A 144,179-nucleotide genomic window follows, 5' to 3' on the forward strand; every position below is an offset into this window, starting at 1 on the left:
TGCAGTGCAAACACCTCCCAGTATTCCGTCCACCGTTCAGGAATACACCGGGGGGGCCCCCTATTACCAATGAGCCCCCCACACCTTTAGATCACCTCTGTTTACCGTCACCGTCAAAGACCACCAGAAAATATCACGCTGCAGTCCCCAGAAGGACCGACTTCACTGTTGTGACGATCATCCATCTTCCCCTGAAAGAAAAAACAAACAACCGACAGCAGCAAGCAAGAACACACTCAGCAACCAAACAAACACAACTGTAGGGAGGGAGGGTGGGAAAAACTGCCTCCTCCAGGTCTACTCCTCGTGACTTGTCTTCCGCGCTGGCTCCGCCCCCTTTAAATACGACTCCTCCCCCCGTTGCTCCACCCGCTCTGCGCCTATCCCGATATCCCCTGGGCTTCCCTGGCACCCGGTCATGCCCGCCCCTCCATTACCCCTCCCCTTCGGGCAGGACATTGCAGGTCTCACTGTCTGTCTGGCACTTTACAGTACACACAAGGACAGACTTAAATGAACAATAGAAATGCAAAACAACTTAATTCCTCACAGCAATGATACTTAACCCCCATGTACAGTATACATCCAATCTATATACAATGTATATACAGCCTTGAATATGGCTATCACAGACCATATCGGGGGTTTCTTTTATTCACCCTGTGTCCAAAGTGACCCCACTGTCACATATACAGTCTCATATATATATATATATATATATATATAATCTCAATAAAAATCCATCGTCAATCACGATGCCCGCCGGACCTGAAAAATGAATAAAAAAAGACCCCTCTTGCCTCTTGGGAGACCGCTCATCATATGCCCACTCTCATGTGATGTCAGAGAAGGGGCGGTGCCACCACATGATGTAGCCAGGTGGCCCCGCCCCTTGCCTATATAAGAAATGTCAAAGTGCAGAGCAGACATACAGCGGTAAGTCTCCCAAGACTTGAAAGCGTTTTTAATTTTTTGGATCCGGCGGGCGTTGTGATTGATGATGGATTTACATTGGGGGACACTTTTTAATTTTTTTATTAAAGGATTTGTCAAAAACTGTCTCTTGTGGTTTTTACTTTTTTTTACACTTTTTTGGTGAATGGGTATGATGTACCTAATACCTATTCACATGGGGAGGCTGGTATCTGAGAGCCCCCTTATTAAAGGGGGCTTTCAGATTCCGATTAGCCCCCTGCCGGCAAACCTTGACAACCACAGCCCAACGTTGTTTTCGGGAAGAGGTCCTTATATATTGCATCCAGTGTAGCCTAAATCTACAGTGCATTCCGTTGTGTACTGTTTCTACTACCTTTCTGGTGGTGTACACAGTACACAATACAGTGCAGTACAGTGCTCCTCCACATGCAGCTGGGAATCCCATCCCCACCTCTCTTGTGTGGACTGGCCAATCAGGCATGATGCTAACGGGGCCCCTCCCTGGGAATGGGAGTATATGGTGGCCTTGGAGCAGCTGGTGGTTCATTTGCTTGATTCAATCACAAGGAAGCACATCCTGATCCCACATATAGGCTATCCTCTTTGCTGGGAGATCAGCCATCCTCTTTTGGTGTGTCTTTTGTTTTTTGGAATGTTTTTTTTTTTCTCCGCTTACTTATTACGTTTTACTTCACATACACCCCCTCATGTAGTCCCTTTGTGGGAACACATAGACATTTTTGCCTCATTACAACTTCTCCTTTCGGCAAACTAATCCCAGCAGTCTCTGTTCTCCTCTTTTAGGACTATGATGAAACACTGCCACCTTGTGATCCAATATAAATCTGCATTACAGTAACAGTGCACAGTACAGGACACAGTGTTACATACTCCCCCCACTTTAAATTGTTTAGTCCCCAAATAAACTTGTTTTCAAACACTGTTGGTTTGAATTACTAAGGAAATATAAACAACAGGAAGAATAACCAGGAGAGAGAATAACAGGTAGGTTCTCCTTGTAAAACAAATGTAGTTAGAGGGTTTTCCACCATGGACTAGGATGGGCATGTTATTTGTGGAAAGAGGCCACCATCCCAGAATTTACCTCGCTGGTGGTTTCAGCGAAGGGGGATCACATTCTCTGAGGTGCAGTCGACTGCACCAAATACAGGAGCATCAAGAATTCATTGGCTGGAATGAACCACTTCCTCTGAGATTTCACCCAGGTTATCATAGGTTAGTCTTTGGGTGGTTTTATATCCCACGTTCTCTTGGGCTCAAATTTCTATGACATTGTTGGGCCTGGGTCTGGTCCAAATGATTACAGCCTCTATGTTGCTAGGATTGGTGGCAACTCCCGCGGCTTAAAAGATATGCCCCAAGTAGGTGACAGAGGTCTGATAAAACTGACATTTTTTCTAAAGACAGTTTAAGGCAGGGGTAGGGAAACTCGGCTCTCCAGCTGTTTTGAAACTACAAGTCCCATGAGACATTGCAAGACCCTAACAATCACAGGCATGACTCCTGGAGGCAGAGGCATGATGGGATTTTTAGTTTCAAAAACAACTGGAGAGCCGAGGTTCCCTACCCCTGGTTTAAAGTGGTTGTAAACCCTTACAAACCACTTTGACCTACAGGTAAGCCTAGATTAAGGCTTACCTGTAGGTCCAAGAAATATCTCCTAAACCGTGCAGGTTTAGGAGATATTTGCCGAAAGACAGGCACCGCTGTCTACGCCGCATGCGCACTGAGCGCACCGCAGTTAACGTCAATATGCCGCGAGTAGCGGCTCCCGTGCGCGGGAGTGATGTCACCGCGGCTCCGAGGAATGACAGCGCCGGAGCAGCGAGACCCGCCAAGAAGATGGACGCTCGGAACTACAGGGGACAGCGGTGACTTCGCTGGCTCCTGTGTCAGGTAAGTGACACATAATGGACTACTATGCGATGCATAGTAGTCCATTATGCTTTACCTTTGCAGGAAATCAAAGAGGAAGTAAACCCATCAGGGTTTACTTCCTCTTTAAGGCCTTTGTCGTAAAAAGTCAACACTTTCTCCAAATTCATGTTCTTCTAGAGTTTTCCAGAAACACAATCATATCATCTTGGTATACCAAGACCTTGATCAGGTTCATACCCCCCCCCCCCCCCCCCCATGATGCATTCCATTAATCTTGGGAAATTTGTTGGTGCCCCTGACAGTCCTTGGGGCATTTGGTCAAACTCAACTAAGTGGACTGAGTGGACTAATGAGAGAAGTCTTCTCCCTGTCATTGGGATGCATTGGGATCTGGTAGTATCCACCTTTCAAATACAAAACACTGAACCACTTGGACCCTGACAGAATCTGCAGTGTGTCCTAGATACTAGGGGTAGTATACTGGTCAGGGATTGTTCTTTTGTTGAGAGTGATATAATCAATACACATCTGCAGGGTCCCATTCTTCCTCTTCACCGTAACAATGGGGGATGCGTAAGGTCTTCTGGACTCTCAAATGGTACCTGACTTCTTCAGCTCTGTCAACTGCTCCCTGAGATCCTCTAGGTCTCCTAGATGGATCGACTGGGCCTACCCTCTGAAGGGTTTATCTTCACTAAGCCGGATTTGATGTTGTGCCCTTTTGGCCCAACCAAAATCATAATCATTCTTGGAGAAAATCTTTTGTCAGTTCAACAGTTGTTCACGAGCCCTCAGCTTTCACCATTTTGGTAGAGGGGAATCCTGGAGGTGGAAACCCCTTTTGGATGCTTCCTTTATTAGGTCGATGGTGTTTACAGGGTAGCCATATGTACTTGCCCTAGGAGCATCCAAGGCTTCAACCTTATGGGTGCTTCTGTATAATTGCAAACTCGGACCAGTACTTTGCTATTGTTGCACTGTAAGGCTTTGGTAGGAATCCCTTCTGAAACTATATACATCCCATTCTCACCCTTGAAAGGATCTGATTCAAGGACAACAAATGGGTCTGGCTGATTGTCACGTACCTGGTATGAGAGCCCAGAATGCAGGGAGCGGCTTCTCGTAAGCCTCTGGCTCGAGAACCCCTGAAGGTGGGAACAGGAATTCAAGAGTTCAGAGGGCACAAGTGCCAGGCTGGTGTAGGGCAGATCCGGACCAGCAGTAGCAAGGGATCCACAGAGGCACTGGATAGAAGACACCCGGCAGGCAAGTAGGAACGTGGACGACAGCGGGCACAGGTAGATGGCTGGAACAGCTGGTGGCAGTCAGCAGATGGCAGCAGGCACAGGCTATCAGACTGGAACAGCTGGTGGCAGTCAGCAGATGGCAGCAGGCACAGGCTATCAGACCGGAACAGCAGGTGGCAGTCAACAGAGTCGGGTACAAGCCGGGTCGGTAACAGGTGGGCAACAATGGTACACGGGAAGAGGCAGAGTTGTAGTCAGACAGGCAGGAGGTCGGTGGCAGGCAGCAAGCAAACGTAGTCAGGAACAGGCCAGGCAACAGGAATCAGAAGAAGCAGATAGCAGATAGCAGAATCACCGGACACGCTGTAGACTGGACAGCAAGGAGGCACAGTGGCAGATTCCTTAAGTAGCCCTTTGGGCGCCAAAAACGGTCGCACAGCGAGTCTGCGCGCCCCCGTGGGTAACCATGCGCCTGTTCGTGATCCCGCGCACCTGCGTGCGTCCGTTTGCACCATCGCGCACTCGCGTGCGCCCGTTCGTACCATCGCGCACCCGCGTGCGCCCATTCGTACCATCGCGCACCCGCGTGCGCCCGTTCGTACCAACGCGCATCTGTGTGTGTCCGTTCGCGCTAACGCGCACCCAAGGATACCGACAAGTTCTCAGCAAGGGAATCCTGCGGGCAGGTCTCCCATGTGCCATTGGATCACCGGGATGACCATGACACTGATCCTAAGTCAGCCTGACTCTAGCTTTCATGCAAACATTTTCTCCAAGCTGAAGTACCTTCTCTTCAGGCCCACTATTCCAGAATCTCCCTACTTCCTCTTCTGGAGCCCTCTGCTCTTCGACAACTCGCTGAAAAGCTTAGCATACTTTTGAGGTGGATGCTTTTATTGGTGGTCACAGTATCCTGCACAGTTAGTGGGGTAAGCCATCTTCAAACTAGGTCTGTGTTAGTTCCAATTAACAAGGAACTCTACAAAGCAAAACTTTTTTGTTTCACTGTCATACTGACATATCCAAAATGAAATATATAAAAACACAGTGCTGTGCAAAGTCCACTAATAGAGTGTAATAGAAAATAAACAAGCCCTGCTGTGACACAAATGCATAGTCTATAGATATGTCTGCAAGCCGTGTCTGCAAATCTCTCGAGAAATATCCTTGTGAAGTGCCAACAATGTCTCCCTCTACCTGCGCACACACAGCCTCTTACCATAAGGGATGATCACAAAGTTCATTATCCTCAGCGAGTAAGAGGACGGAGCACTGGAATCCACAGCCGTAGTGTTTTATCTCATCCCTGTAACTGATGATCCAGTCATTACAGACCCACTCAGCCCTGTGCTTGTCTGACTATCTAAAATATGGGGGTCATCCCTTATGGTAAGAGGCTGTGTGTGCAGGTGAAGGAAGTCATTGTCGACACTTCATGGGATATCTCTTGAGAGATTTGCAGACACGGCTTGCAGAGATATCTAGAGACTATGCATGAATGCACTTGTGTCACAGTGGTGCTAGTTTGTTCATCGTGTGCACTCTAGAAGTGAAGTTTTTTTATTTTTTATTGTGTTTTTATATATATTTAATTTTGGATATGTCAATATTACAGAGCAACAGTTTTGATTTGTAGTTATTGCAACATTTGCATTTGGTGTTCTGATTGCAGCTGTTTTCTAAGTGCATTTATTATAATTTTTACATACAAAATGACAAAGAACTCTGCCTCTCCCCAGGTGGCCAAGGAGAACCTCTGGAGGTATGATGTGGTATCTATGAGTAGCAGATTCTTTATGTCTAGGGATGAGCTTCGTGTTCGAGTCGAACGCATGTTCGACTCGAACATCGGTCGTTCGTGCGTTCGCCGAATTCCGAACGTTTGGGCCGTTCGCGGCAAAATTTGTGTGGCCCACAATGCACTGCGATGGCGCAATGCATTGCTGTCTCACGATTGGCCAAGCATGCACTGTGACCCCGCATGCTTGGCCAATCGCAGCGCCAGCAGCGAGGAGAGCCATGGTTGGCCACAGGCATCCTGCCTGTGGCCAATCATAGCTCAGGCTGTGTAGTGCACGCCCCACACTATATAAGGCCGCCATTAAGGCAGCCTCGTGCAGTGTGTTGGCGTCTGAAGCAGTGGGTGTTCTGTGTACCTTCAACACAGTTACACACCAATCGTTTTTGGCTGATTTACTATCTTGCTCTTGTGTAGTGGTAACTGTCTGTGCCCTGACCGCAGTATACACCACTATATTCACCTCACCTATATAGCTAGTGATCTATCTTTTATAATAGAGCTTGCAGTCAGTAGTGTTAGTGCGTGCTGTGTGCGTGCTCTGTACCCAGTACATACCGCTATAATCCACCTACATAGCTGTTCTCTATTTGGGCCCGATTGTCATCTGCAGGAGTTATTGGAAGTTGTGTGTGCTTCCAGCACAGCACAGTATACATCTGTATATACCCCTTTAACTCTGCTGTTCTATAAAAAAGGCATCTGCAGGAGTTAGTGGGTGTTGTGTGCCTCCAGCACAATATAAACTACCCAACTACTGTTTTACCCAACTCCCTTCAGGCCATTACCATGTCTGGAAGGCCAGCAAGGAGAGGCAGACAGGCGCGAGCCGATAAAAGAGGGCAAGCAGGCTCTGTGTCTAGAGACAACAGTGCTGGTCGTGGACGCGGTGCATCGTCATCATCAGCACGTGGCCATGGGACATGCTTGTCCTTCTTTTCTGCAGCTGGACATGTTGAACCGCAACATGCCAACGACTTGGTAGAGTGGATGACCAAGCCCTCTTCATCCTCCTCATCCTCTCTCACCCAGTCTCAGGGTAGTAGAAAAGCAGCTGCCAACACATCGTCGTCCCTCCTCTCAATGTCATCATCAGTGACTCCTTCCCTAGACCCACCACGTCCTCCTGAGGAGTCTCCTGAACTCTTTGAGCACAGTGTTGGGTACATGCTCCAGGAGGATGCCCAGTGTTTGGTGGGCTCTGATGATGACACTCAGCTAGAGGAAGGCAGTAGCGTGAATGCAGAGAGAGGGGATGCTCAAGAAGCACAGCAATCTGGCAGTCATGTTCCACAAGCTGCAGCATACTGCCAGGTTTGCTACAGCGATGAAGAGGGAGGGGATGATGAGGGCACTGACTCCACGTGGGTGCCTGGAAGGAGGGAGGAGGAGGAGGAGGAGGCACATGTCTAACGAGGCAGGATGCCCTCCGGGGGCCAGCTTAGGGGCAGCACACCGACTGAATCACACCGCAGAGCTCCGCCTGCGCAGAGCGCTTCCTCTGCGCGTTATTCTAAAAGTTCTTTGGTGTGGGCCTTTTTTGAGACGAGTGCATCAGATCGCACCGCTGCTATTTGCAACATATGTCTCAAGCGTATCTCACGTGGCCAAAACATCAGCCGCTTGGGCACCACATGCTTGACCAGACATATGTTGACCTGCCATGCAGCTCGTTGGCAAGCATACCTCAAAGACCCACACCAAAGAACAAAGCGGACCTCTCCTTGCTCCTCATCAGCTGGCATCTCCAACCCCACTAGACCTTCAGTCCTCTCTGAAACCTGCTCTGAGAGGAATGAAGGTGTAGAATTAGGTGGGTCACAGCCAAGTGCTTCCGGGAACTCTGCTAGTGGTACACCCACGTCCGATTATAGCAGGCAAATGTCCCTGCCCCAGCTGCTGGACCGGCGGAAGAAATTTACTCCCAGCCATCCACATGCCCAGCGGTTGAATGCTAGCTTGGCTAAATTGCTAGCACTTCAACTGCTGCCTTTTCAGTTGGTAGACTCGGTCCCCTTCCGTGAGTTTGTACAATGTGCGGTTCCTCAGTGGCAGGTCCCCAAACGCCACTTTTTCTCACGGAAGGCGATTCCAGCTCTCTACCGGCATGTGGAAGGCAATGTCCTTGCCTCGCTGGACAGGGCGGTCAGCGGTAAGGTGCATATTACCGCTGACTCATGGTCCAGCAGGCATGGACAGGGACGTTACCTGTCTTTCACGGCCCTTTGGGTCACTCTTCTGGCTGCTGGGAAGGATGCAGGACAAGGTGCAGTAGTGTTGGAGGTTGTTCCGCCACCACGCCTCCAAAATGCTACTATTGGTTGTGACACACCTCTCTCCTCCACCCCCTCCTCTTCGTCTTCCTCCATGGCCTCTTCCAGTGCACTGTCCTCAGAACCAGCGGTGCTCCGTAGGCGTTGCAGGGGCTACGCAAGTACGCAGGCAAAACGATGCCATGCCGTGCTTGCGCTGGTTTATTTGGGGGACAGGAGCCACACTGGGGCAGATGTTTTGTCAGCTCTGCAGGGGCAGGCCGAGAGGTGGTTGACGCCACGCCAGCTTAAGCCAGGAATGGTGGTTTGCGACAATGGCACCAACCTCCTCTCCGCCCTCCGACAGGGACAACTGACCCATGTGCCCTGTGTAGCTCACGTCCTTAACCTGGTGGTGCAGCGGTTCTTGGGCAGGTACCCCGGCTTACAGGATGTCCTGAAACAGGCCAGGAGAGTCTGTGTGCATTTCCGCCGATCATTTAATGCCTGTGCTCGGCTGGCTGAGCTTCAAAAGGAGTTGAACCTGCCCAAGAACCGCCTTATATGTGACATGCCCACCAGATGGAACTCAACATTGGCCATGCTGCAGCGGCTGCACACGCAGCAGAGGGCCATCAATGAGTACCTGTGCGACTACGGCACCAGGACAGGGTCAGGGGAGCTTGGTTTTTTCTCACCACGCCAGTGGGGCATGATCAGGGATGCATGCACTGTCCTGTCACCGTTTGAGGAGGCCAAAGGATGGTGAGCAGTGACAGTGCATGCATCAGTGACACTGTACCTCTTGTCCACCTCTTGGAGCATACGCTGCGCGGAATAATGGACAGGGCACTTGAGGCAGAACAGAGGCAGGAAGAGGAGGACTTCCTTGCCTCTCAAGGCCCCCTTTATCCAGACAGTGTTCCTGCTGTGCCACCCATCACACAGGAAGAGGGTGAGGAGGAGGAAGAGGAGGAGGAGGATGATTGTGTCAGCATGGAGGTGGAGGCTGGCACTCAGCATCAGCAGCAGCAGCAGTCTTATAGGGATGATTTACAGTCCCAAGAAACACGTGGACTTGTACGTGGCTGGGAGGAGGTAGCTGCGGATCATGTTGTCCTTAGTGACCCAGAGGACTCCGAACCGAATGCCTCAGCTAACCTACGCTGCATGGCCTCCCTGATCCTGCAAAGCCTGCGGAAGGATCCTCGTATTCTTCGGATCAAGGAGAGGGACCATTACTGGCTGGCCACTCTCCTTGATCCACGGTACAAGGGTAAGGTTGCCGACCTTATCTTGCCATCGCAGAGGGAGCAGAGGATGAGACATCTCCGGGAGGCCTTGCAGAAAGCTCTGTGCAACGCGTTCCCAGAGACTGCGAGGTCACAAACTCCTGGTCCTGGACAACATGTTGCTGAGGCATCAGTCAGAAGGAGCGGTGGAGAAGGTGGCCGTCTGACTGATGCTTTCAGACAATTTTTTAGTCCGCAGCCCCAAGGTATGATTGGTTCCAGCACCCATCGCCAGCGTCTAATTTACATGGTGCAGGAATACCTAGGGGCAAGGTCAGACTTGGACACCTTTCCCACTGAAAATCCTCTGGCTTACTGGGTCTTGAGGATGGATCACTGGCCAGAGCTTGCACAGTATGCAATTGAGCTACTGGCCTGTCCTGCATCCAGCGTTCTTTCGGAACGCACCTTCAGTGCTGCTGGTGGCTTCGTTACCGATCACAGGGTGCGCCTGTCCACCGAATCAGTTGATCGACTGACCTTCATCAAGATGAATCAGTCTTGGATCACCCACAGCTACCAAGCACCTGAAGCTGATGTAACCGAATAATTTTTTTTGAAATACCACATCCCTTCAAGACTGCCTATGCTGATGCTGAGTGACTGTCCTGTTATGTTGATTGTCTATCCTCTTCCTCCTCCGCTGATATGTTGGAAGAACATTTTTGGTTCTGGGTGATGCCAGCAGCCCAATTTTTCTGCCCCTGTTTAACAGGGGCGTTTAAGTACAATTTTTGATGCAATGCTTTGCAGCAGGGCTAGTTTCTGCAATAAAACTACAGTATATGGCAGAGGTTGCAGTGTGATGGCACCAGTGCCTAAGGCCCAATTTTTCTGCCCATGTTTAACAGGGGCGTTTAAGTACAATTTTTGATGCAATGCTTTGCAGCAGGGCTAATTTCTGCAATAAAACTACAGTATATGGCAGAGGTTGCAGTGTGATGGCACCAGTGCCTAAGGCCCAGTTTTTCTGCCCCTGTTTAACAGGGGCGTTTAAGTACAATTTTTGATGCAATGCTTTGCAGCAGGGCTAATTTCTGCAATAAAACTACAGTATATGGCAGAGGTTGCAGTGTGATGGCACCAGTGCCTAAGGCCCAATTTTTCTGCCCCTGTTTAACAGGGGCGTTTAAGTACAATTTTTGATGCAATGCTTTGCAGCAGGGCTAATTTCTGCAATAAAACTACAGTATATGGCAGAGGTTGCAGTGTGATGGCACCAGTGCCTAAGGCCCAGTTTTTCTGCCCCTGTTTAACAGGGGCGTTTAAGTACAATTTTTGATGCAATGCTTTGCAGCAGGGCTAATTCCTGCAATAAAACTACAGTATATGGCAGAGGTTGCAGTGTGATGGCACCAGTGCCTAAGGCCCAATTTTTCTGCCCCTGTTTAACAGGGGCGTTTAAGTACAATTTTTGATGCAATGCTTTGCAGCAGGGCTAATTTCTGCAATAAAACTACAGTATATGGCAGAGGTTGCAGTGTGATGGCACCAGTGCCTAAGGCCCAATTTTTCTGCCCCTGTTTAACAGGGGCGTTTAAGTACAATTTTTGATGCAATGCTTTGCAGCAGGGCTAATTTCTGCAATAAAACTACAGTATATGGCAGAGGTTGCAGTGTGATGGCACCAGTGCCTAAGGCCCAATTTTTCTGCCCCTGTTTAACAGGGGCGTTTAAGTACAATTTTTGATGCAATGCTTTGCAGCAGGGCTAATTTCTGCAATAAAACTAGAGTATATGGCAGAGGTTGCAGTGTGATGGCACCAGTGCCTAAGGCCCAATTTTTCTGCCCCTGTTTAACAGGGGCGTTTAAGTACAATTTTTGATGCAATGCTTTGCAGCAAGGCTAATTCCTGCAATAAAACTACAGTATATGGCAGAGGTTGCAGTGTGATGGCACCAGTGCCTAAGGCCCAATTTTTCTGCCCCTGTTTAACAGGGGCGTTTAAGTACAATTTTTGATGCAATGCTTTGCAGCAGGGCTAATTCCTGCAATAAAACTAGAGTATATGGCAGAGGTTGCAGTGTGATGGCACCAGTGCCTAAGGCCCAATTTTTCTGCCCCTGTTTAACAGGGACATGTAATTACAATTCTTGATATAATATTTCACAGGAGGGCCCGTTCCTGTGCCCACCCAGAGTAACGGTGAGGACTTATAGTGTGGTGGCACCAGCACCACAACCACCAAAGGTCAATTTTTCTACCACTGTTCAACAATGGCATGTAATTACAATTCTTGATATAATCGTTCACAGCAGGGTGCTCCAGCGCCCACCAAGAGTCACTTTGAGGGCTTACAATGTTGTGGCAAAACCAACACCTTGTTCCGCCATTTCTGCAGAGCATATAGGGCAGGCCCCTACTTTCAAACATCCAACTTACAAACATCTCCTACTTGCAAACGGAAGGAGACAACAGGAAGTGAGATGAAAAAAGATGGACGACAAAACAAATTATACAGGGGTGATAACCCTTCCCTATGTTTTCCAAAAAGCTTAAAAATAGTTTTTTTAACTGGAGCTACACTTTAAAAATGTACAAGTTGAAAATTACAAACAGATTCAACTTAACACAACAAACCTACACAGTCCCTGTCTTGTTTGCACCACCTGTATACTGCTGTTCTGAGTATATAGGGCCTGGGGGCCACACGCATTTCCTTTTTTTAATATGGGTACGGGGTTCCCCTTAATATGCGTACAAGACCCAAATAGGCTGGTAATGGGCAGGGAGGGCTACCCATGCCATTTTTCTGAATGATTTTCTTTTTTGATTACAAACGTTTTTATTGGTGGTAAAAGAAGCATAAGTAGATCAACAGACACCAGTACATGACAGCATCAATGGAGAGCATAATGGATATACACATCATACAAATGTTGCTGGCACAGCAGCGGTCCAAGCCCAACAAGGAACATTTAAAAAAGTGATTAACGTACACAGCCTGGAACGTATGCACCAGACGATGCTTATCAAGTGCAAAGATGTACATAATAGAGAGTTAGTAAAACAAGGGGAAATAAAAGAAACATAAACAAAAAGTTAACCTTGCAATAATCATTGCTATTGACTTCACCGACAGATAGCTAATACACTACAGTACTGTTTACAAGCTGGCGCTAGTCTCAGGTCCGGATCAAAGATATAGGAGAATAAACCAACAAAAAGGTATCAATATACAAATGCAATGGGATCGCCCGGACACCGGTGTAACACCTACTAAGGGATATGCGGGGAGGGAACCCCCATAGGACCGGAACACTCCGGCCATTCGAACCATTTGGCAGTATGGATATGCATGGTGTCCATAATGGTGTGATGTACCCGTTCCATTAGACGGATAGCGTCCATCCTACCAAGAACCCCCGACCAGGAGGTAACTTGCGAGCGCCAATGTAGCGCTATCGTCCAGTGGACAGCACAGAACAGTGTATTGATCAACCTTTGGGTGGGGCGGGAAACCCCTGCTATAGGAGCGAACAACAGACAGTGTGCAGGTGACAAATCAACCACGGATCCCACAATCGAGGACACCGTGGTGCGTACCTGATCCCAAACCCCCCGGAGCTGGGGACAGCTCCAGAAAATATGGACCAGAGAGCCTGTATCCGGGCAACCCCTAAAACAGCGATCAGGAACCGTGGGGTAAAACCTGTGAATCCTATCCGGGGTGAGGTACCACCGAGTATGAAGCTTCACAACGGTGTCCTTCACCGCCATAGATCTAGCACACTTATGCATATTCACAAGCATCACACTCCATTCCTCAGGCGTGAACTCTGTGTCTAAATCAGCCTCCCAGAGGCACATCGCCCTAGTTTTCTCTGGCATTTGGGATTCCAGAAGGTGTTTGTACACCGTAGAAATAATACCCCTGTCTCTGGAGTGTCTATAGCATAAAGATTCAAATTGGGTATTAGAGATGTCACCTAAAGAACTATAATGTGTCTGAAAAAAGTGTCTAATCTGGAGATATTTGTAGAATTCGGCCCTTGGCACCTCATGTTGTGATTGGAGTTGTGAAAAGGAGGTGAAGGCACCTCGTCTACCAGAAAGGTCCCGCAGAGTGACCAAAGACCTTTGGATCCACCATCTGAAGGCAACAGGAGACCCAAACGCCAGGGGGAATCTCCTATCGCCCAAAAACGATGCCAAAGTAGGCCTGTTAGGTCGCAGTCGAAATTTAGTCTTATACAGTGACCAGAGGTATAAGGAGCTACTCACTATGTTATTGAGAGGGGCTAAGTCCCTTGGATGGAGATTCTCCTGCCACAGGACACCCGGGAGGAAATAAGGTCGCAAAGACTGAGTTTCAAATTGCAACCACGGTATACCAACCGTTGGAGCATGCCATTGAGCTGTCTGGGCCAACCTGGCCGCTAAGTAATATAGCCATACATCTGGGAGTCCCAAGCCGCCCTGTAAAAGTGAGCGATGTGTCAGATGTCTCCCTATCCTGGGCCTCTTTCCCAGCCATAGAAAAGTGTTAATATCGCGTTGTAGCGAGGTGAGGGCTTGGCGTGACACATAGATAGGGAGAGCCCTGAAGTAATATAAAAGTTTCGGCACAATAGACATTTTAACCGCTACCACCCTCCCAATCAAAGGGATACGAAAAGTTGACCACAAACGTAGCCACCTCCGAACCATTGTAAAGGCCGGAGGATAGTTGGCGCTATAGATTTCTGGTAAGGAAGGAGCTAGCTGGACCCCTAGGTATAAAATGGTGTTTTTAGAGAGAGAGAGACCAAAATATGAGCGCAAATTAGAAACTTCTGCAAGGGTAAAGTTGATAGGAAGGGCAGCACACTTAGCTATATTCACCCCCAAGCCCGAAAGCTTGTGAAAGGTGCCCAAGAGCTCCAGAAGATTGGGAAGAGCTATCAAAGGATTGGGTAAAAACAATAGGACATCGTCCGCGTAAAGGCTAAGCTTGTACTCCCCTTCCTCTTTCAAGTAACCACCTATGTTTGGATTAGTAACAATGGCCCTGGCAAGGGGCTCCAGAGCCAAGGCAAATATAAGTGGGGACAGGGGACAGCCCTGGCGGGTGCCCCGACTTATAGGGAAAAATTCGGAGGAACTACCGGGGAGTTTGATCCTAGTATGGGGTCTATGATACAGTGCTTTAAAACCATTAATGAATTCGCCCCCAAATCCAAACCTGGCCAAGACCCGGTCTAGATAGGGCCAGAGGACACTGTCGAACGCTTTTTGGATATCCAACCCGAAAATCAAAACTTTACGGGAGAAAAGGTTCGCATCTTGAATGATATTCGTTGCCAAACGAATGTTATCAGTGATCTGCCTATTGGGGATAAAACCAGTCTGCTCCGGTGACACAAGGGCACCTACAATAGGGGCCAATCTATTTGCCAATATCTTTCCTAGTATTTTAATGTCATTATTTAACACCGAAATGGGCCTAAAATTCTGGGGTAGGGAGTGGTCTTTATGGGGTTTGGGGATCAGGGTCATATTAGCATGCAACATCTCGTCAGGGAGAGTCTGTCCTTGCAGCGTCTGATTAATGAGTCTGGACAATTTAGGGGCCAGGATCTGTGAAAATTTCTTGTAATACGTGGAGGTGTAGCCATCCGGGCCAGGGGCTGTAGAGGATTTGAGTGTCTTAATAGTGTCCAACACCTCCTGTTCGGTGCAGGGGGCGTTAAGTGTGGCCCGCTGTGCATCGGAAAGGGATGGAAGGGGGAGCGAGTTCAGCCACTCATCTACATTATCCGGCATTGGATGCGAGGGGGAAGATAAAAGATCTCGGTAGAAGGATGAGAAAATTTTGAGCACCTCATTAGGGTGTGAAACCAGAGTACCTTTGTCATTTTTCAATTTATAAACATGAGTAGGTTGTAAAGATTGGTGTAGTTTACGCGAAAACATCTTGGAAGCCGTGTTACTATGTAGCAGAAATCTAGCTTTTGACCACCGAAGTGATTTCTCGGTACGTTCCGAGAGGATATTGTCTAGTTCGGTACGCTTTTGATTAATCAACAGAAGGACATCAGGGGAATGTGCCTGTACGTGGGACTGGTAGAGGGCACGCAGCTCACGTGTGAGGGCCTGAATCTTAGCATTACATTGTTTCTTCCTAGTGACTGCTATTTCAATCAAACGACCACGGAGAACCGCTTTATGAGCGGTCCAAAGAACCTGGGGTGAGATGTCCGGGGTGTCATTGATCGCGAAGTAGTCTGCTAGGTGGCTCTCAATCTGAGTATGGGTAGTGGGGTCTGAGAGTAAGGAATCATTCAATCGCCAGGAGGCAAGAGAGGGGGAGAGGCCCACGTGGGAGGTATGAAAGGCTACAATCTGATGGTCAGACCATGGGCACGGGTGGATAGTAGTGTGTGTGGAATTGGCCAAAAGAACCGGGGAAGCAAAAATATAATCAAGCCTAGCGTAGCTATCGTGAGGGTGAGAGTAGTGTGTATATTCACGAGCTCCAATATTAAGGGCCCTCCAGGTGTCAATAAGCTGCAAACCATCCAATGCTTTAGAGAGAAATTTAGGGAAAACCCTAGCACTATGTGACGTTCGGCTTCTATCCTCCGCATGATTAGCCACTAAGTTGAAGTCTCCACCTACTATCAGGTGGGGGGAGATGTATCTGTCGAGAGTACGTAGGAAAAGGTGATAGAAGGCACTCTGTGCATTATTAGGGGCGTACAGATTAGCAATCGTTACCTCCTTACCCTGCAATGTACCCTGAACAATTAGAAACCTGCTATCCTGATCTTTAAACACATGTGAGGGTTCAAATGAAACAGAATTACGAATATAAATTGCCACTCCTCTGGTCCTGGAATCAAATGTAGTAGTGTAATGTAATTTATATGACTTATCAAAAAATGTGGGGCAGGCCCCCGAGGAGAAGTGCGTCTCCTGTAGTAAGATGATATCCGCCCCAATACGTTTATAGTATCGGAAGGCTTTCCTCCGTTTGTGAGGGGAGTTAAAACCTCTCACATTATGTGAGATAACACGGAGACCCATATCAGCCAGTGTTCAACCGCAAAGGTGCGGGTGATCCGCGGGGAGAATTGGGGTTAAAATGGTTGAGTCCAAAACCAGAGGGGCCCGCATGTGCCAATATCAGGCCCAATCTAGTACCTATGGGGCCATCAGGAGGTCCGACATGAATCGGAGATCCATCAGCCCCGAGTTTATAGGCAAAGAAAATACATTCCGTCGTGAAGTCAGCAAAGCAAATAAACATAAAAATAAAACTTAACACTCTATGGGGTCTGGTTGGAAAGTCCAGCCGGACCAAGAAAATTGTGTAAATACTAGGCCTTACGGCCCAACTGCCACCTGCTACACACATGTCCCACAGTGGGTGAAAATCGTTAGTCAACTGGGAGACTATAACAAGATGAGTGTGTCCAAAAAGCCTGATACTCAGGTCTCTGGGACTAAGGATACGTGAGGAATGGTGTGCAGGTATGGAAGGGGGGAAGCGCAGCTACGAATGTCAGAGAGGGTGAGGCCACAGGGAGGTAACGAAAAAACAAAGTCAATTTTCTCAGACTCCCGGGACATGGAGAAAACAGATGATGTAGTAGCCGAGCACCTGTTGAGCATTAGAAAATGGGGGCATTGGGAGATACAAGGACAGACGAAGGGAGGAATTCTGAAGAGGTCACGGTATGGAGAAACAGACCTCAAACATCCGGAAGTGGCTGGAGTCTGCGAGACCTTCTGTCCCTTTGAGGCGATGGTGTAGCCCAGATAGGGGATGGTCGCGGGGTCGGTGGGTGGCGAGGCGAATGTTGTCGTTCCAGAAGACCCAGCTTCACCAAAATATCTTTGCCTTCGGATATCGTAGAGGCTATGTAGGTAGAACCGTTATGAGGCACAATCAGTTTGAACGGGAAACCCCAGCGGTACCGTATGTGGGCAGACTGCAAGGAGGAGGTAATCTCCTTCATCTTCCTTCGCTTCTCTAGTGTTGCCGGTGAAATATCCGGGTAGATCTGGACAGAAGCTCCGTCCAGTTGGATCCGAGGCATGTTTCGTGAGGCACGAAGGATTTCCTCCTTTATAAGGTAGTCCTCTTCTGAATGATTTTCAACCATATTGCAGGAACCAGATATAACATTAAAACCGCAAGCAGTTTTAAATGGTGTTATTTCCGTTTAATGTCATTTTGTGCAGGGACTGTTCTAAACACGGGAAACACGTGGCACTTCACAGGCATCCTACAGACACCCCCCAGGCACCATATTTAAAGGAATATTTCACTTTTTTCTTTCACTTTAATCGTCATTAAAATCAGTGCTCCCCCAAAACGGCCGCTTTTAAAACTTTTTATTGCATTGACCCATGTCCCCTGAGGCAGGAGGCAGGTCCCCAAACCCTTTTTAGGACAGTATCTTGCATATCAGCCGTTAAAGTTAGCACTTTCCATTTCGAACGTTCGAGTCCCATAGACTTCAATGGGGTTCTAACGTTCGTTACGAACACGGGGTCCGTTCGAAAGTTCTGGTGCGAACCGAACCGGGGGGTGTTCGGCTCATCCCTATTTATGTCCTGTAAGTTGTGAGGTGGGGCCTCCATGGATCAGACTTCCCATAGTCCATCCTGGTACCATTTCTTCCCCAGGTAGGTAATACGCAAGCACTCGGCCAGCCACATGATGTAAAAGAATGCATGATTCATCAGACCATGGCCACCTTCTTCCATTGCTCCATGGTCCAGTTCTGATGCTCACGTGCCCTTTGCAGGTGCTTTTGGCTGTGGACACGACTCAGCTTTGGCACCCTTACAGGTCTACAGCTACACAGCCCCATACACAATAAAGTGGGATGCAATGTGTGTTCTGACACCTTTCTGTTGGAACGAGCATTAACTTACGCAGCAATTTGAGCTATGGTAGCGGTTCTATTGAATGAATGAATGAATGAAATACTTGTATAGCGCACAATGCGAATTGAATCGCCTCTAGGAACCAGACAACATGGGTCAGGCTTTGCACCCCCATGTCTGTTGCTGGTTCACTGGTTTTCCTTCCTTGGACTACTTTTGGTAGGTCTTGACCACTGCAGACTGGGAACATCCCACAAGAGCTGCAGTTGCTCTAACCATTACAAAGTTACTCAAATCCTTACGCTTGGCCAAATTATTTCTATTTTCAACAAATCAACTTCAGGAAAACTGAAGAATTGTTCACTTGTGCCAAATATATAATACAAAAACACACTAGTTTACCTTCTCTACTTTCTGAGTTTAAATGTTATAGCTTTTTTCCAGCCTGTTTTTCGATCTATACCCTCTCGACTATGGACCATTATTACCCAACATACATAGGGGACTAGATACTTTGCCCCTCTTGAATATCCAATGGTTGGTCAAAATAAATATGTTAAACATGGATATTCCAAACTTCTATACCTCTTTCAAACTATACCCATTATTCTTCCATCTATCCTTTTCCATTCATTGCATTCATTATTAACTACGCATCTATAATTAACTATCATTGAACTCAGTTCATTTGGCAAAATAAACTCTCTAGACTTATGCCCCGTACACACGATTTGACGAGTTTTTGGTCGGAACCTTATGTATGCTCCGTCGGACTTTTGCTGGCGGAATTCCCAGCAGCAAAAGATTGAGAGAGGGTTCTCAAAAAAGTTCCGATCATCTGTAGCAATTCCTATGCATGCTCGGGAACAATTTGACGCATGCTCAGAAGCTTCAGAACTTAATTTTCTCGGCTGGTCGTAGTGTTGCACGTCACCGCGTTCTTGACGGACGAAAGTTCTCGAGAACTTTTGTGTGACCCGTGTGTATGCAAGCCAAGCTTGAGCGGAATTCCGTCGGGGAAAAACCTGTCAGGGCTGGCTTAGCCCTTCCTCCTCTGGGCTGGCCGCTCAGCTGTCGGGTAATTGCCAGCTCTCTTCTCTCTCCACAGTTACCAGCTGTTCCCCATTATGCTAGTCTGACCTGCCTATTTAAAGCCTTCCAGCTCACTTCTCCTCTGTCTTCATGTTGGTCACATCACAAGGAACCATCTCCTGCTGTTTGTGTCAAGACTGGCTTGCTGACATCCCTCCTGGCTCCTTATCCTGCTTGCAGTTGCTCTCCTTGGATCCCTGACTTCAGGCCTGGCTGATTAACCGATCTGGTTAATGAACTTTGGACTGGCTGACTACCCGATCTGGTTACTGGACTCTGGCTATGCTTGACTACGCTTTTTCTATTTACCTTTTTATTTTTATTAATAAACAAGTGTGATTTCATTGTACTTCTGTCTCAGTCTGATTCATGGTTTCTGACAAAACCATCCAAGTTTTTTCCGACGGAAAATCCGCTCGCGTGTACGGGGCATTAGACTTAGTATATTGTGCAAATCTTAAGCATCAGGTGGGGTTGGCCGTTTCAATTGTTTCATGTCCTGGCACTACTCGCACACCTTGTAGAATGTTTTCCACGTCCACGTCACACGTCTATGGTCGCACTAGAATAGGATCTGTCCCTGATATATTTACATGCCCTACCATGGGAATTTGCCTGCTCATTTCATTCCCTTCAAGACCTATCTCTTCTTATCTTACCAACTTTATATGTGGGGTATAAATATAGGCTTCTTCACTGGTTATTGTCTGAAACTAGCCCATTAATGCCTCTGTTCAATAATCCCAAACTATTTGGGGACTGGCAATTCTCTTCCATTGATAGAGTCTCATGTTCTTCTTGACCTCAGGCCAGTCATTTTATTCACCCTCATGCAGGTTTACTCTCGCTTCCAGTGTTCCCTATCCCTTGACTGCCAGACAGGTTTACGCATCATCAATTGATCGTCTTCTGCCCAAAACTTTATTCTACTGGCCGAACTCAACACTTTCTCTGAATTTCAAAAGTTATGATCTCTCTCAGAACAACCCAGACAAAAGAAGACAACTGAGACCATAGGTAGACAAGAAGATAAGAAGACAGCTGAGACCATAGGTAGACAAGACGATAAGAAGACAACTGAGACCATAGGTAGACAAGAAGATAAGAAGACAACTGAGACCATAGGTAGACAAGAAGATAAGAAGACAGCTGAGACCATAGGTAGACAAGACGATAAGAAGACAGCTGAGACCATAGGTAGACAAGACGATAAGAAGACAACTGAGACCATAGGTAGACAAGAAGATAAGAAGACAACTGAGACCATAGGTAGACAAGAAGATAAGAAGACAGCTGAGACCATAGGTAGACAAGACGATAAGAAGACAACTGAGACCATAGGTAGACAAGAAGATAAGAAGACAACTGAGACCATAGGTAGACAAGAAGATAAGAAGACAACTGAGACCATAGGTAGACAAGAAGATAAGAAGACAACTGAGACCATAGGTAGACAAGAAGGTTAGAAGACAACTGAGACCATAGGTAGACAAGAAGATAAGAAGACAACTGATACCATAGGTAGACAAGAAGATAAGAAGACAACTGAGACCATAGGTAGAAAAGAAGATAAGAAGACAACTGAGACCATAGGTAGACAAAAAGATAAGAAGACAGCTGAGACCATAGGTAGACAAGAAGATAAGAAGACAACTGAGACCATAGGTAGACAAGAAGATAAGAAAAAAACTGAGACCATAGGTAGACAAGAAGATAAGAAGACAACTGAGACCATAGGTAGACAAGAAGATAAGAAGATGACTGAGACCATAGGTAGACAAGAAGATAAGAAGACAGCTGAGACCATAGGTAGACAAGAAGATAAGAAGATAACGGAGACCATAGGTAGACAACTGATACCATCTCTCTGAAAAAGTTTTGGGACACCCTCCCTGACAAGCTGGGTACACTTTATAAATGATATTATGAGAATGGAGGAGACAGACACATGCGACAAATTTTTCACCCAATGGATGGTGTGGATTCTTTACTCTTTCAGACGCTGTGAGAAGAAGGCTTTAAAGCGGGTGTCCGCCGGGAGTTCCGCCGTTTTTTTTTTTAAAAAGCCAGCAGCTACAAATACTGCAGCTGCTGACCTTTAAAATAAGGACACTTACCCGCCCAGCGCGCCTGCGATGTCAGCACCCGAAGCCGATCTCTAGATCGTCTCTCGAGTGCTGCCGCCGCCATCTTGGGTATGGGAATCAGGAAGTGGAGCCTTTCGGCTTCATTTCCCGGTTCCGTACTGCGCATGCGCGAGTCACGCTGCGCAATAAGGATGGTCCCGCTGCCTCTGGGATCCGTGTGTTTCCCAGCCGGCAGCGGGGGACTTTCGGAAAGGGGCATAATCTACGCCCCTTTCTGCATATAGCTATGCCGGAAGTGGGTGCAGATACCTGTACTGTACAGGTACCTGCACCCCCCTCCCCCCTGAAAGGTGCCAATTGTGGCGCCGGAGGGGGGGAGGGTTCCAATGAGCGGAAGGTCCACTTTAGGGTGGACCTCCGCTTTAACAACTTCAGCAGCAGAAGATTTGGCTGCTCAATGGCCAGAGCATTTTTTTTTACGATACAGCACTGCGTTTCCTTAACTGAAAATTGCGCGGTTGTGCGACGCTACACCCAAACAAAAATGACGTCCTTTTTTTTCCCCCACAAATAGAGCTTTCATTTAGTGGTATTTGATCATCTTTTTGGTTTTTATTTTTTTGCGCTATAAACAAAATAAGAGTGACAATTTTGAAAAAAAAAAACACAATACTTTGTAGTTTTTGCTATAATAATTATCCCAAATTTGTTTTTTTTTTTTAAAAGCAATTTTTTTCAGTTTAGTCCGATATGTATTCTTCTACATATTTTTGGTAATAAAAATCGCAATAAACGTTATAGCGTCTACAAAATAGGGGATAGGTTTATGGCATTTTTATTATTATTATTTTCTTTTACTGATAATGGCAGCGATCTTCGATTTTTATTGTGGCTGCGACATTATGGCGGCCACATCAGACACTTATAAAACGCTATAAAAATGCACTGATTACTGTATAAATGTCACTGGCAGGGAAGGGGTTAACAATAGGGGGTGATCAAGGGATTAACTGTGTTCCCTGACTGTAGAGGGGAGGGGACTGACTAGAGGGGGTGACAGATTTTTGTCCCTAGCTATTAGGAACTCACAATCTCTCTCTCCTCACAGAACAGAGCAGGGAGGTATGTGTGTTTACACACACACACACACACACACACACACACACACACACACACATATCTCTGCTCTGTCTCTCATGCCCACGATTGCTCCTGGCCTACAGCCATCACGACTGCCGATCACGAGCATCGGAACCCCCCGCATTGCCCATGCTCGTGATCGACGGTCGCGGAGGCACACCGCGTGCCTGCTATCCTGCTTAAAGGAGCTGACATATAGCTACGACGGCTCGCGGGAATGTGCCAACCTGCCGCAGTATAGTGACGACGGCTGGTTGGCAAGAGGTCAAACTGATCTCTTTTGCTTACGCGTTTTTGTTTGACCTTATAGTTGAGTGTAGGCTTCATTACCCATGTGACATCTCCCTCAATACCACTTCTCACATTACTGTACCTACTGACACCTCATTATGGGATTTCCAGACCAGGACATCTATACTTTAGTGACTCCGTCAATTTAATATTTTCATATCTTCTATTCCTTTCTCTTTCCCATTTCTCTAATTCAGAGGCATATTTCTTTACAACACTTGATTCCTGTAACAAAGGCATACCCAAGTGTTTACTGCATTACTATGTACTTACCTTATTGTGCACTTCTACTGCAATGCCCTGGAGCATTAACCTTGTATTATGCCTCACAAAACGTTGCATTCTGTCTGAAAAACTGACAATACAATATGCATCCAACACTCAATTTTAATCATTATTGCTTTAAGTGAAACATTTTTGTGTTAGTTTTGTGGGATGTGGCCAAACTGTAATCTCATAAGTAACCATTTTGCTTAAATGTACACCCTCTCAATATCCTACAGGGCAGACCTTGAAGAGTACAGAAGCATCTTGGTGATGATCTTAGCTGTCAATAGAATTAACAAGGACCCCGATCTTCTGCCCAATATTACCCTGGGCTATCATATATTTAGTACTTGTTCTGATCCAAAGAATACTTTGGGATATGCCACAAAGATATTGTCTGGAGAAAAGGAAGCTTATAACTATTACTGTAAGGGGCACGGGGAAGTGGCCGGCTTTATTGGTGACAGTGATTACCGTTCAAATCATGTGCTGGCCCAGTTACTTAGTCTGTATCGGTATACACAGGTAAGTGTTCTGTCTCATGGACATATAGCTAAACCTTCTTGTCCCATTAACTTCAGATACCATATTTCTTTGATCTCAGTTTTATTAGAACAAGCCGGGTGAAACTACAAAATAACAGAAATAGACCTCAATATTGCATACAATACAGCATACATAGCAGAAACAATTATATACAATATAGGATCAGATAGTAAAAATTTACTTTTTAAGTTCTCTAAGGGGTGATGGCGATGGATTGAGAAAGACATGTTTTGCTTCCTGCAATGTCTTGTAAAAATGGTGACTGGTTCACTTACTGTGAAATTTCTACCCAGAATTCCCTGCTTATTGACAACTTCCTTAACTACACATAGTAACTCTAAATAAACAGAACAACTGCAGCAATACCAAAAAAGAACGCTAGATGGAGCCTGCACACCACATATGATTGTCTTATGTAAATTACACAGTTTACATGTAAATTTAAAGTGGAGCTCCACCCTAAAGTGGAGCTTCTGCTCATTGGAACCCTCCCCCCCCTCCCGCGCCACAATTGGCACCTTTCAGGGGGGAGGGGGGTGCAGGTACCTGTACAGTACAGGTATCTGCACCCACTTCCGGCGTAGATTCTGCAGAAGCTACGCCCCTTTCCACAGAATCTACGCCCCTTTCCGAAGGTCCCCCGCTGTCTGCTGGGAAACACACGGATCCCAGAGACAGCGGGGACCATCCGTATTGCGCAGAGAGACTCGCGAATGCGCAGTAGGGAACTGGGAAATGAAGCCGCAAGGCTCCACTACCTGATTCCCATACCCAAGATGGCGGCGGCAGCACCCGAGAGACGATCGAGAGATCGGCTTCGGGTGCCGACATCGCGGGCGCGCTGGGCGGGTAAGCGTCATTATTTTAAAAGTCAGCAGCTGCAGTATTTGTAGCTGCTGGCTTTAAGACCCCTTTCACACCAGGGCGTTTTGCAGGCGCTATAGCGTTAGAAATAGCGCCTGCAAAACGCCCTAAAGAAGCTGCACCATTGTGTGTAGTGTGAAAGCCCCGAGGGCTTTCATACTGGAGCGGTGCGCTGGCAGGACGTCAGAAAAAAGTCCTGCCAGCAGCTTCTTTGGAGCAGTGAAGGAGCGGTGTGTTTACCGCTCCTTCACCGCTGCTGCCCATTGAAATCAATGGGGCAGCGCTGTAATGCCGCCGGCAAAACGCCGCTATTGCGGCGTATTGCCGGCGGTTTTAACCCTTTCGCGGCCGCTAGCGGGGGGTAAAAGCGCTCCGCTAGCGGCCGAAATGCGCAGCAAATCCGCCGCAAATCCGGCGGTAAAACGCTGCTAAAAATAGCGGCGTTTTACCGCCGACGCAAGGTGCGGTGTGGTGTGAAAGGGGTCTCAAAAAAAAAAAACGCGGACTCCCGCTTTAACAACACAGGTTCAAATAATCAGTATAAACCTCTGATGAACAGAACAGTAATGCCCTATACACACGGTCGGATTTTCCGACGGAAAATGTGCGATCGGATCATGTTGTCAGAAAATACAATCATGTGTGGGCTCCATCAGACTTTTTCCATGTGATTTTTCAATGCACAAAGTTTGAGAGCAGGATCTCAAATTTTCCGACAACAAAATTTTGATCGTGTGTAGACAATTCCGATGGACAAAGTGCCACGCATGCTCAGAATAAACTAAGAGATGAAAGCTATTGGCTACTGGCCCGTTTATAGTCCTGACGTACGCGTTTGATGTCACCTCGTTCAGAACGATCGGATTTTCCGACAACTTTGTGCGACCCGTGTGTATGCAACACACGTTTCGGAAAAAATCTGACGGATTTTGTGGTCAGAATGTCCGACCGTGTGTATGGGGCATAAGTGATCACTGCAATATATTATTTATGTAATATGGTGTGTACAATCCCCTAGAACAGGGGTCTCAAACTGGCGGCCCTCCAGCTGTTGCAAAACTACAAGTCCCATCATGCCTCTGCCTGTGGGAGTCCTGCCTGTAACTGTCAGCCTTGCAATGCCTCATGGGACTTGTAGTTTTACAACAGCTGGAGGGCCACCAGTTTGAGACCCCTGCCCTAGAAGAAGCGCTCTCCCTGGGGGTAACCATGGAGGTGTGCTGCTGAGTCCAGCATTTGTGTCCAAGGACACAGAATGTAGGACTCGGCCCTGCCCCCCAGTACCCACATCATTGGGTTTGATTGACAGCAGTGGGAGCCAATGGCTGCTCTGCTATCACTCTATCCAATCAAGAGCCGAGAACCCCGGGCAGAGTGGAAGAGCGTTTGTCTCCGTCTTGGGAATTACAAGGCTCAGGTGAGTAAAACGGGGAGGCTAGGGGGCCGGTCACTGTCAGAAGTTAATAGGATGCATTAAGGTGGAAAAACACAAAGGTTTACAACCACTTTAAATACACGCTCATCAGGCCACATTGTTCCTCGAATTACCGAACCTGGGAGTTGGGGGGTCCTGGATGAGACCCCTCAGGCTGATGCATTTCGAAGGACTGACCTTCTTCTTCAGAGCCCTGTCAGGACGACCCCAGTCCTAGAGGGCAGCAAGGTATCTATGAGATTAACCACGATTTGACCAGGCATCTGTGACATGACACGGTCAGCTGACTAGCGCAGGAGTGTGTTGTTCTTTACACATAACATTGTGACCAGTTTAAAATCAACTATTTAACCACTTGCCGCCCACCCTATTACAAATTGACGGTGGCAAAGTGGTTTCATAATCCTGACTGGACGTCATATGACGTCCTCAGGATTATGAGCTGCTGCGTGCCCCCGGGGGCTCACATCGCGGCGATCGTTGTTGCGGTCCGACGGAGACTCTTTACTAGACATGTGCAGAGTAAAATATTTCGTTTCGGAATTTCGTTTTCATCTGAAAACTTAATTTATTTAGTTACTCCCGAAATTCGTTTTTATTTATTTCATTTTTCGTTCAAAAATTGCATTCGTCCGAAAATCCACATGAATTACGGTCGAATCTGTCTTGGAAGGCTTATGGTGTCTGTCGAATGTATAAAGAAGATTCGACGGAGCTAACTATATAGCATACTTTAGAACCCTATTAAAGTCTATGGGACTCCAACGTTCAAAATCTAAAGTGCTAATTTTAAAGACTAATTTGCAAGTTACTGTCCTAAAAAGTGTTTGGGGACCCGGGTCCTGCCCCAGGGGACATGGATCAATGCAAAAAAAAGTTTTAAAAACGGACGTTTTTTCAGGAGCAGTGATTTTAATAATGATTAAAGTGAAACAATAAAAGTGTAATATTCCTTTAAATTTCGTAGGGGGGGGGGGTTGTCTATAGTATGCCTGTGAAGGGGCGCATGTTTCCCGTGCTTAGAACTGTCCCTGCACAAAGTGTCATTTATGCAGGAAAAAAAGTCCTTTAAAATCACTCGCAGCTATTATGAATTGTCGGCTCCCGTAATACAGAGAACACTCATTGAAAGTCATTGATAAAAAAATAAATAAATAAATAAATTTAAAAAAAAGCGTGGTGGTCCCCCAAATTCAATTACCAGGCCCTTCAGGTCTGGTATGGATATTAAGGAGAACCCTGCCTCAAATTTAAGAAAAAATTTGACGTGGGGTTCCCCCTAAATATCCATAACCAGACCCTTCAGGTCTGGTATGGATATTAAGGGGAACCCCGCGTCAAATTAAAAAAAAAATTGACGTGGGGTTCCCCCTAAAAATCCATACCAGACCCTTTATCCGAGCACGCAACCTGGCAGGCCGCAGGAAAAGAGGGGGGGACGAGAGAGCGGCCCCCCCTCCCTCCTGAACCGTACCAGGCCACATGCCCTCAACATTGGGAGGATGCTTTGGGGGTCCGTGACCCCTCAAAGCACCTTGTCCCCATGTTGATGAGGACAAGGGCCTCATCCCCACAACCCTGGCCGGTGGTTGTGGAGGTCTGCGGGCGGGGGGCTTATCAGAATCTGGAAGCCCCCTTTAACAAGGGGACCCCCAGATCCCGGCCCCCCCCCTGTTTGAAATGGTAAGGGGGTACAAAAGTACCCCTACCATTTCACAAAGAAAGTGTAAAAAATGTTTAAATAAAACAAACACACTTTTTAAAAATTCCTTTATTAAAAATAAAAAAAAGATTCCAGCGGCGGTAATCCACTCTTGCTATCCAGCGACGGACGGTCTAATGTCATCCAGCGCAGCATCCTTCTTCTGTCTCCTCCACGGAGACACTGCAGGCATTCCGGCGCTGACGTTTCTTATATACGGAGGGCGGGGCCACCTGTCACCTGACCCCGCCCCCCTCTGACGCAAGGGGAAACCCGGGGTTCCCCGTGACGTATGGGTGACCCCGCCCCCCTCTGATGTAACACAGGCAGGTTTCCGTTACATCAGAGGGGGGCGGGGTCACCCATACGTCACGGGGAACCCCGGGTTTCCCCTTGCGTCAGAGGGGGGCGGGGTCAGGTGACGGGTGGCCCCGCCCACCGTATATAAGAAACGTCAAGCCGCCGGAATGTCTGTAGTGTCTCCTCCACGGAGACAGAGGAAGGATGGAGATTCGCTGCGCTGGATGACATGAGACATCGCTGGACCCCGGAGACCCGTCGCTGGATAGCAAGAGTGGATTACTGGAATCTTTTTTTTATTTTTTTTATTTTTAATAAAGATATTTTTCAAAAGTGTGTTGGTCTTATTTAACCATTTTTGACACTTTCTTTGTGAAATGGTAGGGGTACTTTTGTACCCCCTTACCATTTCAAACAGGGGGGGGGCCGGGATCTGGGGGTCCCCTTGTTAAAGGGGGCTTCCAGATTCTGATAAGCCCCCCGCCCGCAGACCTCCACAACCACCGGCCAGGGTTGTGGAGATGAGGCCCTTGTCCTCATCAACATGGGGACAAGGTGCTTTGAGGGGTCACAGACCCCCAAAGCATCCTCCCAATGTTGAGGGCATGTGGCCTGGTACGGTTCAGGAGGGAGGGGGGCCGCTCTCTCGTCCCCCCCTCTTTTCCTGCGGCCTGCCAGGTTGCGTGCTCGGATAAAGGGTCTGGTATGGATTTTTAGGGGGAACCCCACGTCAATTTTTTTTTAAATTTGACGCGGGGTTCCCCTTAATATCCATACCAGACCTGAAGGGTCTGGTTATGGATATTTAGGGGGAACCCCACGTCAAATTTTTTCTTAAATTTGAGGCAGGGTTCCCCTTAATATCCATACCAGACCTGAAGGGCCTGGTAATTGAATTTGGGGGACCCCCACGCTTTTTTTTTTATTTATTTATTTATTTTTTTATCAATGACTTTCAATGAGTGTTCTCTGTATTACGGAGCCGACAATTCATAATAGCTGCGAGTGATTTTAAAGGACTTTTTTTCCTGCATAAATGACACTTTGTGCAGGGACAGTTCTAAGCACGGGAAACATGCGCCCCTTCACAGGCACACTATAGACAACCCCCCCCTGCGAAATTTAAAGGAATATTACACTTTTATTGTTTCACTTTAATCATTATTAAAATCACTGCTCCCGAAAAAACGGCCGTTTTTAAAACTTTTTTTTGCATTGATACATGTCCCCTGGGGCAGGACCCGGGTCCCCAAACACTTTTTAGGACAGTAACTTGCAGAATCTTTTTTCTCTGTCGAATATTTTCTCTACATAATCTTGGACTAATAGAGGTAAGGTTAGGCACATTCGACCACAGGTTCTATAGACACAGATTGTTGTCAGAGTCATGTCGAATCTCCTATTCTATATCGAACTGTTGTAACAATGAAAACGAAAATAAAGCATTTATTTATGTCGGATCTTTCGTTTTTCGGATTTTGTGCTTTCGTTATCGTTTGTCAACGAAACGAAAATAGCTGAAATTCGGACGAAAATGCATTTGGACGAAAACGAATGCACATGTCTACTCTTTACCACGTGATCAGCCGTGTCCAATCACGGCTGATCACAGTGTAAATGGACAGAGCTGGTGATCGGCTTTCCCTCACTCGCGTCTGTCAGACACGAGTAGAGGAGAGCCGATCGGCTGCTCCTCTGACAGGTGGGGTCTGTGCTGATCGATTATCAGCACAGCCCCCCCGAGGATGCCCACACTGGACCACCAGGGACACCACCAGACCACCAGGGAAAAGGTAATCCTCCCTAGACCACCAGGGATGCCAGTCAGCACAATGGATGCCAATCAGTGCCCATAATGGATGTCAATCAGTGCCCACAATGGGCATCACTGATTGGCATGCATTATTGTTTGGCACTGATTGGCATCCATTAGTACAGTATAACACCAATGCCGCCTATGAGTGCCCACCTGTGCCGCCTATGAGTGCCCACCTGTGCTGCCTATGAGTGCCCACCTGTGCCACCTATCAGTGCCCACCCATGCCCATCTGTGCCGCCTATCCATGCCTATCTGTGCCACCTATCCATGCCCATCTGTGCCGCCCATCCATGCCAATCCGTGTCAGCTATCAGTGCCAATTTGTGCCACCTATCAGTGTCCATCCGTGTCGCCCATCCGTGTCGCCCATCAGTGCCGTCTATCAGTGCCGCCTATCAGTGCCGCCTATCAGTGCCACATAGTGTCCATCAATACCACCTCATCAGTGCCACATCATTGGTGCCCATCAGTGCCGCCTTATCAGTGCCCATCAGTGTAGTCCCATCAGTGCCCATCAGTGAAGGAGAAAATGTACTTATTTACAATGTTTTGAAACTGAAACAAAAAAAAAACATTTTTTTTTTCAAAATTTTCAGTATTTTTTTATTTGTAGCGCAAAAAATAAAAACCATAGAGGTGATCAAATACCACCAAAAGAAAGCTCTATTTGTGGGAAAAAAATGATAAAAATTTCATTTGGGTACAGTGTAGCATGACCGCGCAATTGTCATTCAAAGTGCGACAGCGCTGAAAGCTGAAAATTGGTCTGAGCAGGAAGGTGTTTAAGTGCCCCCCGGTATTGAAGTGGTTAAAGAAGACCTAAACAAATGGCACAGTGATCAATGTCCTCACAGCCCACTCAGTCCCACTCAGTTCTAGTTTGAATTGCTTGAATGAGGAGGGAGCCATCCAGGTGGTTCAATCCCACCATTCCAACTGAAAGATAGATAGATAGATAGATAGATAGATAGATAGATAGATAGATAGATAGATAGATAGATAGATAGATAGATAGATAGATAGATAGATAGATAGATAGATAGATAGATAGATAGATAGATAGATAGATAGATATACAGTATCTCACAAAAGTGAGTACACCCCTCAGTGTCACATGAAAAGATAAAAGATTTACACAAATGTCAACACTGAAGAAATGACACTTGTCTACAATGTAAAGTAGTGAGTGTACAGCTTGTATAACAGTGTAAATTTCCTGTCCCCTCAAAATAACTCAACACACAGCCATTAATGTCTAAACCGCTGGCAACAAAAGTCAGTACACCCCTAAGTGAAAATCTCCAAATTTTGTGTGGCCACCATTATTTTCCAGCACTACCTTAAACCTCTTGGGCTTGGAGGTCACCAGAGCTTCACAGGTTGTCACTGGAGTCCTCTTCCCCTCCCCCATGATGACATCACAGAGCTGGTGGATGTTGGAGACCTTGCACTCCTCCACCTTCTATTTGAGGATGCCCCACAGATGATCAATAGGGTTTAGGTCTGGAGACATGCTTGGCCAGTCCATCACCTTTACCCTCAGCTTCTTTAGCAAGGCAGTGGTGGTCTTGGAGGTGTGTTTGGGGTGGTTATCATGTTGGAATACTGCCCTGCGGTCCAGTCTCTGAAGGGAGGGGATCATGCTCTGCTTCAGTATGTCACAGTACATGTTGGCATTCATGGTCCCCTCAATGATCTGTAGCCCCCCAGTGCCGGCAGCACTCATGCAGCCCCAGACCATGACACCCCCACCACCATGCCTGACTGTAGACAAGACACACTTGTCTTTGTCCTCCTCACCTGGTTGCCCCCACACACGCTTGTCACCATCTGACACCAAATACCTTTATCTTGGTCTCATCAGAGCACAGGACATGGTTCCAGTAATCCATCTCCTTAGTCTGCTTGTCTTCAGCAAACTGTTTGTGGTCTTTCTTGTGCATCATCTTTAGAAGAGGCTTCCTTCTGGGATGACAGCCATGCAGACCAATTTGATGCAGTGTGCGGCGTATGGTCTGAGCACTGACAGGCTGAACCCCCACCCCTACAACCTCTGCAGCAATGCTGGCAGCACTCATACGTCTATTTCCCAAAGACAGCCTCTGGATATGACGCTGAGCACGTGACCTCAACTTCTTGGGTTGTCCATGGCGAGGCCTGTTCTGAGGGGAACCTGCCCTGTTATACCGCTGTATGGTCTTGGCCACCATGCTGCAGCTTTGGTCTTGGCAATCTTCTTATAGCCTAGGCCATCTTTATGTAGAGCAACAACTCTTTTTTTCAGATCCTCAGAGAGTTCTTTGCTATGAGGTGCCATGTTGTACTTCCAGTGACCAGTATGAGAGAGTGAGAGCGATAACACCAAATTTAACACACCTGCTCCCCATTCACACCTGAGACCTTGTAACACTAACGAGTCACATGACACCGGGGAGGAAAAATGGCTAATTGGGCTCAATTTGGGTATTTTCACTTAGGGGTGTACTGACTTTTGTTGCCAGCGGTTTATACATTAATGGCTGTGTGTTGAGTTACTTTGAGGGGACAGGAAATTTACACTGTTATACAAGCTGTACACTCACTACTTTACATTGTAGACAAGTGTCATTTCTTCAGTGTTGTCACATGAAAAGAGAGAAGAAAAGATTTAAAAAATGTGAGGGGTGTACTCACTGTTGTGAGATACTGTCTATCTATCTATCTATCTATCTATCTATCTATCTATCTATCTATCTATCTATCTATCTATCTATCTATCTATCTATCTATCTATCTTAGACTGCCTGCATGCCACTAAATAACCTGCCTGTAGCTAACATTCTCTCAACCTCCATGTTATTATATCACTATATACAGCCGCCGTGTAAGCACCCTAATATAGACTTAGCCCCCTGAGTCATGATTGGCCACAGGCACCCTGCAAACACCCCATCATTTCCGCTATCCGGCGAATGGATGAACATCCAATGTTCGAGTTGAACTCACGTTCGACTCGAACATCAGGCCCATCCCTTTTCTTCATCAGTTTAGGCCAATATGTATTCTTGTATTTTTCGTAAACAAATATTGCAATAAGCGTACATTGATTGGTTTGCACAAAAGTTATAGTGTCTGCAAAATAGGGGATATATTTATGGGATTTTTATTATTATTTTTTTACTAGTAATGGCGATGATCAGCGATTTTTAGCGGGACTGCAACATTGCGACGGACAGATTGGACACGTTTGACACTTTTTTGGGACCATTATATATCAATCAGTGCTTATAAAATGCACTGATTACTGTGTAAATGTCACTGGCATGGAAGGGGTTAACACTAGGGGGCGATCAAGGGGTTAAATGTGTTTCCTGGGAGGTGTTTCTAACTGTGGGGGGGGGGGGGGGGAGGGGAATGACTGGTAGAGTAGGATATATCGCTGTTTCTGATCACTAGGAACAGATCCTCCCCTGTCAGAAGAGAGATCTGTCTGTTTACATTGACAGATCCCCGCTCTGGCTCTCTGTGAAGCGATCATGGATGGCTGGCGGACATCGCAGCCACGTGCATCGGATCCGGTGTCGCGCCGTGGGTGCGCACGTCTCCAACAGCTCTTAAAGCAGCCGACGTACACCTACGGTGGTTTGTGCTGCAGCCGTATAACGATGGCGGCTGGTCGGCAACAGGGACATTCAAATTGGGTAATATATTGCATTTGTGTGCCTTAAAATTAACTTTAGTGTAACTTTTCCTGAAATTTTGGCATGTTCTCAAACCGTTGCGCTAATTTTGTGTGATATGGGGGGTGCATGCGTGGCTTCTGAAGATGGCGGACATCTGCTAGGTGAGCTCTGGTCCTGACCCGCTCTCTATGGCCCCTGCTCCTCTCAGCTCTGATCATGTCGGGGGTAAGCTAATTTACACCCCTCAATTTCCTCACACCTCATGGGAAAAATTGGGTGGCAGAAATCAGCTGCCCCACCACCACAGGAGCCATTTCTCACTAGGCCCGCATTGCTGGCCTTGATTATGTAAGAAGACCCAGCGGAGCAGCTCGGTGACTAACTGGGGAAGATTTATCTTTCCCTGTTCCATCCACCAGTGGACCCCCCATCCATATTAACACCTTCACTCCTGGAGGAGAAGCTTCAGACCTTGCTGCATCAATTAACCCATACTATCTCTCAGGCAGGGGAAAAATCTCACAGGAATTTTTTGGGTGAATTAAAGAGCTTGGAGAACGTACTGACACCCTGGAGACAAAGTATGATGACTTGGTTCATGTGCTAGAGGAAGAAAATTCTGCACTTAAACATGCAGTTTTCCAATTTCAGTTACAACGGGAGGATTTAGAAAACAGGCAACAGCGCCAACATTTTTGTGAAAAGGAGCCCCGAAAAAAACGTGAGTGACAATAACCTGCGTTCCTATCTACTGTGCTTATTCAACACTTTAGCCCCTAACATAGTGGACATAGATTGGCGTCTAGACCAAGCACATCATGACATTTGTAGGACTTAAGCCCATTGAAATGTATCCATAACCTTCCACCCATGACAGGCACCCCCCTCCAAACCCGATCCCCACCTTTAACAAACGACGGACAAGGTATGGAGTAAATGGCCATCCGGCCTTAATTTATTAACAAAATATATACTTTAATAAAATACCATAAATAACTTTAATTTGTAAACATTCCCAGCCTTTAAACGGGTCATGGGTACCAGCATAACAACATACTGGTCACTGCTAATGACTTCCCATTTTTTGACCTCCAGACGGAATCCCCTGTCTCGGAGGCTATACCCAAACCATCGCAGTGACCTACCCCCTTTTTAACCCTTCCAGGTTAACCACTCGTAACCTGAAAGTACATTAACCACCCCCATCCCATGGATGGGTACAACAGTCTTTTCTACCTGTACCTCACCTTTCCTACTCAAAAGCCCCAAGCACCACCTGCAGACCACCTGGATAACCCCAACCTGACAGACCCCATAGAACCAGGGAGGGTGGGTGGGAATCGCTTCCTCCTCTGCACTCCGAGTGAAAGCATGGTACGCCGCTATCGCGTACCATGCCGTAGCTCCGCCCCCCAGCTCCGCCTCCCCCTGCTTTTAAAGCGGCCCGAGGCTCCTCTTAAAATGGCAACAGGGCTGTCCATGCACCTGTCATGCCGTCCCTGCGCTGACCCCCCCCCCCCCCCTTTGGGGTGTATGGCTGCGGGACTCTTTTCTTAGCCCTTAAAATGTATTGTCTTTTTTTACAGAGGTTGAACTGGATGGACTACTGTCTTTATCATCTTTATTCAACCTCCCCCCTAATCCCTGTCACCGCCTCCCTATCCTATTGGATGCCTGGCGCTTTGGCGGAAGAGACACACAGGGGAGGAAGCTGGAGTATTGGACTCCTCAGCCACCGCTGCTGACACAGGCAGGAGAGGAACCAACAGCCTGGAATGGAGGAGGAGACGCACGGGATGCAGGTGCCTGCGCTTGCCCATCCCCCAGATCGCTGCTATCACCCAGATGGGGTAAGTGACGATCTGATGGCGGGCAAGTGGGGGGGGGTCACAGTGGCTGCATATGGTGGGCACAGAAGCTGTATATGATGGACACAGGCTGCATATCATGGGCAGAAGCTGCATATGACAGGCACAGGCTGTATATGATGGGTACAGGCTGCATATGATAGGCATAAGCTGTATATGACAGGCTGTATATGATTGGCACAGAAGCTGCATAAGATGGGCACAGACTGCATAAGATAGGCACAGAGGCTGCATATGATGGGCACAGGCTGCATATGATGGGCACAGAGGCTGCATATGATGGGCACAGAGGCTGCATATGATGGGCATAAGCTGCATATGATGGGCACAGAGGCTGCATATGTTGGGCACAGGCTGGATAAGATGGGTACAAAGGCTACATATGATGGGCACAGAGGTTGCATATGTTGGGCACAGGCCGCATAAGATGGGAACAGGCCACATAAGATGGGAACAGACTGCATATGATGAGCAGAAGCTGCATATGATGGTCACAGAGGCTGCATATGTTGGGCACAGAAGCTGCATGTGATGGGCACAGGCTGCATATGAAGGACACAGAGGCTGCATATGTTGGGCACAGGGTGCATAAGATGGGCACAGAATCTACATATGATGGGCACAGAGGTTGCATATGTTGGGCACAGGCCGCATAAGATGGGAACAGGCCACATAAGATGGGCACAGGCTGCATATGATGAGCAGAAGCTGCATATGATGGTCACAGAGGCTGCATATGTTGGGCACAGAAGCTGCATGTGATGGGCACAGGCTGCATATGAAGGACACAGAGGCTGCATATGTTGGGCACAGGGTGCATAAGATGGGCACATGCTGTATATGATGGGCACAGCAGCTGCATATGATGGGCACAGCAGCTGCATATGATGGGCACAGCAGCTGCATATGATGGACACAGGCTGCATATGATGGGAACAGACTGCATACGATAGGCACAGAGGCTGCATATGATGGGCACAGGCTGCATATGATGGGCACATAAACTACATATGATGGGCACAGAAGCTGCATATGATGGGCACATAAACTACATATGATGGGCACAGAGGCTGCATATGATGGGCACATTGACTGCATATGTTGGGCACAGGCTGCATAAGATGGGTACAGAGGCTGCATAAGATGGGCACATAAGCTGCATATGATGGGCACAGGCTGCATATGATGACCATATAGGCTGCATATGATGGGCACAGAAGCTGCATATGGTGGGCAGACACTGCATATGATGGGCACATAGACTGCAAATGTTGGGCACAGGCTGCATAAGATGGGCACATAAGCTGCATATGATGGACACAGGCTGCATATGATGGCCATATAGGCTGCATATGATGGGCACAGAAGCTGCATATAATAGGTACAGGCTGCACATGATGGGCACAGAGGCTGCAAATGTTGGGCACAGGCTGCATAAGATGGGTACAGAGGCTGCATAAGATGGGCACATAAGCTGCATATGACGGGCACAGGCTGCATATCACTGTCTCATACTGCATAAGATGGGCACAGAGGCTGCATATGATGGGCACAGGCTGCATATGATGGGCACAGAGGCTGTATGATGGGCACAGGCTGCATATGATGGGCACAGAGGCTTTATTATGGGCACAGTGACTGAATATGATGGGCCCAGTGGCTGCATTTTACGGGAACAATGAGGATGCAATTTATGTTTTTTTCAGAATTACTCAGTTTGCTTGCGCCACCCCAAGATTTTTGAGCACCAGCCGCCACTGTACTCCACTAGTGTGCGGTAGCGAAGGAAGCGGTCCTGGAAGCAGAGACCAGGTTGGCCAAGACAGGAGGGACAAAAATGCAGGTGTCACACCTAATTCCACATCTGCTACAGACACAATATTTTTTGAGGGTGACTTTTGGGTCGTGGTACCAGGGAGGACATCTGCAAAATGCCTCTCAATAGCTGCCCTTGCGTCGTATTTGGTCCGTCGGACCAGCATACAGACGAGCGATTTTCCGGATTTTTAGTCCGTCAGACTTGAGTCCGTCGGATAGATTTGAAACATGTTTTATTTCTAGGTCCGTCAGACTTTTGGGGAAAAGAGAGTCTGCTGGAGGCCACACGCGATCGAATTGTCTGATGGATTCCGGTCCGTCGGACCGAGTCTGCTGGAAAGTCCGATCGCGTGTACGTGCCATTACGTGCAATATCTTAAATACTATGGGCATCTCATGTCACCTTTTTCCCAAGTTCAAGTAACATCCCACAATAAAAGCAACAAAACCGTGAAATTGACTGTTCTTGAGTTAATTGATCATGAGGAGGATGGCAGCAGGGTGATTGGCGGATTGCTACAAAACCAAATCAGCCCGCCCTTATGAGGGTACCGCTACATGGGCTTTGCAGAATCTGTGGGCTGCCAATCTGGATTTGTAAGCACATCAGGAAGGACACTCTGGGCTCTACGGGCCTCAAATTCTGTGGTTGTGGCTGTGGGACACTACTTGGCAGGGCTTTTTTTCAGGGGGAACTTGGTGGAACTTAGTTCCACCACCTCTGGCTCAGATCCTTTGGCGCCCCCTGCTCACTACAATCAATTGTAAACACAGAAGTCTGGTTTCTGTGTTTACAAGTGACAGCTCTGCACTCTGTGTGTAAACCCCCATGAACTCTGCACTCTGTATGTAATGCAAACCTGATATTTGATGCCCCTTTAAGACCCTTCTACTGTTTGTGAAATATGACCATACGCACTATTTTGATGTGATTTTGGGGGTGTGTGTGTGTGTGTGTGTGTGGGGGGAGGGGGTTTTTGGAGGGTCCCGCTTGAGTTCCAGCACCTATTGTTTGAGAAAAAAAGCCCTGCTACTTGGACTGTACTTATGGGACTCGCCATATCATCATGTACTAGGCCACTGGTGCCTGCCAGGTCACCAGAGTGGCACTAGTGCTGGCGCTCTGCTGCATACAAGACTTATTGTGCAATTGTATCACCTCAGCAACCTGAGCACGGTGTCGGGTATGCCTGGCCTGAGCAGGGACCTCTTCATCACCTGAACTATCTGTCAGGGTACGGCTGCTCTCTATAGGTTCATATTCTGTCAGTGAGGACTCCCCATTGCTCTCATCTGACATGCTCAGAATCCTGTAGGCCTCTACACTACAGTACATTTCTTTGGACATTTTGGCCACTAAATTTATAGGTACCCCTAGTGCAACTCACAGGTAAAAAAAGCACCTGGTTGTCAGGGACTGCTTGAACCGCTACAACATTTTTTTTTACCTGCTAGTGCTAAGAGGAATCAGGCCTGACTCTGCTAACGCTGTATCAGAAGTGACAGAGATCTATTGACACTGCACTTGCTGGGGGGGGTGGGCACGTTCGACCACAGGTTTGATGGGCACAGATCGCTATTGTCAGCGTCATGTCGAATCATTGGCCTGGACCTGACGACAGATCATAGTTACATAGTTAGTCAGGTTGAAAAAAGACACAAGTCCATCCAGTTCAACCACAAAAAATAAATAAATAATATCATACAATCCCATATACCCAATCCTATACCCACAGTTGATTCAGAGGAATGCGAAAAACCCCAGCAGAGCCATGATCCAATTTGCTAAAGCAGGGGAAAAAATTCCTTCCTGATCCCCTAAGAGGCAATCAGATTTTCCCCGGATCAACTATACCTATAAATGTCACCCAGTTATATTCTGTACACTTAGGAAATAATCCAACCTTTTTTAACCACTTACAGACCGAACCATTTTGCTGGTCAAAGACCAGACCACTTTTTGTGATTCGGCACTGCGTCGCTTTAACTGACAATTGCGCGGTCGTGCGACGTGGCTCCCAAACAAAATTGATGTCCTTTTTTTCCCACAAATAGAGCTTTCTTTTGGTGGTATTTGATCGCCTCTGCGGTTTTTATTTTTTGCGCTATAAACAAAAATAGAGCGACAATTTTGAAAAAAACGCATTATTTTTTACTTTTTGTTATAATAAATATCCCCCAAAAATATATAAAAAAACATTTTTTTCCCCTCAGTTTAGGCCGATACGTATTCTTCTACATATTTTTGGTAAAAAAAATCGCAATAAGCGATTATTGATTGGTTTGCGCAAAAGTTATAGCGTTTACAAAATAGGGATAGTTTTATAGCATTTTTATTAATATTTTTTTATTATTTTTTTTTTTACTAGTAATGGCGGCGATCAGCAATTTTTATTGTGACTGCGACATTGTGGGGGACCCATTGGACATTTTTGACACATTTTTAGGACCATTGTCATTTATACAGTAATCACTGCTATATAAATGCAGTGATTACTGTGTAAATGACACTGGCAGTGAAGGGGTTAACCAGTGGGTGGCAGTGTAGGGGTTAAGTGTTCCTAGGGGCGTGTTACTAACTGTGGGGGGGTTGGGCTTTCATTTAGGCTGGGTTCACACTGCTGCGGGGGGAGAACCGGATGTGATTCGCACCGCAAATCACATCCGATCTCCGTAGCGATGCGAGTGCAGCCATACAGATAGTATGGCTGAATTCGCATCGCTCCCGCAGCAAACTCGCACGGGACCCTTTTTTTGGTCCGCAACGGAATCGGATCGCATGGGGGTTCACACCATGCGATCCGATTCCTGTGCGAGTCGGCAGATCGCACTGCGATATGCGGACGGATCTGGGGGTGTCATTAACATATCATTGACACTCCCAGCCATTCGCGTAGGGCAGTGTGAACTGCCGGCGGGAGTAATGCGATGCGGGAAAACGCCGCGGATCCGCGGCGTTCCCGCATTGCAGCGGTGTGAACCCGGCCTTAATGCACACTGATCTCTGCTCCAATCACATGGAGCAGAGATCAGCATCACTAGTTGCTAGGCAGAATGGAGAAATGCTGTTTACACGGCATTTCCTCCATTCAGCCGTCCCGTGAGACGATCGCGGGGATGCCCGCGGCGATCGAGTCCGCGGGTCCCGCGACCGGACTCACAGGGGTCCCGACCAGCGCGGGAGCGTGCCGCCGGCGGTGCGCTCCCGATGGCAGGGCACCATTGAAGATTGGACGTACATGTACGCCAATATGCCTGCCCGTGTAATTCTGTCGATGTACATCGTCGTGCGCTGGTCGGGAAGTGGTTAAAGCAATCCACTGAGCTGGCCAGATCCACCTCTGCAGGGAGTCTATTCCACATTTTCACAGCTCTTACTGTGAAGAAACCTTTCCGTATTTGGAGATGAAATCTCTTTTCCTCTAGATGTAAAGAGTGCCCCCTTGTCCTCTTTGTTGACTGTACAGTGAATAACTCGACACCAAGTTCACTATATGGACCCCTTATATATTTGTACATGTTGATCATATCCCCCCTTAATCTCCTCTTATCAAGAGTGAATAAATTCAGTTCCTCTAATCTTTCCTCATAGCTGAGCTCCTCCATGCCTCTTATCAGTTTGGTTGCCCTTCTCTGCACTTTCTCCAGTTCCCCGATATCCTTTTTGAGAACTGGAGCCCAAAACTGAACGGCATATTCCAGATGAGGTCTTACTAAAGATTTGTACAGATGATATCTCTCTCTCTGGAGTCCATACCTCTCCTATACAGGAAAGGACTTTCCTCGCTTTGGAAACAGCAGCTTGGCACTGCATGTTATTATTGAGCTTATGATCTACCAAAACCCCCAGATCCTTCTCCACCATGGATCCCCCCAGATCCTTCTCCACTATGGATCCCCTCTCAGATCCTTCTCCACTATGGATCCCCCAGATCCTTCTCCACTATGGATCCCCTCTCAGATCCTTCTCCACTATGGATCCCCCAGATCCTTTTCCACTATGGATCCCCCTCAGATCCTTCTCCACTATGGATCCCCCAGATCCTTCTCCACTATGGATCCCCCAGATCCTTCTCCACTATGGATCCCCCCAGATCCTTCTCCACTATGGATCCCCCAGATCCTTCTCCACTATGGATCCCCCTCAGATCCTTCTCCACTATGGATCCCCCAGATCCTTCTCCACTATGGATCCCCCAGATCCTTCTCCACCATGGATCCCCCCCAGATCCTTCTCCACTATGGATCCCCCTCAGATCCTTCTCCACTATGGATCCCCCAGATCCTTCTCCACTATGGATCCCCCAGATCCTTCTCCACTATGGATCCCCCCAGATCCTTCTCTACCATGGACCCCCCCAGATCCTTCTCCACTATGGACCCCCCAGATCCTTCTTCACTATGGACCCCCCCCAGTTCCTTCTCTACCATGGACCCCCCAGATCCTTCTCCACTATGGACCCCCCAGATCCTTCTCCACTATGGATCCCCCCAGATCCTTCTCTACCATGGACCCCCCCAGATCCTTCTCCACTATGGACCCCCCCAGATCCTTCTTCACTATGGACCCCCCCCAGTTCCTTCTCTACCATGGACCCCCCAGATCCTTCTCCACTATGGACCCCCCAGATCCTTCTCCACTATGGACCCCCCAGATCCTTCTGCACTATGGATCCCCCAGATCCTTCTCCACTATGGATCCCCCCAGATCCTTCTCCACCATGGATCCCCCCAGATCCTTCTCCACTATGGATCCTCCCAGATCCTTCTCCACTATGGATCCTCCCAGATCCTTCTCCTCTATGGATCCCCCCAGATCCTTCTCCACTATGGATGCCCACAGATCCTTCTCCACTACGGATCCCCCCGAGATCCTTCTCCACTATGGATCCCCCCCAGATCCTTCTCTACCATGGACCCCCCCAGATCCTTCTCCACTATGGACCCCCCCAGATCCTTCTCTACTATGGATCCCCCCAGATCCTTCTCTACCATGGACCCCCAGATCCTTCTCCACTATGGATCCCCCCAGATCCTTCTCTACCATGGACCCCCCCAGATCCTTCTCCACTATGGACCCCCCCAGATCCTTCTTCACTATGGACCCCCCCAGTTCCTTCTCTACCATGGACCCCCCAGATCCTTCTCCACTATGGACCCCCCAGATCCTTCTCCACTATGGACCCCCCAGATCCTTCTGCACTATGGATCCCCCAGATCCTTTTCCACTATGGATCCCCCCCAGATCCTTCTCCACCATGGATCCCCCCAGATCCTTCTCCACTATGGATCCTCCCAGATCCTTCTCCACTATGGATCCTCCCAGATCCTTCTCCACTATGGATCCCCCCAGATCCTTCTCCACTATGGATGCCCACAGATCCTTCTCCACTACGGATCCCCCCGAGATCCTTCTCCACTATGGATCCCCCCCAGATCCTTCTCTACCATGGACCCCCCCCAGATCCTTCTCCACTATGGACCCCCCCAGATCCTTCTCCACTATGGACCCCCCCAGATCCTTCTGCACTATGGATCCCCCAGATCCTTCTCCACTATGGATGCCCACAGATCCTTCTCCACTACGGATCCCCCCCAGATCCTTCCCCACTATGGACCCCCCCAGATCCTTCTACACTACGGATACCCCCAGATCCTTCTCTACCATGGACCCCCCCCAGATCCTTCGGCACTATGGTTGCCCTAAGATCCTTCTTCACTATGGACTCCCCCAGATCCTTCTTCACTATGGACTCCCCCAGATCCTTCTCCACTATGGACTCCCCCAGATCCTTCTCCACTATGGACTCCCCCAGATCCTTCTCCACTATGGATCCCCCCAGTTGTACCCCCTCTAGCATGTATGATGCATATTCTTAGCCCCCAAATGCATAACTTTACATTTCTCAACATTAAACCTCATCTGCCACACAGTTGCCCAATTAGACAGAGCATTGAGGTCGACTTGTAAATTGGAGACATCCTGTAAGGACGTTATTCCACTGTATTTATTGATCAGTGCTGGATCAAATCACAGCACAGCCGGGCCGGCAGGCATAGCCGCCTTGCTGTTGTACATGCACAGTAAGTGATATGGTCAGCAAGTGGTTACATAATTACATAGTTACATAGTTAGTCAGGTTGAAAAAAGACACAAGTCCATCCAGTTCAACCAAATAAAATAAAAATAAATAAAATAAAATATACTATACATACATATACACATATACACATATACATACATACATATATACATATATATATATATATATACACACATACATACACACATACATATACCAGCCCATATACCCAATTCTATACCCACAGTTGATCCAGAGGAAGGCAAAAAACCCCAGCAGAGCATGATCCAATTTGCTAAAGCAGGGGAAAAAATTCCTTCCTGATCCCCCGAGAGGCAATCGGATTTTCCCCGGATCAACTTTACCTATAAATTTTAGTACCCAGTTATATTACGTACACTTAGGAAATAATCCAGGCCTTTCTTAAAGCAATCCACTGAGCTGGCCATAACCACCTCTGCAGGGAGTCTATTCCACATTTTCACAGCTCTTACTGTGAAGAAACCTTTCCGTATTTGGAGATGAAATCTCTTCTCCTCTAGACGTAAAGAGTGCCCCCTTGTCCTCTTTGTTGACTTTAAAGTGAATAACTCGACACCAAGTTCCCTATATGGACCCTGGTTAAAGTGGTTATAAACCTCAGACATGAAATATGAACAATGCACTGTGTCATATCGGTCTGCTGCCTCCTTCATATGCTATCTGCATGAGTCACTTGTGACACATGAGATTTCCTGACACCAAGAGATAAATGGTGACGGGGGGGGGGGCTCCAACAGATCAGCAGCCTCAGCTGTGTTCCTGTGTGCTGTGTGAAGGGGGTGTGTCCCTTCCCTCCAATCAGCTCCCAGAGCTCTCCTCGCTGAGCTCTACAGACTGTATCTTTAGCACACCACCTCATTTTGTTTCTGAACTCTCTGTTTCATCTCTGTGTATCACATGAGGCCAGTCACTTCCCTGGGTGTATATGTAATGCCCCGTACACACGATCGGAATTTTGGTTGGAAAAAGCTTGGATGGTTTTCCCGACGGAATTCCGACGGGATTTTGCTCAAGCTGTCTTGCCTACACACGGTCACACCAAATTTCCGACTGCCAAGAACGCGGTGATGTACAACACGTACGACGGGAGTAGAAAAAGGAAGTTCAATAGCCAGTAGCCAATAACTTCCGTCTCGTAGTCTAATCTGAGCATGCATGAGTTTTTGCTCGTCGGAATTGCATTACACACCGTCGGGAAAAATCGAGAACCCGCTCTCAATCTTTTGCTGGCGGAAATTCAGCCAGAAAAATTCCGATGGAGCGTACATGCGGTCGCATTTTCAGACGAAAAGCTCTCATCGGTCTTTTGCTGGCCCGAAATTCCGACCGTGTATACGCGGCATAAGGGTTTACAACCACTCTGATGGCTGGATGTGAGGGTGGAGAAGGTAAGTAGGCATTGTGTGCTGCCATACACTTAGCTCTCCATGATATACAATTGCAAAAAAAGTATGTGAACCCTTTTGGAATGATATGGATTTCTGCACAAATTGGTCATAAAATGTGATCTGATCTTCACCTAAGTCACAACAATAGACAATCACAGTCTGCTTACACTAACAACACACAAAGAATTAAATGTCACCATGTTTTTATTGAACACACCATGTAAACATTCACAGTGCAGGTGGAAAAAGTATGTGAACCCCTAAGATTTAATAACAGGTTGAACCTCTTTTGGCAGCAATAACTTCAACCAAACGTTTCCTGTAATTGCAGATCAGACGTGCACAACGGTCAGGAGTAATTCTTCACCATTCCTCTTTACAGAACTGTTTCAGTTCAGCAATATTCTTGGGATATCTGGTGTGAATCGCTTTCTTGAGGTCATACCACAGCATCTTAATCGGGTTGAGGTCAGGACTCTGACTGGGCCACTCCAGAAGGCATATTTTCTTCTGTTTAAGCCATTCTGTTGTTGATTTACTTCTATGCTTTGGGGTCGTTGTCCTGTTGCAACACCCATCTTCTGTTGAGCTTCAGCTGGTGGACGGACGGCCTTAAGTTCTCCTGCAAAAGGTCTTGATAAACTTGGGAATTCATTTTTCCTTCGATGATAGCAATCCGCCCAGGCCCTGACGCAGCAAAGCAACCCCAAACCATGATGCACCCACCACCATACTTCACAGTTGGGATGTTTTTATTGATGTTGTTGTGCTGTGCATCTTTTTCTCCACACATAGTGTTGTGTGTTTCTTCCAAACAACTTGACTTTGGTTTCATCTGTCCACAGAATGTTTTGCCAGTACTGATGTGGAACATCCAGGTGCTCTTGTGCAAACTGTAAACGTGCAGCAATGCTTTTTTTTGGACAGCAGTGGCTTCCTCTGTGGTATCCTCCCGTGAAATCCATTCTTGTTTAGTATTTTACGCATTGTAGATTCTCTAAAAGGGATGTTAGCATATGCCAGAGACTTTTGTAAGTCTTTAGCTGACACTCTAGGATTCTTCTTCACCTCATTGAGCAGTCTGCACTGTGCTCTTGCAGTCATCTTTACAGGACGCCCCCTCCTAGGGAGAGTAGCAGCAGTGCTGAACTATCTCCATTCATAGACAATTTGTCTTACTGTGGACTGATGAACAGCAAGGCTTTTGGAGATACTTTTATAACCCTTTTCCAGCTTTATGCAAGTCAACAATTCTTAATCGTAGGTCTTCTGAGAGCTCTTTTGTGCGAGGCATCATTCACATCAGGCAGTGCTCCTCGGGAAAAGCAAACCCAGAACTGGTGTGTGCTTTTTTACAGGGCAGGGCAGCTGTAACCAACACCTCCAATCTCATCTCATTGATTGGACTCCAGTTGGCTGACACCTCACTCCAATTAGCTCTTGGAGATCTCATTAGTCTAGGGGCTCACATACTTTTTCCAATTGCACTGTGAATGTTTACGTGGTGTGTTCAATAAAAAAACATGGTAACATTTAATTCTTTGTGTGTTATTAGTAGACATATGCAAAAGGAAAAAATGTGTTTAGTTTCGTTTCGTTTTAATACGTTAATTCATTAATTTCGTTTAGTTATATTCGTTAACTTCCTTAAATTCATTTTCGGATTTCGTTTAGTTTTCTACCGAATTCGAAAAATCGGCCACATTCGAAATTATTTCAACCAAATATTTCGACCGGATTCGACATTATTTCAACATGATTCGACATTATTTCAACCACATTCGAAAATATTTTATGACCCGACTTTAGGGCCATGTATCTCGGGGTCACTTGGAGCTAGAAACTCCAAATTTGGATATGTTGTAGTGCTAGTACTATTGTGTTTGCATACCAAATTTGGGGTTTCTAGCTATAAGTGACCCCGAGATATGTGGCACCAAAATCGGGTCGCAAAATGTCATTCTCTGCTCTAATAACTAATAACATTTTGCGACCCGAGTTTGGGGCCACATATCTCGGGGTCACTTATAGCTAGAAACCCCAAATTTGGTATGCAAACACAATAATACTAGCACTACAACATATCCCAATTTGAAGTTTCTAGCACCAAGTGACCCCGAGATACATGGCCCTAAATTCGGTTCACAAAATATTTTCGAATGCGGTTGAAATAATGTCGAATCATGTTGAAAACATTTCGAATGCAGTTGAAATAATGTCGAATCATGCCGAATTAATTCAAATTAATTTGTTATATTTCTTTCGTATTCGTTGTAATTTGTTATTTTTTTATTCGGACATTCGGATGCATCCGAATGCCCGAAAGATGCAAAATTCGGCCGAATTTCGATTCGTTACGAAACAAATTGCACAAGCCTAGTTATTAGTTTAAGCAGACTGTGATTGTCTATTGTTGTGACTTAGATGAAGATCAGATCGCATTTTATGACCAATTTGTGCAGAAATCCACATCGTTCCAAAAGGGTTCACATACTTTTTTTTTGCAACTGTACATTCTGATCGTTCATTTTTATTAGAACAAAAACCATAAATATAATAAAGAAATCTTTGTCTGCCATTTATGTATTACATTTCTCATGTTTTCATTGTTTGAATATTAACATCCCCTTCAAATACTTCCCAACATATCATCCAGATCAATTATCACGTCACAAACATTCCCCCCAGTGATGGAAAAATGTATCCGACTTTATTCCGCGTGACACCAGAAGATCGGGTGCGTTTTGCAGCCATTATTAGATTTTTGCAGCATTGCGGATGGAACTGGGTTGGAATAATAACATCGTTGGATGACAGCGGAGACGAGGAGGCCCAAGAGCTGATTATAATGATGAGAGAACACGGGATCTGCACCGATTATATCATCAAACTCACCGTAGAGAAGTCTCCTGATTTTCAGAAATGGAGAATTATGACTGAATCGAGGGCTAAGGTTGTCATAGTGTGTGGGACTTCCGTAATAAACTTTTTTTCTGTTGCTTTGGATTTATCTTCTGCTATTGAAAATATCACCTTTATTTTCCCACCGTCCTGGATTATGTTAACTAAAAAACATATGATACCATATCTACAAATTAACAACAGCTTCATATTTGCGTGGCCACGGGAAAAAAACCTGAACATTGACGTTTTTACCAATGGTTTTACCTTCTCCAGCTGCTTAAATGACCCCATACTGGAAAACATTTGGATTGAGTGGTATCACTGCGTCCCCCCAACCACATTCAGAAATAGCTGTCATATAGAACTCTGTTACATCACCGCTAAACCTTGTACAGAGGTCATAGATATTTCATTCTTCTTGTCTTTTCATACAACTCTGCCCCCCTATGTATACAGGGCCGTATATATCCTGGCCCATGCTCTACATGGAATGTACATGAAGAAAAATACATCAGAACAACATGGAATCCGGCACAGAGTAAGTTGTATAATAACTGTTTATATTACTATGAATCCATCCAATATTATGTAGCGCCGGTACTCCTGATGAGTATGTCTGTAAATTTAGTTTTTTTTCTCAGGACTGTAGTTGAGTCTTGGGGTTAATTATGCACGATTGCATTTTGGCATCAGTTTGGCTGGGCTTTACCAAGGTTCTGCCTGGCCATAGGTGGGGTTTGCACCTGTGAGAGGCATTAGAACGTAGTCTGGTTGGACGCATTAGGTACCAATCTCTCTCTCTCTCCGGGTGCGTTTGTCTCGCTGTGCATTCCAAAAGAGGGTACTTAAGGTGCTGAAGTCACGTGGTTACATAGTTAGTCACGTTGAAAAAAGACAGAAGTCCATCCAGTTCAACAAAAAAAAAAAAAAATATAATAAATATTCCGGTTCTGGAATAATATAATAACCCGGTTCTGGGTTCCGGTACAGAAGTTGTTGCTGACGCCGTGGTCCTGGTCCTCTTGACCAGCCCCCAGAGGCCCTCGTGGCCCGGGGTGTGGACCCATCCGTTTCCAAGCCTGGGAACTGGCTAGTCCGAGGCACAGTAACTGGAAGGAGGATTCTTAGCCCCTGTATACACGGTCGGACATTCTGCCAACCAAATCCGTCGGATTTTGTCCGTCGGATCTTGTCCGAAACTGTTGCATACACACGGTCGGACTAAGTTGTCCAAAAATCCGATCATTCAGAACGTGATGACGTAATTTCGTTACGATGGGACTAGTAGCCAATAGCTTTGATGTAGGAATTTGATCTGAGCATGCGTGGCACTTGGTCCGATCAAAATTCTCTACACATGATCGGAGTATGTCCGATCGGACCAGTTGGTCGGGAAATATTTCCAACATGTTGGAAAATTGGGTCCGACGGATATTCCGACGGAATCAGTCTGATGCATACCACACATTCTCCGACCGTGTGTACAAGGGCTAAGGTGTTCCGGTGCCGTCTCAGGTTTTGGAGAGGCCCAGCAAATCTGCTTGTAACCAGGGGAGGATTTTACATAGGATTACCACAATATCAACTTGCGCGATTACAACTGATCCAAAACACGGCGGCAAGGCTGATAACAGGAGAAAAAAAAACCCCCTGGGAATCCATCTCTCCTTCCCTGAGGAGGTTACATTGGCTAACCAGAAAGAATCGGATCACTTTCAAGACCCTCTGCCTCACCCACAAATGCGTGCATAAAGACGCTCCTCAATACCTAATTGAGAAAATAAATCATTACACACCAAGCCGCAGTCTTCGATCAGCCAACAAAAACCTCCTCCTCGTGCCCAAATCCCGGTACAAATCCAAGGGGGATCGGAGATTCGCTGTCCAAGGACTACGGCTATGGAACGCTCTACCAAACAACATCCGCCTGGAAAGAAACCACCTGGCCTTTAGGAAAAAACTCAAGACCTTCCTCTTCTAGATGTTGGACAACCAAGCTCTTCCCAGCGCCTAGAGGCGATTTAGTTTGCGTTGTGCGCTATACAAATACTTCATTCATTCATTCATTCATTCTTCAGTAAGAGAGCCGCACACAAGACTGGCTGCTCGGTAGGAGCCTGGAAGCAGAACTGCTATGGACACTAATTGAATCCACATTTCTTACGTTATTGCCGGACTAGCTGGAAGATTCTGGTACAGTATGAAAAGTTCCTACTTCTATCCTTCCGGTTGAAACTAAGTTCTATGAGCATCTAAAGTTTTGCAACCAAGTCTGTGGCAGAGACTTTGCTAAGCTAAAATCACTTGTTGGCTGCTAGATCCATAAGCAAGGATTTTTCCAACAGTTAAAGAATCCGGTTGCGAGTGGCTATTCCCTGGATTATGTAGAGAGAGACTTTTATTGAAGTCAGTAGTTCCAAAGTACCTGAGCTAAACTTTATCCTTATACCCTCTATTCCCAACTGAGAGACTGAGTTTTGTTCAGCTGTTTTATGCAAATAAAAATCCTGAAAGGGAAGTTAAGTGTCGGTCTCTGCAGTTACTGGGCCATCAACCTTGGGAACCCCCTAGATAAGAACGACGAGTTACGAGCTGAAGGAGGTAATCGGTAAGCCCAGAAAAAAGCAGCTCCTTTGGGGGTCAGTGCTACAATTATATATCAATTATGTGAACGGACAGCTATCTCCACCCTCCCGAGATCAGAAAAATTGCAATCACTCAAATTTTTGGTTTCTCTATAGAAGTTTATATATAATTACATAAATGGCTATTTTTTTTATAATAGGATGGGGAAAGGATGATGTTATTTTTGTCTTTTATTGATTTACTAATTGCTTTCTATATGCTAAATTCATATATATATTTTGCTTGGTCTCCATGGCTGCGCTCTCCGTTGGTTTGAATCTTGCCTATCTCACTGCACCTTCAGCGTGATTTACAGCTCCACTTCCTCTTCTCCAACTCCTCTTACCGTTGGGGTCCCTATCGCTTCTCGGCCTTTTGGCTAAGATTAAGTGTAGTATCTGCTCTTATCAGTTACCAGGAGGTGGCGCTTGCTTCCGTCCCTGTTCTACGGCAAGGTGGAGCAGGGGTGGCGGTTGCTATGCAAAACCTGCTGGTGTGAAGGTGACCTGGAGCGGTTCGTAGCCGAAAGGGAAGCCTTCTGATGAGGATGGAGAACCACTGGTCGGCGCCAGGGGAGAGGGCCCTGGCCTTCTGGCCTGGATTGGGGCAGCTTTAGCTCTAGTCAGTTTTTCGGGAGGGAACGTTTGTTCCCCTTTCTCCCACTGGGGGATCGGCCAGTACTTCCCGAATGTAATTAGGTGGGAGTGATGGCAAAGGGCTCTCACTAAGCTCTTGGATCTCCATGCCTTTCTGGCTGGGGTGGGGGCTGCTGTGGTCTGGGCTGGGCGGTGGGGGATGCTTCTGTTGAAAAGCCTATGGTGATGTGCCCCTGAAGTGGCAGTTCAGGGGTGCCTTACTCTCACTGTGATTTATCATTTTGAAGTTTGGCACCTTGGTCACTTCACTGTATACACACTTTTCACACCTGCCTCTAGGGCCGGGCCTTTTGGCTAGGACCAGAGGAATTTTTGATTCCTGGCCAGAGGGCCTGGTCATTGTGTTTACACAATGGCCACTTATTTTCACTCTCCCTCTCCACTATCCCTTCCCCACTTTATTTATTTATTTTATTTGTGTGTTGTGTGTCACGTTTTATGTTTGTCACTGCACGTTTGGCTAGTAGGGTGTCGGTCCTCGGGCCAGCCCTGAACGTCTTGTGGGAGGGTGGACATAGGCCTTCTGGCTTGGTTCGCCCTCTCTTTGGGGGGGTCTCCCTCCCATCTGTTTCGGCAGATCTTCCGGAGAAAGGCGGTCGTCTGGCTTCGGCTGTATGGGCCATGTATTGGTACCTCAGTCCCCGTCTGGAGCCTAACGCCCCGGGGGATCAGGGTAAGGTCCTTCCTTGTGGAGGACAGCAGACACCTGTTGCACGTTTTTGTGTGTCCACTTTTCTTGGCACCGGGTGGAAGTTTTTGGGTGTGTTTTGCACGCCATAGGCTTTTTAAAAAAAAAAAAAAAAAAAAGGTTCTGCCCTTGGACCTCTACTATTCTCGATCTATACGTCCTCCCTGGTCGGTAGCCTTCCATGGCTTCCACTACCATTTTTATATGCTGATGATACCCACATATCAGTCTGGGTGTCAATCCACTTCCTAAAACTGAATCTATTTGAAACCGAACTCTTAATATTTCCTCCCCCACGTGCCCCTTCCCCTGACTTCTCTGTCAAGATCAATGGCACATCTATCACTCCGTCCCCACATGCCAGGGTGCTAGGGGTAACCTCAGACTCTGAAATGTCCTTTCAGGCCCACATCCAATCCCTGTCTAAATCATGCCGCCTTAGCCTCCGCTACAGTTCCAGAATACACCCCTTTTTAATTAATGACATGACGAGCTTCCAATTGACTCCCTGGTCATCTCTTGCCTTGACTACTGCAACTCCCTCCTCATTGGATTACCTTTACATAGATTATCCCCCTTCAGTCCATAATGAATGCCGCTGCCAGACTCATCCACCTTACCAGCCATTCAGTGACCTCCACCCCTCTCTGCCAATTCCTCCACTGGCTTCCACTCACCCAACGAATTCAAAGTACTAACAATAATTTACAAAGCCATCCATAACACTGCCCCCAGCTACATCACTAACCTAGTCCCAAAATACCAACCAAGCTGATCTCTTTGGTCCTCCCAAGACCTCCTGCTCTAGCTCCCTTGTCACCTCCTCCCATGCTCGCCTCCAGGATTTCTCCAGAGCTTCTCCCATCCTTTGGAACTCCCTACCCCAATCTGTCCGACTGTCCACTAATCTATCCATCTTTAGACGATCCCTGAAAGCCCTTCTCTTTAAAGTGGTTGTAAATCCTTACAGTCCACTTTTGACTACAGGTAAGCCAATAATAAAGCTTACCTGTAGCTACCCCGGTTTAGGAGATATCCCCTGTGTATCAGCACGTACCATTGCTTTAGTCAGTGTGCCGTTACTGGCAGGTTCCGTGATGCCATTGTGGCTCCAGGCCAATCACAGAGCTGAGGCCCGCAATGCCCGGAAGTAACTCCGGGAGCGAAGTCGCCAGCCGGAGCTGTGTATTGGGACCGCTGGGGGGGGGGGCGTCAATCGAAGGTCAATCATAATGAGCTAGTATGCTTTGCAGAGTTTTCAAAAAATGGCACCGATGGTTTCTAAGTAAACCAGAAGTGATGTCATGTCGCTTCTGGGTTACTATTACAAACATCTGATCAAAGTCAGTCCCGGATGTGCTGGCTCTGGCTGGTCTCTTGGATCTCCTAGTGGGGCAGAAGAGCCGTGGAAGGTGGCAGGAGGGAGGGGCGTCCCTTCCAGCTGCTTGTAATAGCAATCAAGCGGCTGGTCAGCCGCTCTGAATGCTATTACAAGGGAGCCGACCATCGGCTCTAAAATACGGCCCCAGATGATTCCCCAGATCTATGGTCAGCTGGCAGAACCACCGTCTGCATTCTCTGGTTCCCCAGTGGGACAAGAAAGCCTGAGAATAACATAAAATGTGGTGGGGAGTGTCCCATCCAGCTACTTGTAAAAGCAATTTAGCAGCTAATAAGTAGGGATGAACCTGAAGTTCAAGTCGAACATTAGGTGTTCGCCCATTTGCCGAATTTAGAACATTACGGGGCGTTCATGGAAAATTTGAGTGCCTGCAGAACGCCCCATAATGCATTGCAAGACCGTCAATGCACTGCAAGTTCGCTGTGCATTGGCCAAAGAATTCACCTGACGTGCATGCTTTGACCAATCACAGCACGTGCTTCTGTGAGGGCCATGATTGGCCAAAGGCAGGGGGCCTTTAGCCAATCATGGCTCAGGGGGCTGAGTCCACACCCCACAGGTGTAATGAATGAGAGCAGCAAAATTACATTTCTAAAAGCAAAAATGTAATTAAAAACTGCTTGCGACTGTAATGCATTGCCAGACCCTGGCAATATACATACAAATCATTGAAAAAAAAAATGGCGTGAGTTCCCCCCAGTCCATTACCAGGCCCTTTGGGTCTGGTATGGATATTAAGGGGAACCTTGTAGTGGGGGGTCCCCCCTAAAATCCATACTAGGCCATACATTCAGGTCTGGTATGGATTTTAAGGGGAACCCCTTGCTAATAATTTTTTTTTTAAATGCTGTAAGGGGTCCCCCATAAAAAACTCATATCAGGCCCTTCTGGCAAGGTATGGATCTTAAGGGGAACCTCAGGCCAAAATAAAAAAAAAATGTTGTGAGGGTCCCCCCCAAAATCCATACCAGACCCTTATCCGAGCACGCAAACTGGCAGGCCACATGAAAAGGGGGGACGGGAGAGCACCCCCTGAACCATACCAGGCCCTCAGCATGGGGGGGTGCTTTGAGGGCCCCCAGATCCCGCTCTCCCATGTGAATGGGTATCGGGTACATTAAACCACTACACATTCACCAAAAAATTTGTCAAAAAAGTAAAAAGCACAAGAGACAGTTTTGGACAATTCCTTTAGTAAAAAGAAAAAAAAAGTGGCGTCGACCGCAGCCTTTTCACAAAGACAGCTGTTATATAGCTGAGGGCGGGCCACCTAGTGACATAAATGAGTGACCCCGTCCCCTCTGACATTACATGATGTAACGAGACATCTGAGGGGGCGGGGTCACCCGGTTACGTCATCAGGTGGCCCCGCCCTCAGCTGTATAACAGCTGTCATTGTGAAAAGGCTGCAGTCAGCGGGACGCCTCCCATGGAGGCAGAGTTTTTCCATTTTTTTTTCTCGGGTCGTCTGCGCTGTGAAGAGGCATTGAAGATGAAAGTACATCACGGGACACTTTTTTTTATAAAGGAATTGTCCAAAACTGTCTCCTGTCATTTTTACTTTTGTAGCGCCCTCTACCCTTAGGTAGGTGCTTAGTGATATTTTTCTACAGTATAGGCTATAGAGACAGGTAATTTAGCCAGGGCCTTGCTCTTTACTAGGCCTGGTTGTTTATTCAGGGACTGGGAGTGTCGGAGTAGAAGGGGGTGTGGCCGCCTACACTTGGGCTCAGGGATACCCCCTCTGCTTGACAGCAGATTTTGCTGGAAAGAGAGGATGGGCTGAGACCTGAGTGGCAGGAAACCCCATGTGAGAGGATTGACCAAAAAAGGGTGGGTCACATGCTCCGGGAGGGGTTCTTGTGATGGAGAGTTCGGCGGGGTTCTTGTCCCCATCAACATGGGGACAAGGTGTTTTTCGGGGCATGTTGAGGGCATGTGGCCTGGTATGGTTCAGGAGGGGTAGGCGTCCCCTCTTGTCCCCCCTTTTCTTTTTTTTTCTTTTTTCGTGTGGTTCCCCTTAAAATCCATACCAGACATGAAGGGCTCAGTGTGGATTTTGGGGGGGACCCTACGGCATTTTTTTTAAATTTTGCCACGAGGTTCCCCGAATATTCATACCAGACCTGAAGGGCCTGGTATGGATTTTGGGGGGACCCACGCCATTTTTTTTTTATTTTGGCGCCATTATTTTCAATTTTATCTATATTGTCGGGATCTGACAATACATAGGGTACATTCAACATAAATTTACTAAATTATGCAGTGCGTGCAATAGGTATAATGGCTTTACAATATCAGTATTCCTAAATTTCCCTCACACCTAGGTGCAGGTTGATTAGGTACATGTTTCACCGTCCTCCAGCCATCTGTCTCAGACTCTGGAGTATTTGTGTGTACAACCTCTATGAGTAGATATAATTTTCCTATATGGAAGGGTATCATTTCTTTCTTCCATCTCTGGATTGTAGGGGGTAATGCCTGCATCCATACCTTGGCCACAACTTTTCGTGCTATGAATAAGGTCTCATATATAAATGTAGCTTGGTATTTGTCTACTTCTGTGTCAGGCAGTAAGCCCAGCAGGCATAGCTTTGGGTCAAGGACCACTGGGGGGCCCATATTGTCATGGAGAAAGTGGACCACTTGCATCCAGTAGGTCTGTATGTTTGGGCAACTCAATATCAAATGGTAAAATGAACCGGGGGGCCAGTGTGCACAGAGGCTAGGATTGCTTTTAAATGAAAGTCAACTGCTGGCTGAAAATAACTATACCAGGATTATGCCTGCAGCTTCAGACATCACCCTGGTATAACCACCAAAAGTTATCTTTTTGTAACACCCTCTAGTGGGTGCTAGAAGTAATTGTTAGTGTAGGAAAATTTGGCTTGGCAGGGCTGGGTGACTCATCCTAGCAGCTTCTCTGGTGTCTCTCCCTGTTCTCTGGAACATTGGAGAATGTTCTACACATAGTGGGTGGAGGTTAAGAGGAGCTGCTTGGCATATTTATGTGGGCCTCCGCCATGTCCAAGTAAATGGGCTGGCAGGGGGAAGGTTTACCTCATAAATAGGCATGAGTCATGCCAGGAGGGGAAATCGGGTGGAAGATGGAGGAGGCTGTCCATAACCCTTGTAGGGTTCCCCCTAGTCTTGGGGGGTGAACTCAGGCTTGGGCTCAGGTGCTTGAAGATTCCCCCAAAAACACATGGAGGAGAACCTTCCTGGAGGCACTAGAGCAAGGAGAGAGCAAAGCAGGAGCAGATCAGCGCAGCAGGAGATCTCCTGGGAGTAAGCCGGGTGGGCTGGTGAGTGTCAGTCTGGAGGACTGTGCTGGTGAAGTTAGTCTGGAGGGCTAGAAAAGGGTCTGGGTCTGAAGAGGTGGTGCTGGGATCAGTGACCACGGGAGGAAGTGCTGGAAAAGTGTTAGCTATGTCACTCTCCTGTTCTACACACATAGAGGCTGTGAGTCTCTGCCTCTTTACTGAAATTACCACCAGCATTATCCAGAGCGCTTCTTTTTAGCTACCTCAATACCAGGCATATATATATATATATATATATATATATATATATATATATATATATATATATATATATATATATATATATATATATATATATACATATACACAGTGGTGTGAAAAAGTGTTTGTCCTCATTTCCTGTTCCTTTGCATGTTTGTCACACTTAAGTGTTTCGGAACATCAAACCAATTTAAACAATAGTCAAGGACAACACAAGTAAACACAAAATGCAATCTGTAAATGAAGGTGTTTATTATTAAAGGTGAAAAAAAATCCAAACCAACATGGCCCTGTGTGAAAAAGTGATTGCCCCCCTTGTTAAAACATACTATAACTGTGGTTGTCCACACCTGAGTTCAATTTCTCTAGCCACACCCAGGCCTGATTATTGCCACACCTGTTCACAATCAAGGCATCACTTAAATAGGAGCTGCTTGACACAGTAAGGTCCACCAGAAGATCCTTAAAAGCTACACATCATGCCGAGACCCAAAGAAATTCGGGAACAATTGAGAAAGAAAGTAATTGAGATCTATCAGTCTGGAAAGGGTTATAAAGCCATTTCCAAAGCTTTGGGAATCCAGCGAACCACAGTGAGAGCCATTATCCACAAATGGTGAAGACATGGAACAGTGGTGAACCTTCCCAGGAGTGGCCGGCCGCCCAAAATTACCCCAAGAGCGCAGCGACGACTCATCCAAGAGGTCACAAAAGACCCCACAACAACGTCCAAGGAACTGCAGGCCTCACTTGCCTCAGTTAAGGTCAGCGTTCATGCCTCCACCATCAGGAAAAGACTGGGCAAAAATGGCCTGCATGGCAGAGTTCCAAGGAGAAAACCACTGCTGAGCAAAAAGAACATCAAAGCTCGTCTCAATTTCTCCACAACACATCTTGATGATCCCCAAGACTTTTGGGACAACATTCTGTGGACCGATGAGACAAAAGTGGAACTCTTTGGAAGGTGTGTGTCCAAGTATATCTGGCGTAGAAGGAACACTGCATTTCAGAAAAAGAACATTATACCAACAGTAAAATATGGTGGTGGTAGTGTGATGGTCTGGGGCTGTTTTGCTGCTTCAGGACCTGGAAGACTTGCCGTGATAAAAGGAACTATGAATTCTGCTGTCTACCAAGAGATCCTGAAGGAGAATGTCCGACCATCTGTTCGTGTACTCAAGCTGAAACCAACTTGGGTTCTGCAGCAGGACAATGATCCTAAACACACCAGCAAGTCCACCACCGAATGGCTGAAGAAAAACAAAATGAAGACTTTGGAGTGGCCTAGCCAAAGTCCTGACCTGAATCCTATTGAGATGTTGTGGTATGACCTTAAAAAGGCTGTTCATGCTCGAAAACCCTCTAATGTAACTGAATTAGGACAATTCTGCAAAGATGAGTGGGCCAAAATTCCTCCAGGACGCTGTAAAAGCCTCATTGCACGTTATCGCAAACGCTTGGTTGCAGTTGTTGCTGCTAAGGGTGGCCCAACCAGTTATTAGGTTTAGGGGGCAATCACTTTTTCACACAGGGCCATGATGGTTTGGATTTTTTTTCACCTTTAATAATAAACACCTTCATTTACAAATTGCATTTTGTGTTTACTTGTGTTGTCCTTGACTATTGTTTAAATTGGTTTGATGTTCCGAAACACTTAAGTGTGACAAACATGCAAAGGAACAGGAAATGAGGAAGGGGGCAAACACTTTTTCACACCACTGTATATATATATATATATATATATATATACACTCTGCATCCAGTGTAACCTATATCTACAGTGCATTCTGTGGTGTACTGTTTCTAATACAGTGCAGGTGGTGTATACAGTATCGAATACAGTGTGTACAGTTTCTACTACACTTGTGGTGGTGTGCACAATATAGTTCAGCCATTGTAAAGTTGCTAATACAGTGCAGGCGGTGTGCACAGTATCTAATACAAGAAGAAGTATAGTAGAAACTGTACACACTGTATTAGATACCGTGTACACCGCCTGCACTGTATTAGCAACTGTACTATGGCTGCACTATATTGTGTACTGTGTACACCACCAGAAGTGTATTAGAAATGGTACACACTGTATTAGATACTGTGTACACCGCCTGCACTGTATTAGAAACTTTACAATGGCTGCACTGTATTTTATACTGTGTACGGTTTCTACTACATTTCTGGTGGGTATAAAATACAGTGCAGCCATTGTACAGTTTCTAATACAGTGCAGGCAGTGTACACAGTATCTAATACAGTGCATGCAGTTTCTACTACACTTCTGGTGGTGTACACAGTATATAATACAGTGTAGTGTGGTGTTGCAAAACAAAATATACAACATGCCCGGAAGGCCATCAAGTAGAGGCAGACGCTCACAGACCACTAAAAGAGGGCAAGCAGCTTCCGTATCTACAGTGCTGGACTAGCTCCTTGTCCACAGTCACTCCTTCCATAGGCCCACCATCATGCATGGAGGAGTCCCCAGAATTATTTGACCACAGTGTCGGGTACATGCTGCTTGAGGATGTGAAGCAATTGAAGGCTCTGATGTTGGTTCCCAGGTTGAGGAAGGGAGTAACGTAAGCTTTGAGAGAGGGGTTTCCAAGAAGGACAAGAAACTGGCAGTCATGTTCCTCCAGCTGCAGCATACTGCCAAGTTTGGAGGAGGGAGGGGGAGATGAGGTCACTGACTGTACTTGGGTGCCTGAGAAAAGAGAGAAGGAGGCACAACTCCAACGAGGCAGGATGTCCTCTAGGGGGCAGCTTAAGGGCAGCCACCCTGTTGATCACACCGCAGAGCTCCGCAGGTGCAGGGCGCTGCTGACTCCCCGCTGACTTTTAAACGTTCCTTGGTGTGGGCCTTTTTCGACACGTGTGCAGCAGATCACACCGTTGCTGTTTGCAACCTATGTCTGAAGCGGATCAAGCATGGCCAGAACAGCAGCCGCTTGGGCACCACATGCTTGAATAGACATATGACGACCTGCCATGCTGTCTGTTGGCAACAGCACTCGAAAGACCCACACCAAAGAAAAAAGCGGACTTCTCCCTGCTCCTCATCTGGGATCTCTAACCTTACTAAACCTCCAGTCCTCTCAAAAACCTGCACTTGGAGGAATTAAGGTATAGGAATAGATGTGTCACAAGTGTACTTTCAGACAATCTATCTGCTCAGATAAGGGTCTGGTATGGATTTTTTGGGGGGACACCCACGCCATTTTTTAAAATTTTGGCGGTGGGTTCCCCTTAAAATTCATACCAGACCTAAAGGGTCTGGTATGGATTTTGAGTGGGATCCCCACGCCATTTAAAAAAAAAAAAATGGTGCAGGGTTCCCCTCAATATCCGTACCAGACCTAAAGTACAAAATTTTTTTTTTTTCAAAATTGTTGCTTTTTTTGGTTTATAGCGCAAAAAAAAAATTATCTTTTTTATGTCACTTCACAGGCTTAACGAGTTTATTGCATTGATCGCCCTTTATTGGTGCAATATTGTAGCGTTTTTTAGAGTTTTCATTTTATTTGTTAACCAAGCCAATAGGTTTACTTTGCGCACTAGATCACATTTATTTGCCTATTTCATTCATTATCAGAGCAGCTTACTTTTTGCTTCTTATTTATTTTTTGGAGTGTTTTTCACTTGTGAGTTGCAGCTTTTTTAGTTGTCTCACCAGCGCAGTTTATTTTTATTTTTTTTAGGGCTCTGAAAATGAAAGATTAATTCCTCGATTAATCGTAAATTTTTTTGATCGATTACATTTTTTTTTTTGATCGATCAAAATTCTTTTGACCGGTACTCACCTCTCCGACAACTTCCCCGGGTCTTCAGGGAGTTCCACCGGAGATCCGGTGACGTCACCGGACTCCTCCCCCCCTTTCCACAAGTGCCACGAAGGGAAAGGGGGGGGGGAGTCTGGTGACGTTGAAGTTTCTGATTGAACGTAACGTGTAATGGGGGGAGGAGCTATGCATGACGCCACCCGCCCTACGGAACTAACACGATTGTCGGCTTTACATGCTGTGTTTTTTTATCATCTTTATGTGAGTAGTTTTGTGTTTTGAACACAAAAATGAAATCTTATACTTAAGCGGTGAGCACTATAGATCTTTTCTTTCTACCCATGATCTGAGATTGTGAGAGAAGTTTATGGTCCGCGTTAAACCCTTTTGATACCCGCATGCATGACCACTTGTTTGCACAGGGGTCCGTGCCATAAGGTAAGGGTGATTAGTTAGACCGGAGGTGGAGGGATTGTCACTCTACTGTGGAAAAAAAAAAATTACTTCAGTCAGTGCTACAGTTTGAATTTAAAACATATTTATGTGAACTGTGAAGTCAAGTCATGGATTGTGGAAACTAACTAGTGTCGGGTGATTGTATATATAGTGTATACCACATTTACCACTGACTAATGCAGAGTTGCAATGCAAGGAGATCAGCTAAAAGTAGTTGGATCTGTATGTGCGTTATAATTAATCGAAATTAGTCGATTAATCGATTTAAAAAAAATAAAACGATTAATCGAACACGAAATTTTTAATCAGTAAGAGCCCTAGTTTTTTTGTTTTAAAATGCGGTGGTGATTAACCACTTGCCGTCAGCCGGCCGTCATATGACGGCCTCGGCTTTGTGGTTAGAGGCTACAGGCATCATTCAGATATCGGCATTTTCAGCCGGCGATTCCCTGCACCATAAGAACGATCATATCGGCTGTTCCACCGATTGATCGTTCTTACGGGGGTGGTGAAAGGGGACCCCCCCCCCACTCTCCCGTCCCACCCTCCATTGCTTCTACCGACTTACCGCAGCGATCAGTTAGTCAGAGACAGGATTTGCCGGCCCCCGGATGTTGACCATAGAGATTTCCGGTGGACCAGATGGTCGCCGGAGTCTCTATGATCGTTGGAGGCCGGGCGCGATGTTATGAGGCCTCGGCTGGGAAGCCAGGATCATTTTTTATTTTTATTTTTTCAATTTCAGGCTTCCCAGCCTAGAGGTGAGATGTGGGGTCTTATTGACCCCCCATCTCTCACTGTAAAGAGGACCTGTCATGCCATATTCCTATTGCAAGGTATGTTTACATTCCTTGTAATAGGAATAAAAGTGATCAAATTTTTTAAAAAATTTTTTTTTTTAAAGTGTTAAAATAAAAATTATTAAGTAAAATAAAAAAATAAATAAAAAAAAAAGTTTAAAGCGCCCCTGTCCCCGTGAGCTCGCACGCAGAAGCAAACGCATACGTAAGTCCCGCCCACATATGAAAACGGTGTTCATACCACACATGTGAGGTATCGCCGCGAACGTTAAAGCGAGAGCAATAATCCTAGCCCTAGACCTCCTCTGTAACACAAAACATGTAACCAGTAAAAATTTTTTTAAAGAGTCACCTATGGGGATTTTTAAGTACCGAAGTTTGGCGCCATTCCACGAACCCGTGCAATTTTGAAGCTTGACATGTTAGGTATCTATTTACTCGGCGTAACTTCATCTTTCACATGATGCAAATAAATTGGGCGGACTTTACTGTTTTTTTTTTTTATTTAACCACTTCAATACCGGGCACTTAAACACCTTCCTGCCCAGACCAATTTTGAGCTTTCAGCGCTGTCGCACTTTGAATGACAATTGCGCGGTCATGCTACACTGTACCCAAATGAAATTTTTATCATTTTTTTCCCACAAATAGAGATTTCTTTTGGTGGTATTTAATCACCTCTACGGTTTTTATTTTTTGCGCTACAAATAAAAGAATACCGAAAATTTTGAAAAAAAAATGTTTTTTTTTTGTTTCAGTTTTAAAACTTTGTAAATAAGTAAGTTTCTCCTTCACTGATGGGCACTGATGGGGCTACACTGATGGGCACTGATAAGGCGGCACTGATGGGCACCAATGATGTGGCACTGATGAGGTGGCACTGATATGTGGCACTGATAGGCGGCACGGATGGGCGACATGGATGGGCGACACGGATGGGCAACACGGATGGACACTGATAGGTGGCAGAAATTGGCACTGATAGCTGGCACGGATTGGCATGGATGGGCGGCACAGATGGGCATGGATAGGCGGCACAGATGGGCATGGATAGGCGGCACAGATGGGCATGGGTGGGCACTGATAGGCGGCACAGGTGGGCACTCATAGGCGGCACAGGTGGGCACTCATAGGCAGCACAGGTGGGCACTCATAGGCGGCACAGGTGGGCACTCATAGGCGGCATTGGTGTTATACTGTACTAATGGATGCCAATCAGTGCCAAACAATAATGCATGCCAATCAGTGATGCCCATTGTGGGCACTGATTGGCATCCATTATGGGCACTGATTGGCATCCATTGTGCTGACTGGCATCCCTGGTGGTCTAGGGAGGATTACCTTTTCCCTGGTGGTCTGGTTGCGTCCCTGGTGGTCCAGTGTGGGCATCCTCGGGGGGGCTGTGCTGATAATCAATCAGCACAGACCCCCCCTGTCAGAGGAGCAGCCGATCTTCTCTCCTCTACTCGCGTCTGACAGACGCGAGTGAGGGAAAGCCGATCACCGGCTCTTCCCATTTACACTGTGATCAGCCGTGATTGGACACGGCTGATGACGTGGTAAAGAGTCTCCGTCGGAGATTCTTTACCGAGATCGTAGTTGCCGGGTGTCAGACTGACACCCCGCAACAACGTTCGCCGCGATGCGCGCCCCCGGGGGCGCGCAGCGGCTCATAATCCTGATCACGTCATATGACGTCCGATCAGAATTATGAAACCACTTTGCCACCGTCAATTGCCTATAGGGCGGGCGGCAAGTGGTTAAAGCATGAAACTTTTTTTTTTTCCCCAAAAAATTGCCGCGCAAATACCGTGCGATGTTGCAATGACCGCCATTGTATTCTCTAGGGTGTCTACTAAAAAAAAAACATATAATGTTTGGGGGTCATTGTCATTTTATAGAAAAAAAAAAAAAAGATGAATTTTACATGTAGGAGCGAAGTGTCAGAATTGGCCTGGATGCGAAGTGGCTAAATACCACCAAAATAAAGCTCTATTTGTGGGAAAAAAATTATATACATTTTATTCGGGTACACCGTCGCACGACCGCAACATTTTCAGTTGAAGTAACGCAGTGCTGTATCGCAAAAAAAATGTCCTGGTCATGAAGGGGGGTAAATCTTCCAGGTATAAGTGGTTAAAGGCAATCCACAGACGTGCAGCTGTGAGAATATTCAAGGATTAATTGCAGAGCTATGAGTAAGCGCTAGCTTTAGCGTGAAACGCGTCAGGACTTTTGTTCTATATTTTTCCCTTTGCTGCTGTGATTTGTGTGATGCGAGTTTTTTTTTATTTTGAGCAAATAAAGGCCCGTTTTACTTTCCATTCGATCCGGAGTGCGGCTGTCCAGAGTTTTTCCATTCTCCATTTATTAATTGCAGAGCCACAGGCTCATTATGTGAAATATATGACGATGCAATCTGCTATAGGTAATGATGTACCATATTTATCGGCGTATAACACGCACTTTTTTCCCCTTAAAATCAGTGGGAAAATCGTGGGTGCGTGTTGTACGCCGATCCCCCGCCGATCTCCGCTGACTGTGAGCAGAACCGAGTCTAGCCGAATTCACTCGGCTTTCTGTATGTCGCCAGGCGCTCACTCATCTCCACTCACAGTCAGCGGAGATTGGTCAAATTTTAAATAGTCAGCAGCTGAAAAGGCACTGGGCAAGGCTGCAGATGGACACTGGGCAAGGCTGCAATGATGGACAAGGCTGCAGATGGACACTTGGCAAGGCTGCAATGATGGACAAGGCTGCAGATGGACACTGGTCTAGACTGCAATGATGGACAAGGCTGCAGATGGACACTGGGCTAGACTGCAATGATGGACAAGGCTGCAGATGGACACTGGGCAAGGCTACAATGATGGACAAGGCTGCAGATGGACACTGGGCAAGGCTGCAGATGGACACTGGGCAAGGCTGCAGATGGACACTGGGCAAGACTGCAATGATGGACAAGGCTGCATATGGACACTGGGCAAGGCTGCAGATGGACACTGGGCAAGGCTGTAATGATGAACAAGGCTGCAGATGGACACTGGGCAAGACTGCAATGTTGGACAAGGCTGCAGATGGAGACTGGGCAAGACTGCAATGTTGGACAAGGCTGCAGATGGAGACTGGGCAAGGCTGCAGTGATGGACAAGGCTGCAGATGGACACTGGGTAAGGCTGCAATGATGGACAAGGCTGCAGATGGACACTGGGCAAGACTGCAATGTTGGACAAGGCTGCAGATGGAGACTGGGCAAGGCTGCAGTGATGGACAGGGCTGCAGATGGACACTGGGCAAGGCTGCAATGATGGACAAGGCTGCAGATGGACACTGGGCAAGGCTGCAATTGTTGTGATTAAAATGGTATTTCTATATACCTGACAAAGAGCAGCTAGAGGTATAAATAATGCAATTACATTACTCACGAAACCCTTTTAACTAACGCTGCAGCATTAGGAGACAACAAGAAAAAGCCCAGCCGATGTTACAGTTTCAGCAGTTGTCTAATATATTGTGGGAGGGGCTGCACTTTATATGCACCCTTATCAGCCAATCATTGCATAGAACATGGGTGTGGTTAATACAGAGGCGTAAATTACACATCATCATTACATATCATTACATATCATTACATATCATTACTCATGTCATTTGCTTCTGAATCACAGTCATGGGATATGTGGCCCAGACATATTGTAACACAATCTCTTTATTTAGACAGCATAGAATGAGACTGCCTATGCAAGCTATATTTCCTTATGTGCATGTTTACAGAAAAACTGCAACAGTCTGCAGATACAGAATCTAAGCCAGCCAGTAAAGTTAACCCAAGTTATTCCTATATGAACTTACAAAGATGGAGTCACTCTGGTTCAGCCATATTACTACAGCAATGATGGACAAGGCTGCAGATGGACAATGGGCAAGGCTGCAATGATGGACAAGGCTGCAGATGGACAATGGGCAAGGCTGCACTGATGGACAAGGCTGCAGATGGACAATGGGCAAGGCTGCAATGATGGACAAGGCTGCAGATGGACAATGGGCAAGGCTGCAATGATGGACAAGGCTGCAGATGGACACTGGGCAAGGCTGCAATGATGGACAAGGCTGCACATGGACACTGGGCAAGGCTGCAATGATGGATAAGGCAGCAGGTGGACACTGGGCAAGACTGCAATGATGGACAAGGCTGCAGATGGACACTGGGCAAGGCTGCAATAATGGACAAGGCTGCAGATGGACAATGGGCAAGGCTGCAATGATGGACAAGGCTGCAGATGGACACTGGGCAAGGCTGCAATGATGGGCAAGGCTGCAGATGGACACTGGGCAAGACTGCAATGATGGGCAAGGCAGCAGATGGACACTGGGCAAGGCTGCAATGATGGACAAGGCTGCAGATGGACACTGGGCAAGGCTGCAATGATGGACAAGGCTGCAGATGGACACTGGGAAAGGCTGCAATGATGGACAAGGCTGCAGATGGACACTGATAAGGCAGCATTGATGGGCATTTAAATGTAAGTTTTTTTCCTCCTAAAAGCTTTTTTCCTTAAAATTCTCTCCTAAACTTGGGGTGTGTGTTATACGCTGACGCGTGTTATACGCCGATAAATACGGTATTTGATGTGCAGTTGCCAGATATTTCTGTTTCTCACGGATTGATGGGATTCTTCTGATTCATTCATTGCTATTCTCATTGATAGGAAGACCGCCTAGTAACTGAAATCATATATATATATATATATATATATGTTTTTTTTTTTAAGCAAACCATAATTGCAGAACTCTTATAACCATAAATAGTAATGTGTGTTTTTCTGTCTTCTATGGAAAGCTGAACAAATATATGAGAAATGTTCATTACACCGACCAAGGTGGTGGAGAGATCTACTTCAATGAGAGAAGAGAAGTTCCAACCGATCTTATATTACAAAGCTGGTCTTATTTTAACGATACATATCGTTGGTACAGAACAATTTCCACCATTCGAAGCCCAGATTATGTGCCGGAACCATTTCCCAATATGAGTGATCCATCTATCTGGAGAAGAGGCAAAGTAAGAAATCACTTTATTTTCTGTTTATATTGTTTGCTGAGGAGGTTCATAAATCAGATTTATTGAGATTTTCTAGCCTTCATTTAGGATATACTAGCCAATGTGTCTTCTCCATGAATGGGGTCCTTTTTTTGGAGCCATTGGCGGTTTTTGATCGTGAACATGAATATTTGTGTGTAGCACCCTCCTAGGTCAGGTGCTAGAGGGGAGGCACTGCTTTTGGCTCCGCTCTTAGAAGTGGAGACTGATGCCGCGTACACGTGACCGAACTTTCCGGCAGAAAAGGTCATACGGAATAATTTCGTCGGATATTACGAGCGCGTGTGTGGGGCTTCATCTGACTTTTTTTTTTTCTTCAAAAATTCAGAAGGGCCTAGAAATAGAACAAATAGATTCAAATCTGTCCGACGGAATCAATTTCTATCCTCTGTGTGCTGGTCCGACGGACCAAATACGACGCAAGGGCAGCTATTGGCTACTGGCTATTGAACTTCCTTTTCTAGTCCCGTCGTACGTCATCACGTTCAAAACTAACAGACTTTGGTCCGTTCGTGTGTGAGCAAGTCCGTTGGGTTGGAAGTCCATCGTAACTCAGTCGAAAAGTCAGTCGGAACTCCGTCGGGGAGACCGTCGGACCTTTTCTGCCAGAAAGTCCAGTCGTGTGTACGCGGCATTAATTGGGTCTTGCCTACTCTGCAGGTTTGTCTGTCCCTCCCTGTCTTTCCAGGATCTTCTGGAAAGAGTGAGCTGGAGAGGGCCGAGTCTGAGCTGGCCCTGGATACAGCTTCAGCCAAGAAAAGAATAGCCAGCAGGGGGCTGAAAGGTGTATATAAGGCTGAGAGCAGAGAGTAGCCAGGTCTTTTGCCAGCAGGAGAGTGACCAAGACTGTAAATGCTGGTAAACCTATCAAGGCTTAGGAGGAGCCTTAAGCCCTTGTACACACGGTCGGACATTCCGACGGAAAATGTCCGATCGGATCGTGTTATCGGATAAGCCGAAAGTGTGTGGGCTCCATCGGACTGTTTCCGTCGCAATATCTGACCGACAAAGTTTTAGAGCCGGGCTATAAAATTTTCCGATAACATGATCCGATTGGACTTGTAGAGAATTCCAATCGGACAAAGTGCCACGCATGCTCAGATCAAATTCCTAGACCAAAGCTATTGGCTACTAGCCTGAACGCAGTCCCGTCGTAACAAAATAACGTCATCACGTTACCAACGATCGGATTTTCCGACAACTTTGTCCGACTGTGTGTATGCAACACCAGTTTCGGAACAAAATCCGTCAGACAAAGTACAACGGATTTTGTTGTCGGAATGTCCGACCCGTGTGTACAAGGGCTAAGAAGTCCTGGATGATTCTCGCTCAGTGAGGAGCCACAGGATCACCCCATACAGTCACAGGAAATGTGAACTGTTGTCACTCATCTGAAAAACATTTATTTATGTTATTATCTAAACAACAACGACATATATTAATACAGGAAACAGATAAGGGTGGAGCGGTGGTAATCCTCTCTTCTGAGGAAGACAGGATGGAGGCCATACGACAGTTCAGTGACACTTCTATATACCGTGGTCGTTAAGCCACTCTGCCAACTTTATGCAATACTCTTTGTTTTCTAATGCTAGGTGCCCCTGTGTACATGCTTTCTAAAAAAAAAAAAATAATGGCGCCTATACATTATTACAGAGCGCCGCTCGGCACTCTCATGACCGGCCACCTCTCCCCACTCTCGATCTGACAACTGCAGGGGGAGGGGTCGAGGATCTCCCACTGACATCAGTCCGGAGAAGAGGAGGAGAGAGAGGCGGCCGGTCACATGAGCACCGAGCAGAGCTTAGAAATAAGGTATAAGCTGCATTTTTTTTATAAAGCACTTACACAGGGGCGTCTAGCATTAGAAAACAAAGAAGATTGTATAAAAAAGTAAAAAGTAGAAAGAGCGGAGGGGCGGAAACTCACTAGCTGACAGGCAGGGAGGGGAGGGGAGAGAGAGGATGGGGGAAAGCTGCAGATGACGAAGCTTTGTAAACTAACCACGGTGTCAGGGCTCAGCAGCCGTGATACACCGTGTTTAGTTTACAGGGCGAGGGCAGAAGCGGGCAGGATCAGTCAGGTATTTCAGGTGTTACAGGGGGGCCAATTTACACAGCACCAGCACTGTGTTGTATAATATGCTTTAAATCAACAAGATGTGTTGGTTTTTCACCACTTACCTAAAGTACATAAGAATGAGATCCCTTTCAAGGGACAACTGAATGTTGCAGGCATCAGCTTCCTGCTTGAGGAACTTGGGGCATGGTAGTCCTCCCCTGGATGCTTCTCCAGTTGCTGGGCCTCTCCCTAGATGAGACGGCACCGGACCACCTTTGAATCATTATGGCCTCATATCCATTCAGGCCTGTCCCTGCAGGCTCGGAATTGCATGGATCTGAACCACATGCCAGGAGGGCCATGGGGGCTGGCAGGGCTCGAGTCCTGCGGGAACGCATGGGAACGGTGTTTCCATACTATTTCCACAACGGGAATGTCGTTCCCATTAGCCGCCTGAGGCTATTCAGTGCGTAGTCCACCGCTCCTCGGGCCGCCCGAATGACTGGTTGCTAGGCTAGGGCCGCTCCACATCTAGCAACCGGTCACATGACATCGGCCGTACATGTGGGCACGCACTGGCAGGAGTCAGTAGGCACTGCGCATATGGCCTCCAGCGCAGCCAGCGACAGACACACGCTACTTGGATGCCGACTGTCCACTCCCTCCCCTCTACCCAGTGCCAGACAGTCCTGGCCTCCTGGGGCCACAGCCGCTGCACTGCTACCAGTTTACTTCTCTCCCGAGAAGTAAACCAGGTTAGTCACTAGTCTGTTATTAAGTTGCACTCTGCAATACCCTGCCAATACTCTGCATTACCCAATATTCTGCAATACCCTGCCAATACTCTGCAATACCCTGCCAATACTCTGAAATACATACCCTGCCAATACTCTGCAATACATACCCTGCCATTACTCTGCAATACCCTGCCAATACTCTGCAATATATACCCTACCAATACTTACTCTGCAATACTTACCCTGCCAATACTCTGCAATACCCTGCCAATACTCTGCAATACATACCCTGCCGATACTTACTCTGCAATACTTACCCTGCCAATACTTACCCTGACAAGACTCTGCAATACTTACCCTGCAATACCCAGCAATGCCCTGCCAATAATCTGCAATACCCAGCAATAATCTGCCATATCCTGCCAATAATCTGCAATACCCAGCAATAATCTGCCATATCCTGACAATATTCTGCAATACCCTGCCAATACTTATCCTGACAATATTCTGCAATACCCTGCCAATACTTACCCTGCCAATACATATTCTGCTAATACCCAGCCATACCCATCCATGCTCAGCCAAAATATTATTGGGGGAGATGTATATTGCAGTGGGGACTATATGGTGGTGACATTTTCACAGGTTTTTGCAAATTCAATTATTATTTGCTGATCTGAAAAATGATCTGATCCGTGACTCTGATCCGAGGAATGATCCGTGAGTTTTTTGATCCATTGCTGATAATCTTGCACGGCAAGGGCAACGTTATTCCAGTTTGTGGGATATTTTCTAATTTGCTGTATTTGAATTTGGAACAGTGTGTATTTGTGTTAGAAATTCCCTGCGAGGGAAAGATCATCACCCATTGTGTTGATTATTCTGTTTGACAAGTTAACTTATTTTGTTTTTGTAAACTGGCACTTTACAATAAATGTTGTACTGTATTTTCTGTGAAATATACATGCATATGAGCGTACCTTTTTTTTTTTTTTTTGGTGGGGGAGTGGATCTTGGGTGGGAGTTCCCACACTTTTTTCCCCAGGACTTGACCCCTGGGGGCTGGTCAGGAGGACCAGGACCGAACAGACAGCAAATCTCTTCTGGACCGGAACCCAGAAGTACATGATCGCAGTACCTTAAATACCACCTCCCAGAATGTACAGCAGGAAAAACACTCCCACTGGGCTGGTTCCGAGACAAGGATGGTACCCAATACACCCAACTAGACTGCGTTCTACCACTTGCTGGCGGTGACAGCGACACCTGCAGCCAAGGAGAACCCAGTGCAATCCAGCTGGACTGGCACTGAAACCATCATTTGGCAAAATTAGCCCCAAAACCCAACTGTGGTTTTAGGAATATTAATTTTCAAAAAACATATAGCCCGTGCTCGTCAGGAGCCGGCGTTACACCCACGACCGGACTTTTCGACGGACTAGAATCCGTCGGACAATTCAATCGTGTGTGGGCTCCAACAGACGTTTTCTTCCCAAAAAACTGGCTTCAAATCTTTCTGACGGACTCGATGCTAGGGCAGCTATTGGCTACTGGCTATGAACTGCAAAATTAAAGTATCCAAGATGCCAATGCCCTTTTCATAGGTGATGCCCCTTACCCCTTAGACGGGTTAGTCAAGAAATAACACATTCCTGCTCAACATTGATTCACCTGTATAAGACGTTTGCATTTAATTTCCAAACATTCCAAACCCACACTTTGTATTCTCCCCTGCACCTGGGATTTTTACACCAATCCTATGCGTAAAACACAAGGGATTTCCCTCCTTTATAATACCCTACAGGGCAAACATACCTTTTGTAGGACCAACCCCATGTTAAAGTGGGAATGGGACCTCGGTACGTCATTCTCTCCACCACTTCTAGCTTCATTGCTAAAGTATCCCATTGCACTAGCCATTGCGAAGTGACAATCAAAATTACCAACAGATGGTACTGTACGGCATTTAGGCTAGCCAAATTCTCCTCCCCTGTTTCCTCCCTGAGCTAGCGATAATGTGGGCGATTTGGGAATCTCATGGACACACGATAAAGATGTGTGGCGACGTCCGTGCATAGGCTCCGCCCAGCATGTTTCGTCACATGTGATGTTATCTGGGGCATCCATGCTGCATACCTATTTATGTGTAAATTAACAAGGTAAGTATCCTCGTAATCCGTTGATAATTCAATTCCTAATAATATACACATGATTTGGGTTATTTTTACCAAAGAAATGTAGAAGACATTTTTTTTTTGTGCAAAGGAGAAACAAAGTAAAATGCATTTTTGTCAACATATTTAGTTTTTTTTTTTTGTTTATTTAGCAAAAGAATAAAAAACCCAGCAGTTATTCGGTTATTAAATATCACCAAAAGAAAGGAAATTATATAGGGAGGGATAAAGATAGGGAGGGGGATTATAGCTGTGTCAAAAACTACATCGACACAGTTATATAAAAAAAAATTAAACAGTATATTTTATTTAAATACACATTGCAAAGACAACTAAAAAAAAACATTAACACACTGACATAGGTTGGTACACACGGGTACTTTGCAGATAAATTGCAAGTTTGTTGAGCAAACAGGAAAATACAGGCACAGATCTTTTAGAAGCCCGTGATTTACGATATCAGCTCCTACATGTTTCGACCAAACCATTGGCTTCCTCAGGGAAATGATATCTGCTTGTACTGGAAATGAGTAACACAAAGACAATATAGAATTAGAATACATAATGCGATTTGAACAAAAAAAACAAAATAATATACCGTATTTATTGGCGTATAACACGCGCCGGCGTATAACACGCACCCCAAGTTTAGGAGGGAAGTTTAAGGAAAAAAAACTTTCATTTAAATACCCATCAATGCAGCCTTATCAGTGTCCATCTGAAGCCTTGTCAGTGTCATATGCAGCTTTGTCATGCAGCCTGACCATTATTGCAGCCTTGTCATGCAGCCTTGTCCATCGTTGTCCCCTTGTCAGTGTCATTTTCAGCCTTGTCTGTTTCATTTTTAGGTTTTATTATAAAAAATTTCACCGCCGAGATGTCCTGTGTATCTCGGCGGTGTGCGTTCGGTAGTTCTCGGCCCCCTTCGGCCGTTTTCGTCGGCTTTCAGGCACCTTCGGCCCTCCTCGCCGGCTTTCGGCTGCCTTCGGCCCTTCTCATCAGCTTTTGGCCGCTCTCGGCTGTTCTCAGCAGTTTTTGGCCGCCGAGAAGGGCCGAAGGTGGGCTAAATCCACCGAGAAGTGCCGAAGGCGGGCAAAAGCCGCCAAGAAGGGCAAAAAGCCGCCGAGAAGGGCCGAAGGGGGCCGAAAGCCGCCGATAATGGCCGAAGGCACCCGAAAGCCACTGAGAGCCACCTGGAAGGGCCGAAGGCATCCGAAAGCTGCCGAGAAGGACTGAAGGCGGCCGAAAGCCGCGGAGAGCCGCCCAGAGGCTCCAAAATAGTGGAGGGTTGGCGTATAACACGCACCCGCGATTTTCCCTTGATTTTAAGGGGAAACAAGTGCATGTTATACACCGACAAATACGGTAAGTTTAATCTTAATATCAATTCAGAATGCATGGCATGATCCCACACACCCCCCATGACCAATAGATCCGAAGATGTGCCATAAGTAAGTACCCCCAGACCACCATGAACACCAGAACGGAGAGGAGGGAGCCCCCCCAAAAAAACAAGCACTTCCGACCCGGTACCGCGTCTATTGCTTCAGGGGGTGAATAGGGACCTAACAATAGATTATAGTGTTGGTTAACTTTTGGGCATTTTTGGGATAACCAAAATCCCAAATATAAAGGGCTGACATAGCCTCCGTTACTTACAGTTATGTATAAAATAAACAATATTGAAGCAGGGGCACTGAGAAGCAAATTTGATAGATAGAAATTCAATTTTCATCCACACTTCCCTTTTTCTATCTAAATGTCATCTGGGTACTACGTTGCAGCATGACCTTCGCAGTTGTCATTCAAAGTTCCACAGCGCTGAAAGCTGAAAATTAGCCTAAAATAAAAGTCCTATCAACATGCAACAGAAAGCAATAAACAACCCAAATTAATAAAAACCCACAATACTGCCCCCCCCCCCCCCCAAATGGATCTCAAACCTAAAAAATTTCACTGTGAACTCATGGTAGAGGCAATGCTGGGACAAGGTCATCCTGCGTCCAGGGCAAAGATGCCAAAATGCACCACCACCCCATTCATGATGTGCAAGTTTACAGGATCCCCTATGTCTAGCAGTAACATGTTTGTCAGAATCTCTGTGCAGCGTCTGATCTGGCAGTCAGGTCTTGCTTAGTGTAATACTGAGCTCATGCATTGCTCATGTGTATTTATAACAATTTGTGAGGGGAGATGCACATCAGGGGAAGTAGGACTGCGTTGGGTGGAGGAGAGAGAACACAGCCCACACCACCTCCCGGCATTCTCCTCCTCTCAGCACTGGACTGACAGGAGTAGTGATGTAATTGTCTCTACTTCTGTTGGCCTTGTGACAGAAGGGAGGGGCCCCCATCCCTACAGTAAACCATTGTGCCCGGGGCAGCCACTCCTCCTGTCCAGGGCCGTCTTTAATATTGATTGGACCCTGGGCAAAACTTTTCTTGCCCCCCCCCCCCATGCAGTTTTGCTGTCCACCTGCTCTGAGACATACAATAAATAGCAGCTAGACTCAAAATCAGTTTACTGAATCAGATCAGGTGGCTGCTGCAATTGGTTGCCAGAGGTTACAGTGTATCATTACCGCTCACTGGCTGGTTGCTAGAGGTTGCAGCACACATTACGGCTCGCTGATTAGTTGCTAGAGGTTACAGCACATGATTTCTGCTTGTTGATTGGTTGCTAGAGATTACTGTGGATATGACCTCGGGGGGGGGGGGGGGGGGGGGGGCATGATATACATATCAATGCTGCCATTCGCCCCGGAGGTTACAGCACATGATTTCTGCTTGTTGATTGGTTGCTAGAGATTATTGTGGATATGACCTCGGGGGGGGGCATGATATACATATCAATGCTGCCATTTGTCCCTATTTACATATGAATGTCACTGCTATTTGCATATAAATGCTGGTAATTTACATGTAAACACAGGGTCTGCAGCTGAGTCATCTGTACACAACAATAGGTCAGAGCTGGGCAGCATTAGTACCAGCACTTCACACTGAGATACTGGGACACAGCACAGGACTAAAACCTCAAGGGACGAGGGAATTTAAACCAGGATAGTTGGCAAGTATGAGGCAGCTGCTTTGGGCCCCATAACAATGACAGGGCCCAGGGCAGCTGCCCCTTTTGCCCTGCCTTAAAAACGGTCCTGCTCCTGTCCATTTCTTGCCCTGGCCATAGGTAGAGGCAAACATGAACCTCATTTGTATTTGTGTCACCGAGTTTGTATCACCCCATGAGATATGATGGAAAAAGAATAATAATAATAATAATATGTGATTTCAGATCCCGGTATCTCGGTGCTCAGATCCCTGTTTACCTGGCAGCAGAAAAAAGTTTGGCTCTTCAATTCATAAATGCTGCTATGAGTGCGTCCCGTGTCCGGAAGGGGAGATCTCCAACATTTCCGGTAGAGTTTGTATTTGTTAGTAAGTTATTGTTGGACAGAAGGTACCGCTGTGGTTAAAGTGTGTGTCAGCAAATTATTATTATTATTCAGGATTTATATAGCGCCAACAATTTACGCAGCGCTTTACAACATAAAAGATGACAATAGTTACAATACAATAAAACACAAGAGGATTAAGAGGGTCCTGCTCAGAAGAGCTTACAATCTAATAGGGTGGGGGCAGGGGGTACAAAAGGTTGTAACTGTGGGGAATGAGCTGATGGAAGTGGTAGGAGATTAGTTGGAGACCTGATAGGCTTCCCTGAAGTGATGAGTTTTCAGGGATCGCCTGAAGGTAGCAAGAGTAGGGGGATAGCCGGACCAGTGGAGGTAACGAGTTCCAGAGGATGGGAGAGGCTCTGGAGAAATCCTGGAGACGAGCACGGGAGGAGGAGACGAGAGAGCTTGAGAGTAGGAGGTCTTGAGAAGAGCGGAGGGGACGATTTGGGTGATATTTGGAGACAAGATTGGTGATGTAGCTCGGGGCTAGGGATGAGCCGAATACCCTCCGGTTCGGTTCGCACCAGAACCTTCGAACGGACCGAAAATTTGTACGAACTTTAGAACCCTATTAAAGTCTATGGGACTCGAACGTTCGAAATCAAAAGTGCTAATTTTAAAGGCTAATATGCAAGATATAGATATGCAACAGACAACACCAGCAATAAGGGGTGTCTTCAGGTGTATACTGTGCAGGAGGCACACAACACCCACTGTGACAGCGCTAGGTTCCCAAGCAAAAAGACACTGTCCCTGCCTATCTTGCACACCAACACATTACACAAGGCCGCCGTGCTGGCGGCCTTATATGGGGTGTGTACTAAACCCCCCTGAGCAATAATAGGCCACAGGCATCCTGCTTGTGGCCAACTATGGCTCTCCTCGCTGCCGGCGATGTGATTGGCCAAGCATGTGGGGTCACAGTGCATGCTTGGCTAATCATGAGCCAGCAATGCACTGCAATGGCGTAGTGCATTGTGGGCTGTTCGTGCCACACAAATTTGGTGCGAACAGTCCACAAAGTTCTGAATTTGCCGAACAGGCAAACAGCCCGTGTTCGAGTTGAACCCCGAGCTCATCCCTACTCAGGGCAGAGTTTTGTATGTTGTGGTTAGTATTTTGAATTTAATTTGCTGGGTGATTGGGAGCCAGTGTAGGGATTGGAGGAGGGGGGGTGGTGGACACTGAATGGAGGGCAGTGTAGGGATTGGAGGAGGGGGGGTGGTGGACACTGAATGGAGACCAGTGTAGGGATTGGAGGAGAGGGTTGGCAGACACTGAATGGAGACCAGTGTAGGGATTGGAGGAGAGGGTTGGCAGACACTGAATGGAGACCAGTGTAGGGATTGGAGGAGAGGGTTGGCAGACACTGAATGGAGACCAGAGTAGGGATTGGAGGAGAGGGGTGGAGGACACTGAATGGAGACCAGTGTAGGGATTGGAGGAGAGGGTTGGCAGACACTGAATGGAGACCAGTGTAGGGATTGGAGGAGAGGGTTGGCAGACACTGAAAGGAGACCAGTGTAGGGATTGGAGGAGAGGGTTGGCAGACACTGAATGGAGACCAGTGTAGGGATTGGAGGAGAGGGTTGGCAGACACTGAAAGGAGACCAGTGTAGGGATTGGAGGAGAGGGTTGGCAGACACTGAATGGAGACCAGTGTAGGGATTGGAGGAGAGGGTTGGCAGACACTGAATGGAGACCAGTGTAGGGATTGGAGGAGAGGGTTGGCAGACACTGAATGGAGACCAGTGTAGGGATTGGAGGAGAGGGGTGGAGGACACTGAATGGAGACCAGTGTAGGGATTGGAGGAGAGGGTTGGCAGACACTGAATGGAGACCAGTGTAGGGATTGGAGGAGAGGGTTGGCAGACACTGAATGGAGACCAGTGTAGGGATTGGAGGAGAGCGTTGGCAGACACTGAAAGGAGACCAGTGTAGGGATTGGAGGAGAGCGTTGGCAGACACTGAAAGGAGACCAGTGTAGGGATTGGAGGAGAGGGTTGGCAGACACTGAAAGGAGACCAGTGTAGGGATTGGAGGAGAGGGTTGGCAGACACTGAATGGAGACCAGTGTAGGCATTGGAGGAGAGGGTTGGCAGACACTGAATGGAGACCAGTGTAGGGATTGGAGGAGAGGGTTGGCAGACACTGAATGGAGACCAGTGTAGGCATTGGAGGAGAGGGTTGGCAGACACTGAATGGAGACCAGTGTAGGGATTGGAGGAGAGGGTTGGCAGACACTGAATGGAGACCAGTGTAGGGATTGGAGGAGAGGGTTGGCAGACACTGAATGGAGACCAGTGTAGGGATTGGAGGAGAGGGGTGGAGGACACTGAATGGAGACCAGTGTAGGGATTGGAGGAGAGGGTTGGCAGACACTGAATGGAGACCAGTGTAGGGATTGGAGGAGAGGGTTGGCAGACACTGAATGGAGACCAGTGTAGGGATTGGAGGAGAGCGTTGGCAGACACTGAAAGGAGACCAGTGTAGGGATTGGAGGAGAGCGTTGGCAGACACTGAAAGGAGACCAGTGTAGGGATTGGAGGAGAGGGTTGGCAGACACTGAAAGGAGACCAGTGTAGGCATTGGAGGAGAGGGTTGGCAGACACTGAATGGAGACCAGTGTAGGGATTGGAGGAGAGGGTTGGCAGACACTGAATGGAGACCAGTGTAGGGATTGGAGGAGAGGGTTGGCAGACACTGAATGGAGACCAGTGTAGGGATTGGAGGAGAGGGTTGGCAGACACTGAATGGAGACCAGTGTAGGGATTGGAGGAGAGGGTTGGCAGACACTGAATGGAGACCAGTGTAGGGATTGGAGGAGAGGGTTGGCAGACACTGAATGGAGACCAGTGTAGGGATTGGAGGAGAGGGTTGGCAGACACTGAATGGAGACCAGTGTAGGGATTGGAGGAGAGGGTTGGCAGACACTGAATGGAGACCAGTGTAGGGATTGGAGGAGAGGGTTGGCAGACACTGATTGGAGACCAGTGTAGGGATTGAAGGAGAGGGTTGGCAGACACTGAATGGAGACCAGTGTAGGGATTGGAGGAGGGGTTGGCAGACACTGATTGGAGACCAGTGTAGGGATTGAAGGAGAGGGTTGGCAGACACTGAATGGAGACCAATATAGGGATTGGAGGAGAGGGTTGGCAGACACTGAATGGAGACCAGTGTAGCGATTGGAGGAGAGGGTTGGCAGACACTGAATGGAGACCAGTGTAGGGATTGGAGGAGAGGGTTGGCAGACACTGAATGGAGACCAGTGTAGGGATTGGAGGAGAGGGTTGGCAGACTCTGAGCGGTTGGTAAGGTGGATAAGTCATTATCCACATTCATGATAGACTGAGGAGGGGATCGCCTATGGAGAGGCAGGCCAATGAGAAGGGAGTTGCAATAGTCAAGGTGAGAGATAACGAGGGAGTGAATGAGGATCTTGGTGGTTTCTTTTGTTAAAAAGGGGCGTGGTTTAGAGATGTTTCGGAGGTGAATTCTACAAACGTTTGACAACGATTGGATTTGGGGCTGAAATGACAAGTCAGAGTCTAGGATTACACCGAGTACCCTGGCCTGAGGGGAGGGACTGATGGTTGCATTATTGATTTGGATGGAAAAGTCATGGAGGGGGCCACGGGTGAGGGGGGGGGGGTATTAATAGCTCAGTTTTAGAGAGATTTAGTTGAAGGAAGTGGTGGGACATCCATGCTGATATGTCAGTTATTAAGCTAGTAATGCGAGAGGAGACTGAAGGAGCTTTTCAACCTCACCTACTGTGTAACTATGTAACATAACATTTCTTCACTAATAATAATAATAATAATAATAATAATAATTATCATTGGTATTTTATTAATAATAATAATAATAATAATAATAATATCATTTTATTATTATTATTATTATTATTATTATCTTATGGAACGGTACATTTAATTATAATATTTTTTTTCTTAATATTTTACATTATAATACAAATTAAATTATTTTGTAATCTTGCATCTATATTTTACATATAATATATCCTCAATATCCAGCAAAATAAATGATTAAACTGTATGACTTGTATTCCTCGGCATTGCTGATCCTGGAAAGCAGTTCTTTAGTAAAGTATTATTAGACGTCTTCTTCAGGGAACAGCCGGAGTTTGTTGTATTGGAGGAAAGTTTGGAGTCACATTTAGAATGGTGTGACAATATCTCACACATGGCGGCAGATTGTAGAGAATAGTAAAGCCGGTGACATCATTCTTCATTATTAGAGCGATTGTAAACCTTCTGTGTGCCGTTCTCCCGGGACTACCGACACCTGAGCTGAGCGCCCCCTAGAGACACCACAAGACCCCCACATGATTACAGTGGTGGGACCGCTCCATTCACAATACAACAAAAGCCACCAAAGAACAACAAACCTGAGATTTTATTGGATGAAAGTTTCTGCCGGATTCCCCCAGGAGACAGACGCTGAATTTACCGATCGCCATCTGCTTTCCAATACAGACCGTCATCATACAAGTCTTACTATGTCTCTTCACTTTAACTATTCATTCACCCACCGAGTTCAGGGGAATAGTAATACAAGGCAAATAAAATTTTTAAATAATAATAAGATAAATTAATTAAATTATAATTTAATTAAATAAATTAAAGTATAATTAAATTAAATTGAAAATAAAATTTTAGTAACAACATTATTATTAATTATTATTATTTAAATAAGCTAGCACTATACACATAATTGATACATTGTACAGCGCTGTTTAGTGTGTACATTGCAGCTCTACTTTGTTATTATTTTGAAATTCCAATTATTGATGCTTTTGGACATGATGTCTCTATAAGATGCAGTACATAACACAAATCAATATTTTTCTTTTAAGATTAATTCATCAATAAATCAATAAATATAACAATGTGAGTGGCTTTCTGTGTAGTAAATTGTGCATGGACTAAGCTTAATGACATGTCAGAAGAAATCCTGTACACTATGATGTCATAGAAAAAAATAAGAAACACAAACAAAAAAAAAAATGTATGAGTGTTTATCTTACATTGGCTACTGTGTAGCACAAATATACACGCATGAGCGGTTCAAAATGCTCCGTGTATGGTTTACTAGGGGTTTTTATTTACTAATGACTTGTTTACAGTCTCCTCTAGTAATAGACAGTGTTCCTTTTGAGAAATTTGTCTGGCAAAAGTTATTTAACTTTCAGCATGATGAATCACATAGCTAACTGTATACTTACTATGCTTGCAAATTAAAAAAATGAAAATAATAATATTAAATAAATAATAAATTAAATGAATTAAAGTGTAATTAAGTTAAATTAATTAAAGTGTAATTAAAGTAATATAAATTATAAAAATAACATTTTAGGCACAACAACGCTATTAGTATTATTATTTTTTTTATAACTATCGCTATGCAAATAATTTATCATTTTTATTCAAACATTATTATTATTATTATTATTATTATTAATGCCCTAACCCCCAAATAAGCCCTACCCTGTTCCCCCAAAATAAGCCCTACTCCGAAAATAAGACCAACAAGGACTTTAACTAGGGTTTATGGGGGGGGGGGGGTAGGGCTTATATTGCAGCCATCACCGACAATCACGCTAGGTCTTATTTTAGGGAAAACGGGGTATGAGCGGCTTCACAGGCATGGTGAACCCTATGCTCTTCCCCTGTAGCTGATCACCAGAGTTCATCAATACCTATAACCTATATCCACTCTCTCCCTCTAAGCCCTTGTACACACAGTAGACATGGGCGCCGTCAATAAATTTGTTTCGTTCCGTTCCGTTCCGGTTCGTGTTAGAATTAATTCGTACTTCGTATTTCCTGTATGAAATTCAATTTCAATTCGTACGAAATACGAATTGTCGTTAGGTTCGTTAACTTCTACGAACGTTCTTTACGATGAATTTAAAGGAAAAATATATACCTCATTAATATGACAATACGTCCAAATTTCGTTACTACGGAAACAACATGTGACTTGGTTGACCAATCAGAGGTTTTCTTCTGCTGCTGAGGCCTACAGGGCAGGCCCGATCATGTGACTTCCCTTTGTGGGTTAGTTAGTGTAGTGGAGCAGATCACTCGATTATTTGTCTGTGCATCTGAGCGAATATCTTTGCAATCCTTAGTTTTTCATTGTTCATTTTAGTTTATATCAGTGGTAGTTTGGGAGTTTATCATCTCTTAGTGTTTAGTTTCTGGTTTTATTCCTTTTTTGGTTGGTTTTGAGAGATCTTATTTTTTTCATTTCTTGTTTCATTTAGTTAATATTTTGTTATTTTCTGTTGGTATAATTTTTTTTTTGTACATTTAGTGATTTTGGTGTTAGTTTTTTTATTTTTTATTTTTTAAATTGTATTTTTATTGAAAATATAAAGATAACAATGACAAAGTGTTTGCATAAATGCACAGGTAAACAGTAAGTCCATCATATAAAACAAATCAGAAACAGAGAGGGGGGAGGGAGGAGAGGGGAGGGAGGAGAGGGGAGGGAAGAAAGAGGAGGGGGGGGGGAGGTAGGATATTTCAGCACATTCAGTATATCCTCACATAAATTAACAATTATTTGTGGTACAAAACAGCAATCGTCACAATCAAATAGGCATAGGACAGTGAGCAGGAAATGTGGAAACTTCATTCCTTTAGAAGGACATGGAACAGTGTGAACGTGCAATTTGAGCCTTAAACTCAGCGTAGGAGGTCCAAACTCAGAAGACTATATTAAGTAGCAGTATATAGTTTAGAGCGATACCACAGATCCCAAATCATTGAGAACTTAGGCATAGTGTCATGGACTATGGCTGTAAGCTTTTCCATACGGCCGATATGTTCTAGGTTCTGCAAGACTTGGGGGAAAGTGGGCGGGGTACGTGATAGCCACTGTATAGGGATAGCTCTCTTAGCTGCTAACAAAATAAAGGTGGCGAGCTTCTGAGCATGTCTAGAGAGTCCAGGAATCGGCAACCCTAGTAAGAAATACAGAGGGTCTAATGGGAGGGAAATCTCCAACAAGTCTTGGACGAAGGATTGTATTGTAATCCAAAATGGACGGATCAATGGGCATGCCCAGAAGATATGGAAATGGGAACCTATATCTCCCCGACATCTCCAGCACATCGCAGGGGTCTTGGGATCATATTTATTTAAAATTTCAGGCGTTCTATACCAAAAGAGCAGAATCTTGTAAGCCGTTTCCTTCTGTTCCACACAGCGGGATGTCTTAGAGACGGCCTCCCAGATTCTCTGCCATTGTGGGAGTAGGATGGGATGTTCTAACACTTGCGACCACTTACGCATATATGAATGAGAAGATTCCGTAATGGGCACCGATTCATGGAGTATTCTATAAATGTCAGAGATTAAATGGGCCTGGTATGGGCCCTGAGCACATAAAAATTCAAATGGAGTTGGCTTATCAAGACAGAGAGTGGGGGATTTAGAAGCAAAGTAGTGTCTGATTTGCAGATAGGAGTGGAAGAGTTGTTTGGGAATTTGGTGCTGTTTCTGCAAGTCCGCGAATGATAGAAGCCTCCTGGTGAGCGGATGCACTATATTGCGGAGTTGAAACAAACCAGCTTCAGACCAAGGAATCATTCTATCATATGCTAGGCTGTCTGGGATATCTGGATTAAACAGTATGTTTAGCAAAGGAGGGCATTGGGAAGCCAGAGGAAACAACTTTAGGCATTTCCTCCAGATTTCCAAGGAGAACAGCATCGGGGCCAGACAAATGCTACGAAGTGGACCCATGGAGGTTTTAAGGTCTGCCCAAAGCATGGCACAGATGTGTGCAGGCCTGGTGATGCTCATCTCAATTTCAGCCCATACTGTGGGGGCTTTCCGGGATGACCAGGTAATAACTGGTTTAAGGTGTGTAGCATAGTAATATTTGATCAGATCTGGGACTCCCAGACCTCCACGCCATTTAGGAGCCAACATCACCGAACCTGCAACCCTATGCGCTCGATAATGCCAAATGAAGTTAAGAAAAGCTCTTTGGACAGCCTTAAGTTGGGACATAGGGATTGGGATTGGAAGAGTATCAAAAAGGTAGAGGAGTCTAGGCATCACTGACATTTTTAGGACATTGATACGACCCAAAAGTGAGAGGGGAAGCGAATCCCATTGCTTCAAAAACCTAGCAATGTCACGAAAAAGTGGGGGGTAGTTAGCCGAGTATAAAGTCGAATAGGAGGGAGTAATGTTAATCCCCAGGTATTTAATGGAGTCTGTGCACCAGTGAAAGGAATAGTTGTCTTGCAGTATTGTGAGAGCAGAAGAGTGAATGTGTATAGGTAAAGCTTCAGTTTTACTGGTGTTAATCTTGTACCCTGATATGGAGCTAAAATCTTTCAGCAAGGACAACAGGTTCGGAAGTGAGATATGGGGATTGGTCAATGTCAGGAGGATGTCGTCTGCAAATAGGGACATTTTATATTCCCTGTGGCGTAGGCATATCCCTCTAATGTCTGGGTGAACGCGGATGGCCTCCGCCAGGGGTTCGAGGCAGAGGATAAAAAGAAGAGGCGACAGGGGGCAACCCTGTCTCGTGCCATTGCTCAAAGGGAATGAAGACGATAGGTAGGATGCCAATTTGACCTGGGAAGAGGGGCAGGAGTAAAGGGCTTCAAGAGCTGAAACAAAAGGGCCTGTGAAACCATATCTTGCAAGAGTAGCAAACATATACGGCCAGCTAAGCCTGTCGAAGGCCTTCTGAGCATCTAGACTAAGAATAAGGGCTGGACGGGAGGTTTTGTTCAATAAATCAATCAGGTCTATTGTGCGTCTGGTATTATCACCTGCGTGACGAGTGCGTACAAAGCCAACTTGATCTCTATGGATGAGTGTAGGGATTATATGGGTCAGCCTATTAGCCAGGATCTTTGTAAAAATTTTATAGTCTGAGTTTAATAGCGCTATAGGCCTATAATTGTCAGGTAAGGAGGGATCTTTACCAGGTTTTGGTATGACCGAAACATGAGCGTGTAGGAATTGGGCGTGTGGAGTGGAACCTTTAAGTAGGGAAGTATAGAGCGAGATCATGTGGGGACTCAGGACAGGTAGGAAAGTTTTGTAATAGGAATAGGGTAACCCGTCGGGGCCCGGGGCTTTTTGGCTGGGGAGTTGTGTAATTACTGCTTCAAGTTCGTCGGGTGAAATGGCCGAATTCAGGGTTGCAAGATGGTCGGGGAGGAGTTTAGGCAATTTCAAGTGTTCAAAAAAGAGATCAAATCTCCCTTGTGAAAAGTCATAATTTGGGTCTTTCTGTAGGCAGTTATATAAATTATGGTAGAAGTCTCCGAAGATCCGTGACATAGTCAGGGGGCAATAAGTAGGTGTACCATCAGGATGTCGTAAAAAGTCGGGAGAGGGTTGAAAAGGACGTGGTTTCAACCTATTTACCAGCAGCTTATGAGGTTTGTTTGAGAATTCATAAAACTTCTGTTTGGACCACAAAAGAGATTTGTCTATTTTGCTCATTGCTAGGGATTTGAGCCGATTACGCAGGGAGATGACTTTTTCGGAGCCTGTCCACCGTGGGGGAGGCCAACAGCAGTCTCTCTGCTAAGCGCAAATCGGTCATAATGGCAAAGCGCTGGGATGCCGCGTCTTTTTTAAGACGGGATCCCAGCGCTATGCACCGACCGCGAAAAACAGCCTTGTGGGCCTCCCACAGGGTGGAGGGACCCGTGACCGAGCCCGTGTTAAGTTGGAAGTATTCTGTGAGTCCATCTGTCAAAAGACTTTTAGTTTCTGGAGAGTGAAGAAATGTCTCATTCAGTCTCCAATGGCAGGTCTTAGGAAACGAAGATGAAAGGTGGACGTCTAAGTGGACTGAAGAGTGGTCGGACCACGTCATAGGGTTGATTTCAGAGGAGACTGCTGATGTTAACAAGGGCGAGGAGATAAAGAAGTGATCTAGCCTTGAATAAAGCTTGTGAGGATGTGAAAAAAAAGTGTACTGTTTGTGAGTAGGGTGTTTTATCCTCCAGATGTCTAACAAGCCTCTAGACCTGATCAACTTGCGAAATGATTTAGACAATTGAGTGGCTCGGGGTGGGGAAGCCGAGGGGAAAAGAGTGCGTCTATCTTTGTCTGACGACATTGTCATATTAAAATCACCTCCTAAAATCATAAACGGTTGAGCAAAGCGGTCTAGAACGTCAAAGACTGAGGACAAAAAGGTAAGCTGACCCGAGTTGGGAGCATAGATATTAACTAAGGTGAGAGATTTAGCAAATAGGGAACATTTCAGAATAATAAATCTTCCATGAGGGTCTAAATGGGACGAAGTGACCCGTAACGGGCAATGCCGACCAATCAGTATAGCTACCCCTGCCTTACCCGACGGGTCAGACGCTAGAAAGGAGGTCGGGAAATGTTTGCTAGCAAAATTAAAAGAGCCTCCAGCACGGAAGTGGGTCTCTTGGACCATTATCACGTCCGCCCCGGAAGCCCTAAACTCCTTCAGAGCAAGCCATCTCTTTTGAATGGAATTCAACCCTTTAACGTTATAGGTCAGGAGTTTCAATGCCATGATAGGTCAGATAGGGGCCAGAACATGACAGAAAACCTCACACGTGTAACAAGCAGGATATAACAGTGGACCCAAAACAAATATACCTTACATAATAGAGCAATGTGCATGACACAAATAACAATATGATCGTATAACAAAATCTGTACCAAAAGCAAGCGGGTTCGGTGGAAAATCGGGATTAATCCCAGTGGCCCATCCACAATGGTAAAAATGTACCAAAAAAGAAAAAGGAAAGAGGGGAGGGATGGGGGTGGAATAAGGGGTCGGGGTTTAACGACCAACCAACAAAAACCTGGATAGCTAAGCGCCACCAGGGAACCCAGGTCCAAGCCATGGGTCTGAAGTGGAGAATTGTACATCTCCAAAACATGCAAAAATAGAAAAATTTGAAAAACTTGAAAAAATAAAAGTCGGAGGGGAGTGGGAGGATCCCCAGCCTCTCTCCAAAGTGAGCAGGTTGCCCCCAGGATAAACAGTAGACCCCGGTCGTGGAAAAAAAAAAAAAAAAAAAAAAAAAAAAAGGGGGGGGGGGGGGGAAGGGGGAGCTATGTAGACTTATGTACATATCCGCAGACACGCACACACAAGCAAATAACCTTTAGCATTATAACCTCTATCAGAGAAATTTAAAAAAATGAATAGTTCACAACCTGTTAAGGGGAGAAGAATAACATTTTTTGGGGTTAAACTGGAGGCAACGTCAGATAAGTTCGGCCACCCACCCCCCGGGCCAGGGGGTAAGTAAACCCACTAAGGGGTGTTGACTACCCATAACATCAGTGGGGTGTCAAGGTAAATAAGGCATCCAGAGGAAATCCGGAGAAAGCAGTTCAGGTCGGGAGTCTGGAGGCACGACTTTTCTGGGGTGTAAAGTGGGATCTGGACGTCTTCTGTCGCACCGGGGTCCAGATGCGGCTTGGAGCCAGCGGAGGCTTGGGCGTTGCTGGAAGAGGCTGTGAATCTTCTTCTGGAAGAGGTGGGAGACCCAAGTTGCGCAGGAAGGTGTCACTTTCTTGCAGATCGCGTAGGGAATATTGGGTGCCGTCCTTGGAAACGGATAGGCGGAAAGGGAAACCCCACCGGTAGGCCACCTTGTGAGACTGTAAGTGCAAAGTTAGTGGACGGAGGGTTCTCCTCCTTGTCAGGGTAATAGGTGACAGGTCACTGAAGATTTGTAGCTTAGAGCCTTTAAATTCAACTCTGGACTGATTACGAGATGCAAGAGTCAGGGCTTCCTTGCTGTCATAATAGTGAAAACGCACAATCACATCTCTCGGATTGGCCCCTAGAGGGGGTTTTGGAGCCAGTGACCGATGTGCTCTGTCCAGGCGCCAATCTATGTCTGGGATATTCGGGGCTACAAAGTTGAAAAGGCTTAGGAGGTAGGTGCGCAGGTCTTTGTCTTCCACCGTTTCAGGAATACCCCTGAACCGAAGGTTTTGTCTACGTTCCCTGTTTTCCAAATCCTCCTGCTGGGCCTGTAATTGGGTCACAGTGTTTTTTATAGTGGCGTTGTCGTCCTCGAGAACCTGGACATATTGCACCATTTCATCAAATTTATATTCCAAAGAGTCTGTGCGTTCACCTAGCTGATCAATCTCCCCTCTCAATTCCTTGGCCACTTTCCCTACCTCTTGTGCAATGGTATGAGTGATTGCTTGTAATAGGGAGTGTAATTTAGTGTCCAGTAACTCCGCCGTTAGGGGGGGAGATGGGGAGGATGAGAGTGTGGAGGTATCATTGAAGAGCATGTTGGTGCAAATGTCAGGCTGTTCCGGTGGGATCTGGGAGCTGTCAGAAACCCTTGAAGTAGCTTGTGGGGGTTTGTTCAGATAGCGGTCCATCGCTACAGGGGGCTGCGATTTAATAGCAGAGGAATAGGTGCGACGTTGATCCCCAATTTTGCCCATGGGGTGCGTGGCCGATTAAAATGAGTCAATAAGGAGACACCCTGTCAGTAAAGATCACATAAGCGTAAGATGGGAGTCACGGAGAGAGGACAGGGGGTCCAGGTCCCGTCTCTAATAGTCCATCACATCTGTAAGCCTTGTGTGACTGGCCGGGACTGTAATATCTTGCTATTGGGGGGAAGCGTGTAGATCTGAGGGGGGTGTCAAGCTTCTTCAAAACTGTGAAGGGGAGGAGAGGGTGTAGCTGCACCAAACTGCGACTCCTTTAATAGCCCAGATGCAGGGGTATAGTAGGTGCGGAACTCAGGACACACTTCAGGTGGGGGCAACACAAACTGGTCGTTTAAAGAGCAGTAAGGTGCAACAGTACTGAGGGAGGGTGAAGCAAGATGGCCCCCAGGGAAATATCAAACAGAACTCAGGCCTGGGAGCTTCAGAGCAGCTGAGGTTTACTTAGCAGAAAAGTTAGTTAGTCAGGGTGAGGATAACTGGGGCAGCTTGGCTGTATCCGAATGATAGGGGAGAGGGAGAGTCCACACAGGCCTAGAGTAGAGTGGGCCTGAGGTGTACCAATATGGCCGCCGTGTTCCTCACCTGTCCTGTGTTCTCTGGGCCCGTTCGTTGGATCCTCCGCTCCTGGATACGTGGCTCTCAGGGGACCGCTGTGAGGGGGGTCCTCGACTGACCTTCGGGAGAAGCAGGGGGGCCCGTGGAACGCCGCGGGCCGGCATTAGGCTTCCGGATCTAGTAGGCCCCAAGATGGCGGCGCCGCGTCCCCGGGTGGCGGCCAGCAACGGCCCGGAGGACGGCGTTTGCGGTGGGTGCCGAGGACGATACGGGCATCGGACTGTGCCCCACACTAGCGGCAACCCCGATGGACGGTGGGGAACCGCTGAGAAGCTCGCCGGGCTCGGATGGCCAACGATCGTCAGAAGGCCTCGGCGGAGCTCCTCGGAAATGCGTCCGCCTCCTTCCGCTTCCGGTCACGCCCCATTTTTGGTGTTAGTTTGCTGTAATCAAAATCATATTTTTTTTTGTCTACATTTTTCTAACTTTTAAAGGAAAAATGAGCAGCAAACAAGGCCAAAAAAGCAGTGAGAGTGCTGCTAGGAGAGTGAGAGCGATGAGCTGGAGTGCTGCTGGGAGAGGGAGAGCTATGAGCTGGAGTGCTGCTAGGAGAGGGAGAGCGATGAGCTGGAGTGCTGCTGGGAGAGGGAGAGCTATGAGCTGGAGTGCTGCTAGGAGAGTGAGAGCGATGAGCTGGAGTGCTGCTAGGAGAGTGAGAGCGATGAGCTGGAGTGCTGCTGGGAGAGGGAGAGCTATGAGCTGCAGTGCTGCTAGGAGAGTGAGAGCGATGAGCTGGAGTGCTGCTGGGAGAGGGAGAGCTATGAGCTGGAGTGCTGCTAGGAGAGGGAGAGCGATGAGCTGGAGTGCTGCTGGGAGAGGGAGAGCTATGAGCTGGAGTGCTGCTGGGAGAGGGAGAACTATGAGCTGTACATGAGCAGCGGGTGGGACGTTCTGTCTCTGCACCCTCTGAGCTCAGCTCTCCTCCCATAAAGCTGAGGGGACTGGGAGTGAAGACTGCTGGTGGTAAAGAGCCTGGCAAACAGCGGGACAATTGCACATCGCCAGCTGTTCCAGGATTTACCTCCTAGAACCAGCAGCACAATTCATAGCAAAAGTGGCGCTCCCACCTCTGCCACTGCTGCTGGTAACATGCTGCCAATGTGCCCCAATGTGCTCCAATATGCCCTGATGTGCCCCAATGTGCCCTGATGTTTCCCAATGTGTCCCAATGTGCTCCAATATGCCCCGATGTGCCCCAATGTGCTCCAATATGCCCCGATGTGCCCCAATGTGCTCCAATATGCCCTGATGTGCCCCAATGTGCCCTGATGTGCTACAATGTGCCCTGATGTGCCCCCACCATTCTTCTCATTTACACATATGACTGCTAGAACAGATAAAAAGACATTTAGGGAAATTGATCAAAATTGGAGCGAACAGAATCTGGAGCAGTTACCCATGGCAACCAATCAGCTTCCCTTCAGTTGGTTCCATTAAGATTTGAAAATTAAAGAGAGAAGTGGATTGTCTGTCATGCATCGCTGGTCCAGTTTTCGCCTGATCACCCCACACTGTTTGGGGTCACCGAGGATGTGCGGAGAACACATGCTTGGTAACACCAAACAATTTCCAGTGACCCCGCACATCCCCGGTGACCCCGTACAGTGCGGGGGATCAATACTGGAGCAGCTGTGAATGGCAGCCATGTGCTCATTATGAGGGGCTCCCACCATCCCTGTGCTGTGCTGACTTCCTCCTGGGGCTGTACCCCTGCTGTGCTCAGTATGTCAGGGTAGGGACTGATGTGAGTGTGCAATGTAAAGTGATGGGGACAATTGTAGACACTCAGGTTGAACTGGATGGACTGGTGTCTTTATTCAACCTTACTAACTATGTAACTATGTAACTATGTAGCACAGGAATGGTGGAAACCCCTCATAATGAGCACAGCAGAGGTACAGCCCCAGGAGGAAGTCAGCATAGCACAAGGATGGTGGGAGCCCCTCATAATAAGCATAATGACTGAGTCGTCGATGCGACAACAACTGATCCGAAATTCGTAAAAAAAGTTCGTATTGCGTACAAAATTCAGATGCATGGCAATTCGTATTTCGGATCCTTCCGAACGTACGAATTTAGGGAAATTTGTACGAATTTGAGATTTGTACGGAACGAACCACACATGTCTAACACATGGTTGGACATTCCGACAAACAAATCCGTCGGATTTTGTCTGACGGATTTTGTCCGAAACTGTTGTATACACACGGTCGGACAAAGTTGTCAGAAAACCCAATCGTACTTAACATGATGACGTTATTTCGTTAGGACGGGACTACGTTCAGGCTAGTAGCCAATATCTTTGGTCTAGGAATTTGATCTGAGCACGGCTACATAAGAATGTGACAAAAATTCATGTGATAATGAAAGAGGAAAAATGTAGCGCTAAAAAAATGTGAAATAAATCAGTAGTGAAATAAGAAAAGAAGTCCACTAGAAGTCCATCTAGATGGATAATGGGCCACCGAAGCTCGGAGATCAATCCTGCACAGGGGGAGCCAGCAGTCGACTATACTTTGAGAAGTAATGGGATCCAAACAAATGGATATAATAAAACACTCTTACCAGAGTTGGTGGACCTGTAAGTCAGCGACACACGGTTAAGGACCATATAAAGCCTGCCTTTCAAGTGGTTTTCATTCCATGTCTGTAAGATCTGGTGTCGCTGACATACAGGTCCACCAACTCTGGTAAGAGTGTTTTATTATATCCATTTGTTTGGATCCCATTACTTCCCAAAATATAGTCGACTGCTGGCTCCCCATATGCAGGATTGATCTCCGAGCTTCGGCGGCCCATTATCCATCTAGATGGATTTCTAGTGGACTTCTTTTCTTATTTCACTACTGATTTATTTCACATTTTTTAGCGCTACATTTTTCCTCATCCACTAAGCATTTTAAGCTTAGCGAAATGAGTCCCTTGGAAACATAAATTGTCTCTTTGAACAACACGGGCTTCATTCTATAAAGGGTATATTTTTTGAGGGCTGTTAAGCCCTTTAACATTTTAGGCCCCTTTCAGATGGGGCCGACCCATCAGCGGATCCACTTACTCAGCGGATTTTCCCTCCACTGATACCCACTGAGCAGAGCAGACATGGACACAGCCCACTGCTGTCTATGGGGCTACCTGATGGAAAAGGACCGCCTGTCTGTTTCCATCTGACTGTCATCCGATCCCATGCGTCAGATGGATAGGAAATGGATCTCCCGTCCATCTGTTTTTTATCATAAAAGATCGGATCAAATGGAGGCAGGAGTAACCGAACACATGTCTGTTTACAACCACAGCTCCATAGGGAGCAATAGAGCGTCTGATCTTCAAAATGGACAGGCGGACCTGATCGGTCTGCCAGTGTGAAGGCATTCTGTAATCGTGAGTTCACGTTGAGATTATGGAGCCTATTTTAAGCTCCAAAAAAATCATTGCATATCACCCAAAAGGATATTCTTACCCTGAGGATAGATACTCTCCAAATTCTCCTCCGTTGGTGGGACTGGAGACTAGACAATGTGAGGTTGTTAGTGCTGAAGTAGACTCTAGAGGTCCTCACTGGGATCAAGATAGGTACATCTAGGCCAGCCTTTCTCAACCTTTTCAACACAGAGGAACCCTTGAAAAGTTCTCCGGTCTCGGGGAACCCTTGCTAAAAATTAGAAATCTACAACTCATGATACAATACTGTGATGGTCAGTTGGAAGAATGGTCCTTACACATGTGGTCATTGGGAAGAATGGTCCTCACACTTGTGGTCATTGGGAAGAATGGTCCTCACACTTGTGGTCATTGGGAAGAATGGTCCTCACACTTGTGGTCATTGGGAAGAATGGTCCTCACACTTGTGGTCATTGGGAAAAATGGTCCTCACACTTGTGGTCAGTGGGAAGAATGGTCCTCACACTTGTGGTCATTGGGAAGAATGGTCCTTACACTTGTGGTCATTGGGAAGAATGGTCCTTACACTTGTGGTCATTGGGAAGAATGGTCCTTACACTTGTGGTCATTGGGAAGAATGGTCCTTACACTTGTGGTCATTGGGAAGAATGGTCCTTACACTTGTGGTCATTGGGAAGAATGGTCCTTACACTTGTGGTCATTGGGAAGAATGGTCCACACACTTGTGGTCAGTGGGAAGAATGGTCCACACACTTGTGGTCATTGGTAAGAATGGTCCTCACACTTGTGGTCAGTGGGAAGAATGGTCCTCACACTTGTGGTCATTGGGAAGAATGGTCCTCACACTTGTGGTCATTGGGAAGAATGGTCCTTACACTTGTGGTCAGTGGGAAGAATGGTCCTCACACTTGTGGTCATTGGGAAGAATGGTCCTTACACTTGTGGTCATTGGGAAGAATTACCTCCTTACAGATAGCTAAAAAGATCAATGGTGTCAGTGGGAACTTATCTGAGAGACAGAAATGGCCCAATGACGAAGGAACCCCTAGCAACCTCTGGAGGAACCCTAGGGTTCCACGGAACCCTGGTTGAGAATCACTGATCTAGGCACTCAAGTGTATATTCAATTACCTAAATAAATATAAGGGCGAAACAGGCTACCAAAAACAGTCAACAAAGGCAATATGACAAAGTCATTGTAGAAGACAAGTAATATCTGGTAAAACGAGAAAGAAGTAGGTGGTAATGCTACCTCCTTTCTATCAACTGGAGGTAACAGTCATGTATAAGCACGAGGGAGATAATTCCGGGACCATATGTAGCCACTAGGGATGAGCTTCGTGTTCGAGTCGAACGTACGTTCGACTCGAACATTGGCTGTTCGGCCGTTCGGCGAATTCCGAACTCTTGGTCCGTTCGCGTCAAAATTCGTGTGGCGCGCGCGGACCACAATGCACTGCGGTGGCGCAGTGCATTGCTGGCTCGTGATTGGCCAAGCATGCACTGTGACCCCGCATGCTTGGCCAATTGCAGCGCCAGCAGCGAGGAGAGCCATGATTGGCCACAGGCATCCTGCCTGTGGCCAATCATAGCTCAGGCTATGTAGTGCACGCCCCACACTATATAAGGCCGCCTTTGAGGCGGCCTCGTGTAGTGTGTTGGCATCTGAAGCAGTGGGTGTTCTGTGTACCTTCAACACAGTTACACACCAATCGTTTTTGGCTGATTTCCTATCTTGCTCTTGTGTAGTGGTTATTGTCTGTGCCCTGACCGCAGTATACACCACTATATTCACCTCACCTATATAGCTAGTGATCTATCTTTAATAATAGAGCTTGCAGTCAGTAGTGTTAGGAGATAGTGTGTGCTGTCTGCGTGCTCTGTACCCAGTACATACCGCTATAATCCACCTACATAGCTGTTCTCTATTTGGGCCCAATTGCCATCTGCAGGAGTTATTGGAAGTTGTGTGTGCTTCCAGCACAGCACAGTATACATCTGTATATACCCCTTTATCTCTGCTGTTCTATAAAAAAGGCATCTGCAGGAGTTAGTGGGTGTTGTGTGCCTCCAGCACAATATAAACTACCCAACTACTGTTTTACCCAACTCCCTTCAGGCCATTACCATGTCTGGAAGGCCAGCAAGGAGAGGCAGACAGGCGCGAGCCGATAAAAGAGGGCAAGCAGGCTCTGTGTCTAGAGACAACAGTGCTGGTCTTGGATGCGGTGCATTGTCATCAGCACGTGGCCATGGGACATGCTTGTCCTTCTTTTCTGCAGCTGGACATGTTGAACCGCAACATGCCAACGACTTGGTAGAGTGGATGACCAAGCCCTCTTCATCCTCCTCATTCTCTCCTACCCAGTCTCAGGGTAGTAGCAAAGCAGCTGCCAACACATCCTCTTCCCTCCTCTCAATGTCATCATCAGTGACTCCTTCCCTAGACCCACCACGTCCTCCTGAGTAGTCTCCTGAACTCTTTGAGCACAGTGTTGGGTACATGCTCCAGGAGGATGCCCAGTGTTTGGTGGGCTCTGATGATGACACTCAGCTAGAGGAAGGCAGTAGCGTGAGCGCAGAGAGAGGGGATGCTCAAGAAGGACAGCAATCTGGCAGTCATGTTCCACAAGCTGCAGCATACTGCCAGGTTTGCTACAGCGATGAAGAGGGAGGGGATGATGAGGGCACTGACTCCACGTGGGTGCCTGGAAGGAGGGAGGAGGAGGAGGCACATGTCCAACGAGGCAGGATGCCCTCCGGGGGCCAGCTTAGGGGCAGCACACCAACTGAATCACACCGCAGAGCTCCGCCTGCGCAGAGCGCTTCCTCTGCGTGTTATTCTAAAAGTTCTTTGGTGTGGGCCTTTTTTGAGACGAGTGCATCAGATCGCACCGCTGCTATTTGCAACATATGTCTCAAGCGTATCTCACGTGGCCAAAACATCAGCCGCTTGGGCACCACATGCTTGACCAGACATATGTTGACCTGCCATGCAGCTCGTTGGCAAGCGTACCTCAAAGACCCACACCAAAGAACAAAGCGGACCTCTCCTTGCTCCTCATCAGCTGGCATCTCCAACCCCACTAGACCTTCAGTCCTCTCTGAAACCTGCTCTGAGAGGAATGAAGGTGTAGAATTAGGTGTGTCACAGCCAAGTGCTTCCGGGAACTCTGCTAGCGGTACACCCACGTCCGATTATAGCAGGCAAATGTCCCTGCCCCAGCTGCTGGACCGGCGAAAGAAGTTCACTCCCAGCCATCCACATGCCCAGCGGTTGAATGCTAGCTTGGCTAAATTGCTAGCACTTCAACTGCTGCCTTTTCAGTTGGTAGACTCGGCCCCCTTCCGTGAGTTTGTACAATGTGCGGTTCCTCAGTAGCAGGTCCCCAAACGCCACTTTTTCTCACGGAAGGCGATTCCGGCTCTCTACCGGCATGTGGAAGGCAATGTCCTTGCCTCGCTGGACAGGGCGGTCAGCGGTAAGGTGCATATTACCGCTGACTCATGGTCCAGCAGGCATGGACAGGGACGTTACCTGTCTTTCACGGCCCATTGGGTCACTCTTCTGGCAGCTGGGAAGGATGCAGGACAAGGTGCAGTAGTGTTGGAGGTTGTTCCGCCACCACGCCTCCAAAATGCTACTATTGGTTGTGACACACCTCTCTCCTCCACCCCCTCCTCTTCTTCTTCCTCCATGGCCTCTTCCAGTGCTCTGTCCTCAGAACCAGCGGTGCTCCGTAGACGTTCCAGGGGCTACGCAAGTACGCAGGCAAAATGATGCCATGCCGTGCTTGCGCTGATTTGTTTGGGGGACAGGAGCCACACTGGGGCGGATGTTTTGTCAGCTCTGCAGGGGCAGGCCGAGAGGTGGTTGACGCCACGCCAGCTTAAGCCAGGAATGGTGGTTTGCGACAATGGCACCAACCTCCTCTCCGCCCTCCGACAGGGACAACTGACCCATGTGCCCTGTGTAGCTCACGTCCTTAACCTGGTGGTGCAGCGGTTCTTGGGCAGGTACCCCGGCTTACATGATGTCCTGAAGCAGGCCAGAAAAGTCTGTGTGCATTTCCGCCGATCATTTAATGCCTGTGCTCGGCTGGCTGAGCTCCAAAAGGAGTTGAACCTGCCCAAGAACCGCCTTACATGTGACATGCCCACCAGATGGAACTCAACATTGGCCATGCTGCAGCGGCTGCACACGCAGCAGAGGGCCATCAATGAGTACCTGTGCGACTACGGCACCAGGACAGGGTCAGGGGAGCTTGGTTTTTTCTCACCACGCCAGTGGGGCATGATCAGGGATGCATGCACTGTCCTGTCACCGTTTGAGGAGGCCACAAGGATGGTGAGCAGTGACAGTGCATGCATCAGTGACACTGTACCTCTTGTCCACCTCTTGGAGCATACGCTGCGTGGAATAATGGACAGGGCACTTGAGGCAGAACAGAGGCAGGAAGAGGAGGACTTCCTTGCCTCTCAAGGCCCCCTTTATCCAGACAGTGTTCCTGCTGTGCCACCCATCACACAGGAAGAGGGTGAGGAGGAGGAAGAGGAGGAGGAGGATGATTGTGTCAGCATGGAGGTGGAGGCTGGCACTCAGCATCAGCATCAGCAGCAGCAGTCTTATAGGGATGATTTACAGTCCCAAGAAACACGTGGACTTGTACGTGGCTGGGAGGAGGTAGCTGCGGATCATGTTGTCCTTAGTGACCCAGAGGACTCCGGACCGAATGCCTCAGCTAACCTACGCTGCATGGCCTCCCTGATCCTGCAAAGCCTGCGGAAGGATCCTCGTATTCTTCGGATCAAAGAGAGGGACCATTACTGGCTGGCCACTCTCCTTGATCCACGGTACAAGGGTAAGGTTGCCGACCTTATCTTGCCATCGCAGAGGGAGCAGAGGATGAGACATCTCCGGGAGGCCTTGCAGAAAGCTCTGTGCAACGCGTTCCCAGAGACTGCGAGGTCACAAACTCCTGGTCCTGTTGCTGAGGCATCAGTCAGAAGGAGCGGTGGAGAAGGTGGCCGTCTGACTGATGCTTTCAGACAATTTTTTAGTCCGCAGCCCCAAGGTATGATTGGTTCCAGCACCCATCGCCAGCGTCTGATTTACATGGTGCAGGAATACCTAGGGGCAAGGTCAGACTTGGACACCTTTCCCACCGAAAATCCTCTGGCTTACTGGGTCTTGAGGATGGATCACTGGCCAGAGCTTGCACAGTATGCAATTGAGCTACTGGCCTGTCCTGCATCCAGCATTCTTTCGGAACGCACCTTCAGTGCTGCTGGTGGCTTTGTTACCGATCACAGGGTGCGCCTGTCCACCGAATCAGTTGATCGACTGACCTTCATCAAGATGAATCAGTCTTGGATCACCCACAGCTACCAAGCACCTGAAGCTGATGTAACCGAATAATTTTTTTTGAAATATCACATCCCTTCAAGACTGCCTATGCTGATGCTGAGTGACTGTCCTGTTATGTTGATTGTCTATCCTCTTCCTCCTCCGCTGATATGTTGGAAGAACATTTTTGGTTCTGGGTGATGCCAGCAGCCCAATTTTTCTGCCCCTGTTTAACAGGGGCGTTTAAGTACAATTTTTGATCCAATGCTTTGCAGCAGGGCTAATTCCTGCAATAAAACTAGAGTATATGGAAGAGGTTGCAGTGTCGTGGCACCAGCACCAGTGCCTAAGGCCCAATTTTTCTGCCCCTGTTTAACAGGGACATGTAATTACAATTCTTGATATAATATTTCACAGGAGGGCCCCTTCCTGTGCCCACCCAGAGTAACTGTGAGGACTTATAGTGTTGTGGCACCAGCACCACAACCACCAAAGGTCAATTTTTCTACCACTGTTCAACAATGGCATGTAATTACAATTCTTGATGTAATCGTTCACAGCAGGGCGCTCCAGCGCCCACCAAGAGTCACTTTGAGGGCTTACAATGTTGTGGCAAAACCAACACCTTGTTCCGCCATTTCTGCAGAGCATATAGGGCAGGCCCCTACTTTCAAACATCCAATTTACAAACATCTCCTACTTGCAAACGGAAGGAGACAACAGCAAGTGAGATGAAAAAAGATGGACGACAAAAAAAATTATACAGGGGTGATAACCCTTCCCTATATTTTCCAAAAAGCTTAAAAATAGTTTTTTTGAGTGGAGCTACACTTTAAAAATGTACCAGTTGAAAATTACAAACAAATTCAACTTAACACAACAAACCTACACAGTCCCTGTCTTGTTTGCACCGCCTGTATACTGCTGTTCTGAGTATATAGGGCCTGGGGGCCACACGCATTTCCTTTTTTTAATATGGGTACGGGGTTCCCCTTAATATGCGTACAAGACCCAAAGGGGCTGGTAATGGGCAGAGAGGGCTACCCATGCCATTTTTCTCAATGATTTTCAACCATATTGCAGGAACCAGATATTACATTAAAACCGCAAGCAGTTTTAAATGACGTTATTTCCGTTTAATGTCATTTTGTGCAGGGACTGTTCTAAACACGGGAAACACGTGGCACTTCACAGGCATACTACAGACACCCCCCAGGCACCATATTTAACCACTTGACCACTGGGCACTTAAACACCCTTAATAACCAGACCAATTTTCAGCTTTCGGTGCTCTCGCATTTTGAATGACAATTACTCAGTCATGCAACACTGTACCCATATGAAATTTTTGTCCTTTTTTTCACACAAATAGAGCTTTCTTTTGGTGGTATTTAATCACCGCTGGGTTTTTTTTTTTTGTGCTATAAAAGAAAAAATACCGAAAATTCTGTAAAAAAACGAATTTTTCTTTGTTTCTGTTAGAAAATTTAGCAGATTAGTAATTTTTTCTTCATAAATTTTGGCCAAAATTTATACTACTACATATCTTTGGTAAAAATAAGTACAAATTGGTGGATATTATTTGGTCTTTGTGAAAGTTATAGAGTCCACAAGCTGTGGTGCCAATATCTGAAAATTGATCACACCTGAAGGACTGACGGCCCATTTCAATTCTTGAGACCCTAACATGCCAGAAAAGTACAAATACCCCCCAAATGACCCCTTTTTGGAAAGAAGACATTCCAAGGTATTTAGTAAGAGGCATGATGAGTTTTTTGAAATTGTCATTTTTTCCCACAATTCTTTGCAAAATCAAGATTCTTTTTTTTTCACTTTAATCGTCATTAAAATCAGTGCTCCCGCAAAAACGGCCATTTTTAAAAACATTTTAGGCATTGACCCATGTCCCCTGGGGCAGGAGACAGGTCCCCAAACCCTTTTTAGGACAGTATCTTGCATATTAGCCGTTAAAATTAGCACTTTTTATTTCGAACGTTCGAGTCCCATAGACTTCAATGGGGTTCTAACGTTCGTAATGAACGTGGGGTCCGTTCGAAAGTTCTGGTGCGAACCGAACCGGGGGGTGTTCGGCTCATCCCTAGTAGCCACGTGGTAAGAGAGCCCTGGGTATCGCAATATCTGGTTTTGTCAGTGCCCCCTATGGCTCGCCACTCTGGATTCAGGTGCTGGTGCAGATGTGGTCTGGTCATGAGAGTGCCCCATGGGTTCTATAAGTTTCCACTTCCTTAACAGAGCTAGGCCCCTGAAGGAGTGGTGATCAGGGGGGAAGAACTGTGTAATATTCCTAGACTTCCACTGCTCTTTCCTCTCCCTTGACATCTCCATGTGTTACTGTGAATTGAGTGAAGCAGGATCGCTAGTGACAAGCAATCCCTGCTACTGCTGTGCAGAGTCAAGTCAGTGAGCGGCCATCACGCTCAGCTTCCAGCCACGTCCCCCAATTTGTTATATTTTATTTACTTCTCCCACAATGCACTGATGGAAATCCTATTGCTAGCTGTGAGACAACACAAGACAATTTATTTTCTCAGAATCTCTGACCCCGATGCTCTTTGTGTTTGTATTGTTCTTTCTACAGACAGTGAAAACTGCATGAAATGTCCTGATGATGAATGGCCAAACGAGAAGAAGGATCGGTGTGTTCCAAAACTGGTGGAATTTCTCTCCTACACGGATGATTCCATTGTTGGAGTATTTTCATCTGTCTCCATCCTCTGTTGTCTTCTGACTGGTATAATATTGGGGATATTTATACATTATCAGGACACCCCCATTGTTAAAGCCAATAACCGGGACCTGAGCTATCTTCTCCTGGTCTCCATCATGCTGAGCTTCCTCTGTGTCTTCTTGTTCCTCGGCCATCCAGTAGATGTGACCTGCATGCTCCGTGTCTCCTCTTTTGGTGTCATCTTCTCAGTTGCCGTCTCTTCTCTACTTGCCAAAAGTATCATGGTGTGTATTGCTTTTAAAGCCACCAAACCTGGGAGTCCCTGGAGGAAATGGATGGGAGCCAAACTTCCCAATTCTATCATTTGTGGCTTCTCACTGGTCCAAGTCATAATCTGTGTCTCTTGGTTGTCTATTTCTCCTCCCTTCCAGGATCGGGACACTCACTCTTATCAGGGGAAGGTCATCATTCAGTGTAATGAGGGTTCAGTTATCGGCTTCTACTCTGTCCTGGGATATATGGGGCTTCTGGCCGCTGTGAGTTTCATTATCGCTTTTTTAGCCAGGACATTACCGGACAGTTTTAATGAGGCCAAGTACATCACCTTCAGCATGCTGGTGTTCTGCAGTGTCTGGATTGCCATGATCCCGGCCTATCTGAGCACCAGAGGGAAATACATGGTGGCTGTGGAGGTTTTTGCTATAATAGCCTCAAGTTCTGGACTTCTTGGCTGTATATTTTTCCCAAAATGTTACATAATTCTGCTCAGACCCGACCTGAATATAAAAGCATTTATCCACTAATACAGTGGTGTGAAAAAGTGTTTGCCCCCTTCCTCATTTCCTGTTCCTTTGCATGTTTGTCACACTTAAGTGTTTCGGAACATCAAACCAATTTAAACAATAGTCAAGGACAACACAAGTAAACACAAAATGCAATTTGTAAATGAAGGTGTTTATTATTAAAGGTGAAAAAAAATCCAAACCATCATGGCCCTGTGTGAAAAAGTGATTGCCCCCTAAACCTAATAACTGGTTGGGCCACCCTTAGCAGCAACAACTGCAACCAAGCGTTTGCGATAACGTGCAATGAGGCTTTTACAGCGTCCTGGAGGAATTTTGGCCCACTCATCTTTGCAGAATTGTCCTAATTCAGTTACATTAGAGGGTTTTCGAGCATGAACGGCCTTTTTAAGGTCATACCATAACATCTCAATAGGATTCAGGTCAGGACTTTGGCTAGGCCACTCCAAAGTCTTCATTTTGTTTTTCTTCAGCCATTCGGTGGTGGACTTGCTGGTGTGTTTAGGATCATTGTCCTGCTGCAGAACCCAAGTTCGTTTCAGCTTGAGTACACGAACAGATGGTCGGACATTCTCCTTCAGGATCTCTTGGTAGACAGCAGAATTCATAGTTCCTTTTATCACGGCAAGTCTTCCAGGTCCTGAAGCAGCAAAACAGCCCCAGACCATCACACTACCACCACTATATTTTACTGTTGGTATAATGTTCTTTTTATGAAATGCAGTGTTCCTTCTATGCCAGATATACTTGGACACACACCTTCCAAAGAGTTCCACTTTTGTCTCATCGGTCCACAGAATGTTGTCCCAAAAGTCTTGGGGATCATCAAGATGTGTTGTGGAGAAATTGAGACGAGCTTTGATGTTCTTTTTGCTCAGCAGTGGTTTTCTCCTTGGAACTCTGCCATGCAGGCCATTTTTGCCCAGTCTTTTCCTGATGGTGGAGGCATGAACGCTGACCTTAACTGAGGCAAGTGAGGCCTGCAGTTCCTTGGACGTTGTTGTGGGGTCTTTTGTGACCTCTTGGATGAGTCCTCGCTGCGCTCTTGGGGTAATTTTGGGCGGCCGGCCACTCCTGGGAAGGTTCACCACTGTTCCATGTCTTCGCCATTTGTGGATAATGGCTCTCACTGTGATTCGCTGGATTCCCAAAGCTTTGGAAATGGCTTTATAACCCTTTCCAGACTGATAGATCTCAATTACTTTCTTTCTCAATTGTTCCTGAATTTCTTTGGGTCTCGGCATGATGTGTAGCTTTTAAGGATCTTCTGGTGGACCTTACTGTGTCAAGCAGCTCCTATTTAAGTGATGCCTTGATTGTGAACAGGTGTGGCAATAATCAGGCCTGGGTGTGGCTAGAGATATTGAACTCAGGTGTGGACAACCACAGTTATAGTAGGTTTTAACAAGGGGGGCAATCACTTTTTCACACAGGGCCATGATGGTTTGGATTTTTTTTCACCTTTAATAATAAACACCTTCATTTACAAATTGCATTTTGTGTTTACTTGTGTTGTCCTTGACTATTGTTTAAATTGGTTTGATGTTCCGAAACACTTAAGTGTGACAAACATGCAAAGGAACAGGAAATGAGGAAGGGGGCAAACACTTTTTCACACCACTGTATGTATGGAGGAACACTGGGTTACCACTAGTCGTAGCATTATATCTATTATTGTTAATTTTAGTATTTTGTTATTGAAAATGAACATTGTTACATAAAAATTTTAATACTTACCTCTCTGATGGATGGCGAGTCCAATTTCTGCTCTGGACACCGCTAGTATCAGACACTTTGGGTTGGTTGGAAACCTTGCCCCCTGCTGGGTGCGGTGGTTCCTCCCACCAGCCATTCCATCACTACAGAACAATGTAGTCACTTAGTAAGGAGGAACCACAGTGACCGGAGGAGGGGCAAAGAATCCAAATCATCCTAAAGTGTTAGATACCCGAGACACCCATCACCAGGGCAGGACTTAGGGTGGTGGAGGCCCCTGGGCTTGAGTCACTTTTAGGGCCCTACCTTCTATACATTACCGTATTTATCGGTGTCAGGCATATAGCACACACCCCAAGTTTACGAGGGAATTTTAACCACTACAATACAGGGCACTTTCGCCCCCTTCCTTCCCAGCCCAATTTTCAGCTTTCATCGCTCTCGCGCTTTCAGTGACAATTGCGCGGTCATGCTACACTGTACCCAAATGAAATTGTTATCATTTTGTTCGCACAAATAGAGCTTTATTTTGGTGTTATTTATTCACGACTCCGTTTTTTATTTTTTGAGATATAAGCGCAAAAATAGCGGAAATTTGGAAAAAAACAATATTTTCTTTTTTCTATTTTAAAAGAAATCCAATAAAATCAAATTTTGTCATAAATTTAAGCCAAAATGTATTCTGCTACATGTTTTTGGTAAAAAAAATTCCGTTAAGTGTATAATAATTGGTTTGTGTGATCACGGACATATGTACGCAAATGATCATGTACATATGTGTGCAGGTGATCACGTACATATGTGTGCAGATAATCATTGGGACATGTGATTTTAGTGGGACATATGTGGGGGACATGTTTTTATTATAAGGGACATGTGTTTTTATTATTTGGGGACATGTGTGGTGTGTTGTGTGTTTGTACTGTGTGGTGTGTTGTGTGTTTATACTGTGTGGTGTGTTGTGTGTTTACACTGTGTGGTGTGTTGTGTGTTTACACTATGCTGGTGATCAGTGAGTAAAAAGCTGTAAAAAGCAGCCCATACTCACTGATCATCAGCCGGCTGCAGCGATCTGCTCTCCTCTCCTCAGCGATGACTTCTGTGTGAGGAGAGGAGGAGCCGATTGCCTAGCAACTGGCTGTTTGTTTACATCACATGACGGCCATGATTGGACACGGCCGTCATGTGATCAGGAGGGCCAATCAGAGAGGCCTCCTGCCGATCTGAGATGCGCCGTGTCCGGGTGACACGGGCGCATCGGGATCGTGCCGCTGCGCGGGCACGAGCGCGCGCGCGATTCCGCTCCTTCTGATGGACGTTCCTGAACGTCCTATCAGAAGTAGACGGCTCCCACCTGGCCGTATATGTGCATTGGCCGGGTGGGAAGTGGTTAAGGAAAAAAACTTTTAGGAGGGAAGTTTAAGCAAAAAACTTACATTTAAATGCCCATCAATGCAGCCTTATCAGTGTCCATCTGCAGCCTTGCCCATCCATCTGCAGCCATGCTCCAGTGTCATTTGCAGCCTTGTCATTGCAGTCTTGAAGTTTAAAAATGGCGGCACCGAGATACAGAGTCCTGTGTATCTCGGCGGTTCTCGAATCCTCTTGGCGGCTCTCGGGTCCTCTCACAGTCCCGAGCGGAGCCGAGAGTAACCGAGTGTACTTGGCTCAGCTACAGTCACGCCCAGTCCCTGTGTTATGTCCATCATAGGGCGGGACTGGAGCGTGACTGTGAGTGGAGCCGAGCCGAGTACACTCGGCTTTGTATCTCGGCGGGGGCCCCCTATTGGGTGGGGCCCATGGGCTTGAGCCCAGTCAAGCCCAACGGTAAGTCCAGCCCTGCCCATCACTCTTCAAGAGAGGGAAGATTTCACTCACCACCTTTCCGGGAGATAAATATTAAACATGTTCTTTTATAAGCTGATTGTAATGTATTTTTAGTGTCAGGGTCACTTTATTATATTGTATGTAGATGTATCCGGCTATATTACCTGCTTGCTGACCGGCTCACGCCGATATACGTCGGCAGAAGGGCACGTATCGGCAGATTAACGTACCTGCACGCTGCCCTTTAAGAAGCGGTTTGTGGGCGCACGCCCGCCCGCCGCGAACCTCCGTGAGTGTGATCGCGCGTCCCGCGGACTCGATGCCCGCGGGGATACCCGCGATCGTCTCACGGAGGGGAAGAACGGGGAAATTCGGATGTAAACAAGAATTTCCCCGTTCTGCTTAGTGACACTTATGCCAAGTACACACGACAGGACTTTTTGATGTGCTAGGTCCGACGGTCTTCCCGACGGACTTTCGGCGGAGTTCCGACGGACTTTTGGAATGAACGGACTTGGCCACACGCAATCACACCAACGTCCTACGGATTCGAATGTGATGACGTACGACCGGACGTAGGATAAGGAAGTTCATAGCTGGTAGCCAATAGCTGCCCTAGCGTCGGTTTTTCTTCCGTCGGACCAGCATACAGACGAACGGATCTTTCGACTGGACTCAAGTCCGTCGGAAAGTTTTGAAACACGTTCTAAATCAAAAGTCCATCTGATTTTTAGACAGCAAAGGTCCAGTGAAGCCCACACACAATCAAATTGTCTGGCAGATTCGTTCCGTCGGACCTAGTCCGTCGAAAAAGTCCGGTCGTGTGTACACGGCATGATACCGATCTCCGCTCCCTGTAATTGGGAAAGGTGATCAGTGTCGTGTCACACATAGCCCCTCCCCCCACAGTTAGAATCAGTCCCTAGGACACACTTAACCGCTGCAGCACCACTTAGTGGTTAATCCCCTTCACTGCCAGTCACATTTACACAGTAATCAATGCAATTTTAATTGCACTGATTGCTGTAAAAATGGGAATAGTCCTAAAATCGCACACCAAAAGTGTCTGATCTGTCCACCATAATGTCGCAGTCATGATAACAATCGCTGATCGCCGCCATTACTAGTAAAAAAAAAATATATTAATAAAAATGCCATAAAACTATCCCTTATTTTGTAGACGCTATAACTTTTGCGCAAACCAATCAATAATTGAGATTTTTTTTTTTTTTACCAAAAATATGTAGAAGAATACGTATCAGCCTAAGCTGAGGGAAAAATTTTTTTTTTTTCATATATATATTTTTGGGGGATATTTATTATAGCAAAAAGTAAAAAAATAATGCGTTTTTTTTTTTAAATTTTCACCCATTTTTTTGTTTATAGCGCAAAAAATAAAAACCGCAGCGGCAATCAAATACCACCAAAAGAAAGATCTATTTGTGGAGAAAATAAGGACGTCAATTTTGTTTTGGAGCCACGTCGCACGACCGCGCAATTGTCAGTTAAAGCGCCACATCGCCGAAATCGCAAAAAGTTCTCCGGTCTTTGGGCAGCCAAATGGTCCGGGGGGCCTGAAAGCGGTTAATAAACACTTTTTGTTGGTCTGTTCAAAAATCGTTTAATATTAGTTAACCGCTTGAGATCCGTGCTATAGCCGAATGACGGCTACAGCGCGGACCTCCTTTGCCAAGACTGTGTTTATTGACGAGCGGCCTGCACGCCCCCTGAGGGGAGCGCGGCACGCTCTGTGATCGGCGAGTCTATGAGACTCGCCTGATCACAGATCGGAGCAAGGGGTCGATCCTGACCCCTTACCACGTGATCAGCTGTCAGTCAATGACAGCTGATCATGTGATCACTACAGCCGGTAATCGGCTATTTTTCCTGATAGCGCGAGGAGAAAAAAAAAAAGCCGATCACCGGCGGCCGTGAGAGGGACTTCAGTCCCGATCACAGCCAAGTCATTAGTGCCCACCTGCCCCCTGCCAATGCCACCTAAATAAAGTAAAAGTGCCAGCCATCAGTAACACCCCTTAGTGCCCATAGTGCCACCCATTAGTGCCCATAGTGCCACCCATCAGTGCCCACAGTGCCACCTATTAGTGCCCACAATCTGCCTCAACAACAGTGCTGCACCTCATATGCCACATATCCGTGTCCATCAGCGTCATCTACCAGTGCCCATCAGTGCCGCCCATCAGTGCCCAGCAGTGCCATTTATCAGTGCCCATCAGTCCCATCTATTAGTGGTACCTAGCCATGCCCATCCGTGCCACCCATCCATGCCACCCATCTGTGCCACCCATCCGTGCCATCTTATCTGTGCCCATCTTTGCCCATCAGTGCCACCTTATCTGTGCCCATCATTGCTGCCTTATCTGTGCCTATCAGTACCGCCTTATCTGTGCCTATCGGTGCCACCTTAACCATGCCTATCAGTGCCCACCAGTGCAGCCTATCAGTGCCCACCAGTGCCGCCTCATCAGCGCATTTCAATGAAGGAGAAAAATGATCTGTTTGCAAAATTTTATAACAAACTATTAAACGTGATTTTCATTTTTTTTATTTTTTTGCATCTTTTTTTGTTTGTTTAGCAAAAAATAAAACTCTGAGCTGTAACTAAATACCACCAAAAGAAAGCTCTATTTGTGGGGAAAAAATGATAAAAATCTCATATGTGTACAGTGTTGTATGGCGGCGTAATTGTCATTCAAAGTGCATCAGCGCTGAAAGCTGAAAATTGGTCTGGGACTGAGGGGGGTTTAAGTGCCCGGTAAGCAAGTGGTTAAAGGTGATGAGATCGTGTTCTCAGCAAGTTCACCTTTTAAGTGATAAGTTGAGTTCATTTTAAAGGATTTTTTTTCCTTATAGGACCTAATAAAAAAAAATAAAAAATCTTAAAAAAAAATAAAAATAAAAAATAAAAATCTTCTATATATTTCTTTGTAAACTTCTGCCACAAGGGAGCGTTCGGCTTCCCCCATACAACGCTAGAATTATGTTTTGAAAACGAATGTTCTCACTCATAAGGGCCCCATAACGGGGCATTTCTGCCATCTCCGAGATCTTCTAATCAGACTTGTAAAAAAAAAAAAAGCTAAAAAAAAAGCTAAAAAGAGTAAAGAGTAGCAATCCCCCTGATACTTTTCTATAAGTATTCAAATCATACCTACTAAGAAGAACGCTGCATAAAAATAACAAATATATAATTAAACCCCCAAAAATAGTATATCACACTAATCAATATTCCTCAAATAAATACAATCTACACAAAACATAATAAATGTGTGAATAATAAAGTGCCAAACAGTGTAAGATGAATACAAAGACCTCCAATGATTTCACATAGGAAAACTCATCCCACAATAAAAGTGCAGAAGAATGTGCAAAGCGATCGAATTCCCCTAAATCACGTACAGCGTGTGAAGATCAATCCCCTCCCCCCCCCCCCCCAATACTAAGTGTGATAAATCCCCTCCTCGGGGACGTGGAAGAAGCTCCTTTGTGTTCTTCAAACCATTTCTGTTTTACCATTTTTAGCATTTTGTGAGACAGGCAGAGCTTTCTTTTGGTAGTATTTAATCACCACTGGGGTTTATTTTTTTATTTTTTTTGTTAAACAAATAAAAAAAATACTGAAAATGTTGAAAAAAATATTTTTTTTTTATAGTTTCTGTTATAAAATTTTGTAAATAAGTGTTTTTTCTCCATCACTGATGGGCTCTGATGAGGAGGCACTAATATGCAGCATTTATGGGCACTGGTAGGCGGCACTGATATGCAGCACTGATGGGCACTGATGGGCAGCATTTATGGGCATTTATGTGGCACTGATGGGCACTGATAGGCAGCACTGATGGGCACTTATGGGCAGCAATTATGGGCATTTATGTGGCACTGATGGGCACTGATAGGCAGCACTGATGGGCAATGATAGGGGGCACTGATGGGCAGCACTGATGGGCACTGATAGGCAGCACTGATGGGCATTGATAGGGGGCACTGATGGGCAGCACTGATGGGTACTGATAGGCAGCACTGATGGACACTGACAGGTGGCACTCATGGGCATTGATATGTGGCACTGATGGACACTAATAGGCAGCACCGATGGGCACTGATGGACAGCACATATGGGCACTGATAGGTGGCACTGGTAGGCAGCACTGATGGGCAGCACTGATGGGTACTGATAGGCAGCACTGATGGACACTGACAGGTGGCACTGATGGGCAGCACTCATGGGCATTGATATGTGGCACTGATGGGCAGCACTGACCGGCACCGATGGACAGCACATATGGGCACTGATAGGTGGCACTGGTAGGCAGCACTGATGGGCAGCACTGATGGGTACTGATAGGCAGCACTGGTGGACACTGACATGTGGCACTGATGGACAGCACTCATGGGCATTTATATGTGGCATTGATGGGCACTGATAGGCAGAACTGACGGGCACTGATGGACAGCACATATGGGCACTGATAGGCAGCACTGATGGATACTGGTAGGCAGCACTGATGGGTGTCACTGATGAGAAGACACTGGAGGGCACTGAAATGCAGCACTGATGGACAACACTGATGGACATCACTGATAGGTAGCACTGATGGATACTGGTAGGCAGCACTGATGGACATTGATAGGTGGCACTGATGGGTGGCACTGATAGGTGTCACTGATGAGAAGGCACTGGAGGGCACTGATATGCAGCACTGATGGGCAACACTGATGGATGGCACTGATAGGTGTCACTGATGAGAAGGCACTGATGGACACTGAAAAGCAACACTGATGGGAATGGATTTGCATGACTGATGGGCATTTGTTGGCATCACTGGTAGGCATTATTGGTGAGAAACTGACAGGCATTCGTGATAGGGCAGATTACCGCTTATCGGCTCTCCTTACACCTTGTCAGTGTGAGGAGAGGAATACCGATAACCGGCCTTTCCTATTTACACTGAGATCAGCTGTTATTGGACACAGCTGATCACATGGTAAAGAGTCTACATCATGGGCTCTTTACTGAGATCACCATGAGCGGATCGATGTGAAGGAAGTTATATGTTGAACTGCTGCCCCCTGGGGATATCTGGACCCCTGAAATCCGGTGAGAATTTCCCCCACAATGGGCATCTTGTTCCCCCCCTATAATCCTCTATGCTGTAATCTTGTACAGATAGAGCTCTCTATATTACATGTATATACTGTACAGGGCCGGGGTTACAGCTGTACTCATCATTCTACACACCCCTCCTGGAAGAATTGGGAAGATGGGGAACATTTTTTTTTTTTTTTTTTTAGGAAAGCACATTTATTTTATTTGTAATGTGATTGGAATGAAACAATCAGACACCCCGGGAATAGCGCGATCCTAATCAGTGGCGAAATCAGCGGACACAAGTCTTACTTATTATAATGCACTTCCTGACCTTTCAACTTCAGTCACCTGACTTACAAGACCAATAAGGAAGGTTTTGGATCAGCCCCCCCCCCCCCCCTCTATTATAGGGTGAGGTCACAACGGCCAGAGGGACATGTGATTTATCAGTGATAGGGAAGATATAAGGAGAGCTCCTGATAAAGTGCACAGGGAGAGATTAGTGGAGGGATTGTAGGGATTGGCGGGTCTGATAAAGTAGATGTAATCCTTACTGAACGTCGTAGAGGGAATGAGGAAGAATTTTTTTGAAATTATAACTTAACCACTTCAATACCGAGCACTTTTACCCCCCTTCCTGACAATTCTCAGCTTTCAGCGCTGTCACACTTTGAAGGACAATTACGCGGTCGTGCTACACTGTACACAAATGAAATGATAACTTGATGAATTGTATCTTTTTCCTATTATATGTCTATGTAATGTAAGGCTGACGTGTCATCAGGAGAACCTTTTACCCATACTCCATGTCATTTCACGTCTTGTCTGATAAAGTTGTGATTGGATTGAACTTTGTAATATCTCTCATGTCTGTCAGCGGGAAAAACTCGTATCATATCGATGTGACCTTCGTCATGTGACCTTCGTCATGTGACCTTCGTCATGTGACCGCGTATTTCCTCTTCCCTCGGAAATCGCCATCTCCATGTTCTGAGAAGTCATTCACTTCCGATGTTCACCTAGAATGATTAGGACGTAAAAAAGAGATTTCATCCAATAAAATAGTACAGAATGAGATTCCTTGTGACGTCTGTACACTGTGACATCACATAACCGCACACCACCTGACAATTTCCTGACCAATCAGATCACACATCCATAATATAGAAATAAAACTTTCATCGTACAAATGTGTGCCATTTAGATTAGTTAAACCCCCCTAAACGTTCTATATTGTCTGAAAGCTGAGAATAAAATGTTGGTAGTTTTATATAAACAGGAAAAGAAAAAAAGGGGGATTTTTACGGTGCTTATATACCAAGGAGTACCAAAAAAATAGATAAAAAGTTATATAAATTTATTAATACAATTAAAACAGCATACATAATATGCAATAACACAGAGAACTCCACACAAACGTTTACTAATTAGGAGGGATCCCAGAGGTGGAAGGTGAAAGGCAGACGGCACTTTATCCCAACATGTTTCGCGTTAGCTTCATCAGGGGAAGTGCAAACTAGCAACAGATTAATAATAGTTAATGTACAGAAAAACAGAGATTAAAAAGCGTAATTGTATATAAACATTTTTGGTTATTAATGGCCAAACCAAAAAAATGTTTATATACAATTACGCTTGTAATCTCTGTTTTTCTGTACATTAACTATTATTAATCTGTTGTCTAGTTTGCACTTCCCCTGATGAAGCTAACGCGAAACATGTTGGGATAAAGTGCCGTCTGCCTTTCAACTTCCACCTCTGGGATCCCTCCTAATTAGTAAACGTTTGTGCAGAGTTCTCTGTGTTATTGCATATTATGTATGCTGTTTTAATTGTATTAATACATTTATATAACTTTTTATCTATTTTTATTTGGTACTCCTTGGTATATAAGCACCGTAAAAATCCCCCTTTTTTTTCTTTTCCTGTTTATTTGTAACCTTTAGGGTGATGAGGTGCCTATTTTTTGGGTGTCAATGGGTAGACTGGACCAGACCCTTATTTATCTTGGTAGTTTTATGTTTTATGTTTTTTTTTATTTATTTATTTTTTTTTTTACTGAAAATATGCATTTAATAAACTGTTACATTAAAAAGGTGTTTTTAATGAAACAGTTTATTAAATGCATATTTTCGGTGAAAAGAAAAAAAACAAAAAAAAAAAAACACTAAAGGTAATCTCAGTGCACACAGATGCAATATATTACCCATTTTTTTAATAAAATATAAAACATAAAATATAAAATATAAAATCTGAGGTTGTGTTCAGTAAATAGATCCCCAACATTTCATGACTTCATATTCTGCCCCCCAAAACATCCACAGACTTTGTACTCAGAATTCTCCACACTTTACACTTTAATATCCTTTATTTTTGTTCAGTTTAGTTACTTTTTTTGTCTTTATTATTTGTTACTTTTTTATATTATTATTTTTCCCCCATGTATCTCTTGGATTGCACAGAAGAAAGATAATGGGGTGCAGATTGTTGTGTATGATCGGCTTCCCCGGACTCTTCTGTTGTCGGGGGGGTTACTATCAGACACGTGCGCTTCATTTCATCCCCCATCGGAATTTGGAGGAAATTTCTGTTACTCGGAGATTCGGATGAGTCTGAATTTTCCAATTACAATAGTAACAAATTTCAACCAATCCAAAAAAAAAAAAAAGGAAATTAAATTTTTCAGAAATAACAAATTATTCAAATTGAATTCGAATTGAAGCGATTTTGAATTGAATTGGATTTGAATTAGAAAACAAATGTGAGCTCATTGCTTGCTGACTATTAGGCCGGGTTCTCACATATGTGGGTTTTCCCCCGCATCCGATTCACATGTCAGGAGAGTGTGACCGGCTCTCGATGGAGCTCCGGGGGGCGACGGCGCTCCTCATATAAAAAGGCATCCTGCGTGTCTTCGGGTTCCGATTCAGGTGCAAATTCAGACAGAAACTTCGGATCCGATTCACACCTGAATTGGTGAGCGGGGGACGCACCGCACCCCATGCTGTGCCCCACGGCTGCTGCGTATGTGACCCGGATTACTGATCTCCTCCATAGATGGGGTGCGGATTGGTGGACCTAAAAGATCCGACGATGTTTTGGGAGACAAAGAAGATTCCAATATTGATGTGATTTGGATTTTTCTTCTCCTCGCTCACTCGATACAAATAAAGAAGTAAATCTCTAGATATGAAATCATTTGCACTTTACATGATTTCTACACACCTGCCTAAAACTTTTGCACAGTTGTGTACATAGAGACACAAAATGTTGGAGTCGGATGTTCCTTTTATAATTAGAAGATGTCACATATTGGGAATAAATCTTCTTATTAATCCAAATAAGGTGGGCGTGTCTCGGAGGAAATGGACAATTTTTCTGGTGAATGGATCATTTTCTCATCATTTGTGTGCCGATCATCATACAGATCATCATTCATAAATCCCCCCTTCACTCCTCTCAGGGTTGTTATGTTGCCCCCCGGATGATACTACAGATCTTCCATTCATTGTTTTCTCATTCATCTACGCTCAGCATCCCATAATGACAAAGTGACATCACAGTATTAGAAACGTTACTAATGTATGAAAAAAGGGAAATCTGAAATCTCACATTGGCAGAAGTCTTCACACCCTTTACATCAAGACTTGGGATTTATCTCAGGAGCCTCCCGATTCTGGATGGTCGGTGAGATGTTTCTACACCTTGATTGGAGTCCACCTGGGGGGGGGGAACCGAGGATCCGGAGAGGCGCACACCTCTCTATAAAAGGGGCCACAGCTGACAATGTATTCTGTATCAGAGCAAAGGCCATGAGGTCACAGGAAGTGCCTGCTGAGCTCAGAGACAGGATTATTGCAAGGCGCAGATCGGGGGAAGGGTACAAAACATTTCTGCAGCACCTGAAGGTTCCCGAGAGCCCAGCGACCTCCATAATTCTCACATGGAAGACGAAGGACACAACCAGGACTCTTCCCAGAGCTGGTCACCTGACCAAACTGACCAATCGGGGGAGAAGGGCCTTAGTAAGAGAGGTGACCCCGATGGTGACTCTGACTGAGCTCCAGAGATCCTGTGTGGAGGGGGAATAAAGTTCAGGAAGGACATCAATGCAGCCCTCCCCCGATCTGGGATTTATGGGGGAGGGGCTAGTAGAGATCCGCACAACGGAAACATTGGTTTGATTTCGTTTTCGTTCATTTGATTCCTCATTTCATTTCTTCAGATTTGTTATGTTAGAATCATTTGTTTTTGAAATTTGTTTCGTATATTCGCTATTTTTCAAACTGATTCGAAATTCAAATTTTAGAATTCGGCTAAATATTGTGTATATTTTATTCTATTCTATTCAAGTTGATTTGAAATTTTACTTTTGAAAGATGACTGTATTCATTCTATTCTATTCACAATTACAATTTTTAAAGCTAAAAGATGTTAGAGCCTTTCTATTGTATTATATTCTATTCAAGATTTAATCAATTTATGACGACAGCTATATTATTCTTTCTATTTTATTCTAAACTTCAGTTTTTGAAAGTTGGCGATTTATTTTATCTATTTTATTCTATGTGAAATCAGAATTTTGGAAAACAACTATATTCTTTCTCTTTTATTTTATTCTATTATATTAACCACTTAAGGACCGCCGCATGCCAATGTACGTCATCAGAATGGCATGTACAGGCACAAGCACGTACATGTACGTGCCTGCCTTCTAGCGGGTGGGGGGGGGGGTCCGATCGGACCCCCTCCCGCTGGATGCGGAGGTCCGCTTCGCTGCAGGAGCGATCCGGCATGAGGGGATGGCCATTGGTTTCTGGCCACCCCCTCTCGATCGCTCCTGGCGAATGAGAAGCTTCCTCCCGCTGTGTATAGTAAACACAGGCAGGGAGGAAGTGATGTCATTCTCCTCGGGGTGGTCTTTTTGACTGGACTACGAGGAGAAGACTGAAAGTAAGTGCACCAAACACTAAACTGACATGTAGGTACACATAGGCACACAAACCCCCCCCCCCCCCCGATCACCCCCCCGATTCCCCCCCCCCCCCCCGAGTCAGGCCTGATCCCTGAAATCGCTAACAGTTTTTTTTTGGTAGCGTTTTATATTTAAATCCGGAAGGCAGTGCTTGGTTTTCGGGGTCCGTACGTGGCTAGGCTCCCAAAAGCAGCAGAATTTATTTTGGGGTGTAATTTGACTTATGCCCATAGCATGTGTGAGCAATATATCATTTAGTGACAACTTTGTGCAAAAAAATAAATAAAAAATTAATATTCCTGCAACTTGTGGCAAAATATAAAATATTTCATGGACTCAACATGCCTCTCAGTAAATAGCTTGGGGTGTCTACTTTCCAAAATGGGGTCATTTGGGGGGTTTTGTGCTACTTTTGCATTTTATGGCCTTCGAAACTGTGATAGGTAGCGAGGAGTGAAATCAAAAATTTGTTTGCACCCTTAGAAACCCTGAAGGCGGTGATTGGTTTTCGGGGTGCCGTACGCGGCTAGACTCCCAAAAAGTCCCACATATGTGGTATCCCCGTACTCAGGAGAAGCAGCAGAATATATTTTGGGGTGCAATTCCACATATAACCATGGCATGTGTGAGCAATATATCATTTAGTGACAACTTTGTGCAAAAAAATAAATAAAAAATTAATATTCCTGCAACTTGTAGCAAAATATAAAATATTTCATGGACTCAACATGCCTCTCAGTAAATAGCTTGGGGTGTCTACTTTGCAAAATGGGGTCATTTGGGGGGGTTTTGTGCTACTTTTGCATTTTATGGCCTTCGAAACTTTGATAGGTAGCGAGGAGTGAAATCAAAAATTTGCACCCTTAGAAATCCTGAAGGCAGTGATTGGTTTTCGGGGTGCCGTACGCAGCTAGACTCCCAAAAAGTCCCACATATGTGGTATCCCCGTACTCGGGAGAAGCAGCAGAATATATTTTGGGGTGTCATTTCACATATAACTATGGCATGTGTGAGCAATATATCATTTAGTGACAACTTTTTGTAAACTTTTTTTTTTTTTTGTGTCATTATTCAATCACTTGGGACAAAAAAAAGAAAATAATCAATGGGCTCAACATGCCCCTCAGCAATTTCCTTGGGGTGTCTACTTTCCAAAATATGGTCATTTGGGGGGGGGGGTTGTACTGCCCTGCCATTTTAGCACCTCAAGAAATGAGATAGGCAGTCATAAATTAAAAGCTGTGTAAATTCCAGAAAATGTACTCTAGTTTGTAGACGATATAACTTTTGCGCAAACCAATAAATATACGCTTATTGACATTTTTTTTACTAAAGACATGTGGCTGAATACATTTTGGCCTCAATGTATGACTAAAATTTAGTTTATTCGATTTTTATTATAACAAAAAGTAGAAAATATATATATTTTTTAAAAATTTCAGTCTTTTTCCTTTTATATCGTAAAAAATAAAAATCGCAGAGGCAATCAAATACCATCAAAAGAAAGCTCTATTTGTGGGAAGAAAAGGACGCAAATTTCGTTTGGGTACAACATTGCATGACCGCGCAATTACCAGTTAAAGCGGCGCAGTGCCAAATTGTAAAAAGACCTCTGGTCCTTAGGCTGACAATTGGTCCGTGGGCTTAATTGGTTAAACAATGTAAATGACACTATAAGGGTGTCAAAAATGCAATACTTGTTATGAAAAATAAACCAATATAGTTTGTAAATTTTGGTCCTAGCTGTCAGCAAACACCCAATTACAGTAGGCACCTCATCCCAATTGCAGAATTGGTTTATAGGTAGAGAGAACGTAAGGATGGGATTTTTACGGTGCTTATATGCAATTCATACAAAAAGTGTATGAAAAAATTATTTAATAAAAACATTTAAGTTTATTGAGTACAATTAAAATGGCACATATAGTGCATTATCAAACAATTTACACATATTTAAGGGGTCCTGGATACAGAAAATTGAGGTACTTGCAACAATTCATCCCGACATGTTTCGCATTAGCTTCTTCAGGGGATGTACAAGCCAATAATGATAAATGATATCGAAAAAAGAAATTGTATTACAATAAATAATAAGTATAGGCTAATGTCACATAATTTGTTACATGATACATAAAAATAAATGATATGTAATTAAGGTTTCCATCTAAAAATTCCAAGGAACGCTTACCCCTTGCCAGATCAACCCCTCAAATGCACGGAGCATCCGCCTCAGTGTGTTAAAAGGTGTGTATGACCTTGCACCCAATGTCGGCCGCTCAACAAAGGGGGGCGCGGACGGAGGTGAGTCTGGACAATAATATAAATGATACTTTATTTAATATAGGATAATAAAAGGGAAAAAGAGAAATGTATGACAGTATTTTTATAAAATATAATTATAATAAGGGCCATGTGTGGATCGAATGGATAGACTGTAGTATCCTCAATAATGAGGAAAGGGCAACAGAAAGGGCCTCTACACAGAAAACAATATAAATATTAGAGACAATTGCACAGTTCAAGTTCATATAGCAAGATAGCTAATGTGCAGTTAACAGCATGTTGTAAGTATCAGCTGTACATATATATATATATATATATATAAGTTATTTACAAAATATCAGCAGCATTCTGGCAGTACTTACTCATAGATGACTTTGTATCAAAAAAAAACTGTAGCAACTGGTGTTGAAAGGGAACACAAAGTTTTATCAACTGCGCTATAAGTGCACCGCTCAAGAGATCAGTGTTTCCACCTATGTGTCTCAGCGCTTGTACACCTTGGACCGTTTTGTCGGATATTCCCGACTGTGTGTGGTCTCCATCGGACTGTTCTGATCCGACGGACCAAGTTTTCCAACTTGTTGGTAAAATTTTCCGACAAAATGCTCCGATCGGACCTTGTCCGATCATGTGTACAGAATTCCGATCGGACAAAGTGCCGCGCATGCTCAGATCAAATTCCTACATCAAAGCTATTGGCTACTAGCCTGAATGTAGTCCCCTCGTAACGAAATAACGACATCACATTCTGAATGATCGGATTTTCCGACAACTTTGTCCGACCGTGTGTATGCAACAGTTTCGGACAAAATCCGTCGGAAAAAATCCGACAGACAAAATTCGTCGGATTTGGTTGTCGGAATGTCCGACCCGTGTGTACAAGGGCTGAGACACATTCAGCATATACCAGGGGAAGATATGGGAATATAACCCGATATAAGTGTGATAAAGACTAAATAAATAACAATATGTCCTGAGGAAACAGTATTTCAGTGAGCAATAAAAGATCTAAAGAGCTTACCAAGTTTAGCTCTGCCGTCAAATACACACAAGGTCCCTCCGTGTCTAAAGTCAGCAAAGTAAAGCCAGACTTTTATACCTTCGTCCATCGAGGTGGCGTCTGACGTCACCGGCTCGATGCGGACACAGCAGGTGACATTGCGCATGCCCGGGAAGAAACAGGAGAGAGCGGAACTACATTACCCAGTCTACCATAGTCCCTATGGTGAAAGCTTAAGCTAGACAGCGATAGGCTAACGCTGAATGCTTGGGAAGATGTATGTATGGAAATAAGGATAAGCAAACACCAGTTCATAGCCTGAGATCTAACCATTCACGGGATGTATACGCTAATGCCACCTCAAAGCAGGCGTTTAGGTGGAATATTACCACCACAAAACGCCCGGAGTGTCTGTATGACCCCCTAAAACTATCGTAAAAAGTGTATGGGGACCTGGGTACTACCCTGGGGGACACGTATCAATGCATGAAAATGATTGTTTTTAAAGGAGCAGTAATTTAATGATGCTTAAGCCCCGTACACACGAGCGGACTTTTCGACATCCAAACTCCGACGGACTGAGTCCGTCGGACTATCCGATCGTGTGTGGGCTGCAACGGACTTTAGCGAAGCTAAAGTCTGACGGACTTTAGAAATGAAGCATGCTTTAAATTTTCCCGACGGAACTCCGCCGGACCCGGTCCCTTTGAAAAATTCGCTCGTGTGTGTGCTACTCCGACGGACTAAAACCGACGCTAGGGCAGCTATTGGCTACTGTCTATGAACTTCCTACGTCGAATCCAGTCGTACGTCATCACGTTCGACTCCGTCGGAGTTTGGTGTGATGGTGTGTGGCCAAGTCCGTTCGGTCGAAAAGTCCGCCAGAACTCCGTCGGAACTCCAGCGGAATTCCGGCGGAACTCCTTTGGAGGTCTGTCAGACTTAATCCCTCTCGTGTGTACGGGGCATTAAAGTGATATTATAAAGATTTTATTTTTTATATAGTACCTGTGGAGTCCCCTTAGTCTGCCTCTGTATGATTTTTTTCTCACTTCATTGAAGGGCTTTATTGGATTGCAGCGCACCAATGTATAATTAGATAATTATTTGAGCGCCGGTATTTTCTTTTCCATTATGCCTCTGTACGATGTATAGAATCTGCGGCAGCCAAACTTACATATATAAAGAATTTTAAAAAAAATACATTTAAGTTGATTTTCCCTGCAGGCTTTCTTTATTAAGTAAACAACGGCTTGGGGAGCCAGTCTGTATGATGAGGCCACATTTTAGTGCATTGGGAACAAGATGGTTGTTTGATTGTTTGGATAAATGCTGGTGTCTCTTTGGCAGACTTTGAATGGAAATAAGAAAGTTTTGCACCACGGGGAACAAGCCTAAAGTGAAAAGGTCGAATTATAATACACACAGGCCAAGATTAACAATTTTTTTTTTCTAGATGTCTTTTTCAGTCTTTGAAAAGACATAACTGTGTTGGTGGTGCCTTCATTCTGTAACCTTATATAGGTACTCTTGATGAAAGCAAAAAGTGGCCTTTCTATAAAATAATGAAAGTATAAGCAGCTGTCAATCAGGTGCAGAAAAATTGGTTCTTGGGTGTTAATTGTGCCCATGACACTTATAACAAAAAATTACTTCAAGATAAAATCAGCACCAACAAAGCTAGGCAGTCTAGACAGTCTTGCACAGATTCCCTTTTTTTTAAAAACGTAATCGACAACATCAGCATCAGGGGCTTGATAGCTGTTGCTAATTCATTTTGAGAAATGTCAGCCGGTCAATGGATGCTGTGGACAGACATGCTTTTTTATCTATCACAAATCCTCCAGCAGCACTGATGACTTCATTATATCTTACATGTACACTGGCATAATGCATAAATAATTCTGATGACTACTGAAACATATGATTTATATTTGGAGAACCTGTGGCAAAAGCCCAATCGGATGGCTGTTTCTTTAATGATAACCAAAAACCACAAGCAATAATCATCCTTCAATTGTGACTTCTTAAAGGGGTTGTGAACCCTTGTGTTTTTTTTTATAACAAGCATATCATACTTACCTCCACTGTGGATTTCGTTTTGCACAGAGTGGCCCCAAACATCGTCTTCTGAGGTCCCCCAATGGCACTTTTGGCTCCTCCCCACATCGGTAAACCCCCTAGGTGCTCTACCTGGGGGTTACCATGTGGGCATGCTCCTGAGTCCAGCATTTGTGCCCATAGACACAGAATGCCAGACTCACCCCCACCCCCGACGACTGCATCATTGGATTTGATTGATAGCAGCGGGAGCCAGTGGCTGCACTGCTATCAATCTATCCAATCAAGAGCCGAGAACCCCGGGCAGAGAGGTAGAGTGTGTCTCCAGCGGGGGAACAAATGGGCTCAGGTGAGTAAAACTGGGGGCTGGGGGGTGTATACCAAAAGGCTGAAAGTGACATGGATTACGCATAGCATATAGTGGAATTTCCATCACAGTAACAATGGAGAACCAGGATTTTATGGAGCGAACAGAGCCTCCTACTCATTGGATCAGGAGGGGGGAGAGCAGATCCCAGTCCAGAACATCAAACTGTTTGAAATACTTTGTTGCCCTGAAGCAAGGGGTTTATTTTCTCTGTCCAATGCGTTAGGTAGGTTCTGATTTGCAAAATAACAAATTATTCATCTTTTGGTATAATGGCGGGATTTTAATTGTATGTTTGTCAGTATTGTTTTGGATACTTACCTCCTCTATAGGACCCATTTAATACAAACTAAAATGTTTGTATACGTAACTGTATGTTGTGTATGACTGAGCAGACTGAGAAGTAGCTGTATGTTGTGTAATAAGCTTGTGATGTATATGAGAAATAGAAATGTATGAATTGTGATTATTACCTTTGTATGGGACCAATAAGTAGATTGTTTAACTGACTCAAGACACAGATGGTTTGGTGGACTTTGATGTTCATTTAGAAAAGGTTCTGTTTGAAGTTGCTTTTGAAAATGGCTGCCGCATATTCAAGTGGCCATGTGGCTGAGAAGGGAAGGGCGACCATGCATTGTTGGGACTTTTCACAGGATTATAGGCACCAGCATGGGGAGAGTTCTTTTGTTTTGAGATGAAATGATCAAGCATGCAAGCAGCATTGTCTTGGTCCTGTTTATCTGTTGACTTTCCAAATTTTAGAGCCAAATATTGTTTTGTATTTGGGAACAAGAGTATATGTTTGAGTCGTGTTATTTTCTGTAACTTTGGTGTTTTCGGGATGTGTTGTTTGGTTGGAGAGCCTGTATTTTAGGCCTCCTATGGGCCCTAGTTTCATAGTTAGTAAGGTTGAATAAAGACACAAGACCATCCAGTTCAACCTGAGTGAGTGTCTACAATTGTCCCTATCCCTCTACATTGCACACTCACGTCAGTCCCCACATTCCAAGATTCCCATTCATATACTAGGGCCAATTTTGGACAGAGGCCAATTAACATACCTGCATGTCTTTGGATTGTGGGAGGAAACCAGAGTACCTGGAGGAAACCCACGCAGGCACAGGGAGAACATGCAAACTCCAGGCAGGTAGTGTCGTGGCTGGGATTTGAACCAGCGACCCTTCTTACTGCTAGGTGAGAGTGCTAACCACTACACCACTATGCTGTCCTAAGTTTATATAGATTGATAACATAGTTGATGTAGCCTAAAGTGTTTGTCTACGGTTAAGGGATCATTTGGTTTTTCAATTGTGTAGTCAGTTTTTGTGGGGAGAAATTTTGGTTTTCTAGAGAAGAAATCTCGGTTTGTGTTGGTTTTGGTGGGATTAGCGACTGTTTTCTTTTTAAATTTGTTAAGGTCAGCCATTTTGTTGTAGTCCGGATTTCATCCACCATTTTTTCATGGCCTGATTTTCGTGTGTTGCAACTGCCATATTGTGTCTGCTGTGTTTTGGTTTTGGGTGAAATTGCTCTGCTTTTGGGCCAGGTTTCGGCATTTAGTGAGGGTGAGCTATCTTTTTGCAGGAGTTTCAGCTTTTGGCTTTAGTTGCTTTGTTGTATGGTATTTCGGTCTTATAACTTGTGGTCTGACTGCCGAGGGGATATGGGAGTCAAGGAGGATACCCTCTCATTTGCAATATGGGCGTTTATTCCACCCTTTCCTGAACAAAAGTTTTTTAGACATGTTGAAGTTTCCTATTTGATGGTATAAAGTCCAGAGGGGTAGCCATAGCTATTTTTTGTGTAATAGACATAATATGAAGTTCAGGGAAGCCAGGCTCCCTGTCCCCTCCCCCTCCCTCTCCATAGATATGTAAATAAACCAGTTAGATGAGTTTTTAGAGTTCAGCAGACAACAGGAAGTTCTTTGCAGGATGTGATGTATCAACAGAAAGTTGGTGGGAGAGGCTTGGGGTCTTTTGAAACAAACATGTGGACAAAGGGACTTCTGTTTGGAAGGATGGTGGAAATCATTTTGGTTTTTAAATTTAATCCCAGTTGTTTTGCAAAGTTTTATACTGTAATACAGTTTTGGGTAGACAGTAAACGGCAGACATCCATGTTATTGTTGTGACATCTAGGTACAGATAGAAACCATAATACTGTTTTGAATAGTGGAGAATTTCATGGTACTTTGCAGTTGTCTGACAACCACATTTAGAGGGCTTTATATCGCGAGATCAGCCGGGCCGTGTATAATAGTCGGAATTCCAGTGTACGAATGTTTTAACATAAAACGTGAGAAATAGTACTCTAGCAGCCCCAGTTAGGCCATATATAATAATTGGAAATCCGGGGGCCGATTATAGTGATAAAGGCACAAAACAATAACCGCTCCGAAAAATAAAGTGCAGGGTTCTCTGGACCAGAGTCTGACAAAAAAGAGATTTGAATCGTTATGGGTAATGTTTCCGTCCATGCATTGGAGGAAAAAATTTGGCTCCACACCAGTCTGACAGCTGCACTGCAAATGAGGTCTGCATTTGGGGCTCTGGACATGATACCCCTTAATGATTGGCATAGATGGTCAGAGGGTACAGGAAGATGTATTCCTTAAGAAGGTACTTTTGATCTCTGGAGGTATGAGACTCCAGAATAAAAATACCTTGGAAGTAGCTCAGCTGTGGCTTCAGAGATTTGTAATGATAAGTGGGTTGATGGATGTGTAGTACATGTTTGTGTGGTTAAAATTCTCACGCCTGTTTTTCAACTTTGTGTGGCTGACCCATGCAAGGTTTTCGAGCTGCTGTCATGTTTTCCCATTGTATTTTTTTTCTTTTGTTAAAGTGGAAGTAAACCCATCGATTTAAACAGTTAAAAAAAAAAGAGGCATGCCGGGAATGCTAACTGCACATTGGCTGTGCTCTCAGCCAAACTATCAAACCATCCAATGGCTGGTGTCATAACGAATCACATGTGCAGCACCATAGCAGTTGAAGATTAAACAGAGGCAAAGATGGCAGGTTCCTTGGCTGAAAACGATAGGGGAGTTTACTTCCACTTTAAAAGAGTGAAGGCAGCATCCCGTCTAGTTTTTGTTTTAATTTAGTTATGGAAACTATGAAATATCTCCCTCACATTTGTATCTAAATGTTTGTCTCGTGCTTTAATCTTCTAATTGTTTGTATGTAGCAAGATGTTAGAACCCACCACGGTGGCCCTCCTATACGTTTCGGCCGTTGTATTTTTATAGGAATAATAATAATAATAATATAGTAACGTTTTACTAAGAGTTACAGAGGGTTTCATTGTTGTCAGTTTTGGGGAATGTCAGTGACAATTTACCAATGTACGATACAGGAATATTGTATTGGTTGCCTTTATTTGCAAGTTAAAGCGGAGGTCCACCCTAAAATGGACCTCCGCTCATCGGAATCCCCCCCCCTCCGGCGCCACAATCGGCACCTTTCAGGGGGGAGGGGTTATCCAGGTAACTGCACCCACTTCCGGGCTAGCTCTCTGCGGAACGGGGCGCACGTTACGCCCCGTTCCGCAAGCGCCCGCCCCCTTCAGCAAGTGCCCCGCTGCCTGCTGGGAAACACACAGCTCCCAGAGGCAGCGGGGACCGTCCGGATTGCGCCGCGCGGCTCGCGCATGCGCAGTAGGGAACCGGGAAATGAAGCCGAAAGGCTCCATTTCCTGATTCCCATACCCAAGATGGCGGCGGGACCCGGCAGCCGAGCGAGCGATCGGTTTCGGGTGCCGACATCGCGGGCGCGCTGGACAGGTAAGTGTCACTATTTAAAAGTTAGCAGCTGCAGTATTTGTAGCTGCTGGCTTTTAAAAAAAAAAAAACGCGGAGTCCCGGTGGACTCCCGCTTTAAAGAAATACACACGCCTAAAAAAGGGTAAAAGTATAATAGGCTGTTTCATTGTTTTTTTCTGCACCATTCTAAACCCTGCATCTCTTCCTCCAGTTTTTAATGAGGAAGAAAATGGATAGATAAAGGTAAGAATGACCATTTTCAAACCAACAATACTAACCTTTCTAATCCTAATCAAGTTTGTGACCTAGTAGGACGACATGTTCTACGACTGTCTTTCTTTGATGGAATTTGAATAAGCAAGCAGCAGTCTGGTGAAGGAGGATCCCATCCCAGACGCTAAGAACCTTTTTGTCACTGGTTCCAGGTATTACACCCCACATGGTAAGCCCCACACAGGTTCAGTGACCACAGTCGGTGAAAAGTGAAAAGGGGTTCATTGAGTTCCCACATGTCTGGGTTATCTCCATAAGAGGTTTGTTTTGAGGTCAGCCAAAAACAGGGTTGCACTTTCCTCATCTGCTGTCGATATTCTTAGCTGATGGGGTAGGTGCAGGCACTGTAACATGAACTTCAAAAGGTCCACCATAGGGTTCATGAGTCCTTCCGGGACTTGGACACAATAACCGGTTCACATTCTTTCCAACCAGGTGACTGGGTCATTAGCTTGAGGGACGAGACAACTGGATCCACACCAGCCACTGCAAGAATCTGCTCAACCCCACCAAAGAATGAGGAATATATTTGTTTATTTATATTTTTTAGTTTAGCATATTCTAGCAAGGGTAACAATAAAAAGCATCCCAACTTATTGTTTAAAGTGTATTCTCCAACTAGCTAAGAAAGCGAACAGGACAAATTGCTGGGTCTACTCTGACTCTCCACAAGCTTTAGTACCCCAGCGATGACAGCAGTACATGCTATATATGATGTTCAGATCGGTATTAGGAATTTTGAAGAAAAAAAAACGATTAAAAAAAAGATAAAAAGACACTTGTCCACAGAACTTAATGATGCATTTCTAGAGGGTAAAATTAGTTAAAAGGTTTTAACAACATGCTCTGGTTCTTGCCAGTTTGGTTATCGGGACAACTAGGTATCCCACAAGTTTTCTTCAGCTTTAGTTTGGTACTTACTCATTCCAGCATCTTATGTCACGGCCGATCGTGAGGATCTGATGGCGTGAGAGAAGGTAAAAATGGCAGGAACATCTAGAAGGGAATTGTTCACCAACCCTGACCAGGTCTGGGCATGGTTTCCTGCTTGTACAGTGTGGATGGGATGTTCATTGTAACCGTTGAAGTCGCAAGGAAGATCCCAAAGGGACAACGGCAGATCAAGACCCTTCTATTAAAAGAGCGCCTATGATTACCTGTTGCCATCCAAGGGGGGTTTCTGTGAATTCATAGGAAAAGATTGTTGTAGCTGGATTGGGGGTACTAGTGATAAAGTTCAGGCCCATATGGATAAGTTTAGATCCCTGCAAGGCAAAGCCAGAGCTATAGTCAGTGAAGGTTGGAATCCTTTTAAGGGTCTGGGAATCTTTGGGGATTTTTTATTTTTCAGCGGATCATGGTTGAAGGAAGTAGAGGTATATATACTTGTGTTGTTTTTGTTTCTATTCCTTCTATTTGCCATGATGAGGTGTTACTGTTGCCTGATTGGATGAGAGAACAGAGCCCGAGAAGATGACCACATCTTCCTCCTTGTGATGAGATGCCCCGAAGCCCAACCCACGTAGAAGACACAGAGGATCCCAGACCGACTGGCTTTCATGGCCTCCACTAAGTCATCCCCCTGAAGAACAGAGTCTACAAGTCAAGCTGTGTTATGAACTGATATGGATTGTAAGGACTGATACATTTCCAGGTGTAAGAAGAAGAGGAGGATGGTGTGTTAAGCTCCAGGTAATACCAGCGTCTGTCTGTGTTGCTTGGAGATACAAACGTGTTTTTTCCTGGCATTATACAAGAGAGCTATTATTGTGATTATTAGCACATTAAATAATTTGCTTATAAAGAGAAGATTTAAATAATCCACTACAGATCTCATCAGCTCACTGAGAGGCTGAGCCAGCGGTCAGTTCATGCTTCTGGGCAGATCCCGACCCTATGGTTGGAATCTTTTCAGAGCTTGGATTGTCTCTGGGGTTCTAGCTGACAGCAGATCATGGGAATGCAGAATGAACTGCGTTTTTGTCACCCACAATAGAAGTATAGCCAAAAAATGTTGGCCATATTTCTCCTTTAATAGTATACACTCTACAAACATACTCTTAAAAGGGAGAGTGTGGCCCATTTGTTGTTCTTGTATAATAGAAATTTGGGCCATTCCCATTTGTGTCCCCCTTCATCTGTCATTTACTAACCAATACAAGGCAACTAAATACAACAAACAGAATGTGAGAGACTTACATACTGGTCACCACCTCAACAAAAAGCCAACATCTTAGAATGTCTCATTTACCCAATTAGTTGAATGTGTTCACTTTGTGAATGTATGAACGCTATTCAGAAAATTCAGACATCTCTCAATTCAAAGTCACTTTATTGACCATCAGACATGGATTAAACCAGATTTAGTTATCAGGAATAGTCTCATCTATTCAGCCTTTAAAAGCGGACATATGGGTAAACATGGCAGGCTTAGATTTAGAGCAGGAAGAGGACGCAATACCGGCCATGATCCAGGTTCCGTTCCTTTTACACAGAAGGCCTGCACCAGAGTCAACCTGAAAAGGAGTTAAAATAGAAGTTCTAAGAAATGTTCCCATTAGTATTTCAATGAACATATTGTATGCATTATTGGCCGGCAGTTTTTACAGAATTTTGAGCCCATGGAAATATGTAGTTACACCTGGACATCGCTCCTACCTGAAAATTCTCCTCCTTCCTCACCCGACATCAATTTAGCAGATGTGGAGGGTCTAGCTCCATTTTTTGATCAGTTAGGGCATTGATTAAAGTCAGTGAAAACTTGTATTTCAGTTACTGGTGGGAGTTTGATGGGATCAATCACCAATGGAAATCATGTACCTCTTGATAAATCATATACCCCCAACAATGACCATGATGTCACCAACATGTACTAACCACACAGTGATGATTGTGCTTCCAGATATTGAAGGAACACCTGAAATCCTCCCATGGGACAGTGCATAGGAATATCATCAAATGACTAGACTTAACACCGTCACATGATTGAGGGAGTGACGTCACCATTCCCTTCTGTGTCTGGTCTGATACCAGCCCACATTGGGATTTTATTGCCCTCTGTGATGGAGGTAGGATTGACCGTGGAGCATTGGGGATCATTGGGGAGTGTCAGGTATTCAGGGACAGACCTTTACAAAGAAATTGTCACGGTGTCCCAATGGACACTGCGCCATTGTCTCTTTAAATAGGCTCTAAAAGCCCTCAAACCCAATGGAATGGTGCTTCATTTGTAACCGATTTCAGCTCCCTCGGTGCAATGAATTGAGCCCCATTAACCAACAGGGATCCCAGAGACAAATACTGATGCCTTCTGCTAAAAGCACAGGAAAATCCGTGCAAACAATTCATGAATCACCAATTCCCTGACAAGTGAACTATCTGTTAATTAACTTTTAGAGGGTCATTTGTGTCCTTTCCTAGCTCACGTCCACATAAACAGGTCAGCTATTAAATGGACTAGTAGACAACCAGATGACATAATTTCCCAGATTTGTACTTTCAGGAATCACAAGTGTGTAGGTGGGGTGCAGCGTGGTCCGGCAGAGATAATTCACACATTCAGGTGTAATGCAAAACCTGTATTGTAGTAATATAGCAACAGTTCACAACAAACCCAGTGGAAGGCTGCCAAGCCAGGTACACTCACAGTTACCATCAGCATTAAGGAGCAGATTCCAGCGGAACTGACAGCATCCATGAAGAGGGTCTGAATGTGGCCTGGCCGTCTCATGCCCAATCCGGAGGTTGTCCAGAAGAGTTGTGACCCTGCACTTTCTCTCCCTATCAGGAACATCTCCCTACCACTAGTGCTGTCTCTAACATACAGGGTACCTTCTCTACACTATTCACTCACATAAAGTGTGCCAAACCTGGGTGAGAGGCATACTGGCTCTGCCTCACCCAAGATGGCTGCCAGAGTTGCATGGGGTGGCGGCTTTAAACCAGATTGCTCCCCCAGTAACCCAGGAAACCATAGAGGAGCTATGTTCCTCTTGCCTTCCTCCCCAACTGCAAGGCTACAAACTGCACCTGCCTACAAGTGAGCCTTTAATGAGTCTAAAACAGTCCACCAGTTTGTTTCTACAGTGATTATGTGGCCAGTAATCCACACAATGAAACAGAAGTCAATATTCCCATTGCAACCATTTACACTTTTAAACAGAACACAGGACCAGATAAAGCATATCAATAGTGGAGCAAATCCTTCAACGGTCACTTGTCACTAATTACTGTAGGGCTGGTTTTATTCCTGATCCTTTATTCTCCTATACACAAATTATAATTCTCTATGTATATGAGATTGTGAGGTTACAAACAGGTCTACTCTGATAAAAGACCCAACTAGAGATAGTCCGATCCGGAAGCTACTGTCCTGTTCCCCAAGCTAACTAAAGAGAACCAACACCGGTGAATAATAAATCTTTAGGCCGTCATACCATGCAGGAGGAGAGACCAGTGCAGATCTCGTTTTTCTGGCTCTTGGTTCCCCAATGTTTCTGGCACTCATCGTCGGTCAAGATAGGAACAGTCACCTGCTGACTGTTACCTGAAGAGTCTTCTGTTGACTTTTCACCGGCCCCCTGCTGATTGTTAGCTGAAGTGCCTTTGGTTGAGAGAAAAGGAGAGATTATCATGACAACATTATCACCACCATTCAGTGTGGCATTACAACCCAACAGTCTGATGGAGTCACATCTAACATGTATTAGCTTTAGACATTTCTTTCTTTACAGCCAACCATAGGTTACATCTTGGTGACCCTTATGCCGCGTACACACGATCAAACAATCGGGTGGAAAAGTCTGGCAAACTCAAGTCCGCCGGACAATCCCCCCATGTGTAGCCTCCGGCATACTTTTTTGACCTGAAAGTATGGCGGACTTAGAAAGTAGTTTTGCACTCCAATCTTCCCGCCGGACTCGCATTTCGGCGGACAATCCGGTCGTGTGTATGCCAGTCCGCCGTACTTTTGAAATGAACTGACTTTTCCCGGCCGGAGAAAAGTCTGCTCATTCGAGCGGGTCTCCAGGTAGGCGGGGCCCGCGAAGGAGACGTCGCTGGCCCCACCACCTGCTATGGACTTAAAGGGGAAATCCAACGCCAAAAAAAATCGGCGTGGGGGTCCCCCCAGGTCCACATCAGACCCTTGTCCGAGCACGCTACCGGGCCGGCCAGGAAAGGCTGCGTGCCCCCCCACCCCAAAGCACCTTGTCCCCATGTTGATGAGGACAAGGGCCTCTTCCCGACAACCCTGACCGTTGGATACCGGCCCCCCACCCTATGTGAATGAGTATGGGGTACAATGTACCCCTACCCATTCACCTGTAAAATAAAGTACAAAAAAAACACAACACAAGATAAAATAGTTTATTGCAAAGCTCAGGGGGTCTTCCGTCTTCGGGGGTCTTCTCGCCGGACTCCTCCGCTATCTTTTTCTAGCTCTTTTGCTAGCGGAGGAGCCCAGCTTTCTTCCTCGCCGCCCCCTCTTCTTCCGACTTTGGGGGTCTTGTCCCCCTCTTCGGTCCTTCTGCCGGGCCACCGTGCCTTCTTATAGCTCTTTTACAGGCGGTGGCCTGGTCTTCTGTCGCCGCCGCCGCCTTCCATTCTTCTTCTCCTGGAGATGTTGACTCGACGCTCTCTCCGGCCGCAATGCCAGGGACGCGCTGCGTGGCAACTTATATAGGGACAAGGGGCGGGGTCATCGGTTGATGTCACATGGATGGATGTCACATGGGTTGATGTCACATGGCGACAGCCCCATCATCCTCCGGGACTGTGACATCGTAAGGGGCGGGGTCACCATGTGAGATCAACCCATGTGACATCAACCGATGACCCCGCCCCTTGTCTCTATATAAGTCGCCGCGCAGCGCGTCCCTGGCATTGCGCCCGGAGAGAGCGTTGAGTCAACATCTCCAGGAGAAGAAGAAGAAGAACAGAAGGCGGCGGCGGCGGCGACAGAACACCGGGCCACCGCCTGTAAAAGAGCTATAAGAAGGCATGGTGGACCGGCAGAAGAACCGAAGAGGGGGATAAGACCCCTGAAGTCGGAAGAAGAGGGGGCGGCGAGGAAGAAAGCCTGGCTCGTCCGCTAGCAAAAGAGCTAGAAGAAGATAGCGGAGGAGTCTGGCGAGAAGACCCCCGAAGACGGAAGACCCCCGGAGCTGTGCAATAAACTATTTTATCTTGTGTGTTGTGTTTTTTTGTACTTTATTTTAGAGGTGAATGGGTAGGGGTACATTGTACCCCATACTCATTCACATAGGGTGGGGGGCTGGTATCCGGGGGCCCTCTTATTAAAGGGTGTTCCCGGATTCCGATAAGCCCCCCGCCCACAGACCCTGACAACCAACGACCAGGGTTGTCGGGAAGAGGCCCTTGTCCTCATTAACATGGGGACAAGGTGCTTTGGGGTGGGGGGGCCGCATGGCCCCCCTTTCCCAAGGCACCCCCCATGTTGAGGGCACGCGGCCTGGTACGGCTCAGGAGGGGGGGGCGCTCGCTCGCCCCCCCTTTCCTGGCCGGCTGGGTAGCGTGCTCGGACAAGGGTCTGATGTGGACCTGGGGGGACCCCCATGCTGATTTTTTTCGGCGTTGGAGTTCCCCTTTAAGTCCATACCAGGTGGCGGGGCCAGCGACATCTCCTTTGCGGGCTCCGCCTGCATGGAGACACGCTCGAAATGAGCGGACTTTCCTCCGCGTGTGTGGGCGAGTCCGTTCATTTCAATAGTAGGGCGGATAGTACGGAGGACTTAGTACGCCGTATTAGTCCGCTGAAAAAGTGCTGTGTGTGGGCAAGTAGCTCATTCAGTCCGACAGACAGTCTGGCGGGAAGTCTGCCAGACTAAGTCCATTGGATAGTCGGCTACGTGTGTACGCGGCATTATTCATACCAGGCTGATATTTTGTCCCATTATTGCCAGAAATATACTATTTTCAAACTCCAAATCAAACAGCACCGATTTTTCAACCAAGGTAAAAATAAATTCCTCACATCAAAAAGAACATGGAATGGACCAATCTAGGCAATTGGGGTGCAGCATTTCCGTTTTGTTTTTTCTCCACCAATCTCTATATGTTTCATCGTATTTACATTCAAAATTTTCTAGTCAAACTTTACAGAGCTGGAGAAAATAAGGTGGAGTTCAGCTAAAGACAATCATTATTTCAGTCTTAATTGCTAGGCCTCCATGAGTCAATGAAGTTTGCAAAAATTAAAGGAGTATCTTTTATAATGTGTAAGCATGAAAATGAGGAGCTGTACCACCGAGTGACCATCACAGGTCTATGAAGGTCCCACTTTAATAAATGGCATTTTCCACAAGCCTACCATTACAGCAGGTCACCCAGAGAATTGGGATGGATCGTGATGAGAAAGCCAACGTTTGGTTACCGAACAGAAGGTGAGGGGACTGTCCATACCGGGACACCCAATCTGGCATGACAACTTCCCAAGAAGGAATTCCTTTACTTTGGAAATAATTCCTCTCTTCATTTTGTGTCTAACAGGAAGTGAGTGGAAAGCTTGCCAATAGGACACAGACAGTGTTTATTAAAGAAATAAATACAAAGGTTTTGGCTAGAGAAACACAGCAGAAGTTTGAAATTTGGCCTAAATTTGTAAAACTATTAAAATATGCCTGTCCATCTAACACTCCCCTCCCCCCCCAGACAGACAATACGGATGTCCAAAGGTGCCCATATACTACTACTATACTACCAAATACTACATTAAGGCCTAGCCGTTCAACCAACTGATCTATCAGTAGCAGGTTGTCTAGGTATGCTATTATTGCTAGACCCTGGGCCATTAGTCTTGCTAGTACTGGGGCCAGAACTTTTGTAAATACCCGGGGTGCAGTAGCTAACCTGAAGGGTAAGCCCACGAACTGAAAGTGACGCTGTTCTACCCCGAAGCTCAGAAGCTTCTGGTGAGCAGGGAAAATTGTCACATACAGATATGTATCCTTGATGAAATTTGAGTAAAGACCCATGCCCTGCTCTTCTGAGGGAATCTCTATGATTACACTCTGAGACATAAATCAGTCTAGACCTTCTTTGTACTGGGTCTTTGGGAACGTTCGATTTTAGAAAACAAAATTTTGGAAACTCTCGAAACTCTAGTTTGTACCCTAGGGATACCGGGGAGATGACCCATCTTTACTGGATCTCTTCCTGCCAAGCCCCTGAAAACAGCAAAAGCCTTCCTCCCACTCGATTGAGCGGGGGCGCCCCTTCATAAGGAGGCCTTGGGACTCTGCTTTGCAGGCTTCTGCCCCCATGGCTTCTTGCTTGAGCAGGAAGACTCTTAAGCTGCTTAATTTGGTCTTTTAGGGATTGGCAAATGCCATTTGCTGATACTGCAGGCTGTACTGCTGTACCGGCCACAGTATATGAGTCTTAAGAAAAGATTCCAGCTTCTTATCAGCTGGATACTTAAACACCTGGACATTGTCCACTTGACAAGTTAGACTCTTATTCACAGAAGAGATAGCAGCGTCCACCGCTGGCAAGCTCCACTTTTTAGTGAACTTTTCCTCCATATGATAAAGAAGATCCTGGGAGGAAGAAAATCTCTATCTGGGTGATCCCAGTCAGCATATATCAGCTGCTCCAGCAATGGGTGTACAGGGAAAGCATGTCAACCCTGTGGAGGTTTTAAAGAGCCCAAAGAGGAAAAGGGGGCTTCAGGCACCTCCTCTGGGGGCAACTTATATCCAGAATGGACCAACTCCGTAAGGGATTGTACAAGCAACTTCTGGGATTGTGAGGCTGAGAAGGCTTCTTCTGAGACTGAATCCTTACAGGGAGAGTCATCTGCCTGCCCTTCTTCCTGGTCCCCAAAGGTAATTCGCCATCATCTGCCCATTCCTGTTCCAATGCTGGAAGCTCAGGGGGTAGGAGAAGGGGACCTATTGCATTTTTTCCCAGACTGGGAGGAAGATGTGAGCATACCAGCTATTTTGCTTTCCAAACCAGCTAATGCTGAAGTCAAATCGTCATTGGTGATGTATGCAGAGGCTGAAATATTTAAAGTATCAACAATGCCTGCTGAGTGAGTTCCCGGGGCCAGCTGTGGGTTCAGGGGCGGCGTCATGACGTAGGAGCCGCTATACGCTGATCTCCCGAGATCCCCACTCTCTCTCCCCCTCGCTACGCTCTCGTTGATGCTGGGCTGGGCGTGACTCCCCTGGCCCTCGGAGAGCTCCAGCAACGCCGCGCGGATTCGAACCTCGCCGCGGCGGCCTCCGCGATCTAGGCACAGGCTGATAGCTACCTCTCTCTCGGCGAATCGGTGGAGGATCGGACGGATGCTTACCCTTCGGTGAGGAAGGCCCTCTGATCGGCAGACAGCTGCATCTGAAATTGGGTGTCAGGAGAGGAGCCGTGTATCCAAGGATCTGTGTCTGCGCTTGTCGGTGCTTGGCGGTCGGTCTATGATGACAGGACAGCGGTAAGACAAGCGGCCTGAAGGGGAGGGGGGCAGCCCAAAGCTGGAGGTGGTTCAAAGATACTATACCCGATAGGAAGAGTCCTGTTCCCCTGGTTATAGCTCGGGCTTACCTGTGAGTATCTCCCCTCCCTTCCCTTTAATGGTATAAGAAGACTGCTACCTAAGGTCTATCTTTGAAGGACAGTGTCGCTTTGCATACTCTAAATATGCCGCTGTTATAAATGTGAGTGGAGAGGAGAAGGGGAAGCCATAATAAAAGGAAGAAAAATAATTTGCTTGCTGATGGAAACTCGCTTTAGCTGCCAGACCCCTTCCTTTTTCTAGTTGAATACAAAATTACAACTGAACTTGTATGCGCATAATCTAAGGATGAAGTGTGCGCTGCTGTGAACAAAGGAGGTTGGATATACTCCGATGCTTGGTTATCTGACGCAAGAGTTTCTTTTGCAGGAAAAACTTATCTAAAACCTCTTCTGGCTGTGTGACCGTGTAGTTTGCCTCCATTTAACAGTTAAATGACTGAAATGTGAGTGGAGAGGAGAAGGGGAAGCCATAATAAAAGGAAGAAAAATAATTAGCTTGCCGATGGAAACTCGCTTTAGCTGCCAGACCCCTTCCTTTTTCTAGTTGAATACAAAATTACAACTGAACTTGTATGCATATAATCTAAGGATGAAGTGTGTGCTGCGGTGTACAAAGGAGGTTGGATATATTCCGATGCTTGGTTATCTGACGTAAGAGTTTCTTTTGCAGGAAAAACTTATCTAAAACCTCTTCTGGCTGTGTGACCGTGTAGCTTGCCTCCATTTAACAGTTAAAGGACTGGATACATGTTTTTCGTTTTTTTCCGATTTTGGGGTGGGAGAACTTCTCATCAAAGAAAGACCCACTTAAAACCTTTCTGGCTGTGTGACTGTTTTGACTGTTTTGATTGTCTCCATTTAATAGCTGAAGGACCGGACATATTTTTGTTTTTTTGTATTATTTTTGTTTTCTGGGTGGGAAAAGTTGCTATCAAAGTAAGATGAATTCAGTTTAACAGCTGCAATAATATTACTATCAACAACTTCCCACCGTATAGCCTATTACATCTTCGGTATACCGTTAGACGGTATGGACTTTGATAGAGGATCTATCCACGGCGTGGAAAGCAGCTGAATTAGGTCCCATCCCCCCCTCCCTCTTTTTTTTTTTTTTTTTTTTTTTGGGCAGCCGTTGATATTGTTATTCTCGATTTAATTGTATCACATTGCGGGCGATTTTGGGCCTCTGGGGGATTTTCAGTGGTACGGACGCAGGTATACTAGATTAGGTTGGAGGTAGGAGGGAAGAGCAGGAAGGGGGGCTGATAGTAAAAAGGAATACCTGGTGAGCGTTAGATAAAGGGAGGAGGGTTTTCAGTCCTGTCAAAATGAGGGGAAAGACAAGTAAAGTTAACAAGACAGCCACCCCGGCTACAAGTCCGGTCGGGATCCAAAAATATTTAGCTGCAAACTCTAGTATAAGAGAGGATGAAGGGACCGACAGCCCTAGAACAGAAAAATCTATTCGCCCGGGCCCAAGTAGACAGAAGGGGGAAGAAGGAAGGGGGGTAAAAAATCCCACGATAAAGTCAAGCGAGCTTAAAAAAAAAAGCGGGGTAAATTTACAGAATGTAGAAATAGACCAGAATAATCCCCGGGGGGAGGGGGAGGTGGTTAATAGGGAGACAGAAGAAATGGTTCTGGATAGCCATAGAGAAACCCTCCAACCCCCGCAAATCAGGGAGATGCTCTCTGAGATGTTCTCAAGAATGGAGATCTCCCTAAGGGCAGATATCGCAACAATAAGAAGCGATATAGGTTTGGTATTGGGGAGAGTTGAGGAGTTAGAAAACAGAGTGGAGACTCAAGAGAGTAAGATGGAGGGAATCCTAGAGCAGATAACAGCCCTCCGGAAATCAAATAGAACAATTAGATATAAGCTGGAGGACCAAGAAAATAGAAGTAGGAGAAAGAATATACGGATAAAAGGTCTCCCCGAGTCATATGGTGGGTCCGCTCTGGGTGAGATAGCTCAACAGATTTTTAACCCTTTATTAGATAAGGAAGTCACAGACCCTTTGAAAATTGATAGAATACATAGAATGACCCCACCCCGGGGGATTAGAACAGAAGCACCTCGAGACGTTATAGTGAGATTTCATAATGTAGTAGAAAAAATGCAGGTAATGAGAAGAGGGAGAACACAGTCTGGGGTGGTCTATGAGGGCACGGAACTGCAGATCTACCCTGATTTAGCGGGTGAGACATTGGGAAGGAGGAGATGTTTAAAACCACTTACTGAACTATTGAGAGCGGCGGACATCCCATATCAATGGGGATTTCCTGCATGCCTCATAGGAAAGAAAGAGGGACGATCTGCAGTCCTGCGTTACCCTGAAGACCTCCCAGAATTTTGTGAACAGTTAGGTATAACCCCCGCCCCTCAGATAGAATGGAGTAGTGAAGATGTATTAGGGGCTGAAGGGAATAGTACCCGGGTGAGGAAAGGGCAGGGCCGACCGAACAGGGGGAGTCGAAAGTAGATTACTGGATTTGAGCTGAACTGATGAATCTGCACTGAGAGTTGAGGGGTGAGGGGGGGGAGTTGGGGGGAGGGAGGGAGGGTAGGCGAGGGGAGTCTTGGGCGGATTAAGGTTCAAGCTCCAGGGATACTATGGGGGTGAGGCGAACACAAACAGCGGCCCACCAATGCCATAGGCTTAACGGGAAGGGGGGTGTCCTACCCAGTCTCATGAGACGTTCCGTTATAGGACAAAGGGGGATTTGGGAGGGGAGATGGAGGGAGGGAGGGAAAGGGAGGGGGGTGGTTTTTGGTTGTTTTTTGGGGCTCTCACTCGGTCCTCCCATGGGACTAGCGGGTACAGGCACCACTGGATCCACTAGACGCTTAGGAGGAAAAGAAAAAAGAAAGAAGAAAGGGAAAGGAAGAAGAAAAAAAAAGGAAAAAAATAGGGAGGGGAATTATCCCAGTAGAGAGGTATGGTAGTCCTTAATGTTGTTACGTATAATGTAAGGGGTTTAAACTCAAAAAGGAAAAGATTCCGGGTAAATGACGAACTGCAATATATGGATGCAAATATAGTGTGTTTGCAGGAGACGCATATAACATGCACTTCTGGGGTTAGACTGAATTCGGCCAATTACCCGGTGTGGTTCTACGGGGATTCCCCATCCCCCTTTTCGAGAGGGGTTGCAATAGGGTTCAGTAGAACAATAAGATTTAACCTAGAAGAGCGACTGGTGGATCCGGAGGGTCGTTACCTGTGCCTAAAAGGTGTGCTGTATAATTTTAAATGCACAATTGTTAATATCTATGCCCCAAACAAGAATACGGGTCGATTTGTGAAGAAAGTTTTGAATAAAATAGAAGATTTTAAAGAAGGGAAATTAATTCTGGCAGGTGATTTCAATTGGAGCATGAACCCTAAAATAGATACTACAGGGGTGGGGCCTAGGATATCCGAACATAAACTGAGGTTGTTTTCAAGGGCATTAACTGCATACCAATTATATGATACTTGGAGAACACTGCACCCTAAAGATAGGGATTATACATGTTTCTCCTCGGTCCATGGTTCCTTTTCCCGTATAGATTATATTTTCCTGGAGCATTCATTTTTAAGGGCACTTAAGAAGGCTGAAATAAAGATAAGAACTGTTTCAGATCATGCTCCTGTGCTGATTCAGGTGGAGATCGGGGGGGACCATGGACCGAGGATGAATTGGAGACTGAATGAATCTCTATTACAGGACAAAGATACAGCAGAAAGGATTGAGCAGGAGATTATACAATTCTTTAGTCTGAATGACATACCGGAAACATCTAGCCCTGTATTATGGGAAGCGCACAAGGCAGTTATAAGAGGCGTATTAATAGGGATTGGCGCAGGGAAAAAGAGAGAGAGGGAGAAGAAGAAATCCTTATTATACGAGGAAATTCAGAGATTGGAACAGTTGGGGAGACCATGGGGGCTTCGGGACACCCAAGATTTAATAACAAAAAAACGTGAGTTAGATGATTGCTTAGAGCAGAATAGGAGATCGATCTATCATATCCTGGGAAGAGAAAGGTACCAATGGGGGAATAAATCAGGTAAATGGCTGGCTAGGAGGGTGAAGGAAAAGAAAAATAGAACTTTCATTCCAAACGTAAGAAATGCTGCGGGGGACTTACAAAATATGCCAGATGATATTGTTAACACATTCTTCACATATTATCAGGGCCTGTATAATATCGGGCAACAGGATAAGGTTGAGAATCAAGTAGAGGAGGGAATAAAGAAATATTTAAATCAGTTAGATATCCCCAGGGCCAGGCAATTAGAAATGGAAGCATTAGAAGCCCCAATAACAAGGGCGGAGGTTGAGAGGGCGATCAAAAATACAGCTAAAGGAGGGTGCCCGGGGCCCGATGGTTTCCCGATCTCCTATTACAAACAATTCCAAAAACAGCTAGTCCCAAGATTATGCGACTATTTTAATGCAGTGGGGCAGGGTCAAGCATTTCGCGAAGAGACACTTCTGACACATGTGGTCCTGATCTTAAAAGAGGGAAAGGACCCGGCGGCAGTAGAAAGCTATAGGCCAATTTCTTTATTAAATTCAGACATTAAATTGTTTGCAAAAATTATTGCAGAGAGATTGGGACCACATGTGCCAGAATGGATATTGCAGGACCAGGTTGGATTTATCGAGGGGAGAGAGGGTCGGGATAACACACTAAAGACCATTATGCTATGCCAAGAAGCGGTAAGACGGGGCACCCCTGCGGTACTCATGTCAATAGACGCGGAAAAGGCATTTGACCGAGTGGGGTGGAGGTTCTTGTTTGAAGTTCTGGAAAGGTATGGAGTGGGGGACCGTATGAGGGGTTGGGTAGATGCCCTTTACACCCACCCTAAAGCTAGAATAAGAATAAATGGGGCCCTGTCCTGCCCCCTTGAGTTATTCAATGGGACAAGACAGGGCTGCCCGCTATCCCCATTATTATTTATACTGTCACTAGAACCCCTGTTGAGGGCCATCAGGATGAACTCAAACATTTCTGGGATAAGGGCTGCTGAGAGGGAGTTCAAGGTCGCGGCGTTTGCCGACGACCTTTTGCTCTACATTTCCAACCCCGGGTCTTCCATACCAGCAATAATGGAAGAACTATCAAGTTATGGGAAGGTCTCTAACTTCAAGGTTAACACATCTAAATCCGAAATTCTGAATTTGAATATTTCTATAACAGAGCAGAGCCGTCTTCAGTCTAAATTCCCCTTCAGATGGTGTGGGAGGGAATTGGTCTATTTGGGAATAAGGCTGACAGCAGAGGTGAGTGATCTGTTCGAGGCCAATTATATACCCTTATTAAATAAAATTAAACAGAATTTGGAAAGGTGTCAATATAAAGCTCTATCATGGACAGGTAGAATAAACGTAGTTAAAATGTTTATTTTACCAATTTTTACCTATACATGCCAAATGATCCCAATAGTGTTACCACAGGTCTATTTAAATAAATTAAAAATCTTGATTAATAGATTTATATGGAAAAAAAAAGCGGCAAGGGTGGCTCGGAATACCCTGATCAGAAGTAAAGAAAGGGGAGGGCTGGCAATGCCGGATCTCCAAAAGTATTATGAGGCCATAGCAATCTCTCGAATACCGGACTGGATTTATAATAAAAAGGGTAAGGACTGGGCTGAATTAGAAATTAAGTTAAGTAGAAGGGATTTAGGGGAAATAGTATGGATACCTGCAAAACACAGAGAATTAGGCCCTAACACAAGCACACTCACAAAAAATTTATTTCAGATATGGGACACAATAAACAAACGACATAACTGGGAACACAATTCACCACTAATGCCACTACTGGACACTAAATTCTTTATCCCAGGTCAAGAGGAATATTTATATTATAGTAGTTGGGTTAAGAAAGATAACATTAAAGTACAGGAGGTGATGGAAGGTAATAGGATGTGCACATATGAAGAAATTATAGGGAAATGGGGACATAAACCATTAGACAAATGGAGATATTTTCAACTATATTATTTCATTCAGTCTTTACCACAGCCACTACGGGGTATGGAACAACTTAGACCGTTGGAGAAGCTATTAGTGAACCGTCAGTGCCTTCAAAAAAGAATCTCAAAATTTTATAAAATTCTAATAGAAAGAATAGAGCAAAATTACCCCCCCTATCTAGAAAAATGGGAAAACGAAATCGGGTCCTTAGGTAACGATGGCCATAGAAATAGGATAATTAGACGAACCTACTCGGTTACCGTAGATTCGCAAACACGAGAGATGTCATATAAACTTTTAACAAGATGGTACATAACCCCACAACAAGGAAATAAAATATGTAGTGCGACCCCCCGGCTATGCTGGAGAGGCTGCATGGGGGAGGGGTCTTTTGCCCACATATGGTGGTTGTGCCCTAAGATACAGATATTTTGGGATAAAGTATTAGAAACTATTTTTGAAATAACAGGGGAAAGGATTAGGAGGGATCCATGGGCATGTTTGTTTCATGATATAGAAAAAGGAGAGAAGGAGTATGGGTATTCCTTGATACCCTCTTTATTAAATGCTGCTAAATCATTGATACCGCTTAGATGGAAAAGATCTGACCCTCCCTCAATGAGGGAGTGGGCAGATAGGTTAGAAAAGATTCGAATCATAGAAGAGTCAATGTACAAACTGGATAACTTGGAGGAAAGGTACCAAAATAAATGGCGTCTTTGGGTATTGTTTGGTAAAACTGAAAGTTATCTGAAGATGATTGAATGCTAGTTAAAAGGAGTCCCATGGAGTAGGATCGAGTGAGGGAGGGGTGGGAAGGGGGGAGGGGAGGGAATAGGAAGATAATCTGTATAAGAAATGATGTTGTATTTATTATGTGAAATGGTTTATATATGAATTGTGTTTTTTTGTAAATTCTGGAAAATCTTATAAATAAAGAATTAAAAAAAAAAAAAAAAAAAGTATCAACAATGCCTGATAGTCTAAATGGCTCAGTCTGTCCAGCTGCTTCAGGTCTCTCAGGGGAGGATAATACTGCAGAAGCGTGACTAGGATCCTAAGACCCCGCCCGCTGCGCCTTTGCTCTCCTCCCTGCTGCCTTCCCACCAGCTTTTTTTCGGAAAAGATAGTCCTAAGCACAAAACGCAGAGGTACTTACAATATGCATCTACTGCCGAGCTATTAGTCCAGCAACAAAAAATGCCGCCATCACTGCTCAGCCTGATGCTGAGTAAACGTGCCTTTAAATAATGCTTGTATCCAACACCTCTACAGTGCTTACATGCCCTTGTATGCGTCTGTGTCCCACTGTCAGCCACCAGACTCTCTAAAGCGTAATTCTTTTTCATAGGCAGTGAGCCTTGCACCTGCTTCATGTATAATCCAGCCCTCAAAAGGGGAGTGTTACAGGCAGGAAACCTCGCATTTTCTTCCTCAAGGCTCAGGTACCATTCACTTTGGCCATTTCCTGACATCTTGAATGGATCTGATTGCATAGCCCCTTGATCTTGTAAAGGATTTCTCCAATGGACCTCTTCATAGCATAGCACTTTTAACCCCCGTGACTAACACCTTGAGACACTGGCGAAAAAACGGAGGTACTTCCTGTATGGGAGGAGTTATATAGAGGGGGACTTCCTGTCTTTGAGTGTACCAGTGTCCATTCACCTATAGGTGGCGTATAACCCACATAGTAATTACTATGGCTGCTTTGTGTCTGGTGATGTACCATAAAGAAAGTACAAATTACAGTGCGGTATAAACAACAGGCTAGCTAAAGAAATCCGAAATTGAAAGAACATTCATCATCATCCCCTCTTTTATGCTTTACTACTCTACATTTAAGGTTAATCATTGAATTACAACCTGGGGGAGCCATTTTGTGAGGTATTCTTTAAATTTGCATTGTGTTACTGTATGTATATGCTGTTGTAGCCGCCATAACCTGTTGCAGGGCGGCCTTGACTCGGTGGGCTTACCAGTTACCTTCTCTTGGCCTGCTCTTCCATGTCTAGGGGTTCCCAGGGTTGATACCCAACGACTTGCACACTGACACAGATGAAGTTCTTTTAAAAAGGTTTATTTTGCAGTAGAACTTTCAAATAACACCGTCTCTTAGGGAACAGAGGGCACGGGTGAAAAACTCAGGCACCTTGAACTGCAGATTTAGCAAAGTCTCTATATCCCCCCAGAGAGTAGCCATTCGCATCTGGGTACTTCAAGGCTGAACAGATTTCTAGCCAGAGATCATGGCAGTCAGCACGTTGACTCAAAGCTTGAACAATCAACTAAGGGTGAACAGGAACCTTTTTCCACCGTACTGGAAAAGTGTGAATTTGTCAATGTCCTTCTCAACTCAGTACCCAGGCACTTCTCAGGATGCCACTTGCTGGCCCTCCTCCTAAGAGTCCTCCCCCGATCACTTCCATGAGCTGCGGTGTCCCTCCAAGCCGAGAGCACACTTGGACACTGTGAATCCTCCTTCAGTTACTGCCTCTCGGACCAGCCGGTTCCAAGACTCGGGAACAGACGCATTCCTACCCCAGACCAGGCGGGTCTATCAGGGGCCACTGACAGAAACATGTTGCGGGATGTCGAACACCCCGTGGCCGGGACCCCTCATGGGGCTACCCCGGTCCTGGAACCAGAACAGACCACACGGGTCTCACGAACAACTCCGGAACCCTGAAAACGTGACCCACACCTGCTTAAGTATCCCCTCCCAGACTCCTTAGCGTGCCCCGGCACTCCCACTGATTGGCTCCGAGAAGGCTGATACCCAAACATCTAACCAGACCTGGTTCTGGCCTGTCATGTGCACCTCACCGTTCACATGACCAGGCAGAACTTCCAAACACAGCCTGGCCAGACTGATGTTAAGGCTTAACCTGCATAATTAACCCTCAGAACCTATATTGTTCTGAGACCAAAAACTAAATTTACAATGCGTATGACCTTTGATCCCAAATGTCATCTGCTACACTATGCACTGTTTGTTGGTTTGTGTGCTGAGACCTCAGAGGAAAAGTATCCAATACAGGTGTTATGGTGTTGGATATTTGTCTCTCTGTGTACCTGTCCACATCCACCTTTTTCAGGTGATAAGGGAGCCCACCTTTGCATATCAGTGTCAAGTGATATTTTACTGTTAAACATCAGTTGTGTTCATTCACACCTTATATTGTGTTTATCTTTCATCTCAGTAAAGATTTCTGAGCGGTTCATTGATATTGTGTGAGTCTCTATTTACTAGCACAGCCGGTGACGTGACGGAGCCCAGGGCCTCGGTAAATATACTTCATGGTTTATCATTATTGTGTTTCCTCTCTATTGTTGGGTTCTGCACTAATAAGTAGGTGTGCCAGAGGGGTTGGGACCGTTCTTGGGGTTGAGAGGCAGAGTACAGAACCAAACATACATTAAGCGGCTCCTCCGGGGGTAGCGCTACAATAGGTTAATAGTTTTTTTTGCATCCTTACTGGAATCACAGGTATATGTCACGTTGGCGGTGACGCAGGTGTCTCCATTGTTAAAGACATCAGAGCTAGAAGCAAGAGAAACTGGGGACTCCTCTTGAGGTGAGGTGGTGGAACGACGCCACTTGGTTTTAAAATCCTAGAAAAGTTAAGAATTATTTTAAATGTTAAATATTTTAAAAGACATAATGAAAAGAGGAAAGATTTGTCAATATGAGGAAAAATACAAAAATAATTTAATGGCACTGAACGAATGGAGGTATTTACAGTTGAAGGACTTTGTAGAAACACTACCGCCACCAATCAGGTCGGGAAAATAACTAAATTCAATGGGAAAACTGTGTAATCAGTTACGGGGGGGCGGATATATTAGATAATAACAGAGATGAGGGAACTGAAATACCTCAATTCATTGGTATGTGGGAAAAGGAAAAAGGAACACGTGTAAATGAGTGACAAGCCGTGGCAGCTGGTGTTTTTTTTGGGGGGGTGTTTGATTGATGACACCCCCTCCCCCTAGCACTTACCCAATCTAGGTGTCGGCCAGGTTGTGGACTCCTACAGGAGGGTTGCGGACTCATACGGGCAGTGGGTGGGTTGCGGGTAGCGACTTCTATATCCTCTGCTCCTCAGCTTCGGCGGCTTACGCCGTGCAGCTCCACCCTCCTCCTCCTAGGTGTTCACTAGGATCACCTGTCTTTTCAGCCAATTAGGTGACGCGTCTCAAGATCTGCCTCCTGATTAGCCTGGGAGGAAAATCAGTGTGGCAATAGCAAATATTCATTCGCTATTGTCACACAGCTAGATGGGATTGGGGCGCAGTGCTCTGCTCCCTGAGCCCACCATTTTGAAGCCAATTGGAGCCTCTGGCTCTAATCACGTTCTTCAAAAAAGCCACACCCCCACCATGGGAATTCGATGCGCTTGGAGCCCTGTATGTAAATCAGAGGGCCGGATGCAAGGATGGGGGGGCGGCACCCGTAATGGCCGCCACTGGGCTCAAATGAGCAAAATATTGAGAGCAGTCCGTGGTATGGTGACAGACATAAACAATATGGAAAATAATGATAAATGTTACACCTGTGGGAGTACAAAAATATCAGCCAGAGATATCACCATTGTGCTGGTGGGGTTGTAATATGAGGGGTACAATGATATAAACAGTATCTCACAAAAGTTAGTACAACCCTCACGTTTTTGTACATTTTTTTTATATCTTTTCATGTGACAACACTGAAGAAGTGACACTTGTCTACAATGTAAAGTAGTGAGTGTACAGCTTGTATAACAGTGTAAATTTCCTGTCCCCTCAAAATAACTCAACACACAGCCATTAATGTCTAAACCACCAGCAACAAAAGTGACTACACCCCTAAGTTAAATTGTAAAAATTGGGCCCAATTAGCCATTTTTCCTCCCCTGAGTCATGTGACTCGTTAGTGTTACAAGGTATCAGGT

The 144,179-nt window shown here is 45.9% G+C and overlaps 1 protein-coding gene and 1 pseudogene across 1 annotated transcript; both read left to right on the forward strand.

Annotated features, from left to right (window-relative positions):
- Window positions 1-47,347: 47,347 nt before the first annotated feature.
- Window positions 47,348-100,351, forward strand: LOC143976246 (vomeronasal type-2 receptor 26-like). The gene is made up of 4 exons (XM_077478656.1): window positions 47,348-48,091; window positions 66,321-66,542; window positions 74,845-74,968; window positions 99,459-100,351. The coding sequence occupies exons 1-4, from the start codon at window positions 47,348-47,350 to the stop codon at window positions 100,349-100,351; spliced, it is 1,983 nt and encodes a 660-aa protein (XP_077334782.1).
- LOC143979988 (U2 spliceosomal RNA) lies at window positions 50,538-50,670 on the forward strand (annotated as a pseudogene).
- Window positions 100,352-144,179: the final 43,828 nt, after the last annotated feature.

This window comes from Lithobates pipiens, unplaced genomic scaffold, assembly GCF_037356315.1.
Source record: "Lithobates pipiens isolate NorthernLeopardFrog02 unplaced genomic scaffold, aLitPip1_a1.2 Scaffold_13, whole genome shotgun sequence".
NCBI lineage: Eukaryota > Metazoa > Chordata > Amphibia > Anura > Ranidae > Lithobates > Lithobates pipiens.

Excerpts from the sequence above, each read along its gene's own strand:
- LOC143976246 (XM_077478656.1), top strand. The coding sequence starts at position 47,348 with ATGTATCCGACTTTATTCCGCGTGACACCAGAAGATCGGGTGCGTTTT. Across the intron at positions 48,092-66,320 it reads AACATGGAATCCGGCACAGA|CTGAACAAATATATGAGAAA; the intron begins GTAAGTTGTATA and ends TTCTATGGAAAG. Across the intron at positions 66,543-74,844 it reads CTATCTGGAGAAGAGGCAAA|ATCCCGGTATCTCGGTGCTC; the intron begins GTAAGAAATCAC and ends ATGTGATTTCAG.